Source organism: Xiphophorus couchianus, chromosome 5 (assembly GCF_001444195.1).
Source record: "Xiphophorus couchianus chromosome 5, X_couchianus-1.0, whole genome shotgun sequence".
NCBI classification, from domain to species: Eukaryota; Metazoa; Chordata; class Actinopteri; order Cyprinodontiformes; family Poeciliidae; genus Xiphophorus; species Xiphophorus couchianus.
In genome coordinates, this window is record NC_040232.1 from 5,138,889 (window position 1) to 5,283,067 (window position 144,179).

At 39.0% G+C, this 144,179-nt stretch overlaps 2 protein-coding genes across 8 annotated transcripts; one reads left to right on the forward strand and one right to left on the reverse strand.

The window, feature by feature from the left end:
• Nucleotides 1-7,876: 7,876 nt before the first annotated feature.
• On the reverse strand, nucleotides 7,877-106,800 carry znf827 (zinc finger protein 827). 5 transcript variants are annotated; one of them, XM_028017904.1, is made up of 15 exons: nucleotides 106,361-106,798; nucleotides 69,938-71,209; nucleotides 63,616-63,788; nucleotides 62,402-62,897; nucleotides 50,717-50,989; nucleotides 36,645-36,887; nucleotides 32,187-32,241; nucleotides 31,943-32,043; nucleotides 25,697-25,834; nucleotides 22,780-22,951; nucleotides 21,429-21,595; nucleotides 16,659-16,868; nucleotides 14,418-14,595; nucleotides 10,475-10,525; nucleotides 8,892-9,006 (listed from the first exon to the last, which is right to left on the reverse strand). In XM_028017904.1, the coding sequence occupies exons 1-14, from the start codon at nucleotides 106,401-106,403 to the stop codon at nucleotides 10,477-10,479; spliced, it is 3,570 nt and encodes a 1,189-aa protein (XP_027873705.1). In that variant the 5' UTR covers nucleotides 106,404-106,798; the 3' UTR covers nucleotides 8,892-9,006; nucleotides 10,475-10,476. The 5 variants fall into 5 exon arrangements, with proteins under 5 accessions (XP_027873702.1, XP_027873703.1, XP_027873701.1 ...); XM_028017903.1 differs by having other exon boundaries at nucleotides 8,895-9,041; XM_028017901.1 differs by lacking the exon at nucleotides 10,475-10,525 and having other exon boundaries at nucleotides 7,877-9,041; nucleotides 50,717-50,986; nucleotides 106,361-106,800.
• A 24,056-nt stretch (nucleotides 106,801-130,856) lies between these two features.
• Nucleotides 130,857-133,990, forward strand: lsm6 (LSM6 homolog, U6 small nuclear RNA and mRNA degradation associated). Of its 3 annotated transcripts, none has more exons than XM_028016251.1 (4): nucleotides 130,857-130,984; nucleotides 131,384-131,488; nucleotides 131,604-131,717; nucleotides 133,783-133,990. In XM_028016251.1, the coding sequence occupies exons 2-4, from the start codon at nucleotides 131,395-131,397 to the stop codon at nucleotides 133,815-133,817; spliced, it is 243 nt and encodes an 80-aa protein (XP_027872052.1). In that variant the 5' UTR covers nucleotides 130,857-130,984; nucleotides 131,384-131,394; the 3' UTR covers nucleotides 133,818-133,990. The 3 variants fall into 3 exon arrangements, with proteins under 3 accessions (XP_027872052.1, XP_027872054.1, XP_027872053.1); XM_028016253.1 differs by having other exon boundaries at nucleotides 130,899-130,984; nucleotides 131,389-131,488; XM_028016252.1 differs by lacking the exon at nucleotides 130,857-130,984 and adding an exon at nucleotides 131,217-131,237.
• The last annotated feature ends 10,189 nt before the right edge of the window (nucleotides 133,991-144,179 follow it).

Genomic DNA, 144,179 nt, shown 5'->3' on the forward strand with positions numbered 1-144,179 from the left:
AAGCCGTTCACCCCAAACACCCCCCGCAGTGCCTCCTGAATCAGATTGCTGCTGACCCCCGCCGAGTGATGTCTCACCCCAGAGATGGGGGAGCGGGCGCAGCAGGGTAGCGGGCGGCCACTGATGCTATTTTCCTGGGATGGATGCTGATAATAACATGCATGCACGTTCCATCATGCGTGTCCAGCTTTTTTTTTTTTTTTTAGTAAATGACAACAAGCCATCAGATCATGTGACGTCTCGGTGTAAATCAGGAATGTTTTTTTTTAACAAGCTGGAACATGTCATCTTCTCGCCCCGCTGCATTTAACTGCATATGCTCCCTGCAGCTTGGGTGAACTTCAACACTCTTTTAAGGTCTGAACAAACATTGAATTTCATATTCGCCAAATTCCCTCCCGCCCCCTAATTTTTTTTTCAAAGCTGAATAGATTTGCAAAAATCAACAAGCTGCCTCGGCGGAGCTTGTTTCAGCCCTGACTTCAACTTGAACCGAATCGATACCAGAGGTCATTTTCCTTCCCTTCATTTTCTCCTTCCTGTGCTCCGCTGGTCCTGCTCTGCAGACTTCAAGGAAGGTTATCTGTGGCAGGACTCTGTGTGTTTATTTTCTCTGTTAGAGAGACAGAGAGGGCAAAAAAAGCTAGATCTGTCTCCACTTACCAAAGCCATGGCTCAAAACCTTAATGGTAGATGAATAAGCGGCGAAGAGGGCGAGCATTGAGTCTGAATGAAGCATGCGTTGAATTCACAGACAGAGGAAACAGAGAAAGAGAGAGGGGGGTAAGATAAGACATGCAGTAAAAAAGATGCTGCGAAGGCAAAAAAACGGAGTGAGGTACATGTTATATAGCGAGGCCAGGCAGCTGGGAGCTCCCACAGACACACACTTCTGTCTAAGCAGCTTTCCTCTCAGGGCAGGGTTGCAGCAGGTCACGGCGGGATTACACTTTTGGCAAACAAGAGGGAGCTCCACTCTCTCAAAGCGTTGCATGGCTCCCCCGTGACTCTCTGCAGCTGTAATAAAGCCAAGGCGGCCTGAACCTACAAACAAAAAGCTAACATGCTATTGATCGACAGCGGCCAACTTCGGCGAGGTGGTGTCGAAAGGTCGACATGGCGCAGCCAACTCGGCCTGGGGTGAAGGGCTTTTATTGGGATGTGGGAAAACTCCGCCGTTTGGTCTCATCGCAGAAATTCCTCACTTAGTTGGCAATTTCACCAAACTGTTGGCGCAGAAGGGGCGTTATTGGGATTCAGTGAATGAATACCATCATTCCCAGTTAGAAGCCTGATATTCAAGTCCAAAAAAATCCAAATGAGGTTTTTCTATCCCTTCAATCAATAGCCATCCCCTGCAGTGCCGCAATGTCTCTTTACTTCCTAATCAACACTTCCACTCGTAGAGAGGTCGGCTGAGCAGGCGCGCTGTGCCCCGAGCGCTGCTTTGAACTTAATTAAGCAGCTTTAAACACAGCCGAAAAGATTCATTAATACACAGGCGAGATGAGCAGCTAGATGAGAACATGGCCCCACAACAGAGAAGATTCAGCGTCGGATGGCTGTTGAACCCACTTGGGTCAACGTCGGGGGCGCAGTGATGGCGGTCCCGTAAGGACTACCAAATCCTTCAGATCTGATAGGGGTTCCTCTAAAACGCTCCATTTTCTCTGTTATACCCTCCTGCTGAATGTGGAAAGTGTGCAGATAAGATGGTGTGGGTGTATGCAGCACAATGCGAGCATGTAAAGAATGACGGAGGAAACAGAGGCGAAGATGGAGGGCTGCATGCGTCTGGGAGGCTGCAGAGAGCCACTGGGGTGCTGGGAGGCAGCGCTTGTTAAAGGAAGGCTCCAGACCAAGGTGTTCTGTAGCTCCAGGCCTAACGGTGATAAATGAGTCCCTTAATGTCGGCAAACACTTTATCTCTGCTTCATCTGTTTTCATTAGGCAGGGCCAACCTTTGGCTGGGCGAGAACGTGCTGTAACTTTCATTACTGCAACACAGGAAGGAGAGGCTGAGGGGCCTCCCATCGGTCTAATAAAAACACCAGCGCGACACAGTGACAGATCCTATTCCTTATTATTATCTCGGCATGCTTTTGTTAGAAATTAGAGGATGCCTCGTCCCTCAGAGATGATTGGTGCTTCTTGCTTACCTGGTGCTGCCGATGAATTATTGAGATGCTATCTGTAGCCTAAAATGGTTCGCTGTTGACCGTTTGAGGTTTTTACTAGGTTGTGATTGAGGAGTTGCCATCAAACTGGGTTTGGGGTGAATTCCCACCAGCCTTGTTTAGTCCGCTTTTATCAGAATCTAGTTTGTTTGTCTAGAAAGTCTGGTTCGTTTTGGGAGGTTTGACAGCGCAATCGAATTCTGGTCCTTCTGAAAACCTCAGTCTTGGCTCAGTTAAAGTGAACTCTGGTGTAGGTTGAATGCACATGCGGATGCAAGCACTCCAAAAGTAGCTATGGTGGACTATAGCGCAGGGCATTCTGGGTAAAGGCAACCAAAACAAAAGCATGAGTCTAGTGCTAGAGGGAGAAATTGCTTGTGGCCTTTTACCAAAGACGGAAAAGAAATCCCACAACCGCTAAAATCTGATGCTACTCCATTTTCGTTTACATTTTGTGAAGTAGGAAATTGTTCTCATGTCGTCTTCAGAGGTTTTTATGTCACTTCCTTCGATGGCGAGGGGAGTGAACAGGTTTTTCAAGGGGTTTGGTTCGTTGACATAATTCAGTGTGAAAACGAAGCACAGCAGCTGAAATGTTGCAACAAATTAGTAACAAATCAAATTGATGCCACTGGACTTTCAGAGGCGAGAACATCCTAAAAGCTATTCCACAACTTTGACAATAGACCAGACTGAAAAGCAAAGCTCTCCAGGATCTGGATGACCAGGGAAGGGAATCTAGTGCTTTGTAGTTGATCTTTGAGTCCTGCGGTTCAGCTGGGCATCAATAGACTCCAACTCCTCTTGCGGGGAGGAACATGGAGGTCACGTGTAGCATAAGCTAGGTGGCAATCCCACTCTTCCTACTCTGACGGAAGTCTCTTTGATGAAACACTTGACATACTGTTTCCGAAACAACTTCTAAACAAGCGAGAAAGCGGTTAGCTAATGCAATGGTTAGCTAGCTTTGCAAGTTGATGTAGTAAAGAGCTAGCAAAGGCATTTAAGGTGAAACTACTCCTGGAGTAATTTGATTAACACTTGGAGCAAACAGACTGGCTGCATTGAGGGGTCAACAGTCAGACATCCAGGGTGAAGGATGTTATATTTAAAAATATAAAAGCGTCCTTTTTTTTTGACTGGTGCTGAACTCTGATGTGTTTTATCTTTTTACTCAGAAAATATCTACCACATATTTTTATGTCAACCTCCCTGTGGTGGTTATGACATGACTGATTAACGTTAGAGGCAGCACAGAGCTCGTCTTTGCTACGATGTGATAAAAAGGCCCCGTCAAACAGCCTAAAAACAAATATTTCCAGTGTTCAAAATACTCATTTGCTATGTAGAAGCAGTAGTAAATTATCAAGCTTTTTTTTCTAGTTCATTATTATTGTTTTTTTATTGCCAAGAGTGGAAAGTCTCCATTTTTAATCCAGTTTCATTACTGGAGCTTCCATTTCCAAGTCAATAATAAAAACAACTGAGCAAAAACCTGCAGCAGTTATAGGATTTCTTCCTCTATGATTTGGCCAACAAAATCTTTACTTGATATAATCAGCTGGGCTTCTATGGATGAAAAAACTTTACCCCATTCTTTTTTTAGACAACATTATAGAATCAGTTGCTAAATTTGTATTAATGTTTAATAAATCCTGCAGAACGGCTATATCATTGGATTGTTTTAGAATAAATTAGAACAAACTGGACCTTTTGCCTTTCAAGGTGCTTTGACTGAACATTAAAAAAATGGTTTAATTGGCTTTTCCCATCATTAAAAACTTAAATGAACTTTGTATTTTTGCATGAGTAACAATAGACGTTTAAAACATTGTACAACAACAATCAAAGAGACGACAGGCAATGGAAGTAATATCTGATGTAAGCTTTACTTTCAAATCCTGTTACATTTAGATCTGGCAAGTTGAACATAAAATAAAGTGAAACAAGAAAAAAAAGAAACAAAAAACCCAAAAACAAATACAAACCCAAAAAGAAAAAGTACAAATGGTCTATTTACCAGTTATCGTCACAACCCTGTACAGCCTTAACAATGGAGTAATAAAAAAAAGCTTTGTACAGCACATACCAATCTTTACCAAGTGCCAAAAGTTAAGATAGTTGAGCCTTTTTTTTCTCTAATCATGACATACAGCCAAACTTAAAGCTAACCGACTGTAGACAGTGCATCTAAATGCAAACCCCCGGGAGTCAAGTTGGAAACAACCAGAGAAAAAAACGTGTCATGCATCCTTTGAAGTGCTGAGAAGGTAGTCGAGCTAAAGAGAAGGTCATTGTGCTGCAGACAACTGAGCAAACCCCCTACAGTCATAACCCCCCCCCAAAAAACAAACAGGATAAGTGCTTTAAACGACTTGATCCCCGTTTACCTTTTTAAACATCAAACTTAAGCTAAAGGGGATGGGAGGAAGTGCAGCAAGTCATGATTCCGCTGTAAGAAAAGACAGAAAAAGAGTGGACACATTTTTACTCTATTCTACTGGACCCTGACAATTAGTTTGACTCATTCTCAGAAGTCTCAGGTGGGTTCCTTCCACCAAGTGGCACTAGAGTATAAAAGATAAAACAGTTGGGAAGGATGCGCCTTTCTCTCAGGAAACAAACGGGAACGAAACGGGGGGAGGACGACTGGGGCGTTGCTCCCAGAGCGGGACGTGACGGATTCAATCCTAACATCACATCCGGTGGCGAGACGCAGGAACGATCCAAGATCTTTGAAATTTCAAATTTAACAAGAGAGAAATGTAAAAACAATAACAAAAGCAAAAACAAAAAAAAAACCTGTTAAACAGAAATAGTAATAATACAAAAACATTACAAATAAGGGAATTTGGCTTGAAGAACACTTAGGAACACAAGCGCAATCGATACATAAAGCCTTTATCAAAAGAAAATACTTGAACTACGCTGCCTGATGTCGCCAGAACAAACCTTTCCTTCAGCATTTTTATGGATAAATACATATTCTCATCATCAAAAAAAGTGCAGCACTGTGCAAAATTGGCCAGAACTATTTAGTCTGGGACCTTTAGTTCCCAGGAGGGGAGCTTGACCTCTACTGTCTAATTCCTGCAATTTGTGTTCATTGACTTTTCTCCGATTTCACAGAGGCGCAGCCTTTTGCACCGTCAGAAACGAGCAGAAACTAAAGGGAAGGGGGGCTGATTGAGTCCCATTATGGATCCAAGTTTGCTCTTAAAAAAAAAAGAGAATAAAATAAAACGTTTAAGTGCTTTTGGCTTAAAGAGTAACAATAACGAGTGCAATTAAAACTCAAAGATCGACAGAAGGGGGGAAGTTGGACGAACAGCAGTACCAAGTCGGCCTGCCTAACCGAAGCCGCCCAACGCAACACTGTACAAACCATGGCTTCTCTTCTTCTCTGCACCCTACAGGGGCTTCTCGGTGAGCGTTAGTAGAAAATGTTGAATATGATGTAAAAGGCTCAGTAATAAAAAAACAAAACTGAATATAAAAACACAAAAAATCCAACAGAAAAAGACACAGAAAGGCCACCAGACACACCGGCTTTCCCCCCCTTTACCAGAACTGTTCACGCTCCTCTGTATCGCATCTTTTTCATGTACATAAACAAAAATACATTCATTCAAGTCATTTTGGAACAGTTTTTTTTCTTCTCTTTTGTACACAAAAATTACAAAAAGCTCCAAAAAGCACCATTGAATCGGCCTGTGGCGACTCTGGCTGGCGGGGAAGCTCGCTAACCCGCAGCAGGTCGCCTCCACAAAACAGTTTTCTCATATATCTCTTCTACATATGGATGCGTGATACATAGATCTGCATATTTGCTGCGCTGATGTCAACCTGGTCTCAGAAATAATAACAGGAGGTTTGCTTACAGACGCACGTAAAGGCGGGGATCACCACACACCAGAACACCAGGCCTCCCAGTGATTACAGTATACTGGGGGGCTGCACTGCATGCATGTGGGGGAAACATCATGATTATTTACAGTACTGTGCAAAAGTTTGAAACCCTCAAATTAACATTAATTGCAGTCAATCCTGACTTCTTTTTCTTGAAGCTCTTTTATACGTTTTATTCATACCTTGGCTGTTCTTTTGATTGCAAAATAAGATTTCTAGTTTTCACTAGAAAAGTTGACAAATAGAGGAAAAAACATGAAGACCTTACGTGTAACTAAGAGCTGCTCGCTTTGACGAAATCTTTGGTCGCAAACTTAAACTGGCGGTCTGTGATCTCACAGGATAACATTTGAGTCAAAACACCAGAGTCATAATATTTCCACTCAAATATTTAAATAAAGGTGATCTCATCTCTTAATTAATACTGCTGCCAGAATAAGCCAAATAATTACAGTAATACCATAAATTGATTTATTTTGATTCTAAAGCTAAAAAACTTGAATAAACTCCAGCTAAACTTATTGCATAAAATATCTTCCTTTCCAGTAATTCTGCTCTCAAAAGCTGATATTAGCTGGTTGGTTAGTCAGGCTATCAGCTCCAAGGTTTTCATGTCTTCATATGTAAGAGATGAACAATTTAATTTAATTTACTGGGAAATTGAGAATAAAAGAAGCTAAAACTAGCAGATTTAAAGAAATCCCCTTGGAAGAAAAAACAAAAGAACTGAAGGTGATTTTTTTGCACAGTACTGTACACAGCTGCAGCGATGCATATATTGCTATATATTTTTAAACACTAGATGAGGTGTTGAGATGACCCCCGCTCTGTAAGATTTTACTGCTTATTCACCTGGGAATACAAAAAAACCCTTATATTTAGCTTCTCTGATAATAAATGCATCTTTCTCAATTATAGTTCAGATTGAATATTTTCTATATTTACAGCAACTGTAAAAACACAAACAAAAAACAAAAAAGTATTTTTGTCCAGTTAAACATTTAGTACATTTAAAATAAGACAAAACTAACTTACAAGTATCTTTTTAGTGAGATGTAGGAGCATGTTTTAAGTCAACAGTTTCTTAATATTGATGTAAAAGTACTTGTTTCACTGGCAGATTATTAGAAAAAATTTTGTTATAAGTGAAAAAATCTGCCAATGCAACTAGTACTTTTTAAAAATCAACATTAACTAATTACTGACTTAAAACATCATATACATATCTTGCTGAAACGTTACGTTTTGTGTTATTTTAAATGTACTAAGGTATTTATTCTAGAAACTAGGCAAAATTACTTTGTAAGATTTAGTATTTTTGCAGTGTAATCAAATCTTCCAAGTTTACAAAAAAAAACCAACCTGTTAGCTTCATTGTTCCACGAAACCACATTGATTCTGAGACAGAATTGAGATCAGTCAGCAGCAACGCACGTCACGCCGTCACCGTTATACAAAAGAAAAGCAACTCAAACAGACGGGAACGGGGCTAGGGACTACAAAACTATGTACAAGGTTGATAAATAAGTAAGTAAGTGCATGGTCTGAGGCGTCGCTTTGGAAACGTGACCTTTCAGATGAAAAGCTTTCCCGTCTCATTGGTTGCGTCCGAGTCGCAGCGGTTAACACTTCGGGATATCTGGAGTTCAGCTTCCTAATGACGTCACAGCTAGCTGAAACACAGAAACAGGCATGCCATTTCGATGCATAATAGCAAAGGGACATAAATGCACTAAAATGTAGCACTTGCAATGTCTGTTTTGTCTTTTTTCCCTCCCCCCTACCCAACCTTTTTTTGTCAAACGACTAAAGAAAAATATCTATAAAACCGCAAGTTTCATCAGATAAAGCGACTGGGTCCAGGTCATTCAGATGCTTACAAACAGAAAACAAAAAGGTAATAGAGTGTAGTACTTGTAGTAGTAATAATTCAATTGATAGAACTGATAAGAAAAGCAGCTTTTTGATATAAATGCATTTTAGCATGTACAGCGTTTTTCTCTTATAAATGTTTTTTTATTTTTATTATTATTTTTCGTCCTTTAATATGTTTGTCTGGTCCAGCTTATTCTGCTGGTCTGATTGGAAAAGACGTTGCTCCCGCTGCAGTGGTCAAGAGGTGGAGGAGGGTGGGGTCACACAGTCTTGGCCCTCTCCATTAGTCCCAGGTAGGCCAGGAAGGAGTGCTTGTGGGAGTGGGAGGGCGAGGCGAAGACGTGGGGAGACGTGGCCGGCCGCCATCTTGAGTGGAGGTGCGAGTGGAATGTGTAAAGGGTGGTGAGGGGGATCAGGTGGGCCTGCTCGCCGTTTCTGTACTGCTCCAACATATGGCGAGAGGAGGGAGGGAAGAGAGAGGGGCTGCTGATACTGTGGCTCGCCGTTTCCAGTTGGCGGGACCGGCCCAGCGTTAGCGACAGCGCGACGGACTGCAGCGCCTGCGACGCTGTCAGGCTCATGAGGGGGCTGCTGCCGCCGCTTCCGCCACTCTTCTCCTCCTCCTCGTCCTCGCCTCCCCCTCCTACACCTCCATCCAACCCCCCCGGGCCTCTGCTCTGATGTTTTTTGAGGTGGCGGCTGAAGACGAAGGGGTGTGTGGTGGTGAAGGGGCACTCTCGGCAGCCGAAAGTCTGGCGCGGCGCGTGCTTCAGCTTCTTGTGCAGGTTGAGGTTGTCCTTGCGCTTGCAGCTGTACGAGCAGCGGTCGCAGTGGAAGGGCCGCTCGCCCGTGTGCACGCGCACGTGCTCGATGAGCTTGTTGGCCGTTTTGGACAGGTAGCCGCACCGCTCGCACTTGTAGTGGTTGCCCAGGCGATGCCCCCGCATGTGCGCCTCCAGCGAGGCCTGGTCCGGCCACAGACCCTGGCAAATGCGGCAGCGGTACTCCACCTTACAGTGCGTCTTCAGGTGGCACTCCATGGCCGCTGGACGGTTGGTGGAGTAGATGCAAAAAGGGCACCTGGTTAATGCAACGAGAGGGGAGGAGAGAGGACGGACGCCACACACAGAAGCAGAAGACAGCTGAAGGGAAAGTGTACGTTCACAAACCTGAGTGGAGTTACTCCCTCCTCTACCGTCTTCAAATCAAACTAAATTAGCATCAAACGTTTGTGCTGGTTTGAGCAGCCAAAAAGTTTCATTTGGGCTGCTTTCATTTTTAAGATATTAAGGGTGATCTATTATGCTTTGTTGAACATGGTTGGATAGGACTGTGGACTATACAAAATATGTAAATTACTTTTTTTTTTTTTTTACAAAATCAATGAGATTTTAGTCTGGTTAGTTCTTTCAGAGTGAACTGTTTTAAGGCCTCCTGTCACTTTAAATCCCAAAAAACTGCCGCTGGCCACGCCTCCCAATCACACATGAAAATGGCTGCAAACAGATGAGCAATTATACATCTGTGCATCTTTGAAAAGCAGAAATGGAGCTTCCTGCACAAACAACAAGAATGCACCAAGTGGTTTCTGGATGGTAATTAAACAACAAAATATCTGTCTTTTCCAGCAGCCACTGGAAAACCAGTTGAGCAAACGTGCTGCAGCTCTGCTTGGGTTGCTAGGTGACAAGCTGGACTCAGATGGGGTTGGTAGGTAGCGGTCTGGGGTTGCCGGGTGAGGGTCAGTGTCTGCTGATTTGTTACGTTACATTGTGAAGGCTCATTTTCCAGACACCAAAAAACATTAACTTATTGCCAAAAACTAACTGGGTGAGTTTTTAAGTGCTTGGGCAGCTTTTAGAAGTTATAGAAATCCACATTGAGGTACAAAAACGTGCAAAATGTAAATTGTGTTCCCTTTAATATACGTTTCTGGAAATCGTATAAGGTCAACCAGATTCCCACATTTACTTAATTTAACAAATTTGGTGTCAACTGTGCAACATTTACGCTGGTAAAATGTTCGTTTTTAGTGCTTTTGATTTGAAGGTCTTAAAAGTTCAAAGGTCAAAAATTCTATCCATATTTCCCTAAAACAAAAACACTTTTCCTATGTTCGTTCAGGAACGTCTTAGCAACACAAGGTATTGATATCTTAAAAATGATAGCGGCACAAAAAACATTTGCTGCACAAACGTAGCACAAACCCTTGACACCAATTTTGTTTGAATTGAAGACAGTGGAGGGGAGGGCAATTTCACTCAGGTCATTCACAACCAAGTAACACAGCTTGACATTGATTAACAGGAAGTGATGAAGAGGAGGAAGACGGATAAAGGAAAACTGTGTGGAAAATATGCTGGAGATGTGTGTCGGTTTAATGGTGTAAGAATGAAGGTGAGCAGGTGTGAGTGGGGTGTGTGGGTGAAAAGAGTGGGGGGTGAGTGACAGGCTGGAGAAAGATGGGAGCAGGAGGACATGATGGGGGAAATGAAGGAATGAGTGGCACTTACATTTAAATAGCACCTTTCATCTGCTCTGGGCCCCAAAGCGCTTCACAAACCCTGCAGAACAGAATCACCTCAGAAAAAAAACCTCGAAATGATCAAGGCCCTCTCTCCCTTGCGCCGTCATACAGAGAAACACAAACATCTGGCTACACCCGTCTGTCTGCGCATACGGCCACAAGTTTACATACACTCGTCACGGACAAGGATGTCATCCATTTTGGGCTTTTATTATTCATCTGCACTGTAAAAACACAAAATTTTACCAAGTGTTTTCTAGTGCAAATATCTTAGCACACTTGAAATAGAACAAAACTAAATTACAATTATTCCTTAATACTATACAAATTATTTCACCTTTAACAAGACATTTTCCCATGTTATAAAATCTGACAGTGGAACTACAACTTTTTCATCAATACTAAGGAATTGTTGACTTAAAACATGCTACTATATTTTGCTGTGAAGTTACTTGTTATAGGCCTGTCACAATACATTTTGCTGGATGATAAATTGTCCCAGAAATGATTGTGATAAACGATAATATTCTTGTTTTGAGACCATTATCAAGTAATATAATGCAAGAATGCAATTTTAAAGATCAACAAACTTTAATTTCTGATGAACATTTAACATTGAAACTGGGAGTCATTTAAAATATCCAAAATAAATAAACAAAACAACAGAAACAACAAAGAAAATGGACACTGAAGTCTTTGTAAACAAAATTTTCCTTTAAAAAAAGAGCTAGTTGAGACCAAAAGACCAAAACTGAAAACGTTTGTCATCCAGTTTTTGGTAGAAAAGGAGAAAAGAGAAAAAACAATAACTATGCCAATGGAAATTATTGGGTTTGTTATAATTTATCACTCAATTAATTGATTTATTGCTTACTGTTATAATTTTAAAATAAATTATAACGAGTTAGAAGGCCTAACTTACAAAACCTACTTGTAAGTTTGAACTTAAAACTAGACAAAAATACTTGGGAAAAATTTTGTGTTTTTGCAGTGTGGAATGTTCTTTTCCAGGTTGGAAAAATTTTTACAGCAAAGAAATTAAAAAACAAGAACTGGATGTTAGAGTTGGACTCAACTGGTCTCAATTTTGTCAGCCGGGTTCCTGATGATGACTGAGGGCAGCTGGAAGTTTTTTGTTTGAATTTGTAAAGTCGAAGGAGGTCGGTTAAGGTATAAGAAGAATTGCAGATTTAGTTTGGGAAAGTGTTTTGGAGCCATTTTTTAAACAATTGTGCATGAGTAGAAATTATTAAGAGGCCCGAACAGTTTGGATGTTGAGAAACAACCAGCAAGGAAACCACCCCAAATAAATAAGTTGATTTGTTGAGTTCTAGCAGTTGGTGGTCAAACCACAAATTAAATACTGGTGGATGCGTGTGTAAATATTTGAATCAACATAAATAATTTTGACGCTGTATGGATTAAAAACTGCATTTTAATACTCTTTGCAGATATACAGTATTTTACAAAAGTATTATTGTCAAAGATGGTGGTGGCAGCATCATGCCGAGACATTTTGCCATGGTGAAGCGAACTATAATAGGTGGAGTCGTTGCAAGGCTTTCCAACCTAAACCATATCAACTGTGAAGCACAGTAGTGGCAGCATCATGCTTAGAGTTCTATACGTTTAGAAGAAAAATAAAAAGCCCCAAAATAATGACATTTATACCCAAAACAGTGTATGTAAACTTCTGAACCAAACTCTAATTCCTGTATTTGATTAAAAAAAAGTTTAAGTTGAAAACTAAATACTGTTTCAAAGTGTTTACCCACAAGTTATATGTACATAAAAGTGCTCCTTTTTCTTCCCTCAGTAACCTCTATTAACTTGGTAAAAGTTTGATTTTCACTGCTAGAAATTTGAAATAGAAAAACATTTACAGCAGACAGAAGAAACATGTCAAATATTCCAATTACAGTTGATTTATCCACATGTGGAGACTTTGGAAATAACGAGGGGCTTCCTATGCATTCATGTTCTGATCTCTGCAGAAGACGTCAGTGCTGTGACTTTGTTTGCAGCTTCCTACTCTGATCCAGTGGCATGTGATGGATAAGTACATGCTAACTCCACTGATGTCTGCACAGAAAAACACATGTTGAACACAGATTCCTGTTCATGACATGATGAGGCGGCAGTCGTAGTGACACTTCAATGATTCTGCACATGCACAGACTAGACGAAACAAAAACATGGCTCATGTTGCTTGAAATTAATCTGGAAACGTTACTTTAAAAAAAAAAATCACTTGGATGGATTGAAACTTAAGGCCAGCGTCTCTGTGTGGGAAAAGGTCAGTGGATGGATTTGGCTGAGCTTGAAATGGTACAAAATGTGGAAAAGTAGAATATTATGAATAAATGTTTGAATATTTGTACATTATAACCCGTCTATAGTAGACAGAGCAACATTTTTAACAAATAAAGGCAGTAGGAACTGAGATATCTCCGCTAATAAAGTGTGTCTGATTATCTTTCAGGGGTGCGCCAACAGATTTTATATAATCAGCCACTTGGTGAACCAATCCAAGTGTCTGTGTACTTCTGCTGGAATGCAGATTTCAGCAGATATTTTTCTCTGGCATGGCTGTTAGCTGTGGGCAGAGGAACAACAGACCCCGAGGGGAAGCCCATTTCCAGCTCCTTTTCCACTCTCCCTTCTGTTCAGAACAGCCACTGCAGACCCACAGACCACTGTCTAATAAGTCAGACTTGCCAAGGGAAGCTGTCAAGCAGCGAAACTACAGCTTGCATCGTTTGGTTTTCCTGGCAGCAGATAATGAGCAGAGAAGTGAGGTTAACTGATTCGAGCCACATGGCTGAAATCGTCCTCAAATTGACCGTGCATCTGCGATTCTGCCGCTTACAGGTGTCATCTGTGTGGCTCTCGCAGCTCACTTCTTATTTCAAGCCGTCATGTGTCGCCTTGATTACAAAGATGGTGGCTGATGAAGTGCCTGATTTCGTATAGGTTTATCCAGTTTTTGTTTGAAATAATTGCCGTCTTTTACCAAAATTAAGCAAAACGTCATTGAATTGTGCAGCTTACGGAAAAGAAAAACGCCGTATGGAGAAATATTTTATGGCTATCTGTAAGGAAGTAAGCTTGGAAGAGTTGAGGCTCACAAACAAGCATGGAGGTGGCAGCATCATCCTCTGGGTCTATTTAGTTAGAAAGTAGCAGAAGTAGAGGGAACTTTTTTTACATATATTTTTTAAATGTAAACAAGGTGCACAAAGCGTGGCTCGGGGGCCATTTGTGGCTCTCTAAAATGATTTTGTGCGGCCCTCCGCTATATTCTATAAAAATTCAAGTCTGCTGATTGGTGCACATGGACTTTAAAAATATTTTTATTCATTTTTTACATTTTTCGTTGTTTAGTGTGACGTTGTCACAGACAAAAAAAAAATCTTCAAATACTAATGATTTTTTAAAATTCATTTAGGGTGACATTTTCACTCAATATTTTAAAATATATTCTTCTTTTTTTACATAGGTAAAAAAAAAAATCTGGAGTAAAGGTTTCTGGTCAGAGAAAGTTTTAGCTGTTTGGAAGAACCGAAGCTTTCACAAATAAGACATTTTTGCCAGATGTGAAGCATGGTGAAGGCAGCATAAGGCTGTGGTGCAAATTCTACAGCCAGAGGTTCTGGTGCACTTTGCACAAATGTTAATCTTGTTTTTTTTATATATTTCTTGTGCGAACCTTTATATCTTTTGCTGCTGTTACACCTACATTTCCTCTTTGCAGAACAATGAATTTTGTTCTATTTTATTTAAATCAGGTAGAGATTAAATAATTCAGCTGGCACATCTCTGTTGTAAATCTGTATTTCTGGAGGCTTTTGTATGTGGTGAATTGGAACGACGATGGAGAGGAAGGACTGGTGGAGTTAGGAACCTGTGTCTGTACTTGCTTTCCTTACTTGAGCCCTCCAGAGGGGACGGTGTGGCACTTCTTGTGCTCCAGCAGCTGCTCGGGCGTCTTCAGGAACTTGTGGCAAACGTCGCACTCAAACATCCGCGTGATCAGGTGAATCTGGAGGTGCCGTTCATACATGCTGCGCGTCTTGCACACAAAGTTGCAGAAAACACACTCGAAGCCTGGAGAGAAAAGAATAACAGAACAAAATAAGTGAAGAATGGGCGAAGTAAATCTAGTCTGATTAGATTCTGGATGTGATCTAGACTAGGTTTTAGCAAGACTGCCTCCTGGAACAATCAAATACAGTAAGAACAAAATGTCATGCAAATCCTATAATTCTGACACATCTGTGATTTTATTGATTCTTGTTTTGGGAATCAATAAAAAGCTCCCAACTCTATTTTAACCCTCCTGTTATGTTCCGGGTCAAATTGACCCGTTTTAAAGTTTGAAAATTTTCTAAAAATAGTTGGAAGTATTTTTTTTGCATGAAACTTTTCCTATTTGTCTTAATAGGTGAACTCTACATATCAATTGAAAATGTATTAGTTTTACACATTTGTACCAACCCCTAGGTCTACTTTTTACACAGATACAGTTCGGGTCAATTTGACCCGGCAGTCAGGTTAAAGTGCAAAAAAAGATTAAAAAATGTCCATTTCTATATGTTTCCTTGCAGCTATGAACCATATTTCACCACACAAACACCACACACATCCATGCACACCCCGACACACACAAGCCCACTTTCTCACTATTCTCTTTACTTCACTAGGAAACTGCGAGAAAGCAGGTGTTCACACAACTTTTGAGGAGAACTTCTTCTGTTCCTGTGGACAAACTCCACCCACACTGAGTGACACTCAGCAGAAGTGGAGGGAAACATAAATACTCTCTGCATGACTCATTTATCTTGATTTTAATCAGTGGGTCAATTTGACCCTGAACAGTTTGTGTGTCTCAAGTTCAATTATAAAGATCACCCATTGAAAAAAAAAAAAAGTGTAATATAAAAATATTTACCAAAAATCAATTTCAAGGAAATTATAGTTTTTTTGTGTCTAGGATTTATTCAGTAAATATTAAAAATGCAAATTCCATTTTTTATGTCCAAATGAGTAAATGAGTAGGTTGTTGTCATTGATCCTTAATTTGGGAGAAATAATCAAACATCATTGCACAAATATGAATTGAAATGGTTAGTATTGGAGTTAATAATCAGATAGAAAAATGTTTTGGAGGAATTTTTTGGTTTCTGACACTATTGCATGATTAAACACTCCCCGGGTCAAATTGACCCACGAACATTATTGCTGTACCTCAGAAACGAACATAACAGGAGGGTTAAAATAGGAATAATATGAAATGAAGTCATTCTTTAGGTCCCAGTCTTGATTATGCCATTAACAAAGCATTTTGTTTACCTTTCTAACCTAAAAACGTAAACAATATGCAAAAGCCACAATAAAAGTTATGCTACCATATGTTAGCATAACTTCCCTTTTAGCATAATTACCATTTTGGCTTTTTGCAGTCGTGTGTTGCTTTCTTAGAGACTTCATCTCAACAAAAAAAGTGTACTGGCCCAGTTCAGAATAGGCAGGTCAAGTTTATTTTTTTTTAAATTGGTGATTGGACAGAAAACTGCAAAAAATGCACCCTTGGTTCTGACGTTTATCTTGTAGTGCGGAAATCACTACTGAAGTAAGAACACGAAAAGGTCAGAATGTTTAAAACTGAAGTAGGAGGAATCAGAAAAGATGGAAGAAGTTATTTTCTACATTTGTCTATATTTTTCATTCACAGATTATTCTCCCTTTAAAGAGCCTATTTTTTTAAAAAAAGCCAGTTTGTGGTGACTCATTTATTACCAAGGAAATATTTACAGATACCCTGCCTGTGGAGTATACATCTCATTCCCTCCTATAATTTCATTTGGCATGTGTGGACTAGATTTTAGTAGCTGACTGATCAGAAAGTCCAATTCTGCCTCAGCCCTCCCGCTTTGCTTGTTCTCCGTCTCAATGGAGGAGCCTGGGTGGTTTGTGTTTTAGTTCCTGCTGCACGTGTTAAAAAACTGGTTGAAAACTTGTTACAAATATAACTGAAGCATAGATTAGACAGATTTTAAATGTTAATAAATATTATTTAAATGATAAAAAAACAAAAAAAAACATCAAATGTGATGTCAAGATTTTATAGACTGTAAAATAAAACAGAGCATGTGTTTCCTGTTCCTAACCTTTGTCCGACTTGTCCTCAGTTCCTGATCCCGAGTGACTTCCGCAGCTCGCCTGGCTGCCCGCCGACGAGGGCGGCGCCAGCAGGTTCTTCAGTTCTTCGTTGCCGTGGGCAACGTCCCCGCCCTCCGAGCTGTTGAGCGAATCGCTAAGGGCCGAGAGAGACGATGAGGTGCTCTTGGTTTCGCTGAGGGGACTTCTTGAATTCAAACCTGGACAGAAGAAGGAAGGAAGTGAGAGTTAAGTCTCAGAGAGACGACAAAACGGAGAAATAATAACCACAGTAAAATTCAAGCACTTTCAAGGAAGTTTTCAAACTTTTCCAGCACCACACTTTGGAGATAAAAATAATACAAATGAACTAAAAAAGATAGTTTCAAATCACTATTATGTTATGTAATTTATCACATTAATAAAATCTAGTGATGGTATTTTACCTTCTACAGCAGAGGTCAACTAAAATATAACAAACTTTTATGTTTTGAAATTTAACACCCACCTTATACACCAGAGTGGTCCAAGAATAAAACACTAATTTAACAAAAAAATTGTTCAATTTCAATAACGTTTAATGTATAAAATATAAGTCATTGAGTCACTAGCAATAATAAATATTAATATCATTGACGCAATCCACAATCCAAACAAATTGTGTTAAGGTAAATGACCTTCATGCTCAAATTACATACTTAAACACAATACATAAAGAAAGTCACAAAAAATGTTTTTGCCAAGTTTTCTGACATTTAGACAGAAATCATTTTTCTGATCTAACTGATCTAAAACAATAAAAGTTTAGATGTATGAAAATATCTGGTTTCATCTGTAAGTTTCATTTTCCAAATTTAGGCTTTTAATAAAATGTTAGATTGCACTTTATTACAAAACTATGCAGTTCCAATATTAAGCCTTTTCCCAACTTTGAAATTCGAACATTTTCAAGGATTTCAAGCACCAGTATGAAGCCTGAATATAAAATCCAGACCCCAAAATAAATCTGTGGGCTGCATACTGTGCAGAAAATCTATTTCTGGGCACTGCCATTGTTATCTGCATACACACACACACACACGCCAACACACACACTCCCCTACACACACACGCCCACCCCCGCGCACACACACACAAACACCCCCCCGCATGCTACCAATACACACATGCAGAATAAAAGCAGGCAGCCTGAACTGGGAGCCCTGCTGCCAGTCCAATCAAGATGCAGTGGGCTTTTATTGATTCTCTTCTCTGAGTCCACAATTCAGCAAGAAGAGAGAGGAATTAGACGGAGGAGGGGCGGCAGCAGGGAGGGCCGGGAGCGCGGGTCACGGCCGAAGGAGCTAAGATGGCGGGAGCATCTTGGGGCACAGCGCAACAAAGGGCATTCACTCAGGAGGGAGTGAATGGAGGCAGGAAGAAGCCTCCAAATGGTTGACCTCTCTCCTTAATACAGGCACACACCAATGTAGAAACGCAGTGGGTTTGCTCTTTCAGGCAGGGAAATTATTCTGGGATGGAGGATGAATGATTACCTTCCATCAAATCTATATATAGCAGGTCATTACAACTTGGTCTTTGCCGCATTTTTAATAAACTCAACCAGCTTCCTTTACTGCATCTGCTTACCTTCTCTCATTGAGAAATGAAATTACACCACTTTTTTTCCCCCTTTGGTTTTTTAGGTATCAGGAGATTAAAAATAGTCCAGCTTCTTTTACCTGGTGTTTACAATAATACACAACGGGGAATGGAGAAGATTAAAGTGAAAAACTAAGTACTCTGTGATTCAAGAGTTCCTTCTAGAGGAATCTTTTTACAAAATGCTATCAGATTTCAATCAGAATCAGATCTGCACTTGAACTAGGCCATTGCACTGCAAAAACAACAAATCTTACCCAGTATTTTGTTTACTTTCTAGTGCAAATATCTCAGTACACTTGAAATAAGATAAAACTAACTTACAAGTAACATTACAGCAAGATATAGGAAGTTGTTTATATATACTGAAATATACTAGTTCTATTGGCAGATTTATTATTCATAACATCTTGTTATAAGTGAAAAAAATGGTGGAACTAGTACTTTCTGATCTATATTCAAGAATTGTTCACTGTTTTTCCAATTTTCCTGTTATAAACTTTAACATTGGCCATGCAACTGAAGCCTGAAGCATCTCAATGTTGCAGCAGTGCAGATGCTATGCTATGCTAACGTTAGCATCCAAAATTCACATTTCTAAACAAGTGAAGGAAAAATGGTTCCTGAAACACTGGAAAGCTCTCCTGTGAGCTAATCTGACAGTTGAATAATGTGAATAACATTAAAAACAATAAATATGTGTTGTTGAGCCTACTTATTCAATAATTTATCAGAAAAAAAGGTTTTTTGAATTGAAACTTCTGCTTATTTTGTTGATAGTTTTTGATAAAAATGTAATTAATTAATTAAAGCCCCTGTAATTAGCTCTATTAAAAATTTTAATTCAGTCCCAGCATTAGAAAAACCACATAAAAAGCAGATAACTAACCTACAAATGGCTCAAAACAAAAATATAAAAGCAGTCATTTAGCAGCATTGCTTTGTTTATGACACAACTAATTCCTGGGATGTGATGAAACAGATGCAGCAGATGCTTTTTAAGCTCAGTAAACTCAGCTGCGCCCTGACAGATGAATCTTCCGGAGGATGCAAAGACGTTTGCTTGTGCAGTTTAAAGTAATTAAAGTTTTTGTACATATAACGGTGGAGTCCGTCTTGTTTGAGACAAAGATAAATGCCACAGTAGGCTGCGAGGTTTAAAAGTCGTCCCCAGAGCAGAACCCAGCCTGTCTTCTCAGGACCCGAGGCCTATCGATTCCTCCCCAACAGGCACGATAACGGCCAGCCTTCTCAGATAAACAAGGCCACCACGGACTGCCGAGGACCCCTCAGCTGTCTGGACACTCCCACCCAGCAACACCATCACCCACAACAAGGAGCAGGAAAAAAAAGAGGAAAAAACATCAGCAATAAAACTGAACAAAGCTGTTTCAGACAAGAAAACGCGTATCGACAACCTGGGACTCAGGGCCGCGGCTCTAAAAGTGTGAGGACGGTCGATCGGACCGGGCTTGTTTGTTTCTTCCTCCCCGTCCTCTGAACTGACCTCTGACCCCGTGTTTTTAAACTCCTGCATCACAACGTTTCTGCTAACAATTCTAGCTTCTTTCACGCAGAAATGAAAAACACGGTCTGATCTTGAAAGATGATTACAGAGCTGTAAAAGTATTCACTCTTCATGTTTTACCACAACTGCAAAATCGACACAAAGTAGTGCATAGGATTCAAATCTAGCCTTTGACTAGGCTTTTCTTTTTAAAGGTTTTATTGGCTCTAGAGGCCTTTATTTGATAGTTAATTGACAGGAAAGTGGGTAATGTGAGAAAGGGGAAGACATGCGGCAAAGGTCGCCAGGGCGGGAATTGAACCTGCGACAACCGTGTCGAGGACTAAGGCCTCCTCATGTGGGTTGTGCTTAACCCCCGCGCCACCACAGCACATCCTGACTAGGCCTTTCTAACACATAAAAACATTGCACTGTAGCTCACAACTAGGGTTGGACATTAATTATATCATTTATAAGAATTTTGACTTATTATAGTCACGATAAATTCCAGTTAATGTTTAAAATCCCCTAAAACTCTTTGTATTGCTGAGATTATTTTTATATTCTTCTTCAGCTTTTTCAATGGGTGTATCAATAAAGGTCAATACATTTAAAAATGTGGTTAAATGCACTTACTGTGTGCAGTTTGGTAAGACAAATCAAACTTTTTTATGTGACTGGTGTCCTAAACAACCGTATAAAAATGGGAATGTTTTTCAAGAGCAGTATTTGTGTATAATTGATGTGTCATGCAGTCACAGCCATACAGTTACCTAAAAAAAAGGAGTAATAAATAATTTTGGCTCTCTGAAGCTCTTCCAAGTTTCCCTCTCAACTGTTTTTACTTTATAATTCCCTCCAGTTTAGGTAGGTTGTGCCATAATCTTTCCATTTTCAGATGATTTTAAAATCTATGGAGAGAAATTTGTTCCAAAATTATAACAAGAAAATACAAGTTTCAAAAGTGAAACTGAAAAACTTCTCAAACAAAAAATATTTTTTGTGAGGAACATACTCAATATATACACAATATTTGAACCTATATTTTCTTACAGATTTCATTTTCTCAAATCACTTTCTTTTATTTTTTCAAAATACTTTTTAAAATTTTATTCATTTTTTTTTTCAAATTTAAATTTTTTAAAATATTTTCTCTACTTGCAATAATATTAGAAAATAATTCTCCCCAGAAACAGCCTGGCATTTTGTTTCATAACTAAACCTTGCTTTATGGTTTGCATTTGCTAATAAAATGATTTCTAAAGGTAATTGTTTACAATTGATTTATTTTAGGGGAATCAAATACAAATGCATGCCACACTTTTCAGATTTTTATTTGCAAAACTTTTGTTCTTCCCCTTAATTACAACCTAATGTGTATATTGGCCTATCACATAAAATCCCAAATGTTGAATTTTCCGCATTGTTTAAATTCAAACCCCGTGTATTGTAGAACCAGATCAAAATTATCGTCCAGACAAGTTTCCACCCACTCTCACGTGTGAAAAGTTTCCCAAAATAACTCTTTTCAAGAATCAGAATTAGCAATAAAACATTTTAATTTGATTTTTTTTACCTCAACATCTGACAGGACAACCGAAGCCGGAGTCTTTTCGCCGACAGCTGTCATTACCTGCGTGTCCGGTGCTGATGTGGCTCTTCATGTCGCTCTCCTCCATACAGACGTAGTCACAGACGCTGCAGCAGAGCGAGAACATCCACTGCTCCTTGTCCACATGAAGCGACATGTGGCTGACAAACTGGGCATTCAGCTCCGTCTGGAAACCGCACACATGGCAGCTGGACAGGGAACAGACAGCAGAGAGGGGAGGGAAGAAAAATGGTGAGAATGAGAAGAGGGAGACAGTCAGATTCAGTGTTACATTTGCCTGCATAAATTACCAAATGTATGGTGTCTCCACATTCATTTTAGTTTGAATAAGATTATCTGAAAATGACTAGAAAAATGAGTTTCTAGTGTTGAAACATGGAGGAAATTTCTAGAGAGAAAGATTTAATAAAAAAAAAATCAGTCCAGGTGAGCATCCGATAAAATGTTAAACCAGATGGGAACTGGTTTGGTTTCATATGATGAAACGGGTCAGTTTGTGTCAATAAAAAAATTAAAACCACTCTGGGTTTGCTGCACAAGACAGAGAGAAAAGCAGCTCATGTAGAGTCAGACGTTTAACTTCCAATCGTTGGCTTGACTCGATCTTTTACCAGGTTGGAGTGATTACACCACAGACAACTTTAGTGTGTTTTAAACACATTAGCTGAACCAAATGTTTGCATTTATTCTGGATTTTCAACCAAAATAGTTTATACTACAGGTGAATTAAACGTTGTAACTCATATTATTCAAGTATTTTCAAATAACCATTGTGGATGGCGAAGCTGCGGGCAGGAAAGATCCCCAGTAGCAGTCAGTCTCACAACTCAAGTCCAGTGGTTGTCTTGACAAATGATCAGGTCAATTTCAAAACAGTAGAGATGATATTTCACACTAACATGTCTTTGGATGACATCATCAGTTAGCACTGCTAATCCGCTTCATTTGCTTTTGCTGCTCCTCTTTAGGTTGCTGTCTGACCATATTGTCAGAGAGACGTTGGAGTTGGGGATACAATCCTTGTTCATATTCAAATTCAGAATGATCCAAACGAGAACTTTTGACTTAGCGATTTTAGCCCACAATGCAACAAGTTTGCCATCCAGTAAACTTTTGACCGGATGCTAAAACATCTCATATAAATCATGTGTGAATCAGATATTCTTCTGGAAAGATAAATGCATGATTACTCAAGTTCATCATCCGAAATGTAAGATATAAAATCTAAATTTGACAATTTTCCTGTGTATTTATTACACAATGTGAACCTGACTCACAAAAGTAGGTCATAAGATCTATAATGTATGAATTAATCTGTGTAAAACCTCAGTGTTGTCACCTCCTGAGTGTGTGTGCTGTGTGTGAAGCCTACCTGTAGTAGTATGGGCAGTTCTTGCGCTCTGTGGAGTCGGCGGTGACGGCGCTGACGATCTGCTCGGCGTCCGTTTGGACCAGCTTCACAGAGTGGATGGTCAGGTGCTGATTGAGGTTTGCTCTGCACTTGGCTGCGTAAGGACACAGGTGACACTTGTATTTCCTCTCCTCTGCAACACACACACACACACCCCGTCTCATTTTAAACTTCACTCTGGATCAAACTTTTAAACCTGGTCAATCAATTCCTGACAAGGCCCAATTTTCAGGAAGGTAAAAAACACATAAATATTGATTTATACCCAGAACATACACCATTTTTTCCTCACCATCTAAAGTTAAATCAAACAAAACCTTTCTTGTTTTAGGTCACTTAGAATTTCCAGAGTTATTTTCATTTGCTAAATGCCACAACATGTCAGGGATTTATTTATTAATGTCTTCAAATTTAGGAGTTTTCATACTTTTCCTTTATTTGAGAGGGCTGCCTCTGAACCGTAAGACTTGGGTCAAATCTTCTGCGTTTCCTCCAACAAGTTTCTCACTGTAGTTTACTGGAGTTCTGGTCCATTCTTCCTGACAGAACCAGTGGAACTGGGTCAGATCTGTAGGCCGCCTCACTCACACGCGCCTTTCCTGATCTTCCCACGGCTTCTCTCTTAGGATTGAGATCAAGGCTTTGTGATGGCTATGACAAAACATTGACTTTGTTTCAATATTTCACTTCATAAAGTGCACCAGTTCCTCCTGCAGCAAAATAGCCCCACAACATGATGCTGCCACCTCCAAACTTCACATTTAGGATGGTACAATCTAACATTTTATGTTTTTTATGGAATAATGGCTTCCTCTTTGCTGAGCGGCCTTTCAACCCATGTTGGTACAAGTTTCACTGTTGATAATGACTCTATCTTACCAGTTTCAGCTGCATCTTTTCAGTTTTTTGGCTTTAGTTCAGGGCTCAATCTGCACATTTTGGACCACAATCTGTCTCCTTCCTGAGCAGTCTGATGGTCGGACACTCCCTCATGCCTGAACTTGAGTAGAAGAACAAGGCATCTTCAAACATCTTGAAATTATTCCCAAGGATGAACCAGACTGCTGCAGCGTCACAATTCTGTCCTCTTCTTGACTTTCCCATCGTGTGAAATCAGAAAGCAGGGAGTTCCAGGTGTGGCCTTGAAATGCATCAAATAAACTAAAATGTGTCAGTAGACCTATCAGAAGTTTCCAAAGCCATGACATCATCATCTGGGCCTTCCCTTATTGTTTAAAGGGACAGTAATCATTCTTTATGTAAACTTTTGATCTTGAAGACATTAAAAAATAAATCTCTGAAATATTATTTTATTATTGTGGCAATTAGCAAATAGAAATTATTTTGGTGATTCTAACTAACCTGAAACAAGAGAAGTTTGGTCTGATTTCACTTCAAAATAGTTAGGAAAAAAGATGGACGTGTCTTTTTATTCGGTGTATGTAAACTTTGGTATAAGCAGTATAAAAGATATGCAGAAACACCTTTTTATGCAAAAACAAATTAGCATAACAACAAGTCTACTCCCCCCCTCAACAAAAAAACAAAAACTAACTCTCAACCCATTTGCCCCAAGGACATGAAGCCAGGCAACCTTTATGTCGCCGGGGAAACCAAAAAGACCATCACAGTGACATATGCCCCTGCTTCTGCTCTCTGTGGTGTGGCCAAGCTGTTCGCAGCCAACACCTCAGATGGTGTGTGTGTGTGTATCCTAAATGTGTGAGCATGTTCGGTTGTTTGGGGGGCATTTGGTACACAAGTCTCATCTTGTGAGCTGTGGTGTCCCAAAAAGGCTCCATTTATCTGGAGTCCAGAGGAAAAGTGCCTTTAAATATAACCGGGAAGGTGGGATTATTATTAGATTCTTGTAACTAACGAGGACAGAGAGCGGGACAGTGGAAGACGGGGATGGGGTTGAACGGATCAATGGAGAAAACGCAGAGTAATCAGGTCACCAGGGAGTGAGGAAGCCTCCCAAGCCTCTAAGTGTGTGTGTGTGTAGGACAGAGAAACGGATGGAGAAGACCAGTCGGACCGTAAGTATGTGCAGCATCCTTCAAGCCGGGTAATTAGACGGCAGTTTTCCCAGAGAGACTAATCACAGTAGTAATCTTTTTCGAGGAAGGGTAATCTAGTCCGGTCAACCTTATCTATTTACAGCGGGCGCCACAAACAACATCTATGCATCTATGGAAAAAAGAGGAGTCAAGCTGCAAATAATGATTATTTTATCAATTATTCTCATGATTAATCGTTTAGTCGGACGATTAATCAATTAGTCTGATGATTAATCGAATAAAAAATTGGCACATTTTGCAAATTCTATTTAACCATTTAAGGTTTTAATATACAATGTTAAAAATACATTAAAAGCACAAACAAATAATTTGAATCATTTGTAAATAAGAAATACACATTTTATTAAGTACAATGTAACAACGTTCCTTTAGTGAACACTTGATCAAATGTAGCAAAGGATGCATCTGCAGCTAAAAAAGTATCAACAGTTTATGACAAACCTGTTGATTATTTTTTGGATGAACTGATTAGCAAAGGGTGCTTAGGTTTTCCTTTATATTTAAAGAATTTTAATCAGGTGAAGTTAAATCTATGATACTTGAGTTCTGGGTAAAACAGCTTCACTAACAATATTTTTTTTCAATGCAAAATATTTATGTTTTTTACACTTTTGACTTAATTACCTCTCTTATTGTGTTGTACATTCAGCAAAATGGCATGTTTAGTCTGTACACTCCAGTTAACGATTAATCGATTCCTAAATTAGTTGGCCATTATTTGAAAAATAACGATTAATCTGATTAATCGTTTCAGCCCTCTAAAGGAGACCAAGCTTCTGTGTGAGCGTGTGGTTTACCTGTGTGGAGCGACAGATGTCTGGACAGGGTCTGCTGCCTGCCGAACACTTTCCCGCAGACGGAACAGGGGAAGAGTTGCTCGTGTAGCTTCCACTGGGCGAGGCCGTTTCCTGGCTCGCCGTCATCCTTCTCAGAATCTGAAATAAAGACACATTCCCATCACTCACTGCGTTCGCACACACCTCCTTGAAATGTTGCACGTTTTTGTCACATTACAATGCCAAGCTTAAAAGTATTTATCAGATTCCATGTTATAAAACAAAACTAAAGTAGCACATAACTATAAGGAAAGTAATAAATGGTTTTCAAAAATGTTCACTTAAAAGTGACCTTTTATGCTTCCTTGAACAGGTTAGGATATGTCTCCAGGCGATATAAAAACATATTCATTAAATTTTTTGCACTAAGTCATTCTCAGATAATGAGATTTTATTCTCCTCAGTCCTGCCTATTAACTGTTTTAGGGCCTCTTGTCACTTTAAATGTGAAAATGGCTGCAAACTACTGCACAATTATGCAACTGTACATCTTTGAAAAGCAGAAGTGGAGTCTCCTGCACAACCATCAAGAATGCAGCAAGTGGTTTCTGAGTGGTAAGTCAACATCAAAACATTTGTCTTTTCCAACAGCCATTGTACAGTGCATACAGAGGTAAAACCAACTGACCAAAAGTACTGGAACTCAGCTACGTTTGCTAGGTGGCAGCTAGGGAGGTTTTTGAAAATTGCACATTTTCCAGACACCTAAAAATATTAGCTTATTGCCAAAAATGGCTGGTTGGCTTATTTAAGAACTTGAGCTGTTTTTAGAAGCCTTTGAGACCCAAATTGAATTACAAAAACATGCAAAATGTGACTTTCACTTCTCGTTCAACCGTGAACCCAAAACTCTGAAAGCTGCTTGCCGCCGTCTAAACGACGCTCCTTATCTAACCTACAGGAGGGATGCAGCTTAAACGCATTCTTAATGTCAACATCAAACAGGAGTCCTTTACTCTGAAGCCTCTGATGGTAAGTACACCTCTGCAGCTCCGTTTCACCGTATGCCAACTCAAAAACAGAGATGGTGCTTTTAAAGAGCTGAAGTAAAGAAAACATGCAGTATTTTTCTCCATTGTGCTGTGCAACCTCCATAGCGTACATGAAGACTTTATTTCCAGAGTGCATTGTTCAGGCTGCACAGTTTGGCCTTGAGCTGTGCCTGTATGAGATTATGGAAGAAAACCTGTGTGTGCTCCACTGGTGACAAATGATGTGGTATTTATACAGCTCTGAAAACTTTGGGAAGAGAAAGCAAACATCTTTTTCTTTTTTTCCAGGCATGTAGGGGGAAGACTTTGTGGCGAGTCCCTAAAGAACAGATGGTGGTGTGAGAAGACGTTCAGCTGCTGTTGCACTGACTCCAGCAACCTTGAGCATTTTTCCTCTCTGTGTCAGATATTAACTTCCTCTTTGACCCCCAAAATGCAAACCAGCTTTGTCGTGCTGTGTGCAGTTTGGATTGTTGCTTTCATTTGTGTTTTCACTTCTTAAAGCAGCAAAGCAAGAAAAAAAATGCAATTTTTCACATAATCTTTTGATTTTCTTTAAGTAAAAACAATAAAGAGAGATTTTACTTTACTGTCCTGTTTTTATTTCTTATTTTTAATGTTTTCCATCCAAAATAAATGATTTGAAGCTGAAGAAAAGTTTTAAATCCTTTTGCAACCTTATATCTTATCTTTCAAATGTCATGTTTAGAAATATCTATTTTTAAAGCCGAGGTGCTTAATTACTTATAAACATGTCGTAGAAGCTCATTGTACAGAGAAAGAGATCCCTGACCATCACCTTTGTTCAGCTCACCCACAATTTATCTGCAGGATTAAAGCCTGAGGACTCAGATGGCCGTGACTGAAGGTTGATTTTGTGTCTGAGTTTGAATCCTTTCCTTCTGAAAGGTTCATAACGACTCATTTTATATTTTCTGACTGGATTTATATTTAACAGGTCCTCATGATACATAAAGGCATGTACTCTAAAAGTTTTCACAGTCTTTGGATAAGAAACAGGCACCATATTTATGAGTGGACTAAATACACAAGGTATTTATCCACATTTTCATTGTTTGTTTTTACACTTGAATCTCCAGGACAGTTTTTGGTCAAAAAGTTCAATCTTTCATAAAGCAAACCAACATCAATGGAGGCATGGAGTAGAAATCATTGGAGTCAGAATGAAGCATAACACCAGGAATCCAGACTAACTGTTTCTGGTTGAACTGGCAAGTCAGGAAAATCCAAACTTTTGACAGGAATTGCATTTAACATTTCAATGTCACTGGTTCACTTGTTCAATATTGTCCATAGAGGCAATATAGACTTGGAAATTATTATTTAATAATCTAATCAAGTTCTTTATTTGAAGCAAAACTGGGAACTTACTGAAAAATTGTTGAAGTGCTAATAGAGCTGAATTGATTAATAGGATTAATCTTGATAAATCGATTATTTGAAATAATCGTCAACTAATTTAGTAATCGATTAATAATCAACCAGAGTATGCCAATTGCTGACAGAACACACTCCAAGCAGATAAGCCAAAAAAGAAATACATTATACATATGATAAAGAAAGCTTTTGTTTATAAACATGTTCAACCCAGAACTTCTTAAGTGATCTAGTTTTAGCTTCACCTGGTTCAAATTCAGTAAAAAAACCCATTTTTAAAAAAATCTCCTATTAAGCACCTTTAGTGTCCAGTTATTAATCGGTCAACAGATCACTGTACTGATTAAAGGTCTGAGCTTTTCACATTTTGATGCAGTTTTTTTTTAAATAAATGATCAACCGTTCACTAAAAGAATTTAAGGAATAAGATTTTAAATTTCTTATTTAAAAAAAGAATTCAATTATGTTTATTTGTATTTTTTATGCATTTTTAATATTGCATAAAAAAGGCTTAAGTGGTTAAATGTAAAACCTGCAGAATGTGCCATTTTAAAAATCTGATTAATCATTAGAATATTCAGTGATTAATGACTATAAGAGTACCGTAGTTTAAATTAAAAAACATCTCAAGATGAATGAATTAAGTTTTGATGCATTTGAGAGCAATATTTGTTTCCATTGTTTCTGTGCACATCTTTGCCAGTAAAAGTCCTACAGAGAGGGTAGTGCAAATGTACAAACTTAGAGAGAAAGCAGTGACATGTGTGATTATTATATTTCATTAACCGACTTCCTGCATGAGATACAATCTGACTGAAGTGAGTTGATTTCCGGCACAGCTTTTAGTCCAAACTTGTGGCTGAAGCCGAAGAAGCGGAGGAGAATTATGTGTCTTGATTCGTCGGAGAAGCAGGAGGAAGGGTCGGTCACTCGAGGGTCTCAGAAGTCAGACTGCAGGGACCCAAAGCCATGACCCAGCAAATACACTCATGATTAAGCCAATTAAAGTGGATGGCCTTGAAGTGGTTAACGCCTTAATTAGTGTTGTTAGAGCCGAGAGGAGAGACGCAAACAAGAAATGAAGGAGCGAGCTAAATCCCGACTGGAAGAGGGTAACTGTGAGTATCACATGAACCCTGATGAAATCATTTCTGTTTAAACTGAAACACTTCTTTACGGAGGGCTAAGACTGCCAAAAATTAGGACTAAATATAGGTAAAAATAACAGAAATGTGAAAAAACAATTTTAATTAGGACATTTGATTTATTAAAAATAATACAAACTGATTTTCATTAAAATTTCTTGGTAGCAATTTATTGTCACTTGTTTTATTTATTCATTTTGCAGTTTAATTTTAAGTCTATATGGGGGACTGACACTGCCATAATTAGGGAAAAATATATTTCAAATTTACTCTGGAAACAAAAATTGCCAATATTTTAATTCAGACATTTGATTGACAATTAACTTGTCATTTAAATTTCTCTAAGAATTAACTGAAATATTTTTTTGTGAAAATAGTTTTGATACATTTTTTTGTTTTATTATCTACATATTCATTATTCTGCTTATTTCTATATTTATTTAGATTTTTTATTTAATAATTCCTAATGTATTTCTTATCAATTAACGTTTAAAGATGTTATTTCATTCTAATAATTTAAAAATAAATTTTTAGAGGTTAATTAATTGGAGTGGGATATTCTGAATTTATTCATTTCTGTAATGTTTTTAATTAGGCAGTGTTTATCCGCTGTATATTTTATTCTTTTTGCTACATCTGAGTTTGTATGAATTTAAAATTGATACGGTTTGCTACATTTTAAGATAAAAAAAGTTGTTTTTAAAAAACATTGGGTGATCCCAGGACCTGTACCAAGGTAGTCAGGTATATGATTGGAACTGTTATTTCCTTTCATTTCATTATATCTGACCAATGCTCCAATATTTGGATAAAGAAGAAATAAAAAAGTCAGGAAATGCAACTTAAGAGACAGACAAATCTGCGAAGCAGAACAGAGGTGATAAAGCAGAAAGCAGCAGAGGCTGGATGTAAGGCTTAAACTCACAGGGGAAAGGCCTCGACGAATTAACTTTCAGGACACTGTTGACACCCAGAAGCCAATCAGATTTTCATTAACTGGCAGAGGGACAGAGGAAACTGGCACAAGCTAATTAACCTCTGGATCCCTCACTGTCAAAGACACACCAAGGGAAGCTCAGAGATGCCAGGGATGAGGGGGAGTCGGGCGGAGCAGGTGGATGCTCCGGGCTTCAGAAAGGCCAACTCAAGTAGAGGGCCCTAACCTCAGTTTATATTAAAAAAAAAGCTCCAAAAATGTGCACATACAGTTTGTGTGTGTGGAATCAGAACATCACTGCATTATGAAGTATGTCAGAGCTAGAAATGGGATTTAGGGAATTGAGTTTAAAACTTACCCAACTTTGAAGGAGTGTTTTTAAATTTGAGCCTCTGGATTAATGAATGCTTACATGCTAGTGACACCAACATAATATATTTAATAAAAATCTGCTTTTATTTTTACTTTTAAAAAAGTGTTTTAAACATTTTGTAAAGCTCAAAACTCTAATAAATCTAATCTACATACATATAAATACATTTTCTGCACATTTTACTCCAAATCAAAACATAAAGATGTGTAGCAATTATTTACTCTGCAGAAAGTTGGAAAAAGTGAATATTATTATCTTATTATCAATGTTAAGTTGTTAGCCTTCAGTCAGAGGCCTCATTAAATATGTTAAAGACTGACAGCTACTGGAGATCCTTCCTGCTTACAGCATCACCACCCACAGCCACTCTTTAAAGATACTTAGAAGAAAAATACGTCAATATTACATTTTACGGTAGGGTAAACAAAGTATTTTTAAGTTAAACTGACCCGACATGCTGCTCTATCATTATTATTATTATCCCATTTTAAGTATTTTAATGCCTCCAAATGAGCCGAGTAACCCTAGGCACGTCTCTATAGTGTGAAAAACATCCCCATATCATGATACCTCACCCACCGTGCTTCACAGTCTACTGTAACTTCCTTTTAGGTTCATCTGATTAACAGTTTCAACAGTTTCACACAACCAAACACTAATTTAACAAAAATTCCCCACATTTAAATAACTTTGCTGAACGTATAAAATATAAGACGTCGTTTATTTCAATTATACAGATCAATAAGTCATTCTGCAATTCGTAATAATAAATATTCATTACATTGAAACAATCCAAATCAGTTGTGAAAAGGTAAAAGACTTTCTGTTCAAATTACATGCTAAAGCACAATATACCAAAAAAAGGTTACAAAATAATCTCTAAACATGTTCTGGCATCTAGCAAATAGAAATAATTTAGGTAATTCTAACTGACTTAAAACAAGAAAAGTTTAGTCTGATTGAATTTCAAACAGTGACAAAAATTCTTTCTGGTTTGACATCTGGTTTCAACTGTAAATAACTTTTTCCAAATTTAGGCATTCAGCTAAGCATTAGGTTGCAATTCATTACAAAACTATGTAGTTTGAATATCAAACACTTTGAAATGACTTTATACAGAAATCAAGAACTTTCTGAGCCTTGAAAACGCCTAATTGAAATTCAAGCATTTTCAAGGAATCCAAGAACCAGTACGAACCCTCTTTGTAGGTTTTTTAATCTCTCATCACTTTTAAACATAAAATTGAGCTGGTGAATGATTTGCTGCTTCCAAGTATAATTTCTACAGAAAAACATTGATTGATCTGGTTAATGATGTTGGACTGCTGTGATTTTGAGCACTACACAGTAACATTTCCTCACCGTGGAACGGCACCCTGGTGGAGGAACTGGCCTCTGCGGGGGACGAGCTCTTGGAGCGCGAGTTAAAGGGTGATTGTCTGAAGCACTCGTCCAGGAATGAACTGGAACAGAGAAGCAGCGCTGATGTTACCAACACTTACACAGCCACTAAAAAACACCCACAGGTTTCAGTCGCACTCCAACTATCACTGACCATTTAAAAAGCACAAATAAAAACAGAGTATTTATAGAGAAACTGACCTACCTATTTATTCCCACCATGTTACTGTCTTTGTGGTTGTTGGCTTTGCTTACTTTTTCTGGAAAGAAGAGAATACAAATTCATCAGTGGAGTCAATGTAACATTATTCATACCAAATACATCTGTTTCTTTGTGTTTTCACAGCAGATGTCAGATGACAACTCAGACTTTAAATTTAAAGGGAAAATCTGCAGCAGCTGTGAGAGGATTCAGACTCTTTCAAGTTCATGTCAGCTGCTGTCAACAGATCTTTACTAAAAACATGACAAACGTGATAAGTGTTCAAACCACGCTTCATTTCTTTACATTTCTCAGTTCTTGTTTTCATCCTTAAAAATAAGCCAGTTTTTGTTTTCAAGATTTTTTCAAAATCAATATTTCTCCAGACTTCCTGAAGGTCTTTTCAAGTTTTTCCTTCAGGTGTTTTTCACTCCTTTCAGTCCAGTCCTTGTAGCTGACCCTGACATCATACCATCTGCTGTGAGCTTTAAAAAAATGAGCAAAGTGGATTTATTTGTGGACAAATAAAGACAAGTCAAAAATTCTTTGCTGTTTTCATCAAACAGCAAAGACTCAGCATAAAACCTGAGAGATAAAACCTCTTCAGTCTATTTATTGCATGCAAAGTTTTTCTGCTAATAGCTTTTTATGAAATTCATACCAAATTCAAAATCTTTTCACCTAACTGGTGATCTACATTTCTTCTGTCAAAATGTTACATTTGATTATGTCTATCGATTCAGGAAAAGAAATGGAAACCGATTTGTGACAAGCTGCTGCTGAAAGATCTGATTTAAAGTTGGTTCCCTACTTGGCAGATTTTTAGGAAGATTCTTAAGCCTAAAAAAGGTTCAACATGTGCAGGATACAAATAGAAACAAAAAAAGTATTCTGAATTCAAGTTTGGGCTCCGAGCAAAACTGGCCAGCAAATGGCCTCCATCTGCAGTTTGGACACCCCTGCATGAGTTAAATTTAAAATGATATTGTTGATTCGGTTTGTGTTTCAAAAGATGCTGTTAGTCTGAAAACTGTGACAATTATTGCAGCCATTTAATCCAGAAACATTGGTCCAACCTCAGCTAGGCGATTCTTCACTGAACAGAGATCTGTTAGAAAGGTTTGCGATCTGTAAAATCTTTACTTTATTCAGTGGAAACACGTGATAATTTCACAGCAGTTTTGGCATTATGACCACACTAAAGATGTGCTAAAAGGAGTCAAACCAGGACTAAAGTCGATTATTTAAAACTCAGTTATGATTAAAGAAAAGCAATTGAAATATTTAACATTTAATTTATGGCATTTTTTGGTCCAGCACTTCGTCTTTCATTTTCTTAACTTGCAAAAAATGATTTTCTTTTTTTTTTTTTTTTGCTGACTCAGCTTAGTGCTGTTAAGATTAATGGCGTTGACGTGACTGCACATTGTGATTGATTCATCCATCAACTGCTGACATGAGTAAAGACACCATAAGTAACACGTCTAATATTACTTCTCTCACAAAAAATAATTGGAAGGGTTTCAACAACACAGTACCTGCAAAAATATTCACACCTTTGAAGTTATTCATATTTTATTACATTCCAACCACAAAAACTCCATGTTTTTATAGAGATTTAAAGTGACAAACCAACACAAAGTATTTAAAAATTGTGAAAGTGAATGGCTTTCAAAGGTTTTTACACATAAAAATGTGAAGAGCCAATTCTGGAAGACAGCCAGAATTGACTGAAAGATGGATGGAGTTAAATACGGTTCAATCCTGGAGGAAATCTCATTAACAGGCTGGAAAACCAGGCTGCAAAAGATCAAATGGTTAAGATCGAAACACACTTGTGTGTCAGAATAGTCCAGTCAAATTTCAGACCAAAATCCAATTGAAAAAGTATTATGTTAGGATTTTATGTGATTTTCATCTTGGGATGTTCATTGAAATATAAGGGTTAATTAATGAAATACATAGATTTCAAAGTTTAATGCAATTAATTTCTTTCTATCTGGCCGGGACATTTGAATTTGCGTGTTTCTAGTACACCCATAAATCTGAGTCATAAACAACATCGGCAAGCAACAGCAATGCATGACCAAGCTGCTTCTCAGTCGTCTGGCGATAAAATTTTATTTTAAAAAACTATCTAATGGGAAGCTCAAAAAGACTATTGTTGTGTTCAAATAATGCTAAAGGTTTCAAATCCACACTTGCACAGTAGTGGTGGACGGATCGATCCAATACATTGGAAGGGTATCAATACCGAGTCAGTATCAGTGTTGGATCAATAACTGTGTGGTAAAATTGATCATTTTGTTTAGTCAGAGATTATATGCTGTACCGCACACCTCAAATGTACTGAAATTTTGAACGCATGCCTAATAAAGGCAAAAGTTTCAAACACACAGAGACTTGAGGTTTTGGCAACTTTTCAACGGTGGTGTAAAAAAAAGAAGTGAAAGCAGCCAGAACCAGAGCTCAGAGCGTGTAGTTCCCCGTGATCAGAAGTAAAGGCCACTCCACTAAATGAGTGAGCGCGAAGACTTACGTGTGAGTTTCAAGGCGACGTACTGAAGTGAATTTCAAAGCTGCAATCATCTCAGTGTTCACAGCGACCTTGCTGCTGATGCGTCTCTGAGGTCCTACTGCTCTGGGTAATTCATATTGATTGCTCATTGTGTGACAGCAGCCCACTCTGTTCCAGCCCCCCCTCGACGTTCAAAACAACTTCTGAGACGGTGGCGGTCGCTGCTGCCAGGGCCGACGATGCCCCGGCCTCCCTGGGTGGGCAAGCTGCATAATCCCCCCACCACCACCTTCACCCTTCACCCCGCTGCCGCCACTACCACCCCCGAACCCGAAACGCCCCGCTCCGTCACACCGTTCACCAAGGACAGAGGTCTCTTTTCACGTTGCCATGGAGATGCCGCACAGGAGAAATGTAAAGGGGAGGGAGAGAGGGGAAGTGATGAGGAAGGGGTGGCAGGGTGGAGAAGAGGAGGGGGGACATGTGCAGCCAAGTGTGCTTGAGCCGGCATGTCTGAAAACAAGTCAGGGGAGAGAAGAGAGAGAGAGAGAGAGAGAGAGAGAGAGAGAGAGAGAGAGAGAGAGAGAGAGAGAGAGAGAGAGAGAGAGAGAGAAAGAGAGAGACAGAGGAGAGCGGGAATTTGTGCAGACGCCGATTCCCGTGGGGCTTGGTGTGAGCGTGTAAAGGTGTGTGTAAAAGACGATGTGGGAAAGAAAATTGTGAATGTGTGAATATGTGTAAAAACAAACAAAAAAGAAGCTGGATTTAAGCGACAGAAAGCAGACGTTGGACAGAAAGAAGCCTCGGCCACACATCGACTTATCTGTCTTCTCTCTAAGGGACGATAAATACACCCCAACTCTTATCATACTCTCCAGAGTAGAGAGGCACCAATTCAATGTTAATAGATGTATTGGTCCCAACATTGAAAAACATTCTGTATTGGGTATCAGTGACAATGTGCCCAATCCATAAGGGCAAATCGATTCAGTCTAATTTTATGCTTTGTGCTCTGAGTGAGGTTATGCTTTATTTATTTATTTTACATTACATTTTGAGTTCATAATTGCATTTTCTGAACCATTTGAAAGAAGGCTTGTTATAGTTTATTTTTAAATGTTTGACATGCAGTCAACCTATTATTTTTATGAGTTTCTGTTATCATTTATTTTACATTGGCTGTTATACTCCTAAGTGCACTGACTGAACAAATTAAAGGTGTTTTTACATGTTTTACCAAGCTTGTAAAGGTATTGGTGTATCTAAGTGTGCTGGAGTGGTGCATAGTTATCAAATAAACTTATAGTTCAAACTTGTAATTCGGTACATTAATATCTGTGACATTTTTAAGTCAGTTCAGCACTGTTCCTCTGTAGCAGATCGGTATCGGCTGATGCTAAACCTCTGATATCTGTATTGATATCGAAAAAAATCAATGAGTGCATCATTACTCTGGAGCACAAATTTTTACAAATTTTGATCTATTGCACTAAAGACGACAAAAGTAGTTCCTCCCCTCATTTCAAGTTGACTTGGATCTTACTAAACGTCTCAAATGATTATATGTTGACAGACCGTCTTTAGATGAAGGGAACTTTTTCCATCAGATTTGCATGTTGTACTTTAATCTCAGAATTATCCAATTCTGTGTTCATCTATGTCCAAATCTAAATAAATGACTACACATTCTTGGATATATTTATGTCAATTATCTCGTTACCATATGCAAATAATCACATAACTGTTTATTCTTTGTTGTAAGATTTGCAAACCTACACTTTACCCTCTCTGAAAGTCTGGGCTGTATTTACTTGGTAGATTTGAGTTTGAAGACTAGATTTGGTGTCATTCAATATTCTGAGATTAAAGTCAGATTTTTTTTCCCCTCTTGATGTGTGTGTGGATGATGTGTGACAGTGTTTGTGTCCTGAGAGGGAGCGTACCTGACAGTTTAAACAGCAGCTCTGAAGCCATTTTGACCGATATGTCTTGGGAGAAGAGGTCTTTCTGGGGGCAGGCCAACGTCTCTGGGAGGTTGCTCATTGACTCGTTCTTCTCACTCGCCCCTAAAGTGCTGAAGGTCAGCAGGTGGGAGGCAGGTGGGGTAAGTTCTGCAGGGGGTGGGTCCACCTCCATGGGCTCGGCCTTTACCTTCACCTTCTGATACTGGGCATCTTTGCTGTTCTCTAGAGAGAAGACAGCAACACCTGGTCAGAACAATATTCTTTTAAATCCTGGACTTTCTGAAAAGCTCGTCATTCTCAAATAGAAATGACAGCAATCGATCTTTCAGCATCTTATGGATTTTAAAATGGCTGCAGCTTCTGTTTTTGGCTCCTGAACACAATGAAATGACTCTGCAAACACACTTTTATGAAAGACATAAAGTAATTACAAAACAATAAGAACACCAATAAAAATTTAAAACAACATAAATAAAAAAAGAAAGCAAGTGAGTCCGTCAGTTATAGTGCTGAGCTTAACGTTCTGAGGAAGGTGTGGGGAGTGCCCAAAACTGGAAAATTTTAACTACTGGGAGGCAACAAAATTATTTAAATTAAAATGGTCAAAATGAGTTTATTGTGATTTTTATTTAGTTTTATATGCTACACAATAAGCAGATAATCTGCTGGATCTTTAAAAAAAATTAAAAATCCAAAGCATGAAAAGGGCTTTGGACAGTTGCTTACTAAAAGAAAAAAAGGATTGAATGAAGACAGTTTTCTAGCCACTTTTTCCAGGGAAAACCTAAAGACTAACAGACAAGAGCTGTGTTTGTATATATACTGAAGTCTAAACACATTCATTAACATTTCTAATTGCATATTGCATTTTTCCTCATTGTTCCTCAGACTGGAAGTTGAGAATCTGTCAACAGCAACTATAAAATGGACTAAGATCATTTCTCTGACTTCCACATCTCTCCACCTGCCTTTCCAACCACACCACCAGACAGAGATTTAAAGGGGAGCAGCAAAAGCAAATGATGTGGATTAGAAGTGACTAAAACAACTGATGGTGTCATCTAGGATATTTTACTATGAATTATTGTCTCTGCTGCCCAGATATTGAGCTGTTAGTATGTCATGACTGATCAAAACATCATACAGCAACAGTCTTTAGTCAGAGGCCTCTTCAGATTAGTTGCGGGAATGACTTCTACTGCAAATAACCTTCCCACAATATCATCATCCTCGACAACTCTACATTTGGGATAAATTAAGTATTTTTGAAGTATTTCCATGCCAAAGACTCAGAGCTAGGTTTGAATTTTGACTCGACCCCCTGATCAAGTCAAAATTTGACGGCCAGGTTTCCATTGCAAACCTGGCCATATGTTGAAGCCGTAATATACTTTAATTCATGCATGAATTGAAGTATATTCATTCATTCGCTTTTAGCGGCTTCTGAAAAACTTTTCTCCAACATCAACCATGCATCTATCTCTCCCCATCTTTTCATCAACTCCAACCGGCTGGGAAAAATAAATCTTACTGAAGATAATGTCAACCTTCCCATATCATGGTGCTGCCATTAACAAGTCTGACGCTGGGGATGGTGTGTCCAGGCTAACATGCAGTAAGGCTTTCTCCCCACAGCATTGCATATATATGCCACTCTGATTCATTCTGACCAGAAAAACAGAAAGACGTTTCCTTTGTCCTTTGCTGGTTTACTAGCAACAATTACCTTTTCTTTCTCAAAGTGTAAACTATAAAACTTGGGAACAAGAATACAAATAAAATCTGTCAATTTAGCTATTTTCTTTATACCAATCATCTACTTATAAGTTTACAGTTTAAAAATAGATGTAACTAATTTTGTTTACTCTCCAAGAATCATAGAACTATAGGAAGCAAAATATATTTGTAGATCCATCAAATTTATCAAAGCATATAGAGGGGAATTAATTCCCATTCCAAACTGTTTATTTAGCCAAGATTTATTAAAAACTAAACTAAATAAGAAGTCTGACTCAATCTGCTAAGCTAAAAGATAAAAAGATTTTTAAAAAGGGCAAAAATTCAACAATCCAAATAAACCCTAAACTAGCGGTTTCGTTCCAGAGCCGGAGCAGAGTCTGCTAGCATGTAGCGGGGTGATTATTAGGGCAGGAGTGCACGGCGAGGTCACGCTGTTGCTTGGAGGAGCGATCCAGCAGCTCATGTGGGTTCACTGAAGCAAACAGGAAAGGCAGTAAAACACTTTGAATGTTAACAAAGGGGCAACAAATCTGTTTATTCAACTGAAATTTTTTTTTATTTTTTATTATCGTTTCCTAGCTCACAAAAACAGTGGCGCAAAAGGTGAGAACAAGCCGTTGCTTTAATTCCCTCACAAGTTCAAACTGTGAGCGAGCTAAAAATAAAACGCCAGTTTTCAGGAACGTCTCGGTCTCGTCTGCAGAACCCCGGCCAGATCCATCTGGAGATATCCAAAAAATATTCAGTGCCGTAAAATTACAGATTTATTCTGTTTTGACTTCTTTGCCACATAATCATTTCAGGTACAGATAAAGGTAATTCTTCCATAACACACAGGTAATCTGACTTCCCCCTGTAGGTGGATGACTGGTTGAGGACACAAGGGCTTAAAGCTTGAAGAGACAGTTTAAGGTCGCACAGCAAATCCAGACTTTGAATAGGCCACTCTGAAACAATGTGTTTTTTAAGCCATTCAGACTTATCAACTTATGGTGCATTCAAATCAGTCTTGTTTGCTCCGCTTCAATAGAACTCTAGTTCGCTTGCCCAGAAGGTCCTAATCGTCTGGTGCAGTTCGAGTGTATATGTGAACGGCAAGCAGATCGGAGACCGCTCCAAAAGCAGGAAATGGATGATAGCACAGGGCATTCTGGGTAAATAAAACCAAAACAAATGCATGAGTCTAGTACTAGCAGGAGAAATGGCTTGTGGTGTTCTGCAAACGACAAAAGAGAAATCCCACAACAGGTCAAATCTGACACCACTCCATTTCTGTTCACATTTTACAAAGCAGGAAGTTGAGCTCAGTGACTTCTTTAGAGTTTTTTTCTGTCAGGTGAGAATGGGTTTTTTATATATATAGAAAAATAAACAATAATGGCACAATAATATTAAATATCATATCCAGCAAGAATCATATGTTTATATAATTATTTGAACAGTTTTATGGTAGATCAGGCTATAAAACTGTAATAAGGATTGGGCTCCATTAATGTAAATAAACTAAAAAAAATTGACAAGGGAGTAGACCACATTTTCATAAAAATGTAATTTGAAAACGGTTTTTAAAAAAATATTTACTCAGGTTATCATTGTCTGATATTAGAATTAGTTTGATTTTGTGAAATATTTAAAAAGCATAAGAAAGTGTAACACAACAAACACCGTTTCATGGTACTGCATTATTCTGACAAACGAGTAGAACATAGACCGTGCCTGGTGTTGCGACTAGGCGAGATTATGGGATGTATGAATTTGGCAGGTCACTGGGAGCACTGGGAAGGGTGGGGGAAGGTTAGAGGGGTTGTGGGAAGAATAGAAACCAGAAACCTTATTTTAACCCCTGCTTTGACTGCATTGTCTCCTCGTTTGCTTGATAACTCTGAACAGAAACTCTGAACCTGTTTGGCCAGAAAAGAATCTACTTAATCAATGCGCTTGTTTATCTGACTGCTTATAGGGCTGAATTAAAGCACAACCATCCCCCACCCCCTCTTTCTTCATCCCTCAGAGCCAGGTGTCTGGGTTATTGGTAGCAACTAGCATGGGGGGGGTGGACACTGACAACCATCAGCCTCACTAATCCTTTAATCAGGTGGCTTGAGTTGGCTGAGTAACCTAGGAGAGGCTGGTGGAGAAGTGGAGTGGGGGAGCGGGGGTTGGACTGCACTGTAAAGGTCAACCAAGGGACACGCGAGCTTCCATCAGTAGATCACAGCTTTAACAGCAGCGGTGGCCGCTCTGCAAAAAAAACAAAACACACGTGACGGACAGAATACGCAGCAACTAATGTTTCCTCTGCGAAGAGAGGAAACACAGACACTGGAAGCGTCACAGCAGGCCGGAGGAAACGTCTACCTGTCACAAAGTAAAAAAACATTTAAATACGACCTCTCACTCCCACACTAATAGTAGATATGGCTCTTTGGCTCAGGTCATGACCTAATGTTCTGCAGCCATAAAAAGCAGCGTTTAGTCTGTGTGCATGTACAGTATGTGTCAGCCCCTTCAGTGCAGACGCGATGCCTTGCATGTACTATTGTTTCAGTTTCTACTAAAAGTCTTAAAAGACACACATCAAAATGCAAGTTTTAATGCAGGGGTCCAGTGTGCCAAAATCGTCAAATCAAAAGAAGAAAACAACAACAAAAAACCTAAAATCAAGGAAATGGAGTAGTCAGAATTTTTTTATTTGTTTTTTGGAATAGGGTGTTGCTCATCATAAATCCACAACTAAAGATTGTTTTGCATGTTGATTGTGTTAAAAAAAATATATGTAGTTTTCAATGTCTTTTGGGGTCATTTGAAGAAATTAATTTTAACCTATAGGATAAAACATTCAAAATGCTTGCTACATTTAGCTCAGTTTAATAAATTGGGTAAAAGCTGATTTGGGTGCAGCAAAGTCAGCTTTTCAGTACAAGTCTTTGGAAAAATGAGGTTCTACTTATTATAATAGCTTGGGTATTGAAAGACTTACAAACTTTGAGTTGTCTTAATAGTCTCCATTATAAGAAAATTATATTGTTAATTTTGCGTTAACTTTATGTATTTACTCTCCATCTTTGATTTTACGCTAAATTTTCAACAGCTACTTGCAACCCTGAGTGTTTGTAATCCATACGCTACTAGACAACGCTAGATGTTATATGAACACAACTATTCTAATAAGAAAAGTTAACTTAAAATGTATTTTGCATTTTTATATTGGGAGAGTGTTTCTTTTTTTTTTTTTAAAAAAGTTTTAGATTTACTAAAACTTTTGTTCAGGATACTGTTCCTGTTGAGGGTTAGTATTTTGTTTAAAAGATGTGAAACCTGTGTTTGGCCTGTAAATTTGTTTCTTTTTGCTGTTGAATTTTACCTGTAGGGAATCATGACCCAAAAAACAGGGCAGGCACCAAATAGTAATTTATTTATGCCATAACACAACATATATTATACTCTATAGCAGAGTCTGCAGCATTAATATTTGAAATGCAGCGCAAAGACATGGAAACTGGTTGAATTGTGTAAATTTTTTTATCAATGAAACGCATCGTGTCTATATGTGATACAGTCTTAAATATTATTTTATTAGTTATTTTATGTTCAGAATATCTGAAGAGTTAAAATAACTGAACAACAAAAGAATTGGCACATTTTTATTTTTAGATCTCTTTAAATCAGTTTTTTTCACACTTTTTTGCTGCCAGTTGTTTCAATAAGCAGTCAACTTACAGATTCAGTCAGAGTTAGTGAAAGTCTTTCCGTTTCAATCGAAACTTTTGTAAATGTGAGCATTAGCCTCAGGAATGGGTGAAAGTAAAGCCGAAATGTGACGTCAAAAGCAATTCCTTATTAATAGAAACACATTAGATCTGCCTTTGGCCCCTTAAATAGCACTTATTAGCTCAGTTTGATCGGAAGTGATGATAGTTTGCCTGATTTTCTGATTTTAGTTGTCAACTTTGACCTGATGAATATATGTGAACCTTTAACTCAGGACAAACTTTCGGCTGTAGCTTCTAATTACCCTTAGATAAAGGTCGAAAAAGTGAAGATGCTGCACCAAATGGATGCATCGAAAGCAGAGGGACAACCAATGAGGAGGACAGGCAGCGAGGCAAAGTGGACGGGTGAAGAGAGAGAAAAAAAACTGTCAAAGAGTGCCAGAAAAAGAACACCCGAGGGTAAGATAGAAACGAAGACAGCGGGATGAGAATGAAGAGCTGGGGGAGGACAGCGCGATGAGAGTTGGCCAGAGCCTAAATGACATCTCTTCCCCCCCCTCATCCCCTCTTCTCTGCTCTGTTATTCCACATCTCTCTCTCTCTCCATCCTTGCCCCCCTTCCCTCGCTCTCTCAATCTCTCTATTCTGCTGCTCTCTAGCCGACCTGCTCAGACAGGGGTGAAGAGTTCAGGCGCTTCAAAGGCTGCAGTGTGGAGACTGGATGTCATGTGGGAGCCACAGCAGCCTTGCCTGCAGACTTCACAGACAGCTGCTGCTACAATTGATCCTCAACCAGCTAGAGCACCGTAGTTAAGCCTTACAAGAGTTACAAACTGCAGCAAGAGGCAGAGCGGCGCGCCTGTTAAACGACCAATAATTAGTTGGATATGGTCAGACATCTAAGCAATTAAATAGGAAAAGAAACAAACAAAAAAAAAAAAAAAACAGCCAAAACTCTGGTAATAAAAGGAGGTCAAGACAAAAACAACATAAATGACTTGAAATTACCAATGAATATCAAAACTGGCACCAAATGAAAAGCAAATATACCAATAATAAACAAAAAAATTCAACTATAGGAAGTGATGAAGAGCCAGAGAGACAGAAGGTACGGAGGGTGGGAATAAGAGAGGTCAGCGAGCGGCCACGCTGAGGGGTCACGGTGAGGACACTGTCAGAGCAGAGCACGGCTTAATATGAGTTAATACCACAGAATGACGCCAATGTTGTGAACCACAACGGTGAACTGCTTGGACAGTGTGCTGCGATAAGCAATACTCAAAAAATAAACATCTTTTAATGCAACAGTTGAATATAAACAGCATTGTACTGACTTAAAAGGTTAAAAGGAGATTTTTTTTAAAAAAAACCTACATACTGTATATACATAAAACATTTTGCTTGCCTTTTACCTTGCACCTCTTTAGTCTTTCCTAGAAATATATGCTAAGAAGCAGGTGAATTGAAGGTTCATACTTACTGCATAGTTCAATTGCCAGAAAAATGGCATGATTTGCTGAATAGTGTTGCCACTAATAGAATATTTATTTTTCAAATTATTATTATTTTTTCACTTGGTGAAAAACTATGTGCAATACAAATAAACAAATGAACTTGATTGATTGTAAAAGCACTCCACACCAAACAAAAGCCACAGGAGGTTGAGGTCTTCTTTTTCTAATCTGTAGTGCACAGAGTGGGTTCAGGTTTTCAGGTGGGAGTGGTGAGGGATCAGTAAAAATATGGCAAGCCCAATAGCCCTATGAAATTTAACTTAGGGCAAACCATTTGTGTGTTTATTTGATGTTTTAGTATCTAGTCATTCACTTTGAAAATGAATAAATATCCTTACCAGACTTTAAGTAAATGCTACAATGTTCTTAACAGCTACCAACTAGTGTTGAAAATGAGTCCAACTTGGTGAGTGGAATAAATATTACCCTAACGGCCATATAGCAGTGGGTTAATTGTTTCTCTTTAAATTACAACTGATCAATATGGCCTCAACATTAATTCAAAATAAAGGGTAGTACATCCTATATAACACATCTCAGGGTGGAAACAGAAAATAAAAGGGTTTAAAATGGTTCAACAGTTTGGATATTTTATCACTCTTAGTATGAAAACTAGTAAACAAATCCTTCCCTGATGTGCATAGCTTAATTCAGAGCCATTACACTAATGAAGCAAGGCTCAACACTAAAGTAGTAAAAAGACTGATGGCATTTGGTATTTTCTTTTCTTTTTGCTGTTGTTCTATACCTATATCAACCTGTGACCCCCAAAACTGACTACACCCTTACCAGGGATGTAGTCAGCAATACTGGCTATTTATGGGTAAATCCACCAAATTTTGGGTATTTTTTACACCTGATAGTCTGGTGGATTTGGTTCAATTGGAGACCAAAAAGTTGCAACATTTGTTACATTTTCAGTCTGCACTGTGCCAATCGAACCAAATCCTTTGAGCAGTCCGTTCCCCTCCTTGCCTGAGGTGGCGCCGCAGCAAGAATGACACAAGGAAATGACACAAAAACCTCTTTAGAAGACACTAAGCACATCTTCCTTCTTCACAAAATAGAAACAAAAAAGTGGCGTCAGACTTTAGCTGTTGTAGGATTTCTCTCTTGTCGTGGCAAAAGAGCGTGAGTCATTTCTCCTGCTAACACTAGACACCCGTGTTTGTTTTGGTTGTATTTACGCAGGATGCCGTGCGATATAGTTTGCTGCCTGCTTTCAGAGCGGTCTCTGATTCGCTTGGCATTCATGTCCACCGGACTGAGATCTAGATTTTTAGACGGACCAGAGTTTGCTTTCTTGATACGCATCAAAGTTCAACTGCGCATTCACACTTCCACAAACAAACCAAACTTTCCAACGGTCTAAGGTTAAATTAAACCAGACCAAACAGTGCTTGTGTGAATGCAACCTTTCACAAAAAACGCCAAAGGATGAACTTGAAGTTAAACATGAGGAGTAGAACTGACAATGACAAGATACGTGACTGCAAAGTTTTTTTGGCAAGAACAACCAGCCAATGTTTTGCTGCCAATGTTGCCAGTAAGTGCTAAAGTCTCAGATGTGTTCATGGTGGTTCACTTTCAACAAAATCAGCAGACCAAATCAAAAGAAAAAAAAAAGAGCACACATTGAAATAAACTCGAAAAAGAAATATTTGTTGTCAGTTCAGTTGAAAGTTTCTCTGTGTATCTGTCAAAGTTGCTTCGTCCAACTTGAATTAGGAAGTTAAGGAGCCCTGTGGAGGGGAGTTAAGTGAACACAGAGTGTGATTTCACACCTATGGAGAGAGGGTGGCTGGATGGTGAGTGGGTGGCACGGCTGTTACCCACACGATGCCAGTCTGTCAGGGCACCACCTTGCGCCCTGAAACCCCAATCCCCCCCTCACTCTCCTCTCTTCCTTTGACGCCATGTTCCCCTTGGCCCGCAACACCAGCGCCCATCTGCTAGAACACGTTAGCCGCTGGCACCGGGGACTATTTAGCCCGGCGTAATTAGCCCCCAGACACCAGCAGCCTGGTTTTAAACAGATGTGGGGGAAGTAACGCGAGCAACACCGCCGACAAATGTTTGATGAAGAAGAAAAGACGAGGGGGGGAGCAAGAGAGGGAGAGAAGAAGTGACCTAGTTAAAGGAATGATGCAACTCATGTTACAGCACAATGGGCAGTAATGATGACATCCCCAACGCCACGGTCGAGCAGCAGAAATTTAATTAGGCTCTGTCCATTGGCAGCGATGCCAAATAAGAACGAGGAAGAAAAATGCTGAGACTTGACTCCTACTGCGTTTTTCCTACCCAAGCTTCCTTACCAGGGCCGACCTTTGCAGGAGGACGGCGAGAGGTTACGGTGTACGCGCCCTTGAACCTCACGACTGTAATCACACGTGACGATAACGGCGCCGACCTTTCCATGGCGCTCTCACCAGCTCCCCTCCACCCACCCCCCACCAAGGTCATTTGAGGGTCCAGACTCTTGTCAAGGCTGTCACTCCAGACAGCCCTCTCCATCTACTCGCCCCCACTGTTGCCACGGCAACGGATGGCACAGCACTCCGAAGGGCTGCATGAGGAGGGTAGGATTGTGGGGGGGGCAACGGGATGAACGCTGCGGCATCGTTCCCTAACCCGGGTCAACCTGGCAGAGCCGGTGTAAAGAACAGAAACAAGAGAAAGAGAGAGAAGGAGGAAGGGGAGGGAGTGAGAGCTGAGAGAAGCAAAAAGGAAGAAAAAAGGACAGAAGAGGAGATGCTGCGATTCAACAAAAGAACGCAGGTAGAGGCGATGCATTTCTTTGTTTAGGGCCCCTCTACGCCAACGTCTTACATTGCTGCTGCACATGCACGCACACAGGGAAATGTGACCCGAGGGCAGGCAGCGGAGCAGCACACGTGTAGAACCACCGAGCTACCAGCCAGCATGAGTCACTGCGAACACCAGCCGACCCAGAGAGAACAATGGCCACCGGTGTGCGAGGTGTCTGTCAAGCGTGCGCACACTGGCACAGGATGAAGAGCTGCAGATGGAGCAGCGGCTCACTGCAGCACCATCAAATTACAACCAACCGAGTGTGCGTGTCATTTAGCGTGTGTGTGTCATTTTCTGATCAACTATGAAAGTTTGCAACAAAAATCATTATGCTCTAAAATCTAATGTCCGTCGACTGGCAAAATATTTGTCAGAATTAAATCCTGCAGTTCATTCTTTATCAAGTCTAGGTGTTTATGCTGAGTTCCAGTTGGACTCAGAAGTGGGAAATTTCAACTTCCCAGTTGGACAAGTCAACTGCAACTAGTTTAGTTATATTTTGATATGTATGAACTTATTTGAACAAATAATGCAAAAAATACGGACAATTTTGGGTGAGTTAACTATCAATAATTGGAATTAATATTCCACAGTATAATTAATTATGAGTCAAAACTGAAGTAAAAATGTCATTTATGAAAATAAAAAGATACACACCCATAAGTCAACAACTTAATTCTTAGCTGTCATTTCCATTGTTGTGAGAGAATTTACAACACTGACGGATGTCAGCTGAATAACCAACATGTAGAACTACAGGTTGGGCGATATTGACTTAAAGTTTTATTGCAATATTTTGTGGTACTATTGCAATAAAAAAATTGATAAGAACTATATATTTATTTCTTTTTTAGGTAACTGTATGGCTGTTACTTCAGGGTACCAATCACATTCCCACAAACCCAAATACTGCTCTTGTAGTTGTGATTTATGACACCAGTCACATAAAGAAGCGTGATTTGTATCACTAAACTACACACAGAAACCGCAGATTTTGAGATTTATTGACACTTTCATTGAACAAACAGTGAAGAAAACAGTGATACGGAGAGTTTTTGGGTTTTTTAAACGCTAATTAATATGTTAAGAAATTTATCACAATAAATTATAAACAAACAACGATACGATAAATGCCCACCCCTAACTGCATCGCCCTCTGAAGTTGGATTTTCCACTGGGAAACTGGAAGTAACTGCAACTACCTCCGGTTACGACTTGTAGGGCGGACTTTGTGTTTCAATATGGCTGCTCCTCGTATCAACAGTAGGAAGACGTGGTGGAAGAGTTTATTTTATAAGATTTTATAAGAGTGTGGTGTCTAAAATCAATGTTACATGTAGAGTCTGCAACTACAAGCTGTAGCAGCAGATATTTATGGACTGATTTAAAAGTGTTTCAGTAATGGGAATAAAGACTTTTTGTGGATTATTGACTACAGTTTCTGTAGAGATGTTTGTTTGGACCTGTAGTCGGAGCCAGGAGTCGTGGGACTGTGATGTGGCTGACAGACTTCTTTCATAAGTTCATAATCATAATTTTCAGCCATTGATTACATCCAGATTTACTGGATGTAATCTAGTTTCTTCTGGAGAAGAATCATGACTCAGACTCATGTCAGAATCATGACTCATGTTTTAAATCACTGAAATAAAAGCCACATAAAATGCAACATGACCGTTCAGACTGCAGGCGATGCATCACATACGGAAGTGGCACAGATTGGATGTTTTTGGAGTAAAAAGATTGGAATTGAGCTGTTCGAACTGCAGTGAAACAGCTGGATAGTGGTCAAATATAGGCAAGAAAAAAGCGGATTTGAGTCGCATTCACCTGCTGTGTGGATGTAGTCGAAGTCTCGTGATTGATTCATTCGGTGACGTAGTCCTGAACTTCAACATTTTCCATTTGAGATATGTAGAACATGAAAGGTAGGTCTTTTTTTTCTCTGCTTCTTCGATTTGTATGATTGGCTGCTGACATATAATATTTTCCAGATGTAAAAAACCTTTTTACTCTGAATTACATTGAACAATAAACTGAATTGGATTCACAACACTGATGCTCTTTGCAGGAAGGCTAAGAGCAGACTCTACCTGCTGAAGAGGCTGAGGTCTTTGGAATGCACGAGGTGGTCCTGAAGACCTTTGACCTTTGGCATCTGCAATCTTCTCTGGTGTAGTATATTGGAGTAGCAGCATAACTATAGCTGAGAGAAAGCTGTCTGCTAAGCTAATTAAGAAAAGTGACAGACTGCTGCATCCTCAGTGCACAAAGGAGCATTACTACAGATCCTTCCTCCCAGCAGTCTTTAAAGTAATAATCTCTGCTCCCAACAAACTCATTAAGAGTTTGATATTTCACTTCTTGTAAATATTTTTTATGCACAAATATACATTCATTAATTTTTTTAAAATTACAGTAGTCAGTTGCACAGAGTATGCCATTTTCAGTAATTGTACAATATTATTTTTTATATTGTAAATTTGCCTCTACTGTAGAGACAAGTCTTTATACTTTTTTGCCTTAGTTTGAATCTGCATGCTTCTATTTACCTTCAACTTGCAGCTGGTGCACCTGAATTTCTCCATTGTGGGACTAAAAAGAATGTTTCTATTGAATTGGTCGACTTCATTTGTTTTTATTTCCTTTGCTGATTTGAAGCAAACAGGTGTGTTTACACAAATACACAAACTTCCAAGCTGTTCCATAAAGCTGCTGATCAGTTAGACAGTTAGCAGCACCTGGCAGCTTCAACATCTTTTTAATTCTTTGGAAGCATCAACTGTATTCTAAGCTTTAAGGATGCAATTTTTTCATTTTGGCATTTTTTAAAATCTGTTAATAGGAAAATGAGATTTAATTAATTTAGGAACAGATAGTTTTTAGTATATCCGTTTCTTTTCAGTGTGACTGTATAAATAAGCTGCAAAACAGCAAAAATAGAAAAAAAAGAAAAATAGCATTGAATCCAAACTTTAACTTTTCAAAATTCAAATTCAAAACTGACAATTTCTAGGAACACTAAAAACAAATCAAAGTACTTTATGTAAAGTAAGAGTGCAGTTTACAACTAATTTAAAATGTATTTTACCAGAATAGGACAATAATAACCGCTCACATGTTTCACATGCAGCCAGTTTCCCTCTCAAATGTTTGAGACCAGCTCTTCACCATCCCACAGACAAACACCTGTCCTTGCTGCACTTCAACCACACCTGGCAAATTGAGCACCTTCTTTACAGCTAAATCTGTCAGCCACACAAAACACATACATTTAAAACGAACTGCAGCAGCAGCACATGCACTCAGCTAAGTTAAGAGAAAAATCTGAGACCCTGGTTTAGGAGTTGTTACCAACGTTCTTGTCAAGTTACAGTAGAAGATGCAGAGGCTAAATCATGCTGCACTGGAAGATGTCAGAGTCATCCAAGTAGGTTCAGACACAGCACACACACACACAGAGAGATGTGTCTCTTACAACATCATGCCAGATTTGAGTTTTCAGTCTTAAAATATATGATTTATCTGGTTTACGACGGATGTCAGAACATAAAACGAACACAAGTCACATAAATCTACTATGTCTACCAGAACAAGATGCAATAAATACATGTTAGAGAACAGCAGAGCATCATCATTTAGCATTTAGACAAAAATGATTTATCGTGATTATTGAAAAAAATTTAGTAATCGATTAATCGCTAACTTGAATGAATAAATGTTATTTATTTTGAACATGATAGAAGTATAAAAATCATACACATGAACAAGAAATGCAAAAGACACATAATCTTAACAAGCATGCATGAGCATATTGAAGTGTATGCTCAAGTTTCAAGTACAAAACCTGAAACTAGAGCATACAGGCTCAAAACTGTTGTTTACTGAAAGAACAGAGCAATAATTAAGCCAAAACTATACAAAATATATCCAAATTTGCAACTAAGAAAAAAGAGCCTTTATCTGGAAATGTTTTCTACCTAAAACTCATCATAACATAAATTTAGCTTCACCTGGTTAAAAAAAAAAACAACTTTTAAACACCTTTGGCCATCTAATTACTAATTAGTCAACAAGATCAGCCCTACACTGCATTAATGTTAAGTTGAGCAGAAAAGTTTGAGATTTTCACATGCTAATTTTAACTTTATTATATGCATAATTCCATAATTACAGACTATAAGATCTAAAAGAAGAAATAAAAACACCGAACTGTTTGCATATTTTTTTTTTTATCAACCATCACAGAAGTCTTAAGAGCACAGCCTACCTGACAGCTTGATCAGCAGCTCAGAGGCCACCTTAACATTGATATCCTGGCTCAGCAGGCTGTTTTTAGCCATGGGGCTTCCTTCCCTCGGCTTCAGGGACTCCATGGCTACCGCTGCCGCCCCCGTCAGCCCATCCTGGCAGAACGACCCAGGGAAGCTTGGCTGAACCTGGCTCTGGCACTGCGAGGATGGTCTGGGGCTCGGTGCCTCCTCCACTTTGGGCTCTTCTTTCAGGTGGAATGGAGACTTGAGTGATTCCCTCTGGTTGGCTGCTGCAAGAGGGAGAAAAACGGTGAGATTAAAGGAGTGAGTTGGATCAAAGGATTCCTGGTGAAGCTCAAGTTAAACCTGGCGAAATATAGGTTAGGAAAAAAACATTATTATCTCAAAGAGAGGCATCCAAACATGTTGAACAGAACAAACAAGGGCACAGCTAACCCTTTTTAAATAACAGATTATTCTATCAGTTATTATAATGACTGATCGATTAATCATATCGAATAAAAAATTGGAACATTCGGCAGATTTTTCAGGTAACCACTTAGACTTTTTTACATAAGAGAAATAGATTAGAAATACAGTAAGAGATGAAAAAAAATCAAATAATTTCCTTTTTAAATAAGAAAATAAAAATAGAATGCCTCTGAAACTAAAAATATTGTCTACTAATCTGTTAATTATTTTTTTGATTCATGACTGAATAGCAAAAGGTGCTTAATTGAAGTTTGTTTTAACAGAATGTAAACCAGGCGAAGCTAAAACGTTGCCACTTGAGGAGTTCTGGGTATAAAACATATTTACAGAGAAAAAATTTATTTAATTGCAAATGCAAATATTTTTATACAGTTTTGGCTAAATTACTGCTGTGACTGTGTTGTTCTTTCAGTGAATGGCCATTTAATGATTAATTGATTAGTAAATTAGTAGACGATTGTTTTAACAACCTAGTAATCATGAATAATCACGATTAATCGTGATTATTCGTGCTTTGGGGTTTTAAACTCTATCTGTGGTGCATTTTCCTTCACATCACACTTTGGCATCAAAATAACTTATTTATTGTTTCAGACCCAGATAGAAAACCAGCTTCACTCAACTCTAATGCAGCCTAGGTTAGAGACTGAACTGTCACATGGATCGCTCTGGTCCGAAGGCATCTCGAGGAGAAACTGGGCCACATTTAATCTGCCTTAGATGAATAATTAATAATTAGACATGGAGCAACAACTAGCCGCCAAGAAAAGAAGAGCAGGCCAAGCTGCTTTCTTTGTGTCTCCGTGAACATTTCACTAATTAATCTGTTAAAGTGGAGGTTGGTTGCATGTTATAATGTGACAGAAACACAGACCAAACACTGGAGGAAGCTGTAAGATTTGTCCATCATATGTTTCACTTTGAAGTATAGGAACAAGGGATTTACCGATCACAGCATGTTTGAATTCTCAGTATCCCCGAGTTAAACAACTTCCTTCTTCATGAAACAAACAAAAAGGGAGTGGCGTCTGATTTTAGTGGTTGTAGGATTTCTCTTTTGTCTCTAGCAAAATATCACAAGCCATTTATCCCTATACAGTTAGTTTCTCGTGTTTGCTTTGGTTGCATTTACCCAGAAAACTCTGCGCTATATTCTGCTTCCTGCTTTTGGAGGGGTCTCTGTTTCACTTAGCATTCACATCAATATTTAAACCACACGAACTGAACCGAGACCAAGGTTTTCAGGTGAACCAGGGTTCACTTTTTTGGTCCGCATCAGAGTCCAATTATGCATTCATGCTCCCCAAATGAACTGGAGTTCCTAGCAAACAGGTGTCGTTTTTAGATGTGCCACAGGTACAAAACACTGTGAAGGAAATGGCTTAATTACCTCCTCCTTGTGTAGATCAGTTTTCCAGCACCTTGCTAATGACCTAATTATTCTATTAGGTGTGGTGCAGCAGAGGCACGTCTAAAAGTTGCAGGACACCGGCCTTGAGGACTGGAGTTTGACACTCCTGTCTAGGCAAACAAACTGGAGTTGGATTAGAGTGGACTAAACAGATTCGGTGAGAATGCGCCATTAGAGACCAGATTACACAAAACAGGAGAGCAGAGTTATATGAGAAGTATTTTTGCCATATTTGGATTGGTTTATATTTAAAAAAATATTTTAAGTCTGGAAAGTGTTAGATTGCCGAGAAACAGGGCCAAAGACAAGCAAATATTTACTTGTAACAGTGTAATCCTACTAAGAGACGCAAATGATGGACAAGAAATACTTAATTTTTACACTGTTGCATTAGGGTTCCTCCTTAATGTGTTAGGATAATACTTCTCGTTTTTTTGTACGTTTGTGTTCAATGTGATGTTAAAAACATAAGGGTCATTCAATCTTCCAGGTTAGTAAAGAAGTTCTGCCCACGTTTTAATAACTAACGTAACTCTTGGAAGGCCCGGCCCCTGACACCAGCAGATATAACTCCCAGGTAAGCAGACTGCTGTCCATTCTCCTTTGACCCCAGCAGAGATCTGCTCCGGTCCTTACCCTCCCATCACACCTAACATCTCAAACCACCACAGGCCTGCCGCTGCCGGCCCTGCGCCATCAATCTGTGCCGCCTCTAGCGCTTCTGATTAATGATGAGCCATGGCCAAGAGCTCCAGGACAAGGGACGCGGGGCAGGGAAAGGGGACAGGTGTGGGAGTTTTGACCACCCATGTGATGCCACAGAGTCAACGCCAGGGCAGGTTTGGACTGCAGTTCAAGAGGGTGAAAAGGATGAGGTTGAGCGGTGAGGAAGAGGAGGGGTGGCGGTGACCTTCAAGTTCGGGGCCAGTGGCGCGGGGCAGCACACGGCACCAGCTGGAAATGTCACACTGTCGGGTGTCAGCGGGCAGGCTAAGTATAACCTGGTCAGCACCTGGAAGGACGTCCTCTAATTAGAAGCGTGTTGAGGCCATGTTGGATCAGATGCGGACCGCGCACACGGCCGCCGTTGCCTTGCAAACGAATTCTTAAAATACACATTTAACCAATCGGAGTTGGAATCATCAGCAGAAAAATCCTCCTTAGTGGAGCTGGAAGAAAGAAATCAGCTCCAGGAAAGTCACCGTACTTTCTGACCTTTGTGGACTGATGTTATAAATAGGACATTTCCACTCAGAATCTACATTACAGAGCACAATGAATTATTTAGACTTGGGGCTGAAACAATTAATTGGATTAATCATGATGAATCAATTATTGAAATAATTATCAGCTAGTCTGCTTATCAATTGTTAACTGAAGTATACAGACTCAAAAAAAGGCAATTTTCCTGACAGAACTGTCAAGGCAGTAATTAAGCCATAAATGTAACAATATATGTACGTCGCATTTAACATAAAAAAAACAACTTTGTAAAAAGCACCTGTTCAATAATTGGTTAATCCAAAAAATAGTCGACATGGACGATGACATTTTTTTAAAATCTGGTGTATAAAGTGACAAGAATTTGTTTTATACAATATTAGAAAAATGTTAAAATATTCCAGTAAATAATTCACATTTCTTTAAAATAAGAAAACAAATAAATATTATACTGCCTAAAATGAAATGCCACACAGCCTTCCTTTAACGTATGTTTGATTGTTTGTATAAAAATATTAGTCTTCTGCTTAAAATATCCTCGGGCCTTTCATCTGGAATTAATATCATTACAGTGTAGTGTTAAATTGTTAATTTTTTTTTGATAAATAGCTAAAGGTGCTTAATAGGGTTTTTTTGTTTGATCAGTTTTGACTTTATTGAGTATTTTGGAGTTTTTTCAGCAAATTGCCCCTTTTTGAGTCCATACTCCCATTAATTAATCAGGCAAAAAAGTAATTTTAATTTTAAAAAGCATTTGTTAGTGTAATGTACTAATTTTATATCAAAAAGGCTTAAGCAATACCATGTAAAATCTGCACAATATCAGTTTTCTTATCCGATCATCAGAATAATCGATAAACTAATCGATTACTGAAAGCCCCATTTAGACCAATCCAATGGGAAAGTTTCTTTCTTCCTGCAGGCAATAAAAAGGCAGCATGGAGCGCTAACAAGCAGCCATACTGCAGCACTCATCCGCCAGCAACACCAAGCTTACACTTTGGGCTTTTTGTCTGTCAAAGTTTCACAATTGTAATCGCATCATGACTGTCCAGTCCCCCGGCGTATCATTTTGTGAAGCGAGTGCATCTCTGCGGAGGAGATGGGCATCTCTGGGTGACTAAGCTTCTGTTCTGTGAGGTTCCTGGCAGGGTGGTTATGTGCTAACCAAGGCTGGTGACAGCTCTGTGTGCACGATACTGTACGGCAGGCTCTAGCTCAGGATGGACGATGCTATCAGTTTGTCTCCATGTTATCACACCCTTCTGACACCTGCCACCAACGCTCCTTTCCACCACCGTTCCCTCGCTTGCTTCTCTGCCTCACTCTCTCTCGCCTCATCCGTCTCACTGCCAGGCGCTTGTCCGCTGCACCTCACCTCTCGCTCTGTGGTCAGGGCTGCCGTCAAATAACTTCATTAGCTTTCCACCTCTGTCACGCCGGCCTGCTCCCCCTCTAACAATCGGTTGCTGTTTTCTCCCAGAGAGGAATAAAAAATAAAAAAAGAGGAAGGCACAAGTCTGCGTGGGGCAGGTTGAGAATCCAACAACAGCTGACACTGTGCTAGACACTGGACAGTGATACTGATGGCTGCAGAGGGGATGTATGGACCAGAGGTCACGCACAAAAAGCCAGAGCTGGAAGGAAAGAAACTCATATTCACAAAGAAGAAAAAAGATGGTTTCGTTTCAAAAGAATCTGCAGTATTTCTACGTCTGGACTTAAATGGAGACAAATAGAGTTGTAACGAATGATTCCTTTAATAAATCGATTATTCTGATGATTATTCAGATAAAGAAATTGGTATCTTCATTTAACTACTTAAGCCTTTTGTGTACAATACTAGAAATACAATAAAAGTTACAAATAATTACTAGTTTTGGGTGAAACCCATCTACAAACACAGGTGTTCTTATCTGAAATGCAAAATGTATATATGTATTTTGTACAGTTTTGGTTTAATTACTGCTCTGAATGTATTGCTTTATCAGCAATTGGCCTTTGAGTTTCAATAGTCGATTCATCATGATTATTCTGATTAACGGTTTCAAATGTAAATCTCAAAAGTGTGGCATGCATTTGCACTCAATCCCCTTCCAACACAATTTCAGTGCAACCCATAGCTTTCAGTAGTAACATAAAAAGTCTCAGATGTTTGTTAGAGAACACAATGAACACATAGCATCAGGAATGTGCCAAAAAAAAAGGAATTCACATAAGATACGCGATTCTCATTTACTACAATTCAGAATCAAAATTAAATGTCCCATAAACAATAAAAAATAAAAATAAAAGTCCAGGTAGACACGAGCTTCATCTTGTTCAAGCTTCATACAATGAAGAGTGAGCACTTTGGGAACATAGAAAATGGGCCGAGTCAAGTTAAAGCGGTGTGATGGAACAATAATCCAAGCTGTCCTTTCATCTTTAAATCAAATGGAAATAGTAACCCAACAAGACCGGGCTGTCCCACTAAACTCACAGTGGGACACAGGCAAGAAGAGCAATAATCAGTGGAACAGCCAACGGGCTTACAGTAACTTTGAAGGAGCTGCAGAGATCCACATCTCAGGTGGGAGAATGTGCTGACAGACAAGCCTTTATCAAACACAAATCTGGCCTTTATGCACAGCAGCTTAAAAAAAACAACACATTGCTGAAAGATCACCATAAAAAAATCCTGTTTGCATGGCCAACTTTTTCAGATTTTCTTTTAGCAAACAAAAGTCAAGTATCCTTTTCTTTCCACTTCACAATAAGACATTATTTTGTGTTAGTCATTCACATAAAATCACAATAAACACAATTAAGTCTCTGGTTCTAATCTGTCAAAACATAAAAAAAAGTTCTTGTGGTATGAATACTTTTGCAGGGCCATGTAAGGGGAATTTTTACTTTCCAAACCACTTAACTAGAAATCCCATTAGTTTGATGGGTTTAGGAATCAATTCATAACGTTACAGGAGGAAAAGAAGACACACTGCCAGCGAAAAGATAAATAAGACAACTGCAGAAGCATCATGACAGATGCAACACCTCCCACAACCCCCTGCATGCCAATTATTCACACCCAGCCGGGGTCAAGCTCGCCGTGCCTGTGTCACCGCAGCGGGAGTGGGGGGAGTGGGCTGCATTGGGAGGGAGTGCAGTGCCCACTGTCATTATTAACTCTGAGTCCAGTGGGCTCAGGAGAGGGCCTGTGCATTTCAAAGCGCCTCTGTGGCTTTCATCTGTGAATCAGAATGTGGATCACACTGGACGGCGAACGGTTGTGTAAGTGTGCGAGGATAAAAAAATCAAAGCGTATCAGTGTATCACTCGATGGTAAGCAGGGCAGCCCAAAAAACTGACACGCTTATTATGTCAGGGGTCAGGAAGAGTTCAGATATTTTTTTTTTTTTTTTTAATGCCGTGGGGAGTCTATGCAACTCCCTCTTTCGGCTCCTACTATGTCTCACTCGATCGCTGTCACTTTGTTTTTCTCTCCCCCCGCGCCCCGTTCCTTTTGCAGCATTTTAAGCTTCCTCCCTCACCCCTCTTAAAGGCCTTGTGGGACTGATGCGCTGAGACATCAGTGTAAAAGCAGGAGGGATGAGGTGCTTGTGTACGCACTAAATCTGGGTTGGCAGGGAGGTCAGAGGAAATGGAGTCTAGAGGTCCCAGGAGGATCTTCCTCACCTCCGTCTGCCTGGCAGCTACATGTCACGGTTACGCTTCAACAAGCCCAAAACCGCCCTGTTACTCCAACAAACTAATAAAGGTTTATCTTCTAATCACAGCATTTTCACACAGTAAAATTCAAGCACCTTTCAAGCCTTTTCAAGGTAAGTTCTCAAACCTTTCCAGCACCACACTTAAGAGTTAAAAACAATACAAAGGAATGAAAAAAAAAACCAGTTTCAATTCAGGATCAGAATATTGTACTCAAGAGTAAAACAGTATTTTGTAAAAAGACGACACAAGTACTGAGTGATAAGAAAAAAATTACTTCATATTTAAAAATGACATCAAACAGACCAAAATATAAAGTTATGGGGATATGCTGGTATCTTAAAACGCAAAATTAAAATAACTCATATAAATAATATAATTACAAAAAGAAACATTTTTCCTAACCAACTTCTTTCAATATAAAACTTAAAAAGCTCTAACAAAGACTGCAGGTGTGTGTTGTGTGCTTGGTGAATTTTTGGTTTATTACAAATTCAAACAAGTTGTGTTAAGGCAAATGACCTGCCTGCTAAAATTAAATACTAAAAAACAACATAAAATGAGAAATAAAAATAATTATTGAAAAAAAATTTCTCAGTAAGCTTTCTGGCATTTAGCAAATAGAAATCATTTTGGTAATGCAAACTAACATAAAACAAGAAAATCTTAGTCTGATGCAAGTTCAGACAGATAAAAAAAAAAAGTGTCTTTTTATTACGTCTATGAAAATATCTGGCTTCAACTGTAAATTACATTTTCCAAATGTAGACTTTTAATCAAACATTAGATTGCACTTTATTACAAAGCTATGCAGTTTGAGAATCAAGCATTTTCAAAACCTTGAAAACATCTAATGAAAATTCAAGCATTTTCAAGGATGTCAAGCATCCATATGAGCCCTGAGCAGCAGTATTTGTTGGAAAGCCACGTTTTCCTTTTTAATCCCCTTCGCACAATGTCCTGACTAAGATGTCCGCCGCTTGACACTGGACTGACATTGCGAGGAGCCACCTCGGCTCCTCCGGGAGCGGCCTGGCCTTGATTGTGCAGTCTGGTGGCGGAGTGCAGCTGGCACCCGGGGGGCGTCGCGTGAAGATGGGGCGCGTGAGATCGAGGGGGAGTTAACTAAGCCGTCCCAGTCCCCATGCATCCTGGAGGGGTCACAGGATGGCGCTCGGGGCGCTAATCATTTCAAATTATGAATTCCTTTTTAATTATGAATTATGCATAAATTTTTAATTAATCTAATGTTCCCAGGGTTTTTTTTTTCTTCACATACTCGCTCAAGATCTCAATCTAATTACACGCCATCAAGCGGGAGAGTGGCAGTTGTAGCTTCGACCCCCGCTCAAGACCTCGGTCAACCTTTCTCCATCAATCTCACAGTCGTCTCCAGACTCGTTCTTTTGATATTCTGCAACACGGAAAAATGCATCTAAAAAACAACCGGATCATTCTTCACCTGACAACAGCAGAGCTGGGAAAGTTTAAGAATGTTGCAACTTGATGGATGAATGGATGGATGGACTGAAGAATAGATGGACAGATTGATGTCCATATACAGTATCTATATATATATATCTATTTGATGGACAAATGAATGGACGAAAGGACGGATAGATTGACGACTAAATGGAAGGGGGATGGACGGATGGATGGACCAAAGAAAGGATGGATGAGAGCTAGGATGATTCATAGCCTTAAGAATGGATGGACAAATGGATGAATGAAATAATGGATGGATAAACAGATGGATTGACAAATGGATTCACGGACAGACGGATGGATTGCTGGATGGACAGACGGACGGACGAACAGATTGATGGATGAATGGATGAGTGACTGGATGGATAGTCAGACGGACGGACAGATTTTCATGTGCAGACAAAACTCTTCACTTGTCCGAACTGCAGGAGATCTGATCAGAAAATACAGGAAAGTTTATATGTTTATTATAATGCAGAGATTCTACCGACGGCCCTACAGCAAACATTTTTTTAATAAATCAGATCATTAATTAGGGCTGCACACCGTTACATAAAGTGGCTGATTTCCATCCCGTCCCATCCCACTGCTACTAATCACACATCACATGCTGGGAGGCTGATGGTGACTTGCACTTTACCCAACAAAAACAAAACATGCAGGCCTAAAAATTGACGTTAAGAGCCGCTGAGCCACAGACGCCACAGTTTTTAAATAGAAAAAAAACATCCATGAGTGGCTTAGATCCACAGCCAAGATCGTGTTTTCCCCTCCGCCTCACTCAGCAACAGCATGACAGAAGGAGAGACTGACTTAGATGTGTCTGGACCAGCCGTACTCAACATGAACTGACCACTCAGATGTGCCAAGTTTTAGACGGGTTTGAAGAACCAGATCTCCCCCTCCTGTGCTTATTCTAGTGTTGCTGTGGGCCGGCGGGGCGTTGCAGCTGCAATATTTGTACAGTTTTTATCATGTTGACACTTCTCTGGAAAGCTACCTGCTCCTATCTAGCTAAAGAGAGTGTCATTTCACAGGCAAATTAAGGTTTTGTTTTCTAAAAGTCTGATAAATATTTAATATTTACTCACAACAATAATGAAAAATATTCTAAAAAGCAAGGCAATGAGTGAACCTTGCTACACCTGAAGTCCTCCATTTCAAAAACAAATGCAACTCATAAAATGCAATCAGGTGTAAACACCTTTTATTATCTTTTTTTCCAAAGAACAATTTCAGATTTGCACCCCAAAACTCTGATTTCCTGATCTTTGATTACCTTCAAAATCAAATAGTAACACATCAGAACTGCAGCCCTGAACGAAACAATGAAGATTAGAAAAAAATGTCTCCCTTTTCTTATGATTAATGTTAAAACTACATTTACTTCATTAGTTCTTTAAAAGAAAACGATTACAGTAATTACCAACAACAGAGTACACTCTATTAGCTGTACGGATATATTTATCTGGACATAATATAAATTATCTGGCCTTTATCAGGTAATGATTTAGAGCTAACGCCTAAAAAAATGAAGCATTATATTCCCCTCTGTCATTACTGATTTAACAGAAACAAAGCCATTGTCCACCAGTTCGTTGAGTCTCTGGTTCAGGGGGAACAGTGCAGTATTCATCCTGGAACACCAATCAGCTCCTCTCCCTCAGTAGGTACTGGAGGATGCATTGGAGTTCATCCAACCAGTCTATATGTGTTTTATAGACTTGGAGATGTTCTGGTACCAGAACCCTTACTGATGGCTCTTAGGTTCCTCTACTGAGATTCTCAAAGCTTGGTCTACATTGCTGGCAGTAATTTGGTTTAGTTTCTGGTGAGAATTGAACTCTGCCAGGGTTGACTTTTGTCACTGATACTCTTTGTGACCTTTAAAGATGGCCAACTATACTTCCCTGATCAGGTTAGGATAGGTCAATGGGCTACACAAAATAAATTTAGCAAAATGTTTGCACAAAATTATTCTAAGATGATAAGATTTTAGTTTGCGCAACTCTGCCTATTTTGAGCTCCTTTCAGAATGAGCTGTTTTAGGTCACTTTCAGTCCAAATAATCTCCTGCTGGCCACGCCCCACACAACTCCGTGCTTAAACTCGCATGTGAAAATGGCTGCAAACAATTGCGCAATTATACAACCATACATCTTTGAAAAGCAGAAGTGGAGTCTCCTGCACAACCAACAAAAATGAAGCAAGTGGTTTCTGGATGGCAAGACAAAAAAAACCAAAAAACACTTGTCTCTTCCAGCAGCCATTGTACAACAGCAGTCTCATTTTTAAAGGATATTGTTCTAGAAGTCCTGTATCAAGTAACTTTAAAATCATGGAATTCAATCACTTGATAAATTAAAGACATACCAGAAGATAAGAAACTGAGTAAATGTAAATTTGCATTGTGTTGAGGAGTTACAGACAGGAACAATAACTTTTCTTCTATAACTAAGTTGTCCACTCCTGGGAAAGTTGTTAGAGCTCTCAAATATTTCCCACTTGTAAATCATCTTTCTCTCTTCCGAATAACCGACTGCAAATAATTTGAAAATTGCATTTTCATGTTGTCTTTACCTTTGTACAATAAATAACAAAACACAGGAACTGATGTGTTGTTTTGTGATATAGAAGTTAGATTTGTGGCAGGGTTTTCTGCAGGTTTCACTCAAATTTAAGACCTTTTTAAAACTATTATGAATGAAATTTAAGACATGTAACACAACAGAAATGTAAAAGAAAAAAGTTGTATTTTATATAGAAGAAGTTCTAAGTATTTTTGGACAGAATGCATGTAGCATCATATGAGATGACAACAGATCCAGTGACAAAGACAAATTTATTGCCACCAACCTGACAATAAATATATATGTGTTCATGATAGACGCAAAAACCTAGCCAACTAGTTAGCAATGGTATGCTACAAGTTAGTAAGCGATAGTCTCCACTGATTGCAACTCAAACATTTGTCTGACAGAAATGCCCCATGAGAAACATAAATAGCACAGAATGAGAAAAAAAATAGTCCTGCCACCACAAAATTTAAGACCTGTGATTAGCGTAAAGCCAACTTACACTTTGTCTCATGAATGTAAAACATTTCTACGCTTTAAATTTAGACATTAATTCAACACTTTTTAAGGACACCCTACAATAATTTCTACCCCGTGTAGAAATTTGTAGAATCTTTTTTCAAACATCTATTGTTGAGTTGTCATATTTTTGACACATCTTCAAGATAAATATTCTCAAAGTAGGTTTCAGTGCAAACTAGTAATAGGAATGTCATAGTAACCCACTAAATGTCCCAAAATGATACAGAAGTCATTTTTGTAATGTGTTTTTGTTATATTACAAAAGAAAAGAAACTTCAGCTCACCTGAAAGCTTCATAAGCAGGTCAGTCGCCGTTTTGGTAGTGATGTCGGGGCTAAAAAGTGAGGCTGTGGTCGGACCACTTGGACTGGATCTCATCCCAACTCCGATACCAACTCCAGGTAGGTCTAGGGAGTTAGTACTGCTGCCAGGTCGGTCTCTGCAAATGCTGAACGGAGAGAGCACTGACAGATCCCTCTCCTGAGGCTCCTCCTTGACGTGGACATGATTAGAAGATGCTTCGTTCGGAGGGGAGGTTTGCTGCTGGGCCTCGACCTGCAGCGGCGATGCCTCGTCCACTCTCAGGTCATTGGTGCCGCTGTCGCCCAGCAGGGATCCTTCGCCCTCCGTGTCGGTGGTGGGCTCTTCTTTCACCTTGACGTCGGTGCGAGGGAAGTGCTGGTGGCAGCGCATGTGAAGCTTCAGGCTGAAGTGTCGGGAGGAGGTAAAGGGACAAAGTTCACACTGAAATGTCTCGCCTCGATCCTGGTGCTGATGTACCTGGAAGAGGAAGACAGAATCAGGAAACTAGTTAATGGAAAGGAGCAGTTACTGCTCATTCTATATGTCAAAACTCCACAATTTTCTTTTTGTCCTCCTTGCTTTTTCAGCAAATTTTGTTAACATGGATGGATGGATGGATGGCTGGATGGATGGATGGATAGACTGCTGGTATGATGGATGGATTGAAAGATGGATTGATAGATATCCATCTAATAATGGATAGATTAATCCATCCTATGGATGGACGGATTAAATCATTGATTAATTGATGGATAAATGGGCAGATGGATGAATGAATGAATAACAGCTAAATGGATAAATTGTTGGGTGGGCTGATTAATGAATGGATGGACAAATGGATGGATGGATGAATGAATGAATAACAGCTAAATGGATAAATTGTTGGGTGGGCTGATTAATGAATGGATGGACAAATGGATGGATGGAAGAATGAGTGAACAGATTTATGGTTGGATAGATAAATGAACAGATGGATGGGTCTCTAAAAGGAATTTTAATTCTTCAAACATTTATTATTTGGCGCCTTGAAATGAAAACACAAAGAAATAAGAAATCACTCAAAACTTCAGCAGGTAGGGAAAAATTAGAACAATCAACGACAGCCATCAGATATTATACTGGAAAACATTTAAATAACCCTGGTGGCACCAATTTCAAATCATTTGAGATAAAAAAAAATAGAAGATCATCCAACCTTCATGTGAGACTTGAGATTGTCTTTGCGAGCACAGCGGAAGGGACACAGTGGACACTGATGGCTTTTCAAGCCTGTGTGAATGACCATGTGTCTCTTCCAGTAGCTCTTGCGTTTGATGACCAGTCCACATACAGGACATTGGAAAGGTTTGCCGCCATCCTCAGGAGAGCCTGAATGAAACAGAAGAACACTGTTGGTGTTTGCAATTGACATGCAAGTTTTACTACTGGAGAAATGCTATTTTATTTTTGCAAAGACATTCTAGTAACCAGAAGCGGAACCAAGAGGGTAAAGATGTTTAAAAGTCTTTAAAAACTGATTAATGTAGAAGCTCTCAGACTTAAAGATGCAGAAAAACCAAACCGTTAATGAAACCAATTCGTGGAAAAGAAAATCCTATATTCTGAAATAATTGTTTTTAACAAAACCGCTAGTGGCACAATCACCCGTAACAATGCAGGAATTAAGTTTCTAGGAACATCTAATTAGTAATCCATGACTTTCTATTTCCCCGGGGAATAAATGTGACGTGTCACAGAGACCCATTTCTCTCCCAATCCCCTCTGGCCACAGGGCTGGATGATGACCCAAGTTTATCTTGCCACCACACAAACAGAGAAGGATGATAAGGGAGGTAAAAAAAATAATAATAATTTCCGAAGATCCTGAAGCAAAAAACATCAACTTGGGGTCACCAAGTACCACCAACAACCACATCTACAGGTTGTTTGGGTGTCCTACCATCACAAACTTAATGAAGAAGTATTTGCTAACTGGATGAGAGATGAAGTTCACATTGCAGGTCTTGATGCTCAATTCTGAAATTTTGCACAGTGGTTCATGCTACTAATTAAATGCAACCACAATCAGACTTCTGTGTGAACAGTTTTCGACCCCAAAGTACTCTGCATTTTGCACTGCATGGCACACAGCAGCGCACTGTTTACCAAAGTAATGGATATCACCATTCATGGATCGATTTTAAAGTTGTTGATCGATGAGAGCAGACAGTGTCGCCACAAGACCGTAGCAAGACATGGATTAGCTTAGCACAGAGTTATTCTTTGCATTCACATTTACAGCATCTGGTTTCGTCTGGTGAAGAATTATGATGCATGTTTCACGTCACTGACTTAAAAGACGTACAAAATGCGACATTCGATCTGACTTGAAAATTTTTCTATGTGTATCAGATTTAGTACCACAAATGAAAGAGGCACAAATGTATAACTTGATTTGTGCCATAACTTCGGAAATGCTCATCATTCCTCTGTGTGGTAGTTCTCATAAAATTTATTCTCCCATTATTACAACAATATTCTTGTAATATTATGACTTTATTCTATTAAATAAAAAAAAAATCTTTGCCTTACCCTTATATTTGCCGTAGAGTTGACCTGAATTCAAAGTCCGAATTAATATAAGCTGTAAAACACGCTTGTCAAACAAGATGGCGGTCTTGGGCGTGCTGACATCACTCTGAACTATGCAATGGTGAAAAAAAAAATCCCAATTTTCCAAACAGTTCATCAAAGTCCCCGCTCCGAGTTTGACCTCATGGAGTATTGTAGGAGAAAATTGAGAAGGGTACCAATAGTTGTGGTTTTGTTATTTCTAATCAAATTAAATATGTATAATACAATTAAAAGTTGGGTCTTTCTCAAGGTTTTAAGTGTGAGATTTTGCTGCTTCAATAAAAGGTGAACGTATGAGAGATTTTTTACATTTCTTTATCAGATGTGCCAATAAATGAGGCCGGCGCAGTATGTAATGAAGTAGGAGAATGCGTCTGTACACCTCATGATGGGACGCATCTAGGGAAATGCCAGCTAGAAGCAAATGGAACAATGAGAGAGAGAAAACTCAGGCATGTTTTAGTGTCTCGATTATTGTTGTTGGCTTCATATCCGGCATCCATTACGGTTTAATTGGTCTTATTAGAAAGAGGCATGATTGCATTACAAATTCTACAAGGGGCCTGTCAGGATGGCTTCATAAGTATTCCAGCGCCGTTCCTTGAAAAACATCTGGTAATCAGTGTTTGGTGAAATTACTGCGCTCAGCCATTCATTGACCTGAGGTGTAAAACCTCGAGACTGCCTATTTGCAACAATAAACCGCCATCTGCGGCCCAACCTCTCCTCGAGAGAGAATCAGGATGCAAAAAAAAAGAGAAAGAAGCCCTGCTTTCTTAGATTTAAGGTGACTGCAGCAGAAATAACACAGGAGGAGGAAAGTTTGGGAGTTTGGTCCTCAACATGTTTGGAACCGTAGCATATCGGAGGAAGAAACAGTATGTTGTGTGACAAGGTTTTACAGCCGAACTGGTGAGGGATGACAGTAAAACAAGATACGAGAGTCGACAATCAAGGTCACATTTTTTCAGTCTGGCGACCAAATGACTACCTGCATTTTTACAGCGCTGCTCGACCTTGACGGCAGCCTGGGTTAGAGCAGACCCACCCCCACCCCATCCCTACACCCTTTTTAGCATGCAGATCACAGAATATTACATCGATTGCTTCATCTGTCTGAAGTCAATTTGATCCAGCCATTTTAGGTTTGGCGGGGTTGCGACACAATCCCTCAAAAGTGCCCATCAATCTCTCTGAAAGCATTCGGTTCTCCCTTAAGACTACTTAGAGTCCCGAGTGAGATCCTTGTGTGCGCCATTGTTTGGGTTATGTGTCTGCATCTGAGTGTATGCTTGCCAAGTATACTGCATGAGCAATACACACACACACAGAAAGAAAGAGAGAAAGGGGAAGAGAAGAGAGGGTAGGGGGAAAAAAAGTGTGCACGCATCTGTATCCAGTCAGTGGAAAGTATGATGTGTTTGGCCTTAAGTCTACTGTGCTGATGAGTGCAGAGGGCTCTGGTAAGAGGGGGGCTGCAGCCAGAAGGAGGCTGCTGAGATGGATATGGACTCCAGGGCGCCCCGCTGTGCCGAGCATACACTGACGACCCCCTTTTGGCAGCAGGCACATCCGAGCGCAAACGAACTGGTTTAGGGGAGGCAGCGAGGTCTCAGTCGGAACCCCCCGTTGCGCCTGCAGACCATTTCCCATACTGTAAGGCCAGCCAGGGCTGTTTTCTCTCGGTTGTGCTCTCTGCTCGGCTGACAGTTGAAGCTGAGGCTACACTGCTACTGCGGCGCCGTTGAAGTGAGAGCAAAACTATGACAAAACACGAGAAAACATGTCAGAGAAGTTCAGAGCTGTGCTTTCTCTGGGAAACGGATGACAGTTTTTGTAGGAGTAAAAAAGATTGTCATCGTCTTGAAGGTAAAGTCCATATTAGATGGAATCTATCATGAACAACACTTTTAAATATGTTAAATCAATGAACAGACCTAAGCAACTCAGACCAAATGATGCCGATATGTATTGCAAACACATTTCTTCTTACTAAATGTAATATTAATTATTCAGTCTTGACTTGAATCTGATAGAGATGGACCTAAAGATTAGGATGACAGCAAGGGCACCTTCCAACTCAAAGTCTTTGAGCTCATCACCACAAATAAATAATTTTAAAAAACTGAGGAACAATGCAAAAAATAAAATAAAAAAAACAAAACATTTTTTGCAAAACTTATTTGAATGATATCTCTATCATTTCCTATCAAATTTCAAATTCAAATCAGTAATGGATTCAAGGTGCTTAGGTTGATATGGTGAAGGACTGGAAGGTCATTTGTTATACCATAGAGACAATCTATAAGGCAGATTATATCCATTGCTATTCTATGCTCTTGCACAGACTATCTGGAACAGTAATTCCCAAAGTTGAGGTCACATTTATATAAATGCAGGGTCTTGAGATTCTCCTGAGACAATAACCTACATACTAAAAATAGCTATGAGAAAGCATGTGTGTCGTATAAATAGTTTAATAGACAATAAAAAAATAAGACTTGAATAAATAAAAGCAACATATCAGTCAATATATTGGGTGCTGTTGCTGACTGTGTTTCCACTGAACCACTTTTTTTACTGACTCAGTAGGAATGCTTGTCTGCTAAACCAAGAGTTGAGGTCAAGGACCTCTTACATTTTTATTCTGTGGGTCAGAAGGCAGAGAGTTTGGGAATCAATGATCTCGATCATTTCAACATATAAATATGCTTTGAGCTACGCTATTGCAGCTCTGGTTGTGTGTTCAGCAGCCACTAGCTGGTAAATTAACATTTAGCCCGATATATGGGGGATTTATTGTAGTACAGTTTGTCCATTTAACTCAGTATCAGCTTGGACTACAAGGACTGTAAATGAGGGTCAACTTACACTTTAACGTATTTAAGTAAGTGCACATGGCTTTTGTTTGGAACAGTATGACTGGTGTCTCTTTAATAAAATCAACACAGCAGGAAAACAGAGACAACTTCCTTCTGAACGTCACCATAAGAGTTTTAGTAATATAGACTGTGCAGTGCTGAGTATAAGCGCTAGTTTTAGCTTCCACTGAAAAGTGTATTTGTGTAGCAGAACTAAGATTTATGATTAGTGCTTTAGAGGTAACACAACTAACTTCTCAGTTACATTGGCTAACACGGCTAGTGGGCTTGATGTTTAAATAACGCCTGTGAAGAACTTGGATTTGTACAGTTACACCTCCAAGGGTGGGACTCACGCGCTTCTTTGTGGAACTACTTCAATGAAAACAACAGCCTCTCTATCATTCTGGATTTACTGCAGGCGTCTCCGCTCTGATGCACACTTCACCAGCTACGGTGGGAAAACCTAATGAGGTAGCACAGATTAACAGAATACTGGTGGAGCGGAGTTGTTCCTGACCCACATTTAGAGCATGGACATTGGTAAGTCAGAAACAGCCAGCAGACTTCCAAGTCAAAGCCAACAGGTCCCGTATGTTTGTTAGCTGAACACAACGTGTCACTGGAACCTTTCAACATGAACGAGGGCCCCTTTGCATTTGACAATTTCTAAAAAAAAAAAAAAAGTGACTTATAATCTAAAGTGACATAGTCCAGAAAATACTGGACAGATCTTTCACCAATAGCATTGTTCTGGCGAACTGCCAGGTAGCCACTCCCCTCTGCTGCACCTTTCTGCAGCTTCTCTGCTGGTTCGTGATGAGAACCAGGTGGACTCAATCTCCTAGCAATCAGAGAGTGCAGGTACTTTTGGTGTGACTGACCTGTCGCTCCTGTTTGAAGAAGTGCCACAGCAGGAGAAGCAAACAGTGCTGGTAGCACATGTAAATTCAGAACTGTGCAAAAGTTTTCTGCACTCTGTTAAGGACAGCCGGTAAGCATCACAATGCTGTTGCTCATTTTCTGAATCTCATTGGAGCAGCATGTGGACTCTGATTGATTGTTGTACTGAACAGTTTTAATATTCAAATCAAGCAAGTAACTTTTTAAAAAATAATAACAATAAAAATACACTTGGTGTTTATTGTTCATGGCAGAAAGTGAAAATGAATAAATGTTGAATAGAATTTTGACTAAAAATATATTTAACAAAATGTTGATAAATATGCTAATTTATTTATCGGTGTTGAATTTTACTATAAAATATTTGCTATTTATTATACTTTTGGAATAATTAGTTTAAAGGGGTGGAAATCTGTTTGATTATTTCACAGTGTATTTATCTTGTTCATCGGGGCCCCCCTTCCCTCCATTCAGGACATTTCATCCCAGCGCTGCGTGTCCCGAGGCCGAAACATCATCAGTGACCCCTCACACCCCCACCATGGACTGTTCTCCCTGCTGCCCTCTGGAAAGAGGTTCCGCAGCATCCGGTGTAGGTCCACCAGGTTCCGAAATAGCTTTTTCCCACTTGCCATCAGACTGCTGAACTCTTAACTGGACTGCACTCAAAATTCTGGTCTCCACTTCATACCTTGCACATGGACAGAGCTAAGTAACTCCATTTAACTGTCAGTCCTGCACTTTATATTTTATATTCATATTTATATTCATATTTTATACTGTATTTTATTTTACTCTGGAGTAACCTCACAACATTGGAACCTCAAAACACTGTCCTGAGCCGTATGCAACGAAATTTCGTTCTGTATACAGCCTGTGCATGTAAAATGACAATAAAGTCAGTCTAAGTCTAATTTCAAAATGTAATAGATGTTTCCGTTTCTTTTGAGGTTTTTCACCTATGTGGCTGGAAAACTATGGTGACCATCATACAAAAATAAAGATGGATCAGCTAAACTGAAGGCTCTTTGAGTGAAATCCATTTAAGTTTCATAGTGGAGACTATCCCTTTCAAGTGGGGAATTGCACAGTAAACCAAACTTGACAAGCATGCAAAATACTATTTTACATTCAGATTACCTGCTTGGTTGTTTGGTTTGCCTCTGCTCTTCGGCGTAGACGGTAACAACAACTCCAAGCTTTGCGTCGGCGTAGTGGGCGTCGGTGCTTTCTGATTCTTGTCCAGCAGGGGCTTCACGTCCTCTTGGAGGACTCCTACAGTCGACAAAGGGGAACCGTCCTTCTTCTCTGCCAGTAGGTTTCCCGCCGCTCTGGCTGCCACCTCTTTGAGCAAAGCAGCAGAGGAGGTGGTAATTGACACAAGCGAGAGGAAGGAGCTCGCCGAGGCTTGGTGGTCCGACACTGTGCTGGCTGCCGATGAGCCTTGGGTCCTCTCGCTCACTTTCTTGGAAAGTGCGGCGAGAGTGGAGCTCGCCGACTGCGGGCTGAACGGAGAGTTGAAGGTATCAAAGCGCACCACATCATCTCCTCGACCACCCCCACCCAGCGCGGGCACTGCGGATGAGGCGGAGGTGGATGAGGAAGAGGTCGTTGAGGAGGAAGCAACGGCATTCTTGTCTTGAAGCACGGCGTTAGCTGCCGCTTTTAACTTCTGGATTGCAGAATCTGGGGACAAGCTGGAGCCGCAAGGCGTAGAGCAGGATGCCGGCGGCCATTTGTCGGCCACGCCTGCCCACACAAAGCCGCTTCCATTGGTGGGGGTGACAGAGTTAAAGGGGTCAAGGGGCTCTTGCTTTATGATGGTGACTGAGGGTGCCAAGGAGGCTGGTGAGGCTGAGCCGCTGTTGTTGTTCGCCAGTTTTCGAGCAAGAGCACTTAAATGCTGGGCATGGTGGGAAGATGGAGAAAGGGTCAAAGGTGGAGCTAGGGCGATCGGAGGGGACTCCCCGCCAGCATTTCCCCTAGATGACCGACCCAGGACCTCTCCACCATCAAGTTTGAGCGAGCCTGCCTCTAGGAGGCGCCGCAGGTTGCTGCTGAGTGGTTTCCCCAGGGCTCGAGATGCTGCCTCGCCATATAGCGACGACACAACAGAGGAAAGAGTGTCCTGGGCCGAGAATGTACTTCCATCCAGGCCAAGAAGTTCCAAAGAGGCACGATGGACGGGTGTCGGGCAACCCAGTGAGCTCTCGCCTCCACAGGTGTCATGATCCACGGAGCCGCCACCGATCCCGGACTGCTCCTCAGGAGAGGAGCCTCTGTGCAGCAGGAGCTCGTCCTGCGTGTCGCCAAACGATGACGAGTCGGAGCGAGTGTCGGAGGCATTCCCAAACCAGCCTTCCTCCTCCGCCGCACCGTCATTGGGGCCCTCTTCTTCATCGCCGTCCACATCTGCAAAAAGACATAAAATAAAACCATTTCACCAGATGTAACAAGCAGTATGTTGGGGAAATAATTTACAATATGATAAGCGTCTTTGAGTGCTTAGAAAATGAAATAAAATTAAATGTATTATCATTATTATTAATTGGGTTGGGTGATATGGCTTAAAATGTCTTTTTCATGCAAGATCTGATTTTAATCTATCATTTCTCTCTTCTAAAATCATGTCGCACCCTAAAATTACAAGAAAAAAGCTGTTTTAAAAAAACAAGAAAAAAGAAAATAAAACAAGAAAAAAGTCGCTACTGATAATAATTTGGTGCTGATGTTTGGTATTTCCTCATCTGTAAAAACAATATCAAAGAATAACTTCACTATTTTTTGATAGTTTTTGTGTGAGGTCTTATCAAGTTACTACCATCACTCATAATATGACTTTATTCTGCTAATATTGTAACATTATCCTCATGTTACTTCTACTTCATCTTAATTCGACTGTATTCTTGATTCTTGTAACGTTATGGGTTTATTCTCTTGCCCTAATATTCTGTTGTAGAATTTATCTGAATTCAACATCCAAATAAATGAAAGCAGTAAGACACACTTGTCAAACAAGCACTCGCATCACTCTGAACTATGACAACCCAAAGAATGCATTGGTGGAAAAAAAGAAAAATCTCGATTTTCGATAAATTGATAAAATCAATAAAGATCGATTTATCGCTCTGCCCTAAAGGTGGAGGTTGCATTATTATGTTGTAGAGATGCTTGACATCAGCAGAAACAGTGAATCTGGTCATGGTTGACATAAAGACGGATGGAGTTAAATCCAAGCCAAGAGGCATAACTTCTATCAGGACAATTACGAAATATGAATGCAATGTTTTATACCAAAGTATAATAATAAATTAGGATAGCCTAATTCAAGTTTAGACTAAAATCAATTGAGAATCTGTAGCAAAACTTGCTTTTCAGACTCTCTGCATGCAATCTGAATGAAGGTTCTCCCATACTTCACCCAGCAGCAAACAGTTGACGCACAGTCACGACGTAGTTGCGTTGCATTTGTATTCACACACGGTGCAGGCTACATGGAAACGCCCCTCCTACTTCAGTATACGTTATGTATCCTTTGCTACAAATGGTCAAGTTTACACCAAATGAATGCTATGTTTTTGCATTTTAGGCAATAAAATGTTTCCTTTCTTATTTTAAAAAGGTATTGAATTATTTGTTTATTTGCATCTTTTGTGTATTTCTAATATTGTATAAAGAGGCTTAAGTGGTTAAATGAAATATCTGCAGAAAGTGGCAATTTTTTATCCAGTAAATCATCAGAATAATCAATAAAAATAATTGATTACTAAAATAATCGTTAACTGAAGCCCCTACGTCCATCCAGGAGTTTTTAGCCATTGTAGGTATTTTGTGATGAACGGCACAAATGTACATAATTCCTCAATGTGTCCAAAAAATGTTCCTCAAAAATACATTTGAGACATAAAGATGTGGTTTTACTAATTCAGGGTGGTTGCACACCACACGTTTCAGATTTTTTTTTTATTATATCAAAAACCATGCATTATTTTCATACCACTCCACAAAGTACTACTTTATGTTTTCTTGTACAGCATTGAATGATACAATACAGTAAACGCTGTGGTTTCTGTGCAAGAAAATCTGCCAACATGATTTTTTTATTAAAATCAAAACAAAATGTTACCATTTAGAAACACAAACAGGTTAGTGGTATAAAAGTATGCCAGATTGCACATTGGAGATTTTTTTGTGTGTAATTGAGATTTTTCTGGGTTTTTTTTTTTAAACACATTTTTCCCACCCTTGGTCAGGAAGAGCCTGGTAAAGGGGTTACCATGACAACGGGTCCTTCTGGGAGGCTAGACAGCGAAGATTAGGGTAATGGAGGTTACAGAACCAGATTAATATTCATGAGCCTGCAGATACCACCAGGGAGCCAATAAGGATAGGGTTAAGGTCACCAAGGGTCATTAATATACACTTCATGTATCAATATTCATAAGCAAAACATTACAGCTTGCCAGACAAGGGCGAACAAAGAAAAGTGAATATTCCTGATACATATTAACAAACCTCCATAAGAATAAATCCGGGTGAAGTGGGGTGTCAAAACCGGCCTTTTTATTTTGGGTTACTGTACACAATCTCCCAAACATTAAACAGAAAACAATTCGCAGAGATTCATGAGAAAACTAAAGCAAAAATAAATAAACAAAAACATTTTTTTTTTGCCCAAAATGTCTGAAAACACAAACATTGGTGTATTTGCACACCAAAGCTGGTCTAACCCTGGCGAACTTTACAGCGGCCTGGTGGGTTGCCTCTTTGTTTACGGGAAAAGGAGTTTCCAGGCAACCTGTTGGGATTCTTTTCAGAGCTGCCTGACATCTGGCCAGCACAGCTCACTGAGGTCCACAAGGGTGGCCAGAATCCCAACCCACGATGACCGCTGCTCTCCAGCTGCTACAGATATCAAACACACACTTTCACATATTTTCTCATCTCCAGCACATTTACAGTCCCAATATATATCCTGTATTTACAGGAGAAACACTGGATCTCACTTCTGATTCCCTAACTTCATACACAGTGCAGCTTGTGTTGACAGGGTTGATCATACACTGCTTGACCTTTCACTATTAGCAGTCAGCATATGAGCTGAATAAGTAAATGCACTGATCCTGATCCTTTCCCATGCTCCTTGCAGCCATTTTACCACCTGAATATGGTTAGCAAGAGTAAAGAGAGGGGGAAAAAGAGAGAGTGAGTCATACAGGCCAGGCCTTGACCTATTTCCATGTGACATGCGAAAAGCAGTAAGAGTCACTAATGGCTGTAATATGGTTAGAGGGAAATAGCTGGATTGCTGACCTGAGGTTCCAGCTTTAAGGCTGAACTCTCTTCCTTCCTGAGTTCACGCTAAAATCCCGGGGTTAGGTACAGCGGAGCGCGACGCTGCACCACCAGAATCCTGGCTGAGTGCTAAAGTGCACCGATGAACTTCACTAACTTAGCTTCGTGTGTCACAGGCAAGCCACCCCCGTGGGCAAACTGGCATTTTCCAGGGTCGAGGTCTCCCAACCTATAAGGGCACTTCAGCCGAGCCGTGTGCTCGCAACTGCTGCTAAAAGTTGTTCACATGTAAGGAGAGAAAAAAAATAGAAGCTATATGCAACTTAAATCTAAACTTTTCAGCTTCTGGCTCGTTTTGATGAAAAAATGTTTTATGGTCTTGTGTCACAAACTTAGTGGATGTAACGTTCAAATAGTAAAACTGAAACTAAATTGAAGTGTTCAATGTTTTGAATTGAGTAAAAACACTGATTAAAACACTGATTAACATTATTGATTATTTCATTGAAAATATTTTTTGATTTAAATTTTTTTTTTATTTAATCGATTTTGTTTTATTTCGATTAAGAGTGGCACTGAAACGTATTGAAAATTTTAACACAGTTAATAGTTTGTTTGCTTTTTTAAACATACAAAAGTCCTAAGACAGAACCTTTATGGCACTTTTCTGGTACTCCAAAAAATCTGACACAAGCTACTTATATTCGCTGACAAAGCCGCTTCTCTTGGCCCACTGTGGGTTAATTTCTTGCTTCAAAAAAGATCTGACTGGATGCTGGAAAAGACTACTTTTGTGGTCACGTTGTGCTAGAATGAGGTAGCCCATCGGTGAAGCTATTGAAGCCAAAAGTAGCGTCTCAGTGCTAAATATTATGTAGGAAGAACAGATGCTCATGACACTAATGTCGGCGTCAAAAATCCACTTTCTAAAGTATTATTTACAGTATTATTTTTTTAATGCAACTTATGAATTAGCAGGTGTTCCTGAAATACTTGAAAGCACATCCACCAATCTGACTGAATAACCTAAATAACAGATTAGAAACAATCGATTTGTAGTTAAGCTCATGTTTATTTCTTCAATGATTTAACAACAAAAAAGACTTTAATTATATATACAAATTTTTTCAATATATGGTTTTCGATTAAGTAATGATTCATTTCGATTAATTAATTACAGACCCTGCAATTAACTTGATTAAAAATTTTAATTACATCCCACCACTAATTTGGATCCTTACAGCTGTTTTCTAAATAATGTATTTTAAGAAGTGAGTAAATCCTTAAAGCTTTTGTTTCTATAATTACAAATGTTGGGAGAACATGACATATCATATTTCTTACCAGTATACAGAAAATGAACAAAAAAACAACAGAATTTTACCATAAAATAATGTTTTGTTTCCTACAAACTACAACATTTACTGCATAAACTGAAAAATACTAGAAGATTTAGCTTCCCTGTGAATCACCGAGCTAACATTCAGTGGAATAACCACTGTGCTTCTGAGAACTGCTTCACATCTGTGTTGCATGGAGCAACTTCTGGCACCAGAGAAAAGGTTTCCCAGCCTGGGATGACTGGACTACATTCCACATTTCATCAGCAGTTCTTGGTTTTATTCAGGAACAGTCAGTGTGACCCAAAGTTTTCGTCTGGATTAAGATTCTGCTAAAGGGATGATCACTCTACACCGTTAACCTTGTCAGGAACAAAGATGATGCTCACTTGCTAAGGAGGTGGGTGTTGTTGTCTGGTTGAAACAGGTTTTAGAGTCATTTCCTTTTCAGAATTAGGCAACATAACCCCTTAAAGTATTTCTATGTACAGACCCAGGATACATTTGAAACCACAGGTTTACATACACCATGGTGGTCATTATGACCAAATAGTTCAATTCATCAGACCAGAGGAAATGTTTCCAAAAGCATTTTGCTTTTTGTCAATGTACATTTGTAAACTGCAATCTGGCATTTTAAGTTTCTTTAGGAGTTTTGGCTTCCTCCTCACTGAGTGATCTTTCAGTCCATGTCGGCATACACCAGAGGTGTGACCAAGTCACTGTGTTGCAAGTCTCAAGTAAGTCTCAAGTCTTTGTCCTCAAGTCCGAGTCAAGTCTCAAGTAAAGACTGGCAAAAGTCGAGTCAAGTCTCAAGTCAGGAACCTTTAATTTCAAGTCATTTCGAGTCGTTTTTATTTTATTTTATTTTTTATAATTTGCAATTATACATAAAATTCAAATAAAAGACCATTTGTTCGTTTTAAAATATGTATTTATCTCAAATGATAGAACATGTGTAGCTGAAAACAAAGTATAAAAAACATTTTTAAATTGGACCACTTTATTGCCCAGTTCTGTTAAACTTGATATTCAATAAAAAAAGAGGAAAATGCTGACATTTCCACAGCACAATACAAAGAACCAGAACAGCAGTTTTTTCCTCTTTTCTCTGACCTGTCAAAACAATATATTGTCAATATAATTTCCCAACGTAGATGTCTTCAAATACACCAACCATCCTTAGATGATACTAGACCCGGCTCATCATCATGATGGGACAGAGAGACTCTGTTCCCTGTGTTCAGGTCCAGAATCTGCTTTCTGTTCCGGAGCCCCGCTCACTATCCACCGGCTTCCTGAGCTAACACGGTGCACATTATTTGTGGAGGCATTTGAAGGACCGGATTTATGGTAAATAATCACCAATTTAACCCGGAGTACACATGCTAACACGAAGTTAGCTAAAGTCAACTATCTTACAGCAAAAGAAAAGCGCCACCTACCGATCTTTGTGAAGCTTCAAATGCCGGACAAAGTTGGACGTCGTGGCATCTCCATCCGATATTCTCTTCTTGCATGTTTTACAAGTTGCAGTTCGGTTTTTAGTCGAAAGTTCATAACCTACGTAGCCAAAAGAAATTACTCGCGGAAGCATATTCGAGCGGTTATTTGTATTTCGTTCCCTGAGCTCTGTAGCTTTGCCGCGTTTTTTTAAACGTTCAAATCCTGTTAATTTGATTGGTTGTGCTGCAGCTACGTACACATACATACATAAGGAGAGAGGAAAACCATAGTGACGGTCTGCGCATATTGATACGGAATGAGTGAAATTAATTAATGACGCCACTTTATAAATAATGTGTTTTAAATTTTAAGACTTTGAGTAAAAGATATCAAGTCTTTTCAAGTAAACAGCTTCAAGTCGAGTCAAGTCCCAAGTCAATGGCATGAAAGTCAAAGTCAAGTCCGAGTCTTTGAGCATTTTTTCAAGTCAAGTCTCAAGTCGTGATTTTAACGACTCGAGTCTGACTCGAGTCCAAGTCATGTGACTCGAGTCCCCACCTCTGGCATACACACATTCATTCACTCCTACCAGTAAATTGAAAATAACATCTCAAAGAATTGAATCAAGACTACAATTTCTGGTGTTGAGTCTGTACGCTCAACACCAGAAGGATCTTAAATACCTTCTATTTTAAGTAAAATAAAAATCTGACATGTGCTTTGAAGTAAAAATGGGGATACTGTAGTAGCTTAATTTTCTGATGATAATCGATTTCTGGTATTCGCAGAGGTAAGGGACCACAGAGACCCACAAATAGCCAAAATCTGGGAATGTTTGAGACCTTTTCTAAAGACGCCATCTGACATCAAATATACCTTAATATGAATTAATATGCACAATGGATACTGTCTTAGCTATACTGAAGAAGCCAACATCTCCAGCCTTCCTCATCTCTGCTCTTGTGGGTTGAGCCAATTCAGGAAAATGAATGTTGCTCTTGGATTGGCTTCTTTGTAAACTCTAGCCAACAGAATGTCATATAGCATTGTGGACAAGAATTTCAGGTTCCCAAGCTGCATTTTCTATTGAATATTTCAGAAAAAAAAATTCATGAAGAGGCAAAGTTTCCCTGAATAATTTGGAGTAATCTTCCACAGAAAAGTCAGTGAATACCGAACTGGTCCACTGTATTTGTTCAACTTAATTCATAACTAAGAAACAGTTTAAACTAATTTATGGTTGTTGTAGTTTTTATAACAGGCTTGATGTAAAAGTAAGATATTGGTGAAATCTTTAAAATCTGTATCAATGCATTTTTTGTAGGAACTTATTGCTCATCAGCTTCAACTGATGGAAAATGTGCTATTAATCCTGACACCCACAGCAACTAGAGTCCTGCCTATAGTCCTTCAAGATCTAAAAAAAACTAAACTGATAGAAGCAAATATATTGATCCACGTTGTTGGTCACTTAATATATTGGTTTATCTCTAATATGAAAGAGGAATACTTTTTTGTTATTAGTGTCTTTATTCATGATTGAATGATAAAGAAGCATCCAATCACTAGGTGGCAGCAGTGCTCCCACTAATCAACCCAGTAGAAGAAGTAGTCTACTAAAGTACACCAGCGTACAGAGCTGAAGGAGGAGGAGAGATGGAGAAGTTAAAAGAAAAATGATGGAGGCAAGTAGAGTAAATGACAACAGCCGACAGAAAAATACCAGTACGTATGACAAGGCCTACATTGCCCTTGGGTTTACTGTGAATGCAATATGATATGCACTTTTCATGTCTTCTGATAAGCTAAAAGATAAGCAATACTGTTGCAATTTTTTCACAAAATTATTTAAAAAGTTTTGTCTTTTTAAAAAGGAATAAGCTGCTGAAGCTGACAAGTAATCAATGATTACAGTTAAAAAGTTTTGAATTGTACCGAGTTTGGTATAGAAATACACATCCCTGTGAATCATTTGGACTTTTTTTTTGAGAATCACAATCACTTGAAATAGTTTTAAAGTTTAGCACAATAAAATGAGCTACAATTTAAAATTTAAGTTGTTGCAGGTCTAATTTTGAATGCTTGTGCAAAAAAACGCATACAGTATTTTGTATAGACAAATTATTAAACTGCTCGATTAATCAGCTTCTCAATAATAATTAAATTTAGGGAGCCATGAATTAAAATAATTGAGAACGACTGCTCTAAGGTTACCCTAACCCTATTGGTTGTATTTTTATGGCATTTCTGCTTAATTTTTAAGCATTACAAGTTCCACATGCATGACACTCACACAGATTTGTTTGCTCAACAGTGGTATTACACCCCACAACGGCAGGGAAAGCCCTGGAGCAAACATTTTTCTCAAGTGTTACTCTAAGGCTTATGCCCTCTCTCTTTGCACTGCTTCTAAGATGCAGTCAAGAGCTTTGCCTCTGGAACGTGGCTGGCGTGGTGACAGTAACCACACACCCCGGCCGCCCGCCACCCCGAGTGATGGAGATGCAGAGAAACGGGCTGAGGCGGCAAGCGTCTGCCACTGAAAGGGGACCGTTTAGCAGTGTAATGGCGGGGATGACTTGCATGTTGAGACAAACAGCTGCAGGGTGCTCAGCAGTCGAGATCCGTTATCGCTCACACACAAATGATTCATTGGTGCAGCGCAGAAGGATGATCTTTCTGGGCCACAAATAATGCATAGCATCACTACTTTATAGATAAAGACACCTAGGAAGTCCATACTGAGTCTATATAAATAGACTGAAGTGAATCAATGGTGACAACAACAAGCCATCTTAGGTCTTAAAACAGATGTACACAAATCAAGTCATACTGTACATGTTGATCTCCAACATTGATAATATAAAATTGTTGCATGAACCAATAGCAAAAAAGAAAGGAGCTTAGTAGACTCCAGTGATTAACATTTTAAAAATGCAGAATATCAAGTTTTTCATCAAAGTATAGGCTTCTATGTAAGTTCTGGGTAAGATATGGTTATTGAAATATCACTGCAAAGGATTATTTTTAATGTTACTCATTTCATGAATACAGGGACAACAGCTGCCTGCGATTAGTTAAAATCAATAACTGAGATCCCCCTTTAAAAAACGTAGAACCTTTCTTAACTTTTTATGACTATTAATTCAACAGCTCCCAGACTGGCTCTTTTGAAAATGCCAGCCAAAAGCATGTCAAGTAGGATTGTACCCCGTTATTTCCACTTCCTGTGTTGCATTTTCTTTCTTTCAAATATTTTATGTACACTCCACAAAAGCAGTTCACAAATAGGAGGATTTTTCACAAATAACTCAAAGGCCGGTTGCACAGAAAAATCAGCAAAAAGACCAAGCTGTTTACAGATGTCAAAGCTGATGATTCTGCATTTATGGAGAACAAACTGTTCTTAATGATTTCAGCTTCAATTAAGATCTGGAGGCTAAACATACAAATAAGAACTTGCACATTTTCCCATTTTCTATAAGCTCCTATAGCTTTCTGAAAGGTTATTTGTAAGTTAATTACCTTTTTATCTGAGTCTATATATTTCTATACATCTCTACTAATTTCAAATGTACCAATATACCTAAACTAGAATTAAGACAAAAAATACTAGCAAAAATTTGTGTTTTTGCAGTGAAATATTTACAGTAAGATTAGATATCTTACAATCTAGTTTCCATTGATCCACTTTATTATTCTGAGGTTAATACTGCTATCAGCTGCTACGAAAAACAATATTTTGGGTTGTTAATCAAATATTTCTCAAGATCAATCAAGATCACGGAGGTTTAAATTAGTTAAAATTTAAACATCCATGAGGTTTAAATTAGTTAAAAACCATAAAATACATTTTAGACATCGTGTTCTGCCAGATGAACCCATAAACATGTATGTGTACTAAGCTATTCTTCCTTAGCTAGGCATGAAAAGTGGCGTCAGCGACCCCAGGCAGGAACAGGGTGACGGTGCGGGGAAGGCAAAGGAAAGAAGGAAGAGATAAAGGGATAAATAAGGGAGGGGTTGATTTGGCTGGGCAGGCAAGAAGAAGAGGCCATTAGCCGATTAAGGTTGGAAGGGGATGCATCAATACTGCGCCGATGTCAAAAGGAGAGTCATGCCCATGAGCTAATATAAGAATGAGGGAGAGACCCAGAGACAGAGAGAGGTAGTGTAGGTCAGCGAGTCAGTAAAATCTCAAAGACTGCTGACCGCAAAGCGACCGCAGAGCCGTGCAGAGCCGTGCAGAGTGAGGCAACATAAAAGACTGCCACAACACACTCCGACTAAAGCCATCACATTTACATGACCAAAATGATTAGCCTCCCTCTCCTGCCAAGGCAGCAAGGGTGACAGTTGTGTGCGGGCACGTTTGTGCCTCTATGGCTGGGTTAAGGGTGTTTGAGCAGGGGGGTGAGGACACGGGAAGGGAAGCAGAGAGCATGGAGGTAGTGCTGAAGAAGCTTTGACGGTAATTAAGTGTCCAGCTGAGCCCTACTGGGCCTTGCCACGGCCGCGGGCTATGCTAATGAGCATGCCCAGCGGTCAGGCCTGGCTTAATAAGCGCTCGCTGGACAATATGGTGGGAGAGATGCACCACGGCAGACTCACTTCTCAACAAATGACTAACAGCCTTCCCAAGGAGGAGTGTAATTCCATTAATTGGGACACATTGGATAATGCTCGCCCCCCTTTCCTTTTTTGCATAATCTGTCACCTACTTGATCCCTTTTGCACACTTCTCAATCACTTCTCCACTTAAAACTCTTCCTGCCTTTCCATTTCTCTCAGAAAGCAAACAATAAAATACATATTGAACAAATTAAATAGATGTCCCTTCAGTCGTTTTACTGCCATTACTGCAAGAAACCCTAATAATTCTAGTTTATGTTCATGGTTATTTTCACTAGAAGGTAATGAAATCTGACAACCAAGCAATGGATAAGATCACTGAAGCAAGTTGGCATGAAGCACAGTGGGCATTTACTTTTAATAAACTTAGTGATTGTACAGTTTAAAGCTTCTTGATAAACTTTGGAAGAAAAAAAGAAAACAAAACTATTCACATCAAATATGACTTCAAAATACTACAAGGAACAAACAAGCCAAAATGAATAAAAGCAGTCAAATTGAAATCCAATTCAATATGTTTTTGGCCTCTATTTACACAAGTTGTCTCACTGAGATCCAAGATCTCATTTACAAGTAAGAACTGTTTCGATAAAGACAAAAAAATACAAAAATACAGCAACAATTCAAATAATTAAGAAATTTTAATTAAATAAAGCAAAAGAAATGAACTAAAAAAATAGGCCAAGTTTCACAAGAATGTTTCTCTTTTTGTGTTAAAAGAATTTTTAATTGTTCCAAAGGAATAAAAAAAGTAATTTAAAATTGAATGTAAAATGAATGTCATATAAATAAACTGAAGTCCTGGTACCCTGAACCATCAAATTGATGTTTTACGTTCTCACAGTGTTGATCCTAAGGAAAACAAAATTCTCACAACTGTGTTTCTGTCAGGCATTAAATGTTCTGCCAAAACTAGAAAAACACACCAAAAAGCCCCATAAAATCCATCTAGTAGCCACAATTGGACAATTTTCAACTTAACTGGCTATGATCAGGAACAAGAAACATAAAAATCTAATCTTTTAACAGTCAGTGAACGCACCATACCGTATCTTCAATATCAGCAAGATGCTTAACTACCAGTGGAAGCAGAGAAATACATGAAGGCATTTAAAAGGTAAGTGTATTTTCAACATGTTGAAACATTTTAGGACATGTATCCAAGGTTCATTAAGTTTGGTTTGGTTTTTAACTTGATAATCGTATTAGGAGGCAACAACAACACAGCTATTGGCAGATTCATGCATGAGAAGTGCAAAAGTGAACATCTCTTCTGATTTGAGCTGGGAGGACTGTAGAAAAAGGACTGGGCCATCTGCGAGTGCTTTGGTAGGACAAGAAGGCTGCTCATTGAAAAGAATAATAATATGAGGCGCTGAGTCGTCAGAAATCTCCAGTAAAATCTGAAGGAAGAAGTCAAACTAAAATAAATGAGTGATTATTTTTGGGTTACTTGGTAAAACCTGGATAAAAGGAGTGGGAGGTTCACAGTTGTGACATTTCAAATAAAAAAAAAAAATTTAAATAAATAAATGAAAAAATCTGAAGAAAGTTCATTTGTAGCTCTAAAACTACTTGGGTTGTTTTTGCTCATGTTTTATACATATTCCATGACATTGATTGCTGTTTTTGTGATAATACGTCTATATCTGAAATACATTTAGAGCTCAACAAACACAAATACAAACAATAGGCTACTTCAATACACCATATAGTGCTACTGCACTGACAAACAGTATAAAATAAGAGCATTAGACCATATGGAGCCAAAAAAAAAGAAACACAGTTCACAAAGGAGAAGCTGATAAGTATCTCAAAAGTTCAAATAATACCTGAATTACGGCCCCAAACTCCAGAGGAGTGGAAAAGGAGGCTTCATGCATGCAGAGCATCAAACCATCCATTGAACATAATGGCCAAAAAGCATATCCCAGACTCCAATGTCTCTCTGCCTGGCTTTCTAATAATATAGCCACACAGAGATGTAAAGAAGAGCGGTAAAAGCAAATGAGGTGGATTAGCAGCACTTGATTACAGCTGTTGATGTCATTCAGAACATATTAATGTGGAATACCATTTCTTCTACCTGAATATTGAGCTGTTAGCATCATGACAGCTAAACTGTCATACAGCAACAGTCTTCTGTCAGAAACCTCTTCATATTTGTTGCAAGACTGACTGCTACTGGAGTTGCTTCCTTCCCACAGCATCATCAGCAATTCTTCAAAGATACTTTGATAACTCAATAACTTTTGAGGTACAATATTTAATTTCCTTTTGGGATTAATAAAGTATTTTTTTAATTTAATTGAAATTTTTTTGTAAATCTATAATCTAAGTGTCTGTCTGAGAACACTGTTTTAGTAAAGCCAACCACTCTAAAAGTACAAATTTTTCATATAAGATGCAAAAGATAGTTTAAAACGTCAACTCTGATTAAAACATTAGCAAAACTCTGGTTTACAATAACTGCTCTCACACAAAGAAATCTCCTCTGCTCCCAATAATCAATGACATCTTTGGGCAGGAAGACTGGAAACGTCGTTTTAATACTGTTCCTATATTTTCTTAATGTCTAGCTCTTCAAAGAATCTGAATCAGTGTCTGTAAGTCGGTGACTGAAAATCAGCCACAAACATATCATCAGCACATTCTAAGTTGTAAAATTTGGAAAACTCTGAATCAAACTCCTTTTCTCATTAAACTACCTCCATAATCTCATCCAACTGTTGCCTTTGACAAAGACACAAAAGATCATCTTTTAGCTGGACTCTGAGGTGAGATGATCCTCTCGGTGAGGATCAGAGTTCAGGCAGCGCGGCTATATATACTGCTGGTTCGAGTCGTACTGAAATGTAGCGCGAATTACCATGAGCGTATTTTCGGCCTTGGCCTCCGTGGTTTGTGGGTTCTTTGGGCCGTATGCCAGAGGTGAAACAGGAAGGAGAAGTGTTCTTGGAAAAGAATGAGACAACCCGAGACCTCTGAAATTCCTCAATGCAGATGAAGTGCACTTTAGCCCCCTACCCCACCACCAGCGGTTTATTTTTCCGTTCCTTTTGTTAGCTTCTCATAATATAAGATGTGTCATCAAATCGATTGGCCCGCTTTAGGGGAGAGAGGTGATATATCTACTGAATCTGCACTTTGCATTCTGAACATGAATGCAAAGTTTATCATTAGGTTTTTGGCTTTAATTCCTGTACAAGACGAAATTACGTCATATTAGAAGTGTTTCAACAAGCTACAGACCTGGTATAGGTCACATTTATTATTAGTTAAAAGGAACTGATGGCTTAAGTAATAAATTAAACGATGAGAAAATCTATTACTGAAAATAATAAATTCATTTAAAATGAAAAAAAGTAATTCACAAAATGCCTTGCACTGTATTTCTGTGCAAAATTCATTGACATACTTGTATTCAGGAAGATAAATCTAGATTTAAGCACTCAGTTTTTCTGTTTTTAGATCCCTACATGTAAACTACCAACCAGTGACCTGTTAGGCTTATTAAAGTACAAAGACATCTGAATTATTTTGATTATTTAAAGAGGAACTAAACCCCAAATTACCTTTTAAGCGGATAAAAACAATCTGAATTGGTCTTCAAGGGTGTTATCTTCATGTTTCTATGCGAATTCTGACGTTTTTGTGTAAACTTGTTTAATTCTGCAGTATTCCACCTAAATCTGTCTCAGTGGATCATTGAGCCCATAAAGAAGCAAAATGAAGGTAAATTTGTTCCAGGAAATTTCCCTTCATAGTAATAAAAAAAAGATTAAAAAGAAATATATGGATTACCAAATACTGAATTATAATTTCACAAATAAATGCTTTTGGAAATTAATAATGTTTTAATGTTTCAAAATCTTTGAAATGATATTTATATATATCAGCACAAGATATCGGCTTGTCTCTGTACGGTATATAAAAATCTCACTTACAAATATTAAATAATATCACATCTGCGTGTCATCTATATAAAAGAGTGGCCCTTCCCCTTCCTGCCCCTGATGGTGCACACACTCAATCAGTTGGCTTAAAGAACAGAACTATTCCCAGAACACAAATTAGCTGGATTTATTGAGGAAAAATGGATATTACAAAAAATAATGTTTTAAAATAAATATTATCAGTAACCTACAGAAGTTTGCGTGTCTCTTGGTACAATAAAAACCTAATGCAGGTTGGAGTAGATAGCAATAAGAATATTTATTTTTGAACCACCACACAATCTTCAAAATGTGCATCTGATATACAGAAGACTTTCGTTTAAAAAAAGCTTGCTGATTACCCAGCGGCTGAGCTGCCACTGCCTGTTGAGATCAGCTCGGTCCATCAGATTAAAGTTGTATTTCAGCCTTGATATTCAAAATATCTAATGCTGATTAAATTTGTGTCATGAGCACATGACTATGACTGACCGCAGTGACTGTCGACACTCTAACCTTTGGTCTCACTTTTCGAGCGTCTTTATTAAAACCAAGAAAACTAGCATAATTCACAATAAAAGTTTAGAAAACAATTCTCAAAGAGAAAAACTAGATTTTTTAAAATTTACTCTTAGTACTTTGCAGCTTTTTCAATCAATTTTTGAAGCTACATTTCCATGTAGGGTAAGGACAGCAGTACAGTCAGCATACGAGTGTAAATAGCTAAATAATGTGCATAAAATATAATCAATGAATCAATCAAGTTTATTTGCATAACACATTTGAGCAACAAGGCAGTTCAAAGTGATTTACCTAATATATATATAAAAACACCATACAGTCACCAATTGTGAAACTAATAACAGACATTACTTTGCCATCAACAAAATCATCAATACACATCAAATATGATCAACGTTCCAGTGATTATGGTTCAAAAGAAACTAAAAATAGGTGGGTTTTTAGGCTTGATTTAAACAAACTCAGTATTTCAGCTTTTTTGCAGTTTTCTGAAAGTTTGTTCCAGATTTGTGGTGCACAGAATGGAATACAGTGAACCCTTGTTTTTCGCGGGGGTTTCGTTCCGAAAAGAACCTGTGATAGGCGAAAAAAGTGAAGTAGTTACCTTTATTTTTTACAATTATTATACAGCATAATTAAATACTCTACATTGAACCAAAGAACAAAACCTGTTTTCAGGCTCAAGCATTTTTTAAACAAATATAATGCTTTCTTACAAATAACTACAGTAAAATAATCATTTTAATCATCAATACGAAGTACAGTAGGACAAATTGTGACTCGGGTATTTCACTGTTCCTCTGGCTGTGACGCTGCGGCCTGACTCCGCTCTCTAGTGGTTTTTCTTCTGAATCCTGTGGTGCAGGTGTGTTTTTTCGAAAAAAGAACATAGTTATCGGTAGTTGTTGTCGCTCTTTTTTTCTTCTGGGCAAAAACATTTACCAAAATTTGCCAAGCTGTATTACGTATATTTAAATACTGTAACGTTATTGGCACACAGGTAGAGAAGAAGCGTGGAGACTGTTTAGCCAATCAGGACGCAGAATACATTGCACTGTGAAAGAAAACTGCACAAAAAAATCCGCGAAGCAGCGAGGCCGTGAAAGGTGAACGAGGGTTCACTGTAAATATAATTCTAACAATTCACAGGATGATTCGTTCCTGATCCATCTAAGATGGTCTCACAGGGAGAACATAGTAACAACAACTCTGACTGCATTTTTAACAGCAAGCCTTTAGATGCAATAAGAGTTTATTCTGAGGAGTTCAGCGTTGTTTCGATGTGGAAGACACTCCGCCAATCAAGTTATTGAGCAACTTCTCTCCAAAAAGCAGTTTAGATTTCTTAACTCTGCAGGTCAAGGAGCGGGCACAGCGGAGGAATACCCTCCAGTCCAAACGCGGTTGGTTTTACTGAAATATAGGACTTGTTAACTCCTTTCTAGGGTCTACTTACACATGATATTAGAAACACCAGACAGTCAAACATTTTTTAAAAATTTAAAGAAAAAAGCCAACACAGAGCTGAAGTGCCGAAATCAGTTCTCATTGTCGCAGTTGCGTGACAAAAGTCACATAATTTTGTTCTCAGTCTCATGTTCCCCGCCCTTTATGTGACAACTCTGCTGTCAAACTTTCCTCACCTTTGCATGCAAAATCTGCTTTATTTTACCCATATGCAAACTATGTCCAATATTTTCACCACAGTCTGAACGACCGAATTACAATCTTTTCACCCCATGTCCCTGCCCCCCCAAAAAATGTGATTTGTGCCACTTCCATGTCTGGTATTAAATTGGATTCGTATCTGATTGTTTTCAAAGTGCCTGCAGTCTGAGCGGTCATATCACATTTTATCCAGCTTTTGTGTCATTGATGTGAGACATGCGTCACAATTTTGCACCAGAAAAAGCCATATTCAGTAAATCAGAAAGTAAACAATGCCTGAAAATTCTGATTATGAACTTATGAAATAAATCTGTGTTGGTGAAGCGCATCAGATCACAATCACACCACTCTTGGTTCCGACTACACATCCAAAACAAACTTCTCTACAGAAATTGCAGTTAATGCTCCACAAAAAGCCATAGCTATTAGTTGTCATTAGTTGTAGTCTTTGTGTTGTCATGATCTTGTGACAATACTGTCGCTGAATAAAAGTGATCTATAGACTACTCTGTCCATTATTACTTCTATAAACAATGCGCTGCTGTGTGATCTCTACGTTCTTCTTCTGCTCATGCGGTTTGCTATGGGATCATAAATCGTTCACACAGAATTCTGAGTGCAATTGAGTTTAATTTGTAGCACAAATGTCCACGTCAAAAAAACACACAAAAAAAACCCAAATCGGAACTGAGCATTAAGAACAAACAAGGCTTATTGGGTTTAAATAAAAGCTTGTAGAGTTACACGTTTCCTATTCTATTATTCTGTGGCAAATTATACTGTGAGAATCTCATATCGTCCCATGCCTATGTTACACAAATTCATTTTATGAATTTTATGTGGTTTCAACCTAAATTATTGTATAAGGCAAGTCAATAAAAAAAAAAGAAAGAAAAAGTGAGTTTGTCATAAATTTTCCCGCTGGCCAATAAAGCGTCCATTGTCGAAGGAGATGTTGCTCCAACGTCCGGCAGAAGACAGGGTGCATTCTTTAGAATGAGTGTGAAATGAACAGACTATCTCCCCACTGTGGAGCTGTGCAAGAAAGAAGTGAGAGACAGTAGGAGGGTGGAAGGTTGCCGCGGACAGTGTCCATGTATTGTTTGTAAATCGTCCTACTGGTAAGGAGGGACGCTCGGCCCTACAGTGGTCACACAATCAAGGTCCAGTGGGAGGTGAGGACAGACTTGGGAGATAATTCGGCAGGTTTATAATGCAACATTAACAACAAATAAATACAGCAGGAGAGAAAGTGGGAAAAGGAGCAAGGAGGACAAAAAGGGTTTTAGTTGAACAGATTTGGCAGAAGGAACTCAAACCTGGGATTTTGGCTATCGTTAGTGATGACTGGGTCACTATTAGTGATTGGTCCTAGTGAAGCAAGGGAGCGCTTCCAGGCCATCACTTAAAAAAAGAAAGGAGCGAGCGAAAAGGAGAGGAATTGTTGTGGCACAGCAGGAAATGCTCACTGCTATCTCATTTACATGCAGGTCCAGGGAGAATGATGGTGGGATGGTGGGGAGTTTTGAGGGGCTTTTTCCATTTCCAATCTCCATGTTAAATGCTAGCCAGGGCGGCTGATGGGAATGGGAGGCGCTGTTTGCACCACGCTGCCCCTCTCCTCTCAGTTAGACCAATACCTGCCTTCCCATTTTCATGCTATAAAAAAAGGGAATATTGCCATAACTGTTCAAATAGGAATATAGAATTTATAGCCCTAACAAGCAGCGTATGCAGCTGTTTACTTTACAGTCTGCAGTCAACCTCCGTAGGTCTATCTGTTCTGTCATAACCAGGTTGTGACCCGAGGCTGCGGCATTCAAAGCCATCCTTCACGCACCGAGTCTGTTCTGTGGCATAATGATTGCTATGACAACCATCACTTAAAGCCACGGGTAGGTGGAGGAGAGATGTCAGCTTCTCGTCTACTCTTCTGATGATCTCATTTCTGGCTGGCAGGTACAACAAGGTCAAACCACTGAAACTGGAAAAGTGGCTGCTTGCTACATGCAAATGACAGAAGCCGGCTTCCAAACAATTACGCTGACTGGTCCGAACCAACATAGGGGAGTGAGGGGGGAGTTACGCTTTGAAAATCACAAGGTAGTTGGGGGGAGGGGTTTAGGAACTAAACAAAACAAAAAAAAAAAATCAGGAAGTGGGGGAGAATTAGATGTCGAGGGAGGGACGGTTGTCATTGTCATTGGCCGGCTATGAGCCCACACGATCCGGCCGTGCGTGCCAAATGGGGTTTTTAAACGTTTTTTTTCGGGGAGGATTTGTCCTAATCTAGCAAACCTTCTGGAGTAAGCGCAAACACATCTGCAGCTGACCACTCCCCTGTAGAGTACGAGGGATTAATGACATGGCAATCTGAGCTAACATGGCCCCCATTCAAAGGACCCGTGCGGTGTGGGAAAAAACACAGGCAATTACCGAGCCGGGCCCTCTGATTCACATCTTCCTGCGGCCGTTTCTCATGTCAACTCATTTAGAAACTTCACATTTGTCCCACTTTGTTTGCTTCTAGATTTTAAGATTAAAACACGACATCTTTTTTCTTAAATTCGAAAAACAGTGATTACCTAATCTTAGTAGCAGAAAAAAGGAACCATATGAAATGAACAAATGTCCTTGGAAAGCAATGAAAGAGGAAAAATGGAGTTATAGTGCTGGCCACATTTATTAGTGTCTTTACAATGATGCTTTAGAAGCTCAAATAAATTATTTTTGGAAAAACAATCTACGGAAAAGGATTAAGTCTACTGAAGAAACAAAAAAATGTTTTTTACTTTTATGTAGATGGGCACCTGGGAGTAACTAACTTAAGGTTTACAGGGGGAGAACTAAGTTTCTGCCAGAAATGATTTTTAATATCAGAGTTCCATTTTGTAGAAATAGAAGATGAAGATAATCATCTTCTGTAAAAATCTCACAATAATTTTAAAAAATCAAATCTTTGTATTGTGCTTATTTTTTGATTGTTTGTTTTTCAACCTTGTTCTATTCTACTATCACAAATGTAAACGTGGAGTTTCTAAATTGTCTGCTGGAATTTTAACTGTAACCACATGCTTTAGTTTGATCACACTAAGAATGAGCATTTCAACAACAAAAGCTCCTGTTGGGGTTTATTTAAACAAAAAGATGAATGTGCAGATAAGCACCTCATGCCCACTGTTAAGTACAATAGAGGATCTGTGCTCTGTCTCTAAAAATAAAACCAGAACTAAAAATGGAGTCGTCACTGGGTCTGTTCGTGGAATAATGATCTGAAACATTCAATCAGAACCACACAGAAATGGTTCATCATCAGACACAGAATGCATGGGTTCTCCCCAGTTACTCCAGCTTCCTCCTACAGTCACAAAACATGAATGTTAGTTTAATCTTTGATCTTACTAAATTGCCCTCAGGTGTGTGGGTGTGTGTGTGAAAGGTTGTTTCACCCAATGACCGCTGGAGACAGAAACCAGCTCCCCCATGACTCTGCATTGACAAAGTTGATAATTCAACATTGTCGACAAACTTATGTCGACTTAAAGTAGCATTTTTCCATATGTAATGTTAGTGCTTTCACATTTAGATTACCAAACTTAAATCTTCAACTATATGCAATAGCAAATGTATATCTCAGTAGTTGAGAATGTGTTTCATCACTATAACTGGTAGTGAATAACATAAGATGATTTAATGTAACTAGAGTCTAAAAAGAAACAGGTTTGAAAGTGGAGGTAAGCGGACTAAACAGTCATGCATGCATGCTAAATCTCTTTAAACGTGGTGAGTGAACTGCTTCCCTGCATCCTGGGGCTTGAAGTTCTTTTAATATTCCCTGATATCCTCAGGTAGAAGTAAAACATCACAGTACAGATGAATCTTAAAATGAAACTATAAGGAAAGAAGTAATAATTTAAGATGAAATATAATTGAAGACCTAAAATGGAAAATCTTATTTCAGATTTGAAAAGTAGGATTCAGATTTCTGAATTTGCAATCTTACTGATTTTAAGAACCCTTGGGAGATTAGTAAACACAGCCCTACTGGTAAAAGGGGTTGTACAAAGTGTTAACAGCAGAGGTTCCAATAATTGTGTTTCCAGTAATTCTGTGATTTGTTTTAGCCCACTATGAATCAGGTTAAGCTTGGATTTTTGTAAAATACTCTGAAAGAACCTACAAGCCTGCCTTAAAAGTTACTGTTCAAGAATTTATTTTAGGGCCCAGTCCATCTTTGTTTTATTGTAACAGCAGCTATGACTGCAGCATGCAAAGGAGGAGTTAACCTGACAATGAATCAGTCGAGATGTTTACCTGCATTTTCAGCATCAATAACTGACAGAGATGACATCATATAGAGGATTTTAACTTCTCAGGATTTCTTGCACTCGAGCCAAAACAGTTCCACTCTCTGTTTAGAGCTGATTTGTTGTTTCCCTGGAGAGTGCCTGCTGCTTTATGAATACACACTGCTCTGTCTGTAACAACCCTCCGCACTTTTAATCTCTTCTCTGAACTGATTCCCGATTCCGTCCCTAAAACCAGCAGGGGAGGTGAAAACGCTGAAAACTCCTCCATGCCGAGGAGGAAAGACGGGGGTTGGCTGTGGCCCCGCCACCCCCGAGCACCGAGGGGAAACCGGAGCCAGGCTTCAGGAGGGAAAGTGTGTCTCTGTGCGCACAAGAGCCCTGCTGCCCTCCTCTACCCACACAGGAAGTGAGGTCATCTCACTGCACTGCACTGTGGAGGGTGTTCTGCGAGGGCGACAAAGATCAACATGTTGGCCGACCTCCATGCAGATCAGAGATACGTGTATAAAAGCATTAAATCTTCATTTTTCATGCAAAGTTAGTGTTTTATACAGTGAGGAGCAGAAAGTAGGAGAGTTTTCACATCTGATAATCCAGTAGACTTGGTCTGATTGAGGACCAAAATTGCAACATTTATTTCATTCTTAGCTGATCAGGTTTTCTTTCACACTGCTCTGTGTAAAACAAACCAAAACCTTTGAAAAACCAGTGGTGGCCAGGGCTTTGGTTTGGGACCCTAAGCACATTTTTATTTGGGGTCCAACATGTCAGCACGAGATGCTTCAACATTCCTACGCTGCTCTGTTAATTTGCGTGCAGCACACCTCTTATCATTGGCATCGTTTGTAATTAGCTTACATCATACAGATGTTATTATTGCTATTGCTTTTAACTCAACATTACCAGCTAACTAGAAACAATTATTTAGATTTTGAAAAGCAGAGTGGTATTTAAGTGTGCCATAATATTTTAACTATTTGACAGTATCATCAGCAGATAAACACTGAACTTACAATAAGCAAGCTAAGAAGTTTAATATCTTATGTTTCCCCAATAAAGGCACCAGCAGCAACAACAGTAATAGGGAGAGGTTAACCGATTACTTGTGACGCAATCCAAAATATATATAAATTGCTTTTCCATGTGTAATAGCATTTAGTCTGTATTATTCAATGTTATCCTTAAAGTATACATGGCGCTGCACCAAAAGCCACAGAAGGAAACACCACAAAGTCTACATCACCGCAACTTGCTGTTTCAGAAAATGTAAACAAAAATGGAGCGTCGTCAGATTTTAGAGGTTGTTGGATTTCTATTTTGCCTTTGGCAAAACACCATGAGCCATTTTTCCTGCTGGTGCTAGACTTTTGCATTTGTTTTGGTTGTATTTACCCAGAATCCCCTGTTATACAGTTCACTTCCTACTGTTGGAGCAATCTCCAGTCTGCTTAGTATTCACATGTGCATTTGAATTACGCTAGTGTTCACTTCAACTAAGCCGAGATCTAGGTTTGTAGGCGACCCAGAGGGATCCCCAATTGAGTTATAAGCCTGGCGGGCCACCAGACTTCATTTGCGCCCCCACCAGGATAAGCATCGTTTGTTTATTTTAAATAGGGTTTTGAACTGGCCTCATAATTTGCAAATTATGTCTGATCATGCACCAGAACTAAAAATGGAGACGTCACTAGGTCTGTTTGTGCAATTTATGTAACAAAAACATTTAAAACAAAATACACACTGGTGGACTGAAAATAGCGCCTCTACCACCGGGTTTAGCAGGTTTTATGGGTGAAACTCCAGGACCAGAGTTCACTTTTTTGATCCACATCACAGTTCGATTGGCATTTACACCTCCCCAAACTGTCCAGACTTTCTAGGCAAACAAACTAGTTTGATTAAAGTGGACTACACAGGGCTGGTGTGAATGCACTGTAAGAACTGAAGCCTGTCTTAGTGATGCACCACATCCTCAGCCTGCAGGGGATTCTAATCAAGGAAGTTCTTTATCTCTCAGAGTAATTTTAATGCCTTTAGTGATGCAGAGGCAAACAATAAATCCCATCCATGTTCGGATCAGGCGTCTGGTACGACCGGCCGGCTTCAGCTCCCCAAACCAAAGCCTCCTCCTACTCCTCCGCTGCATCCTCCTCCACTCCTCTCATGCTCTCCATCCCTCATGCCTGTTAAAGGCTCGTCCTGCAGGGCCTGGATGCACTTGTGTGGTACAACAACAGAGAAACCGCCCAAAGCTCTTAACAGCTCTTCCTCTCCACTTCCTCCCTCCCTCCATCTCCACCGGCCCCTCGCTCCCCTCTTCCACTCATGCTCTGTCTTTCCCAACTGCACCGGCGAGCTGTTCCGTATGAACTGCTGCCAGCTGAAAGCCTGCTACTCCTGTGAGATTGCTATTACTCAGTGCAAGCAGGGCTCTACGTAGCCAAAGGGCTGCTCTCCGAGCTGTAGATCTCCATGTTGTGACTTGTCAACACGGGGGAAAAAAAAAAAATCGTTAGAGACTGAGGCACTTCCATTCCACACAAAGGAAAAGGGGGTTGGGGTCTGATGGTGACCAAGCAGAGATGCAGGTACTGGCCAGGTGGCTTCAGGTTAGCCTGGTCTCTGATCGGTAAAATAATCTGCAGGCACATAAAGCAGACAATGTGAGCATTTTCTGGTTTCCTTTCTCATCGTTTCTGGAATCTGAACTGGACTTTATCCAGCACCCAAAATGTAAACGAATAAGTGCAATAAACATATAAAAAATGTGACATTATAAATTGTTGAAAAATGATTCCTACCTTCAGTAAGTCATTTAGCGTACACATCTTAGGTGTGGACGATATGGACTTCAAATCTTATCACGATATTTTGTAGTATTGTCATGATAACTCAAAAGTGATGAGTAAAATTGATGGTTCTGCATTCCCAGAACCAAATGAGGAGAAGAAACTTTCAGCTTCTCTGCATCTCAAATCTGTAACAAACTTCCTGCAAAACAGCTGAAACACTGAGTTCCTTTAAATCAATGCTAGAAACCCCACCTGTTTAGAGCTGCTTTTGGACCATAATAAATGGAACATTGACCAACATATATGATGTGTATTAATTATTTTAATGATGGAAAAATGTAATGTCTGTTATTGGTTTTCACAACTGTTGACTGAATGATGTTTTTATGTTTTCATGATGTAAAGCCCTTGAACTGCAGCTGCGGAAATTTGCTACAAAAATAAACTTCACTAATCGATAACATATATACAGTATATTGCTTCTTTTTAGGTAACTGTATGGCTCTGACAGCAATCATAGCACCACAAACACAAATACTGCTCTTTAAAAACATTCTCATTTGTAATATGTCTCTTTAGGACACTAGTCGCATAAAGAAGTGTGATCTGTATCACAAAACTGCACACAGTAACTGCGCATTTTATCATATTTTCAAATTTTGTGATTTTATTGATACTTTCTTTGGACAGTGAAAAAAAATTGTAAAACTAACAATCCCCAAAATATTAGCTTTCTTGTGCATAAATATATCTGCGGTTTAGGTACTGTTGTTCAACATTTTCTACAATTATTATTTGCTACCCTCACATCCATAGTGATACATGATGAGTTAGAGTTTTTGTATCCTTCTTCGGACTGATACCTTTATTATTGCAAGGGATTTTTTTAATCCTCAGCAATCTAATACCTAAGCTAAATGATGAATATAAATTATGGATGTACCTCAGATTAAATGCAAAGACTCAATGAAAAGGTGAGGTTAAGAATGTGAACACTTATTCAATCAGGTTATTTAATTTTTTTTTTATTTTGAACATTTTCCCTTCAATAGATTTGTTTTTCAGCTGAATAATAACTGAAATGTCAATTTTCAGATGGAAAAAAAACACTTTCCTCTTCTGTTATACGAGATCCACAAAACTGCTGGGTAGGCAGCACCGTATGCTCTTGATCAAATGAAATTGATTCATTGTGCAACGCGGCTAAGAAATGACGGCAGGCAAAAATCAGAAACAATGTGCCTGTAATAAAGCCAGTAGCAGCAAAATCTGAGAAAATACTTTTGACTGTCTTGTCATAAGCACAATTAGAGAGGAAGAATGTTGGGGAATCAAATCCAGCACATCATCCAATGGGATGAGGCGATCACAAAGAGCAATGCTTTGATGATGCTAAAGTTAACTTTAAATGGGAAAAAAAGAAATGTTTCCCAGATGCCTGATGTGCAGCTCGTTGCAAAAGTGTTAATACCCACAAACTTTTATCTTATTAGGATTTTGTGACCAAAACAAAGAAGCGAATAATTGTGAAGTGGAAATAAAATGATGCATTGTCTCAAAATGTTCTTTTTCCACATAAAAAATCTAAAAAAACAAAACAACAACAACAAAAAGAAGCGTAAAGTGCATTTATACTCTGATCCCCGTAAATAATTGCCTTCAGAAATCCCCTAACTAGTGAACAGAGTCTACCTATGCAGTTTTGTGAAGGTTTGTTAGAGAAAATCAGAGAACCAGCTTCATGAAGACCAAGGAACACAGCAGGTAGGTCAGGGGAAAAAGTTGTGGAGTCGTTTAAAGCTGATTTAGATTAAAAAATAATATCCCAAACTTTGAACATCTCCTACGTCTCTGTTCAATCCATCATCTGAACATGGAGAGAGGAAGAACCAACTGCTAACCCATCAAAACATGGCAGAACACCTAAACTTATTAATCAGAGAAGCAGCCGAGTGACAGCCCCACAGTAACTTTGGAGAAGCAGCAGCAATCCCCTCCTAAACTATTTACAGTTCACCCTTCAAATCAGGCCTGAAAGATAAAGGAAGTCCTGTTGGAGGTTTGCCACAAGCCATTCCATTTACTATGTGCCAAAAACAATGTAGAGGACACAGCAAACACATGTCAGAAGGTGTTCTGGTCAAACGAGAGAGAAAACAACTCCATGTACTCCTGAACACACACCATTCCCATGGCGAAACACAGCGGCGGCAGTATCAGAGTGTCGGAACAGAAACTAGTGGGAGCTGATTGAGAGATAAATGGAGCCAACTGCGACGCAGTGGTTGGAGAAAATTGTTGCAGCAAAAATGGACACAGCTTTTGCTTCATCTTCCAGCAGAACATCAACCCTAAACATGCAGCCAGAGATACGATGAAATGACACATTTCTGCCAATCTGCTAATGGGATAATAGCAAAGTTAGCTAATGTGCTAAATTTTGGAAACCTTTAGTGCACTTCCTCTAAATTATTTTGTCTGGATACATTCTAATGTGTTAATTTGCTTGGCTGTTATGTAAACTTTCAGTGCAATAAATTTCAACATCTGTGTTGAAATTTTTGGTTATAGACTTAATAATTATTCAAGTAGTTAGATGTTTATATTCTTACTCTTATTTTGAAATGAGTGAAGACTTTACTCAGCAGTTCAGTTTTCTCTCCTCATGTTCTCTTTTTTCCCTCGATAACTATTTCAAACAAGAAACACACAAGAACAAAATAAAACGGTAATCTACAAGCTAAACATAAATACGGTACTTGAGAACTGTAGAACAAACACAGTTCTACAGTATATGAACTTTAATTCAAGAGCTAAATTGAATGAAGCTCTTGAAAGACTCAAATTAAATTGTAGTCATCCTAAGGCAGATATGTTTTGAATTGAAGCAAGAATTTTAGCATTAGCTTCCACTGGATGTTCAGTTTGTGTATTGCTTTAGCATTAGCAGAGCTAATGTTTATGATTAGCAATTTAGGGTTAACGCAACTACATTTTTAGCTACCAGCGCTCAACAGTGGATTAAAGCATATTCATGCCTCAGAACGGCATACTCAAAGTCTAAATATTTATGGCTTCAACATGACAAAAAGTTAAAATTGCAGTCAAAAGGTATTAACAGTAATTTAAATAAATGTGGCTAAGCAACTTCCACATAGATCACAACACAAATGCAAACTCTGAGTTACATTTTTTTCCCCAAAACATAATTTTATAATGTGGTTAAAGAGTTTCTATAAACAAAGAGCTTTGTGTAAAAATAGGAACTGGCCTATTTTATTTAAAAATAACCAGGCTTTTATACAGTTTTAGTTCTATGCATTTGTTTCAGATGCTGCAAAAGGTGAGCATCCATTGATGCCACCAGATATGCAAGTTGATGAATCAGGCGCAGTGAGAGTTGTGAAGCAGGAACACTGCACTCCATGCTTACTGGGGGATAAACTGCATGATTATACTAAATCTCATTTACACGTCGAGTGAGAAATAACTACATTCATTTAATTAATTGCTAGTTTTGTGTCTTCTTAATTCATTAAGAACCTTGTCAGCATGCCGAAGTCAAGAAAAATTTAATTCCACGTTGCTCATTAATTTCTAGGGCTTAGTTTGCAATGTGAGAAATTCATAATGATCCCAAAGAGGGGGATTTCAAAAGTGGTACTCCACCTTTGACTCTCCAAGTTCTCTAAAGGCACATAAAAAATAATAATAAGTTTCCAGGATAAAGCATATATACTTGGAGAGTAAACAACTCAGATTTTAAAAAACCAAACAGCTTTACATTAAATGTCATTAAAAATTTGTAGAATCCATAAGTAGGAATGAATAATATTGGTGTTTCTTTGTAAATGTTAGAAGCATCAAAATACGATTTTATTGATTTGTGCATCAGGTCAGTAGGACTCATGGAAAGAAATATCATTTTAAAACATCCTGAACCAGATTTTTTAAAGGGAGAAAATCCTAGTTCTTTTTTCTTTCTTCTACAAACTCTTTACAGATTTCTTCCTCCCAAATGCTGCTGGCAGACAAACCAGCAATGCATCTGTCCTCGTGAAAAGTTTTGACTTGGTGCTGTTGTGATGCTTTGTATGCCTTTAGTGCTTGAAGTTTGTGGCTGAGTTGGAGAAACTACTCGTCCCTGTGAATGTTTGGCCACACAGCAGGAAAGAGAAACACAATTCATTATTATTTGTTTCCGACTTTGCGAGCACCTGAACTGTGAACAAGTCCTGCTGGAAGGAGAAGTCTGTTGAGTCTTTTCAAATCTAGATCACCCACTGATTCCTTGTGTGAAATCTGGGGCTGCATAGGCCCAAAAGACTCTAAGAAACATTGGCAAAATATCCCAAACTCAGCCGTTTGTAGCATAGCAGCAAGGAGGTTGGGAGTTTGAATCCCGGAATGTGTTTTGGGTTTTTCCTGCATGTTCTCCCCTGCGCTTGCGTGGTTCCCTCTGGGTACTCCAGGTTCCTCCTACAGTCAAAAAACATGACTGTTCTTTTGTTGCTCAAAAAAAACATGCACAGAAAAAAAAAAGTGGCAGGTATGAGTGTGCATGCAGGATTGTCTCTCTGTGTTGCACTGAGATGGACTGGTGACTAAGTTTGTCGCAATAACCAACATGATGAATTAAGCTTGGTAATTTGCATTTTGATAATTCATATTAATGATATTTATGATTTTGGTTATAAGTGGTTTTTATTTACATTTTTATTTATCGTTTTGGTTGTTGTGTCTTACTATGCATAGTCTCTTGAAACAACAATGTTATTGTTTAATATTTTTTAAACAAAATTACTGGCTCAGTAATTATCAGATAATTAAAAAGTGGTGTCTTGAAGGTCACCCAATCTCCACATAGGATAGGCCATACATTTCTGGTCTGTCCTGCAAATGTATGTAAAGATCAGCTGACTGGGAAGCATTTAGGCATTAAATGCTGTGGGCCTGATTCAGCTACAAAACAGTCCAGAGAATCTTGTTATATCATGAGCTCCATGAGACAAGAGAATAGTTTGAATAAAAATCTGATGGCCTCTGCCAGTTAACTGAAAATGGGTCACTACTGGGTCTTTCAGCTGCTCCTCCGTGCAACGAGGAAGGGAAGGAGGGCAGAAAAAAAGAATAGCAGCAAAGAGGGGCATCTTAGGATCACAAAGTCTCCAAAATAATTTATTCTGACATTTTTTACACATCTTTATCAGGGTGCTGAATGATAACAGTCGAAGGAACTGATTCCAGTTTTGTAAAATAAAATTGAGGCCGGTTAAAACCCCTTTCATTAAGTCAGTTATTTGACCATTTTACATTCATCTTGACTTACAAACACAACAGCAAGTTTTTTTTCCCCCTTCCCAGTCCTTCATCTTTAAGTGCTGTAAAGCCTCCACGTCTGTGTGCCTCGCCAATTGTCTGAAGTAGCAAATAAGGTTAACATTTGTGTATAAATATTGATCCTAGCCCTCAGGCTCTGCTACTTCTGTGAAACCAGGCCCATTAAACTCTGCCCAACAAACTGTTCACTCAAACAACTTTGTGTTTTCTGCAACTATGAAGTTAAAAAAAAAAAAAAAAAAGACCAAACGATGGGATCTAATTTGTCAGCTGAATATGAACACTAATTGAAAACAGTTTCTATGCACCCAAGGTCTGCGGTTGCATAGGTTAGTTAAAGGCACACAGCGTTATTCCCCTTGTCCTGCAATGCATTTCCAAGTTCAAGGCTGTGTTTCGTTTCTCGCTTGAGTTTTGTGCGATCAGACCTGCCAGCACGCGCCCCCCAACCCCAGCCAGCTTAGGGGAGAACATAGCAGCGGTGGTGAGGTGGAGGATTCTTGGCAGAAAGAGCCCCAAACATTTGATGCCAAGAGGGAAATGGAAACCCTTCTCTCATTTTCCCTATAATCCAATGTTTTCAAGCCCTAGCCCTACCAAGGTCATTATAATCATAAAAAGTGGATGGTAGCCAGTGACCCGCCATTACAGTAAGGTAGAGAGCCACCAAGTCTCTCAGCTATTGGCAGGCGGGGGGAAAAAAACCTTCAATCCAGTCCAGAAATGATGAACATCTCTATATTTTAAATGGAAATAATCAGGAGGGATGAGAAGGGAATAAAAGTGTTCCCCGTGGTATTCTCGCTGACTCAGAGCACCGGTCATAAAACTGGAACTTAAAAGCATTTAAACTAGTCCCTAACTTTTAGGACAGAGTAGTTAGACTGAAAAATTACATAAACAATAATAAAGACCAAGGTCAGAGTGAATGCTGGGTTCCTCTGTGGCACCAAAGGTCAAATGTGCTTGTCAGAGTGAAGGCGCCATACTGCACTGTGACCTCCGTCTGTACCCTCAGACACACCAACACAGGAACACACACACACACACTCGGAGGTTTGTTTTCGTTTTCATGTGAGCGTGCCGTCCTTAAAGAACTTTCCTCGTCTATAACAGACATCAGCAGAGCAGGCAGGGCAGAACAAGCAGTCTACCTGGGTCTATTCACAGCACTAAACCCAGTGTGTTAGCTTGGCCTTTTCTTTTTAAGAGATTTCCAAAACTTGTTGGGTGTCATGATAACAAATTTCGCTTGACCATAAATTGTCCCAGAAATTATTGCAATGAATAATATTGTCATTTTGAAACCAGGTAGTTGAAAGGGATTAATCTAACCCCTTTCAACTACCTGGTTTCAAAATTTCTGGAGGGTTTACCAACTCAAATATTAGAGTTAGTTTTTGTAACCAAAACTGCATTTCAAAACATATTTATCATTTAGCTCATACCGGGAAAAAAGGCCAGAGCAGAAAGAAAACAGGAAACAAAAACAAAAAAACTTCAGACAAATCCATACTGTTCTGTGATTGGAGCACAGGTCCCACTTCAGGCCCTACACTAGACTTGCAAACAATATATGGATGTGGGTTAAAAAGTTCTGGTCTCATCTAAGCAGCGAATCCATCTCTATATTTACAATATAATCTTCACTCATAATGGGCAAGAATTATATCACCAATTCCAATGTGTCTCTTTGCCCGGCTTTCTCACGATGCAGTCAGAGGAGCGGCAAAAGCAAGTGAACTGGATTAGCAATGCTTGCCAAAAATCTATGGTATAATCCAAGACATGTTACGGTGGAATTTAGTCTATGCTGCCTGGATATTTAGATGTTAGCATGTCAAGACAAGCATAGACCAGACAACATTGCATTGATTTCCTTCAATATCGGCTTTCTCTTGATTTGTTTTCACAAATATACACAACTTTGTGTTTGTATACCAGATGAAACATATTTATCTCTATTTGGGACTAATTTATATGATAACCAAGCAGAAACAAGTGTGTATTTTGTAATTGTCTTGTATTAAAACCCAAAATATTTCTGTTGAAATAATACTTCTTTGTTTTCTTTACAGGATAAAAGAAGTAAACCTATAAAGTTTTTATATTTTTTGGATAATCTATCTGATCATCCTTCTAGGTAAACAATTAGATACCAAATCATACACATCTTATCCCTGCTATATGATATCTGTAAAAGTATTTTACAAGCTATGCAGATACACAGACAGGTACATAATGCACCAAATATATGGGAGGGAGTTGCTTTCAAATTGCATGTGCACAGCCTCAAAAACAAACTAACATCTTAACAGGAACAAATGCATGCCTAATCCAGACACGAACCTCACCTAACCCAGAAATGACATCCTGCCTCATTAGGACCAGGGCATGAATAAGGCTGGTGTTGACAAGGTTGGTGAATTAATGGAGAAAGGTCCCAGAGATGTAACAAAAATGAGCACACAGCTTTGCTCTAAGGGTAACATATCACAGTCCCACACAATTAATGACTACAAATAACAAAAAGTAGACAAATATCCAACAGGCGATGAAAAGAGATCCAAAGATAATATATTATATGGGTTATTTGTTACAAACATAGTGGAAAAACAAAAAAATTCAGAAGTTGCTGCAGCGTAAATCAGTTGATGTAATGCTTGACAGATAATCAGCTGATCTGAAGTAAAGAGCTGAACTTTTCCCAATCAGCTATTGCCACATCCAGTTGTGAAGGTTTTCACAAAGTGAAGAAGTCAGTTTCAGATTCATTGAGGTGTTTCAAATGATCAGACAAACACAAAACATGCAAGAAGCTCCTAGGAGGGAATATAATACTACAATAAAGTCTGATGTTAGAAGGTAAAGAAAAACTGAACATATTGCAGCGAAGTTACTCTGTTTTATCATTATAAAAAGTCCTGTTCTGTGTCAGAGAACATGCAGGATTTGGAAAATGTTAGTCTACAAACTCTACAGCTAATGTGAATTGCTAGTACAAAGTGCGAAAGGGATCAAATTGTCAACTTTGTGATCATTTCTCTTTGTTTTGGTGTTACTGAAATCCTCCTACTGCAGAGCGGTGTAACATAAGCTGCTCTCTCTCATACTCAACTTTTGTCAAAACTCAAGGTGAATAATTTCAGGAAACATCAAAATGCGCTGAAAATGTATATTAATTATAATTAACCCACATATTCCTGACTCTTTACTACATCCCAATGTCCCCTGCACACACACTGTGCTTTAGCATCTCAGCAACGAAAGCTATACATCAGGTATGGGTAGCTAAGTGGCAAAAAATTATTATTTGCATGCAGAGAATGAATGCATGGTCCTTGATTTAGAATATCCAGCCAAATATTGCATCCAAGCAACTCCATAAAGCTCCACTATAAATAAATTTAATGATAGCAATTTAGCAACTAAAAGAAAATCAGAGCTTTTTAATCCAAATATTAAGCTGAACGCTACTGTTATTTTAAAATTAGATATTGGTAATATGCTGACCCCTATATTTGTGGAGAGAAATAAATAGTGAGCTTTAATCTGTCTTTTCTGCTTAGTTGCATGTATACAAAGCTCAGGCCTTTAACCTAGAGGATTTTTACTGTATTTGTAGCTTTCTAGTCACACAGAGGCAGCTTCAAGTCTGGGTTGTTTTTACAGTTCTCATTTATCTGAAACATAGAAAAAGTCATTTTACTGTTATTTCTAAAACAGATGCATTATGAAAAAAATGTTGAAAGAGTTGGATACAATGATGTTTGATAAAGTGTTAAAAGAACTTGAAAAAAGAATTTATACCAAGGTTAATAAAGGAAACAGGTAAAGGCTGATATTCTGGGATGTTTAAGGGCCCTCAGTTTACTTTGAAACCTATAAAAATTATGACATAATATGATAAAATAATTGCTTAATTTGAACATTTTGGGAAAATATGAAATTTAACAAATGATCTTTGGTTAATGTTCAACGTTTTAGTTATCAAAATTAAAGCTGCATGACATTTAATAAAAATCTTGCAGTGGCGATAATATTGGTAAATATTGCAGTGGTGTTTCCTTCACTCGTTCAGCATTTTGGGCAATGTTACTCATCTCCGGTGTGAGCATCTGCTGTTCTGAGACTCTGTCCAGCTGGCTAAATATTATATTAGCATGTAAAATCAAAGTTTATAACACTTGGATCATATTAACAGTCAATTTTGTGATACTATTGTGCGAACTGTTATTGTGAAGAAATGTTCAGCTCCAGTCAGAATAAATGTCAGTTATGTACTTTGAAACAGTAACTTTCAACAGCCAAATGTTTGTACTGGAAACTTTAACACATTCCCCATTTAAAACAGAAACGAACACTATTTAACCTAAAAATAGGTATTCAGGTTGAATTTTTTCACAAATTAAAGCTACAAATTTGAACTTCAGATAATAATTTGTTCAGATTTTTCATTGAACCTATCTCCAAACTCAAATTGAACAATCAAAACTTCAGCAAAACCCCTCAGCTGTGTTGCTAACAGGAATGAAAATGACTCTTAGATTTTTAAACCACTAACCTCTACAGGTTTCTGAACCAGAGCATAAGACCAAATGGTTTAGTTAGGAAGTTTTTGGTCTTTGCACCACAGGCTCCTGTTTCATGTGAAATATTTCTGTCCAGGAATAATAACAGCTTGAAAAGAAAATATTAGTATTTTAGGGCAACCTCAGTTGTGGTCTAGGAATAAATGCCTACTTTAAGAGAACGAAAATCAACTAAAATAAGTAGAGACAATTCAACACTTTACAAAATTCAGTAATTGGCCACTAAATCTCTGAACCTATAAAAGTGACTAAAACACACTCAAAACACAGTTCCAAATCAAGACTTCGATGCCAGATTGTATTATAAAGGCTGCTACGGTTTATTTTCAAAACCACGCTCTGTGCTGTGAAGCCCATGTGACTTCCCACACCGTCAGTCACTTCCACTCAGAGCACCAATCACTGCACCTACTGTCCACATCTCTGCCTCATACCCAGCTTCTGCAATTTTCCCCTTAAGTTCATCCCCAGGTCAGACACCTGAGCTGGGTACAAACGAGCAAAATTAGCTGCAATGCAAAACATCTGGAGGGATGTGACATTTATAAAATAAAGCACAATATATCCAGCTGAATTACTTAATTATTCATGAAATTTGCATATCAATATGACTAATTGAGCTGTTTGCCTACGCGTGCATTCAGCAGAAATGATTAACAGCATAAAAAATGTCACTAATAATGGCCCCTAAACATCTAAGGAATCCTCCAGCGGCCGGAGTACGTTATAGCAGCATTTCATTATATGTATAAGACTGATAAAGGCAGCATATCGAAGACAGTAAGGGTCAAACGCACAAAAGTAAGCCAACCACCGACTAAAATAAACTCCTCGGAAAGTATAATGGGGTTCTGCTGCGGCACAAGCAGCGTATCTGAGCCTGAGTGCTGTTTCCTTTTTCTAACCGCGTTATTGATCGGAGTCTGTCTGCAATGAATGGCTGCAAAGGGAAGGAAGGGGGGAAAAACCCTGAACTTCAGGTGACCGACCATGTCTCTGACAGTGCCTTCATGTAGACAGGGAGGGGTAAAAAAAGATGTATACATGGGTTTGGGTTTAATAAAAAAGCATCATCATTACTTATCAACAACAAGAAAATTAAAACAAACGCGAAATGAGTCGATTCCGCGAGCTCGGAGTAGCAAAACTGAAGCGAAAGTTGGCCGTTTATAGCCAGGGAATTGAAGTTTACCGAGCGGTGCTGCTAGATAGCGCTGAGGCTAACTGAGAACACCGGGGGTGTTCAGGGGAGCCAGACTCTGGCTCGTCTGATCCGGCTGACCCTTCATTTTATTGCGGCCAGACTCCCAGATCCTCCCCCTTTTCTCTACCCGAGAGACCGAAGACGTTACCGAAACCGCTCGCCCGTTATGCCGCACACTACCGCCCGACACATACGCCAAACTGACCGCAACCTTTTTAGCGGAACCGGACCTCTCATCGATTCTGCTCTTTATTAAAGCCACGTATCGTTTATCCACTCACTGCCTGGCTAACGTTACCCGTTCGCCAACAACATGGCTGCCTCGCTCGAACCTAAAAAAAAAAAAAAAAAAAAAAAAAAAAAAAAAAGAAAGGGGGAGAAATAACCTACGCCGAGCCTTTTGTCTGTTTCACCTCTATAACCCTAAACTACTGCGCAAAACACACGGAGAGCGGCTAAAATCGCACACGTCGAGCGGAGGACTTACGTGAAGGCAGGCGCTTGGGCTGCTCCTGCTTCCTCCTTGGCATTTTCCCCCCGCTTTTAATCACATTCTCGTCCTTGTTTGGGGATGAGGAGAAAAAAGGATTTTTCCCATTGAGACTGGAGGCGCCAGTGATGGCAGGGACTCGGTCGTGCACCTGGCTTTGCTCGGTTTAAAGTGTATTGTTCAGGGGGGGAACGGGAACACGGGCGGAGGAGGTGCCGCTCGCTGTTGTTGTTGCCGTGTCTTGACTATGGCTGCTCTCGGTGCAAGTGTGTCTCCGAGCCCCTAACTAACACTAATGCAGGGATCAAAGGGCAGCAACAGCAGAGCAGACACACGCGCGTGGGCAGGCACGCACACACACACACACGCACACACACTCGGCACACACGCTTCACACACACACACACACACATACACGCGCTCTCCCACGTGCGCGCGCGCACGCATTGGAGGAGCTCGCCCCCGAGAGCAGCGTACGGACAAGGTGCCCCCAGGCTTTCAGTGCGCGTTGCTGAAAAGAAAATATAGATATTTGAAAACACAAAGAGAACCATACTGATGGAGTCGAATTGCATCCCGAGTCGTCTCATTTTTTTTCCCGTAAGGAAAAACAAAAATGAAAATAAATAAAGTGATGGGAGTTAATTTATGCAAATGTCGCTAACATTTCTGACTCCTCATTACACAAAGCAGAGATTAAGAGAATGGCTTTAATGTTCAGCAGGAAAAGATAAATGCGTATTAATATGAGGAAAAATGGATCAAATAATTATTTTTTTAAATTTCAGAACAAAAGTGTCAAGACAATTTACAGGTGCATCTCAATAAGGCAGAATATTCTCAAAACATGTTTTTCAGCAATTCAGTTCCAGAAAAGCATATATCGACTTAAGTGTTCATTTTGATAATTTTGGCTCACAGCTGATGAAATCCCCATCATTTTGTTATTTTTTTCACTCCTGTATTTAGCCAGGAAGGAAGAAAGTGTGAGGAGATCCAGATCTCATTTTCAAGAGGGACCTGGGCAGAAATATGCAAAACACACAAGTACATGAAAGTAAATAAAAATTAAAACATATGCATACGTTTAAAACAAATTACAAAACAGTTTAAAAGCAATGACACTGATTGATAGAATCACATTGCACGTTTTTTAAAGAACCATTTGCATTAACTACTGCATCGGCGTGTCATGGAGGTGATTAACCTGTGGCTCCTGTGAAGTCTGAAGGAAGCAGCCTCCAGCTCATCTGCTTTGTTGAGTCAGACCAGATTGTTGGGCAACAGTGATACCACGGTCATTAAAGATAGTAATGGTACTTTTAACTGTGCAGGCAGACGCCAAGTCCTGCTGGAAAATTAAATGAGCATCTCCATAAAGTTTATCAGCAGGGTGGTTTAAATTTTCCTGGTAGCCTACTCTGTCTTTGGACATAAGAAAAAACAAAAGAGCAGCATCAACAAAGGACATGGTTTGCCATATCATTCCTCTCTACCGAAACTTCATATTGAACCTAAAGCAAGTTGGATTCTGTTCTTCTCCTCTTCTCCAGGATCTGCGATCTTAATTTCAAAATTTACTCTCAATCAGAAAGAAAATTAAAAACCAACAAGCAACAGTCTTTTTTTTTCTTTAGCCCAAGTAAGATGCCTCTGAGATTGACTTAACACAGGATGCAGCAGTCTTTCTTTTGGATAAGTCTATGTCACAAAACTGCTGTCATTACTTTTGCTTGTCCACCATGTTTAGCCAGAGTTTTCCCTTCCACTTAACTTTCCATCAATTTGCTTGTATGCAACACTCTGAACACTCAGCTTCTTTTGGAATGTTTGCGCCTTATTCTTTTTGCAAAGAACTGTCGAGTCAGCAATCTAGCCAAAAAATGGTCATAACATAATTTTTTCTTTGAAAAATTTTGTTTTGCTGGTTTTACAAAAATACTCATCCGAAAGAAATCACTAAAATTATATTAAATCTATACAATGTATATGTTATTCTTTATTTTTCCAAATTACTAAAATAACTAGCATTTGACTACGTTGTAATTTGTTGGGATGCACCTGTTGACACACAGGCAGAAGCAGTTCTTGCATGAAGTATGACGAGTCCACATGCAAATTTAGTTTGTTTTTTTGGGTGCCCACTGCAATGTATTCCTGAAAATAAGCAATAGAAAACTAGTTTAGGGCAACACTGACATGACTTCCACCCAAAGTGCTCTGCCCACCCCTGGGTTGTGCCTTATATGTTTTTACAACATTTTTATCTTACTTACATTTTTTTCACTTAGTGTTAAAATGACTGTATTACCTAAACCATATTTAAGGTTTTGGCTTACATGTATACAATGTAAGCCAATGTACACAGATTGTTTCAACACAACTGATTTGGTATTGGAGTCTATTGCAGCATTTGTTTGAAAAGTCATGTCTCACTTAAAACTGTCAGTTGTCTTTTACTTTTGGTCCCTATCTTTGATTGGTAAGAGGTGAACTTATCAACAAGTCTCAACAGCTAAAGTATTTCCAGAAGCAAGTGAAGATGTTAATCAGTTCTGCATATCTTTGGACTAATCGGAAGAAATAGAGGAGCTTTGAAAATCTCATTGGATTTGAAAACCTCATAGTTATTTCTAAATACTTAACATGGCAAGGCTCTTTTAGTTCCACTTAGAGTCACTGGTTTGGTGAGGCTTGGCCCATCCAGTGGGAATTGTGAGGTGGGTATAAGTGAAACATCAGAAAAACAATCAGCCAATGTGGTATTTGGTATTGTATTGTGTTCTCCTATTTATTACTTTATCAATTTTGATTTGTTGTGGCTTAATAAGAGTTAATTTTATTATGTTTTAATCATTGTAACCTATGGAAATGCATTGCAAATTAGCTTAGTTTATAAAAAGTGCATAAAAGTGAGCAGTATTTGGTCAAAAGTAACACCCACTATGAAATCTAAATAATTTAGCAAATAACACTAAACTTAAAGCTTTATTTTATTGAAGTCAACCTCCCCTTAGGAATCCTACACCCTGGGCTGTTCATTTAAAATCTGCCTGCTGAGTTATTCCTAGGATTATTCTATAATAAGAACAGTAAAAAAAAGAAGGGGACATTGTGTGGGAATCTGTATTCAATCATGTGATAGCAATAACAGGTGTCCCTATCAGAAAAATTTCAGACTATTATCCAAACCAACGCAGTCATCTCCTCATCAAAGTTGCGAGAGAGAGCAAAAAACTGGCCAGAGCTGAATCCTCCTCCCTCTCAGCTGGGTGTTGGGGCTTTTTCACAGCGCAGGCTGTCCCCCACTCCCTGCTGTTGGACTCCTCCAGGCTGCGTTCTGTTGGCCTGCCGCGTTCTTTCACACCTCGGCCGCGTGTGAGGAGAGCTGTGTCTTCATCCCTCCATCCTTCCATCCTCCAGTCCTCCTCATGCCATGCCTTCCACCCACCCCCACCCCCAGTGGAGGCGCAGGAGGCTCGTTACCGTGGCAATTAGTGAAAAGCCCAAATTAGCCCTCTTGGCTGTCCACAGGTGACAAAGACACTTTGCATTTCTGCTAATTAGGAAACAGAACAACATGATTAAATGGGACCTATCAGGAGGAGAGTGGACAAACATGTTCCACAAATAGCAAAAAGCGATTTGTTATTGCATCTCCTGCGTGAAATAATTAAGACATCCCTGTAAGGGTTTTCAGTTTTGGAGAGGATAATGCTGGGCGATGATAGAGACTATTGTAATCATCTTTTGGTGATGGTTGTGTGGTTATGCAAACAGCAGTGTTTCTCAACTGCACCTGCTGATGGACAATCTATTGACAGGTGCTCTGACTCAAGCCTGAAAGAGCTGATGCATAGAGAAAGTGGGAAACTGTGGCATTTCTCCTCTCCTTGCAGATCAGTTCAGCTTTTGCACTGCATAATATACATGGAGGCATTATGTAATAGACATTATATTTGGAATTATATACCCTTAAATTTGGCTCAAAATAAAGTCTCATATGCAAAATTGTATTCAATCACACCCCCTTTTCACATTTGTGTGTGATAGAGCAATACAACGTAATTATAGTTGTATAGTGGAAGGAAAAAATATAAAGTATTCAAATTGTTTAGCAAATAAAATCTCAAAAGTGTGGTGTGCATTTGTATTTCAACCTCTTGGAGTCAGTTCTTTTCTCCTTTTGCTGCTATTACAGCTTTTTGAGATGTGTTTCTACTAGTTTTGCACATCTGAAGAATTTGTACAAACTAGTCATTATAACACATCAAGTCAAGTTTATTTCCAAAGCTCGTTTCAGCTGCGATGCAGTTCAAAGTGCTTCAAAGGCAAACAAATATATATAATTGTACCATTTAATGAAATGCCATAATTAAAATCATCAAAAATATTCAATATCAAATATACATCAAATATGTTGATCAATATTCTAGTTGTTTTTAATCAAAGGCAACTCTAAACAGGTAGGTTTTTAGCCTTGATTTAAAAGAACTCGATGTTTCGGCTGCTTTGCAGTTTTATGCAAGTTTGTTCCAGATTTGTGGTGTGTAGAAGCTGAATGCTGCTACTTCATGTTTGGTTCTGATTCTGGAGATGCAGAACCTGGAGGATTGATTTTTTTACAGACCTGTGAAGACACTGCTGCAGTAGTCTACACCACCAAAGATAAACACAAGGATGAGTTTCTCTAGATCTTGCTGGGACATTAGTCCTCTAATCCTGGAAATGTTCCTCAGGTGACAGAAGGCCGAGTTTGTAATGGTCTCTATGCGTCTCTGAAGGCTCAGGTCTGAGTCCTTCACTACACCCAGATTTCAGGCTTGATCGCTAGTTTCTAGTTATAATAAAGCTTTGTGCTGACTCTGGATCTTTAGTTATAATCTTTCCAGAGGTCCAAAGATTATAACTTCAGCTGTTTTTCTGTTCAGCTGAAGAAAGTTATGGCACATCCATGCATTAATTTTTCTAAGCATCTGTACATATGCGTATGTTTTAAGTTAAACCAATATATTGCAACTCCTGTTAAATGTTGAGGCTCTTCACATCAACTTTCCACAGATCATTAATGATCCTGGTGATGTTCTAGCCTACCCTAATTCAGATGCGGTTTAGTGTAAAGGTGTGAAACTTTTGCATTTGTTGCGACTGTTTTCTCTGAACACATGGTTCCAGCTGATAAGGCTAGAACCTTAGTTTTTTGTTTCCTGGTGAATTCGGTCACCACGGGGGGAGCTCATGGCCTGGTCTCTGACCCTGACAATGCCAGTCAGCTGAGGTAATGCTCGCTACAGGACAGGTTACTGATAGTTGCTATGGCAACAATACCATGACCTCACTCAGGGTTGAACCTAAAGGTCATTCCTCTGCGCTCCAGGGATGAGTGCACCGGCTTCATTGCCAGCGGTACCTCTCAAGTTTCACCGACAAAACATGAAAGTACATCCAGTTCTGTGCATAGGTCTTGAAGCATTTCTTATAATGTTATATTTAAATGAGCCAATCTGTCTTTTCATCTTTTAAAGTGGTCTCAATTGATGGTTCTTTAGGCTTTATGAAGAGCTTTCAAGGGTTTTTTTTTGCATTTAACTGCATTTTTGCTGATTTCAGTGAATGTTTAATTATTAAGCAACTTAATTTTGACTAAAATATTATTATGCCTAACATGTCTTTCAAACTGAAGGGATAAACTGGTATCATTTACACGTAGTAGAGAATTTAGCAAGGAATCTGTTTACCCGACCAACCTGTAAAAATAAATAATTTCTTTCATTCTATCAAAGATATATCAGTTTGATGGCAGCAATTTGACAATATGGTGGCCCAGAAGGGTCAACAAAATACATAAAAAAGCAAAATACAACAACAAAAGTCACAACACAACAGCAAAGTTCACAACATAACAGCAAGAGCCACAACAACAAAAATCACAGCACAACACAACAAAAAAAAAAAACACAACAATGCCCACACCAGAAATACTACAGCACAACAAGTTATAAAACAGTAGCAAAAAGCCACAACACAACAACAAAATTCTATACCAACAAAAAGTCACAGCACAACTACTAAAGGAAAAATGCAACAGTGAAACTTCCAAAACAAAACAACACAACAACAAAAGCCACAGTACAACAAGAAAAGTTACAAAAGTTTAACAAAATGCCACAACACAACAATAAAAACCCAGAATACAACAACAAAAGGTCACAACACAACAATAAAAGTCAAAACAAAAGGCTATGACACAACAGTTGATCCTTCTGGGTCACCGTACAACACAGATGATCATCTTAAGGATGGATGCATCTCTCAGGTCTTGAGTCAGGACCTTGCCGCATTTCTTTCTATTCATAAAGAACATGATTTTCAGATAAATTTCATCTGCCTTGAGGTTGCATTTTATATTCCACTTGTCCACTTTTCAATCTTCTCCAGTCAAAACCTGGACAATATATTGGCATGATCATGTAGAAGATGATGTCAGAAAATAACAACCAATGCCACAACTTAATAGTTGGGACCAACTTCACCCTGACTCCTCCAAACAAATTTATTCAGAAAACATAGAGAACTAATGATGAGGACCTGTATGAAAGGTTACAACAATTACAACTCCGTAGAGGTGCAGTCTATGGAAATTAGAGTTGATTTAAAAGTTTTAATTTGTGTCCATTTAGATGTTAGACTAAGTAGTGAGCATTTATGACCATTTCCCTACTGAATGCAGAACAGATTTAGGGTTGACTGGAACGGTTTTGTTGTGCATCTCCATATTTTCTGTTCTTAAAATAAAAGCATTCCCTATTGTGACTCAAGAGTTATTGGAGGCCAAATGAGTTTCAGGTGCATCAGTGGAGGATGAAATGGATTGGAGAAAAATGACCAAAAATGTTTTGTTGCCTTGGGGGCTGAGCTGCGTGGATCGTCCTGTTTCTCTTTCTCTCCCTCAGTTCAGTCCTCTCAGGGGTTGTCCTATCAGAGTTAAAGGCTGGTTGGGCTAACGTTAGGCTCGGCCAGTCAGATGTTGCCCTGGGGTAAACAGAAACATCTGTCCCCTGCCCAGGCGTGACTGTCGCTGAGTGATAAATCCTGGGGTGGACTGTGCCAGCAACGTCCAGTGCGCCACCTGTCCCCCCTCCTGCACAACATCCACAACACATACACTCACATGAACACACTTCGCCCTGTTTGCACTCATCCTCCTCCATTCTGACAGTGTGACAGAAACAGGTGGTTCACTCCCGTTTTTGCCCTCTGGCCTTCTATGCTCTTGTCCTCGGTTGGCACATTTATGCAGGGTGCAAGTCAGGTTGTGTCACCTTTAGCAAATACCACTGAAGACATCCTTGTACCTAATGTTTCAGGTGTGGTTTCAGGACACTTTAAAGCATATCACAGCTGTCTGATTCTGCAACTCATTTAGGCAATTCTGTATAGAGCAAATTAAAATATTTAATGGGACATTATCACAAGAAAGAGTTTGTTTTCAGTTTTTGCAGCACCAAGGTTACCCATTAGATAACCAGATCAAAAAATAAATAAAAAACATCCCACATACACTACAAAACTTTCTCAGTCGCTGTCGTGTCTCTTGCTACCACTTCCTCTCTCAGCTCAGCTACTTTTAACAGTGTGACAGAGGCAGGTGGCCAACTTCCTGCCCTTTGACCTTCAACGGTTTCCCGGCTGTACAAAGACACACACGCACTTCCACACGCCTACACACACACACACACACACACACACACACACACACACACGCCCCCCCACACACACTCACACACACGCACTTAGGAGGAGCCTAAGTTGCTCTGAGTGATCTGGGCCAGAGGTCTTGCATGAAGGGCCTGGAGGGAAGTGAAGATCCTTCAATTCAGAGACTAAAGTTTTTACATAGGAGGAATGACTGTACTTGCAGTTGTATGAACGTGATAAATATAAAAGGTAGAGCTGCTATAAAGTATGACATACTGTACATTTATGTCCAAAAAGATATTCTAACAGTCTTTATGATGCATTGAGCTGAAAAACAAACAGTCTTCTATCAAGTTCTTGCTGTGGACTTAGTTCAGATCCACCATTGGGTTATCATAACTTAAATGAGTGTCTGGGTGAATAAATTTTTTTTCATTAAGTTTCTCTTATTTTAACAGGTTTTGATATATAGATACATGCACATTTCCTCATGACCCACATTATCCTGCTGGAATATTCAATTATCCTCAAGTTTGAACCATCCGGGTGGTGATTTCAGCCAAAGTTTAACCTTCATTGGTCCATCCAGTTTAAACAAAGCACTACAGTTTGGGTCAAATGCTTAGAAATTGGACGCATTTTGGTGTTCCAACAACAAGACAATGAGCCCAAACACACTTCAAAACCGGTTCTGGAAAGGACAGAACTATCTAATATTGAACTTTTGGAACAAACTTCCTCAAATCAGTACCACCATCACATTAAAAATAGTGGATTACCATTAAAAGCCAAATCTGTGCCGGTTTAAATGAACTCCACCAGTTCAAAAAAGAGTAGGGGTTCAACGTGAAGTTGTTTGTTGCATAACTATTAAGGATATATTGGCACTAACAATATATGATATTGATAAATATCGGTTATTGGGCTAAACAGCAATATCAATATCAGATATTAAGGCATTGGGACATTTCTAATTGTTATTCCAGTCTTGAAAAAAAGGTTGAAATTAACCTTTAACCTTCTAAATAAATACAATATTCAAGCCTATGATGATTTAAACTCCAGACTGGAGCTGTATATGAATGACTGACTTACATTTTAGTATGAAATTCTGCCCCAAGTTTGGAAAATGTTATAAAAACTAAAAGCAGTCAAACAATTCTTGCTAAATTGTACAATATGCTGTAGCTCTATGGGATCTATATAGATTACAATTATTTAAAAAATCCCTGCGAATACAATGTCTGCCACCTGCTCTAAAAATCACATTGTATTTAAAGCACCAGAGCAGCAAAAATAATCAATTTAATTTTGTTCATCACTTTCGTCTTGGCTGGTTTCTTGCGCGTGTTTTTCTATCTTATAGTGAATTATTTGTAAAGGGAACAGTGATAATTTCCTACTATTTAAAGATTCAGATCCAGTTTGGATCCGTCTGAACTGAACTTTTTGATTTCGCACTTCTTCATGTTTGGGTTGCATGTTTGTTTTATCCTGTTCTATGTGTAAGAGGACCCCTGCTGATTAATATCACTTTATGTTGTAATGAAGTGGGCCGAACACTGATATCTTTAATGTGTTACCAGTCTCAGCTTGATTCTATTGCCATGGTGTAATAGGCTATTGCCACTATCGCCATTTGGATTAAGTTCTATAACACTGCTGTTAAAGCAACTGAGGTTTGCATGAGCGCCGGCACACAAATGACACAATGAGGAGGGGGTGACTATGAGAGCTGGTTGCTCTGGTCGATTAATTTCACATTCAGCACCTCCTTTATAATGTGTCTCTTCCATTTGTCTTAACACTTCTTTATTATGATCAGCTACAGCTGCTGTTTTTACTCTCAATGATGTGGTATGAAAGGAGGGAGGACGTTTCTCACCCTTTGATAAATAAGGTACGGAGGTGTTTATTCGTTTCATTTTTGGGGGGATTTGTTATTTTTTTTTAATATGGAGAAAGCAGGGCATTGCTCTGTGGGTCCTTTGTCTCCCTGCTTCCCCCAGGCTCCACCTCTCCCTCCGCCAGCCCTCCAATGAGAGCGCCTTCAGGTGTTGACCTTATCGGGTGCAGGTCAGAGCCAGGTCAGGGATCTGTTGCTTGGCTACCATCAGATAACAGGCTCAGGCAGGCAACAGTGGGCAGCTCTGTCATTCAGGGCTTGTCATGTAATCTTGTTCATTTGCAGAACAATTGTCTGGACCCAAGAAAGGCTATCTGGCCCATAATGTTGTAATGAAGCACATTAAAATATTAAAACCAGCCATGCTGAGCATTGGCAGCTCCACTTGGCACATGGCTTTTTTTTACAGTCATGCCAACTGTCGTGCAGGAACATGAACCCTCTAAATAAGCTTGTGTGGCTGGCTGCATTCAAATTTTAGAGTGTTAGAGGATGTAATTACTTGGCTTTTGTGAAATTTTATTTTACGTCATCCTTCAGGGATTTGTTTTGCCAGCTTAGAATATATTAATGCATAAATTTGATCTGACAAGTACTACAATAACAAGACCGGATAGTCACAGTAAAATAGTGGCGTGAAAATGTATTCATACAGCTATGAATTTATTTTTCACCTCACAACCACAAACATGAATAATTGTGAAGCAGATATAGTGTGGCGTTCATTTATATTCAAGTTAATACTTTGTATGGCCAATTGCAGTCACAGCTACAAGTCTTTAGGATTTGCACATCAGGAGATGTTTTGGTTATCAATTTTTGTAAAATAGCTCAAGCTCAGACAGATTGGATGGAGACTTTTCTAACACATTAATTCATTGTAACTCTGGCTGAATGTTTGGGATTGTTGTCCTGCTAGAAGATGAACCTCCACCCCAGTATCAAGCCTTTTGAAGCTTCTTAAGGTTTTCTTGTCCTATATTTAGCTTATGGTTGAAACGATTAATTAGATTAATCGCAAAGAATCGATTATTGAAATAATTGTCAACTAATTTAGTTATGGATACATTTTGCATTTAAAATAAAAAAATATATCTAAAAATCTTTTACCCAGGACTCCTCAAGTGGAATAGATTTAACATCATCTGGTTCAAATTCTGTGAAAAGAAAAATTTCCTATTAAGCATGTGCTACTTTCCAATTTAATCAGATAAATAATCAACAGACGAGCAGTATTTGTTTAGCTGCAGATGCATACTTTGCTACAAACTTAAAATAAAGGAATGATGTTGTTGTAGTTTAGGCAGAAAAATGTTTACTTTTTTTATTTAAAAAGGTTGGCAGAACGTGCCAATTTTCAAAATTAGATTAATTAATTAATAGTCAGAATAATCGTTAGATTTATTGATTACTAAAATAAATGTGTGTGAGTTGCAGCCCTAGTTCTAAGATAACAAAACATAAAAAAGTTTAATATATGTGAATAGTGCGGCAAGGTATTTTAAAGATATAAATAATAAAAACATAAAATGTCACATAGCTCTGTTATCCAGTGATGCATTAACAGAAAAATCCTTTATGTTAAGAAAAATTCATTCTCAGCACTGTATTGTGAGGAAAAAAACTCAATTTTCCCTGATCTATTTATGCATGGATGTATTTTCTGTTACTGGACATAAACAAATGGTGAATACCTCCAACGTAAGTCACTTAGGAGTACAGGTGGGGAGTCATCTTGTTGTTTTCTAACCTACAACCTTTAAATAAAGCACAAAGAGTGCTACAGCACTCAGTTTGAACAAGAAGAGGGAGACAAGAAGGAGGCAGGGAATGAAAGAGTAAAAAAAAAGGCGAAAAAGAGAGCGAGAGAGTTGTTGCATCTTCACACAAACATGGTCTGTTCTCCCACTCTGCCATTCCGCCACCTGGACCGAGCTATGTGGGAGACTGCGCCACACAGTGATGAACGACACCAAACAGAGCAATTTCTGTTCACACTGCGGGTCATATGGAGTGAGACGGGTTGACACAGCATCTGTGTCATATCACGGGTTGACACCTGCATTTTGTCATTGTCACCCGCTCAACCGTTGAGGTTAACTGTCGGGTCCTGCAAAAAGAGTGGCCCTCTGAGGAGCGGGAGACCTCAGCCGGATAGACATAAAGAGACATAGATAAGGCACGTGGCGATTCATCCACGCCAGTCCTCCAACATGGGATCTCGTCTGTTAGATTGGCGCGTCGTGAAAGGAGGTTCTCGGTGGCTGGGCGCTTGCCAGCTGACATTCCACGGAGACAAATTGAGAGAGAGGCTCCGGCAGATTTATCGGGCCATTGGCTCGCCTCAAGAATTTTCTTGTAACATGGTACTCCTGTGAAAAGGGATAAAGAAATTAGTGTAAAACAGCCTCACCACCCCACTTTGCTCCCCAACGAGGAGCCACTTAGATATCTGCTAAACCCGCTAACACGTATATATATGCACTGCTCCTGTTCTTTATGTAATTGTGCATGGATACAAGATGGATCGGTGTGAGCTTCAGTCCTCTTATTGCTATGAATATTCAAGAGGGTGAGCGAAAGAACATTGCTGTATTCCGGCTGTTGAGTCACAGGTCCTCAGTGGCAGGAAGCACTGCTGGTCAAATGACAGAGGGAGAGAATGAGAGAGAAACATGGAGGGTTGGGGCCGGGGGGGGGGGGGGGGGGGGGGGAGGGTATGAGTGAGTGTGAGTGGGATTTGAAAGGAACTGCTTCTGGCTGTCTTGGATATTTATTCCCCTGTAAAGCACTGATGTGTTTGGAGAAACAGGCCAGATATGTTCTTAATGTTAGAGGGAGAGCTGTAAAAGGTGCTCTGAACACATTCGCTCACCTCTACAGTGCTGTCGTTAAAGGGATAGTTCACATTTTTTAATGGTCTTTTCTCTTAAAACATTTTCAACAATTAATGATACCTCTTTAAAGTGTAACTAATCCCCAAATCAACTTTTTTTTTTGCTGATAAACTCTAAAGAAGTTGTTTAGGGTTCCATCTTTATGCAGGATTTCTGCAGATTCCACCAACTCAGATTTAAGACTTTTAAAGATCTTTTTAAGACCATTGTGAATGAAATTTAAGATCTGGTAAGACTAGTGCTTGACCTGCACGTGTAAAATCCACTAAACCTCCAACTTCAGAGGTTGTGTCGCACCAAACGCTGCTATTAGATTTGTGCTAATAGTTTTCTGTAACATTTCTGGGATCTTTTTGTGGCTCTTGGCAGCAGTTTTGTGCTTCTCACACCAACTATGGTTACAGCCTGAACCCCAACAGCGCCAAGTTTTATTGCACAGAATGTATCTAGCATCATTTGGGTTGGCGAAGACGAATGTCGTCCAGCTAACTGGTAATAAATTTGTTATTACCCATGGTAGACGAAGAAGAAAAGCTAACTATATACCTAACAAGGGTGCATTAGCAGCTAGTTAGTTCTAGCTGCAACCACCTCAAGACACAGAATGCAATGAAGATATCTATGAACGACTCAAACTTGTGCTTGACAGTCTTGCAAGAAAGAAAACTACATGGAACATAAGATATTAAATAGTGATGACAAATATTTAGACCTATGAGTAATGTATTTTATTATTCGCTTAAGACATTTTACTGCTTTACTTATAAATGCATCAATTGAAGACTTATTAATGATATCCAGACACCCTGTTTGGTGCAAATTTTAACATTTTCATTTAAATTTGTTTAGCTCTGCAACATTGTGCCTTAAACCCTCTCAGTTCTGGCCTCCTTCAGTTGAACAGCGTCATAGAGAAGAGAATGTTTGGTGTTGGAACCTCAGAGTCTTATCTTCGGTTTTTGCTGATGAAAATTAATGTTCTCACATGTTGTTTGCTATGTTTGCATTGTGAAAGATTCATAATTTGTACATTTGAAATAAGACAAACTAACTTACAAGTAATATTTTGCATTTTTAAGTCAATAATTTCTTAATATTGATCCAAAGTACTTTTTCCACAGGCAGATTATTTCACATATAACACAGGAAAAATGTATCCATATGAGTGAAATAATCTGCCAGTGGAACTAATGCTTTTTACCAAATGTGCTAAGATATTTTCACTACAAACCACAAACACTTGGTAAGATTTTGTATTTTCACAGTGTGTTTAAAGGTTCACAAAAAAGCCATACACACGATCAACAATAATATTGACATCACAGTACAATACAGACCAAAGACATACATTTTGGTCATGGGCGCTCCTGAACTAGTTGTTAGCTTCTGCATTTGTGTAATTAGATAATCATCTACAGCGGGTCAGATCAAAACCTGCACAAAACCTTTAAATAGAGCCTTACATAAAAAAACCCAAACTATCAATTTAAATATAAAATTTGGACTTTTCTTTCTAAACTACCAGAAAAACAAGATTGCAAAGCCTGAATTCATATTTCATAATAACAATACTCTATACATCATGAAATAACACGCATTAATCATTAAGTACCCGTGTAAGCATCACTGTTGGAAAATCCCTCCTCAGCTTTGCATACAATAGAACCCTAATGTCATTCCCCATATCATTTGTCAGCATCTAGAGGTTATCTGCCAAGTTGATGAACAGAGAGATTGGTTATGAAACACAAGGTGTGACAGTATGGCAATATGTTATAGTATGCAGGGAGAGCTCATCAGGAAAGAGAGGACGAGCGGCTTTGTTCCAAATGTCACGATGCATATTTATGGGAGCACTGGAGTGGCTCCTTGTATAAGCACCATTCACCATCTATCAAGCTAAAACCACTACAATGCTGTCTCCGTGACAACTTGGTGGGATGCTGTTGGGTGACAAAGTGATCACGTTGGCCAGTCTGCTCATGGTTCAAGACAAATTTACTTGTGATATAGATCGTAGTTTTGATTCGTGGTCCTCTAATAACAAGAACCACGTCAGTCAGTGTTTTCCAAGTGATGCTGTGGTAACAGGTATTTCGAAACAACAGGACTTGGACTTTGTCATTCCTTCTGTTTCCTCATATAATATTACAGATTAATTTTGTATTTCACTCAGAAATCCAACACTGCAAAAAAATACAAGGTCTTATCAAGTAACTTGGGACAAGATTCAAGTGCAAATAACTTCTACAAACATAACAAAACAACTGCAAACTCTTGCCACAAAACGGAAGTGCTCCAAACCACTAGGGCGAGTCGACAGAGGAGATTGTTTCAAGTCAATAATTCTTTAATATTGATGAAAAACTACAAATTCCATTCCCTGATTATTTCACTTATGTAACTAGTGCTTTTTCATCAATATTAAAAAGTACTAAAGAAATATTGACTTAAAACAGGATCCCTTATCTTGCTGAAAAGTTAATTGTGAGTTAATTTTGTCTTATTTCAAGTGTATTACGGTATTTTCACTGGAAGCTAGACAAGCTGCCTTCTCCGGGTCAGGGGGGGTGTCCTGCCCCAAGTGGAGGAGTTTAAGTATCTCGGGATCTTGTTCACGAATGGGGGAAGAAGGGAGCGGGAGATCGACAGGCGGATTGGCGCAGCGTCTGCTGTCAAGCGGGCGCTGTACCGGTCCGTCGTGGTGAAGAGAGAGCTGAGCCAAAAAGCGAAGCTCTCGATTTACCGGTCGATCTACGTTCCCACCCTCATCTATGGTCATGAGCTTTGGGTCATGACCGAAAGAACGAGATCGCGGATACAAGCGGCCGAAATGGGTTTTCTCCGTAGGGTGGCTGGGCTCTCCCTTAGAGATAGGGTGAGAAGCTCAGTCATCCGGGAGGGACTCAGAGTAGAGCCGCTGCTCCTTCACATCGAGAGGAGCCAGTTGAGGTGGCTCGGGCATCTGGTCAGGATGCCTCCTGGACGCCTCCCTGGTGAGGTGTTCCGGGCACGTCCCACCGGGAGGAGGCCCCGGGGAAGACCCAGGACACGCTGGAGGGACTATGTCTCTCGGCTGGCCTGGGAACGCCTCGGGATTCCCCCGGAGGAGCTGGAAGAAGTGGCTGGGGAGAGGGAAGTCTGGGCCTCCCTTCTGAAGCTGCTACCCCCGCGACCCGACCTCGGATAAGCGGAAGAAGATGGATGGATGGATGGATGGCTAGACAAAAAACACTTGGTAAGATTTTGCATTTTTGCAAAGCAATTACATTAAATAATTTTTTGTTTAACGTTATGTGTTAAAACAGTAACATTATGAAATTAAGGTTATTATACAGTGAGCACTTCATACTAGACCAGACCTAATTCCTATAATTTTGTTAAAAACTCCCATTCATTCATCGTCGGTAAGTGAAAAAAGAGCAGGAGCTCAAATGTTGCTCCTTTCTGCTGCAGATTGAGACATTAAAGTGAAGTGGGAGAGGATAATGCAGCATAGGAGGGTGTCAGACAGAAAGCAGCATAAGCTCCACCAAGCTTCCCTTCTCCACAGAGGAGGATCTCAGGAGAGTTGTGAGCTGGCTGGCTGCGCCTGGGCTATACAGCGCAGGACGGGCCGTCTGACTGTCTGGCTGCGGTGTGGTGCGGCTCCTTGGGGAAAGAACATGGCTCCAGGGCTGTAGCTGATTTGAGATGGTCTCAGGACCAAACCTCAGGGGATGCCGAGCGAGCGGAATCGCTCCTCTGAACCTCTCCTTTCAGAGGCGCTGGAGCTTGGTGGCTGTGAAGAGACTGCCTTTTATCTTCACTGTGAACAGCTCAGTGGATTTCCTCCCAAATTACAGGGAGTGATTACATCCCACCTAGTCTGCCTCACATCCCCCCCTCCGTTCTCACAGCTTTACCCCACCCCCTGCTCCCCCAGGCCAGCCAACCACCATCAACTGTCGGAGCTCACAGCTGAGTCATTAGGTAGAAGTTGAGCGATGTGTCACTGGCCTGGAAATAATAAAAAACCAAAACCGTAGGGACAGTCTTTGCTCTTTAAATTTTCTCTGGTTAGCAGTAAGATAATGGGATTCAGTCATAACATGTGTAATATGTGCTTTTATTGGTGTATACAGCTAAAATTAGAGTAGGAGAGCTGTGAATAGATCAGATGGTGCAACAGACACAACAGATAAAACACTTTGCAAGAGTATACATACCCATCTATCTTTAGAACCACCTTAAATGTAATTTATTGGGATTTTCATTTAGATGAGCACAAAGTAGTGCACAATTATGAATGGTTGTGTTTTATTTTTTTGTTAAAGGTGACCTATTGCAGTTCGTTGAACAGGTTAGTATAGGTATACACCGTGTTCCAAATTATTATGCAAATTGGATTAAAGTGTCATAAAGATTACATTTTTTGTTTTGCTATTAAATTTATAGATGGTGTTGTGCAGCTGGCTGGTGGTCGTGGAGGTATCCAGGGGCAAGGCCTAGCAGAGCAGCGAGCACCAGGGAGTGGTCAGAGCTGGTTCTATGAGGAGGGAATAGATGGGAGAGGAATCAGAACAAGTTAAACACAGTAGTTGCAGCACAGAGAGCTGGAGTGTACCACTGTTGAAGCAAAACCGTCTGGTGTCTGCCTCAGGGAAGCTGCTCCTATTTAAGGCCTTTGCTGATTGGTGATGATGAGCACCAGCTGGATCCCGTCAGCCTGTCACCCTGTAAATGTAGAGAAACCACTCCCCTGCAGAACCCAACAGAAAGGATCTCTGCTGAAGAAAATCATCAGATAGTGTAGTGCCGTATGACAAGGTATGAAAACATTAGATATTTAACAAAAACTGAAATGTTATCATACTGTGAAGAGATTTGTGGCTGACTCAGAACAAAGATGGGTTTGTACAGATAAAGGTATAATCAGGAAGGTTTCTGTACAGATAAAGGTATAATCAGGAAGGTTTCTGTTAGACAAATTCATCGGATTAAGAGAGCAGCTGTTAAAGTGCCCTTACAAAGCAGCAAACGGTTATTTGAAGCTGCTGGAGCCTCTGGAACCTCAAGGTGGAGGATCCTCCAGAGGCTTACGGTGCATGAACCTACTATTCGGCCCCCTAACCAGAGCTCACAAGCAGAAACGGTGGCAGTCAAATCAAAAATCAAATCAAATTTTATTTGTATAGCACATTTCAGCAGCAAAGCCTTTCAAAGAGCATTACATCATATCAAACACAGAAACACAATGCAACATAGAATAAACAATCAAAACACGACATTAAGTCAGGTTCCATCAATAAATTTGTAATTAATTACTTTTCAAATACAATCCTAAACAGGTGGGTTTTTAGTCGAGTTTGCATCCATAGAAGGTTTACCTGTTACAGTCCTACTGTGTTATATGGAACAAAATACCTGTTGCTATTTTTATTCCCACTCACGCTCACAATCACACAGTTTAAAACAATGTAAACAGCATTTTAATGGGCTTCCGGCACAAGGCTCCGTACAACTCTTTCACGGAAAGAGGTGGGCTCAGCTGTACATGAAGATTAATTTTCAAACAGACTTGTTCACTGATGACTGATGTGCAACCCTGGATGGTCCAGATGGACGCAGTAGTGGATTGGTGGTGGATGGCCACCACGTCCCAACATGGCTGTGACATCAGCAAGGAGGTGGTGGAGTCATGCTTTGGGTCGAAATCATGGAAAGAAAATCATTAGTCGGCCTCTTCAGAGTCCCCGAAAGTGTGAAAAGGACCTCAGCAAAGTATATGGACTTTCTGACTGATCACTTTCTTTCATGGTTCAAAAAGAAGAGCCATACCTTCTGTAGCAAAATCATCTTCATACATGACAATGAATGCTGCAAGGAATACCACCGTGTCATTGGCTGATGTGGGCTTAAAAGGGGAGAAACTCATGGTGTGGTCACCATCCTATTGAGAACCTTTGGAGTTTCCTCAAGCAGAAGATCTGAGGGTGCAATGCAGTTCATATCAAAACAGCAGCTCTGGGAAGGGTTTCTGACATCCTGCAAAGAAATTCAAGCAGAAACTTTCCACAAACTCACAAGTTCAATGGATGCAAGAATTGTGTCCTACGTTAACATGTAACTCTGTGTGTTAAGATGTTTTTGATTGAAATAGCTTTTGGTTTTGGTACATGTGACCACTTAATGCTGCACATTCAATAAATGACCATTTGCAGTTCTTTGTAATTGATAAAATGTTTAGAAACTCTGCTGTGCATAATAATTTGGAACAGGGCATTTTGAGTTTTTTGTTTTTGAAATAAATACTGTTTTCTAATACAAATTTTCTGCCTGCATGGGTTTTTGTAAGCATGTGACCCATGTAAGCATGTGGGCTGTCTTTAAAAGCAGTTAAGATCCAAATGGAAGAAGAAAAACATGCTAAATGTACATTTTGAACAATAGATCCCCTTTACTTATTGACTTGTGGTGGCTGAATGTGGAAGCACATCACACTTTTCAGTTTTTGATTTGTAAACAAATGTTTTAAAATTCTGTATCATTCTCCTTCCACTTCACAATTATGCTTGGTCCATTACGTAGTAGAATAATATATATTAATAAATGAATTTCAGCATCAAACCAGGCAACTGAGGTTTCTATGCCCTGGTTAGATGGCAAAAAGGTTTCCTATTACTTCCAAGCTATTACCTCCATACAGTAAGGGATTACACAGACAGAAGAACAGCGATCCTATGTCTGCCAATCAGTTTTTTTATTTGAAAACTCCCCCAAGCTTTTTCCATTATCTTCTCCATATCGAGCTTGACCTGAGGAGAAAACTTGCCCTCACAAGGGTCAATGAAGTCTAGAATTTCTCCTCATGTTACTCCACCCCTTCCCCCCACCTCGACCCATATCCTGAACATTGCTTTAGGACAGAAGAGTGATGTGCCTCCTCCACCTTATTCCCCCTCACCTAAAGGCCTGACCTGTTTCAGACCAGTCCTCCCCATTTTCCTGTCTAAAATAGCAGCTCTCATGGCGATAATCTTCCTATTTCACCAACCCGTCCCCCAGGGTCAAAAGGTTTTTTTTTTTTTAGATGGACACAAGATTTGTTCAATCAGCTTATAATGCTCCTATGATATCATGATTTCTAGATGACTGCCTTTTTCTAGATGGTTAAAGTGTTTTCCAAAAACAATACGCTTTGTTTTTTCAGAGGTTGGGCTGCAATGGTGGAGCAGTTGGTTTGCAGCAAGAAGGCGCTGAGCTCTTTCTACATGGACTTTGCATGTTCTCCTTGCACATGTGGGTTCTCTCTGGGTACGTCGGCTTCCTACCATGACTGTTAGGTTAATTGGTCTCTTAGGTGTGAGCGTATGTGTGTCTATGATGCGCTGGCAACTTGTCCAGGGTGTAACCCGATTCTCTCCCAATGACTGCAGGAGGTAGACACCAGCCCCTGCATAACCCTGCGTGGAAAAAAAAAACTTACAGGGTTGCCAGATCTGAAAGTTTTCAGGCCAAACACATTGTAAAACCTGCCCAGCTAAATAAAAATCCATTCCAAAGCTCAACCTCTAATGAAAATGTCATGTTAACAGTGCCATATATAGTCATATATAATCAGATATGTCCTATAGATCATCAATAGTATTTAGAAATTTTATTCATAACATTTTTGGTTTCCCTTTATTTTATTTTAACCAGATCCCACTGGGACTGCAAAGATTAATAAAACATAATTTATATGTTCTCTTTTATTTACTAAGGTAATGTCATGGGTTTTTAGAAGCTAATGCTATATGAATTAACATAAAAAAACAGATCACAGCCAAGAGGAATCAAATACAATCTCTCTGCTAATTTTATTCCTAGTCATTAATCAAAGCCCCCTTTTTTATTGATCATCAGCAGTGATCACTTACAGAAAAACAAGATTTCTGACACTCTGCTGATCTGGAGCATAATAGGGTTGGTAACACAATGCAACGATCACTTTCAAATGACTAACAGTCCATCATTCCACAATAAGAAATCACACAGCTCCATCCATCAACCCAAATTGGAGAGTAGCAGAAGAAGAAAGTGAGAAAAAGTGGTCAGTTTGTCCTCCAGTAGCCTAGTCCTGCAGCAGGATAACTCAGGATAACCTAAACCTGTTTAACTATCAGCTTTATCAAAAGGGAAAGTTTTAAGCCTAGTCTTAAAAGTAGACAGAGTGCCTGCCTCTTGGACTAAAACTGGGAGCTGGTTCCACTGGAGAGGAGCCTGAAAGCTAAAGGATCTACCTCCCATTCTAATACTTTTAGAAACTCTAGGTACCAGAAAACCTGCAGTATGAGAGTGAAGTATCTGTTCAGAACAATCAGATTTTTGATAGATGACAGAGATGATTATTAAAAGAATTATTTGTGAGAATGGAAATCTTAAACTCTATACTGGAGCCAATGATGGAAAGCTGAAATATGATCTGATGGAAGGTTTGTGCGTGCGTCTTATATTCAGATGCAGTCAATAGTTTGAAAATTATGGTAGAATAATTGAAGATGATGGCATGGTGGAGCTCTCCAGTTCAATTCTCCTTTGTACCCTGTGCTTCTGCAGGTTTCCATTGAGTTCTATGGATTCTCCCACAGTTTAAACACATGGATAAGATGTGTACCCTGCCTCTCTCAGTCCAGCCGCAGAAAAGCTCCTGCCCTTTTATAACCTTTTATAACCCTGAACAGTAGGAACAATATAGTGGGCGCATAAAATTAACGACTAGACTACAAATAATTTAATTCTAATTGGACTTGTTTATTTTTCTTTCTGTTACCCTGAGGTGGCTTTTCTAGTGTATCAATACAATATAAATAAACCCATCAAATCTAATTTCAATCCATGAGAAGAAACATACTACTGCTTTTGTGCTGGAGGGTATGTTTGGAAAAAAAAATGCAAAGAGAAGAAAAAAAGGTCTGACATTTTAGATTTGCACTCCCACACGCTTTCATATTAAATAATGTATAGGCAGCAGAATGTGTGGCCATCATTGACATGCAATCTGTGGTAAAATGGGACGCTGTATTAGCCATTATTTTAACCCACTGAGTCAATGATTACAATTAACCTCTTTTAAACTGAATGGCTTACTGTAATAATTTTTTTCTTTGCCATTATAGTGAAAACAGGCTTATCGCGGAGCCACTGGGAGCCATGATTTATCTTTGTAGGATCAGTTTAAGTAAATGTTTTACATATATATTTATAAATTGCAGCTACAAGCTCCACATTCAAGGTTTCACATCAGTGGCTCTCAAAAGTTTACACACTAATTTTAACATTCCTGGTTTTTGAGATTTATACGTTTGAAACCATCCACCCACTGCCTATATGCGCTTACCTTTAAACCAATATTTCAGTCTTCATCGGTTGGAGTCTACACAGAGCATGATGCTGCCACCGCCATGTTTCATAGCTAACTTGTTAAAAGGGCAGTATTATGTTAAGCGGACTTTTTTGAGCTTATTCCCTCTTCAACACATACCTGGAGTGTTGCTTTGATTCTTTGATGCATGTTTAAGAAATCCTGTCATCTCCATGACAACCATTCAGCTGTGCAAAATGCCTGGGTGGACCTAACCCCGCCTTCGAGGTGCTGCTCCTCCTCAGAGCTCCAGTTTCCAAGCTTCCCCGCTTTCAGTCTTCCTCATCACAGAGCACCCCTCGCCCACCACTCCCTCACTCAGCTCCTTCAGACTAGCCAGCAACAACTAGCAAACACCTGGTGGGACTGCGCGCCTGCTGAGCTCATTATACAGGCCACTTCTCAGTGTAATGCTGGTAAAACTTTGCTAAAATTACTAAAGGAGCAATGCTGTGATGACTTCCTGCAGGTGTAGTTTCAGAAACTTTCGATTTTAATGCTTTTCAAATTAAAATCGAATTCATCAAATTTCCTCTAAGCCATATTAAATACACATTTAATATATTCTAAAAAATAGCATTTTTAGAACAACTCAAGGTAACATTGTTACTTGATTGTGCATGGCACCAAGGGCCTGGAAAACACATAATACTGACCCTTTAATTTAGCAATTTCTGTGATAAATATATTGATTGCAGGCATGAAGTAAAGAATAGTGAATGCTGGAGCTTTTTTTATTGGGTCTTCTTATTTTTTCAGATAATTTCCTCTAACATGTTTTCTTTGTTCTTCAGCTGAATTGTAAAAATATGTGAAATTAATGCTGGAAAAGTTCAGCGATTATTTATTATAGTTTATATCTTCTCCCATGGTGTGTGGACATTTGAAAGCCACTGTAAATTTTAGGATGGATTTTAATTTAAGAAATAATCAGGAGAAAATGATGGTGGGTTAGATTTATTGTATTTCACAATTAAATAAAAATTGTGAAATAAAAAGTATTTAGATTTATTTAAAAATAAATAAATCTAAATACTTGATGTTAGGTTGCTAACATTTACCTTCACTACACCAAAACCAGCATACTCTTATAACTTGAGCCAAGAGTAAGAATATATAAAAATAAATAAATGTGAGGGGACAAAGGTCACTTTTGAAAGGCAAAGAAAAGAAATGTGATTCTCTTTTCTTTCCAAAATATTTCCCTCAAAGCAAGCATCAACAAATGGAACAGGGGACAAGCGGGAAGAAAAACTCTTCATTGAATATTCATTAACCGGTGCCTAGGTGTATACATGGCTCTTAACCACTCTTGTTTATGACTTAAGGACTTGTAGTACTGACCTTAGTTTAACACAGCAGCAGATACCAAATTAACCTCTAGCCTCCACAGGGCTAGCCATGCCCTGCTAACAAGCAACCTGTCTAGACACACAAGAAGTACTTTATGATTCCACCTTTCACAATCCCCCCTCTTTCTCCAGGTCTCTCTCTCTTTCTCCAGGTCTCTCTCTGTCTTTCCCTCTCTCTTCGTTTCACCAGTACCTCGGCTCTCCACCTTTCTGTCTCAACTAACACAAACTGGCACATCCTCTTGCCCTCTATCCTCTTCTATCGTTCTCCTCACCATTTCATCCTTGTTTACCCCCCTACACTGTTTTTCATGTACCTCCCAAGCTGTGCTGTGTTTGGGTCATGCACTCAACAACCTGGGTTTATTAGAGAAAAGACTTTCCTTTATCCTTCACAGAAATGCTCTCAGATACCATAATAAACAAAACTAAATTAAATGATTGCTTCTTGGAGGTTAGGGTTTTATCATTAAAATGAGGAATCAAATTGTAATGACATCTCTTTAAAGATAGCCTTTACATTTTTATGTCAAAATGTTTTCCAGGCCCATAAGAACTGAAAATGTGATGGTCAATCAATCAGATAAGTCTAATATATTTTCACTGCTACAGTAGTTTACAACTGCTGTAGTAGTGAGATCAATATTATTATCATTATTATTACCCACAATATATATTCTGGATGAGTTAATTTGAGGTAGCATTTAATAAGCATTACTTCTACCTACTCCTTTTTAAACAAAATAAAAAGTTATTCTTATGTTTATTTATCAATCCTATTTAATGTTCCTCCTATTATTTTTTTATTATTATGTTTTTACATTAATTTGAAAATAATGAGTAGTTATGGCAATTATAAAATCTACACAAGTTAAAATTAAAAGATTGTTTTTCAGTAATTTAATATATTTGACTAAATCTGTACAGACATGTTAGTGTCCTGCTGGATGACTATAATAACAATAATAATATATTGTAAAAAAGGAATTGTGTGTACTATGCCAACAAGGCAAAACACCCTACACTGTAAACAAACAAAAAAAAACCTGTATCATTTTCTATCATATCTTTGAGATGAATCTGCAAATTAAGCTTTTTTGTTTTGTTTTTATAAAAATAACTATTTTATCTCTATTCTAAACACCATCTCATCTCATTCCTTCTTTGTTTATCATGCCTGTCGTTTACTCAAATCTCAAGTAGTTATGAATATCAAGTTTGTTTGCAGCAGCACTTTTGCTATGTTTTTGTAAATCGTGGATCTAACCCTGCTTCGCATCAACTTTGCTTTTTGAGATGATTGTCCTGGCATGGTTTCCGTACTTTACATGCCCCTGATTGGCTGAGCTCGCTGAACACAATCGTTTGTGAAACGTTTAGCAGGTAAAAACGTTAACCAATATTTCGCTTCTGTTAAAAAATTTAAAGAGTTTGTGATTTATTAAGCAGCTCACTTTTAAACCTTAGTACGTGTTTAATTTACTTATTCGCCTACCAACACTTTCATGTCGTTAGCTGTAGACGCTCTCATTTACGGAAGAGTTTAGCCTGTTAGCTTTATTAGCAGCAGCAGCTAGCTTTATCTCGCCAAGACGCTATTAAATACTGTCGTGGTTCATCTTAAAATAGCTTCTAAGTATGTACTTTAGTACTATTGTTTTAAAGGCATTTCTTGTGTGGTTTAACTTGTACACATCGCCGAATATGGGTGGATTATTTTTTATCAATGCTAATGTTCATTGTTGAGATAAACAAACCTTTGCATTGCTTGTTTCGACCCAGTTTAGGTGAAGATGAGTCTCAGAAAACAAACCCCCAGTGACTTTCTGAAGCAGATTATTGGCAGACCCGTGGTGGTCAAGCTCAACTCGGGCGTTGATTACAGAGGTACTGCAGCTGCCATCCTGAAATTCATTATTATCCCGATGAACAAAAATGAATGGAATATTCCGCTTCCATTAAGTGAAATGCAAACTAACTGCTGCTGTTTGTCGCTGTGCAGGTGTTTTGGCCTGTCTGGATGGCTACATGAACATTGCTATTGAGCAGACAGAAGAGTACGTCAACGGGCAGCTCAAGAACAAGTATGGAGATGCATTTTTGAGAGGAAACAATGGTAAGGATGTATATATTTTTTATCAATAAAAATGTATACAGTGACTTTTGTAACTGGTGTCAATAAAAAATAAATTTCTTAGTCAACTAATTTTGATTTAAAAATGGTCAATTTTATGAAAACCGAAAACATTTTTGTCCATCCATAATGTTAGCTTTGTGCCCTGGTCAAAAATAAGATAAATTGTATTTTTGTATGGTTCTCTTACATTATTATTTAGTCTAGAGCCCAATATGCAGAAGCATATTGGGAGTTGCTGCCAATAAGATGCAACTAAGCTGTTTCTAAGGGGACATCCCAGCCACAAATACCGTAACTGATGAAAAACACCTTTGATAGTAACACATCCGAGTATAATAGTTTGAGGATACAGAAACCTTGAATTAGTTTTTTTTATTTATCTTGATTTAAACACTTGGTCAAATTCACACAGAAAAAGGATGAAAAACATGGTTTTTTTTGTTAAAGCATCCAAACAGCTGAAAAACGGATCTAATTGAGATCTTACACTGTAGATTTACATGAACCAATGGTTTTAGACAACTGAGATGAGTAAGAGCTAATTCTCATTGGTAACGCCAACCTGGGAATCACACTCGTATCTTTTTTGGGCACATTGACACAATAATTTCATACCAGTTTACTTCTCTTGAGGTAAGTAAGACATGAACTCAAATCTTTTAAAGATCTGTTTCTACAAACTCAGTTTCAGTCTAGAGGTGTATCCAGTTATTTTATTTTTTTTCCCAACTAAAGCAGAGAAATAGTTTGACTGAATCCCTTCTGTTCCATTTTGACGTTAGACTTTATCATGAACTCTCAGGTTTATAGACGATGTGAAACCTTTCTGGGCTATAAGTAGATGGAGAAACTAATCATGTACGGTAGTGATACAAAACAATCCAATGAAACTGTAATATCTTAATTAGCCAACTGTAAAATTGAGCTGATTAAATGCTCATTTTTATTATTTACCAGCAAACTTTGATGATAATATTGTGACTTGATGAGAACCAGAGAAGACTGACCACAACACACCTCTCGAAACATTCAGTGTTTTGCATGTTTTTATGCAAGTTTTAGAAAGTGATTATGGTATGTTGTAACAAAGACTTTTTTTTCTTATTTTAAACATGAAAAGTAACACATTCTGAAATTAAAAGAAAAAATTCAGAAACTTACAATATCTTGGGGGGATTTTCTTTATTATTTGTGATTACCAAACATTACAGATGTATTCATAATAATAAAAAATATGCTACTGCTTTTATTGTGGTTTGTCTTTGATTCAGTGCAGCTTGTTGATGCTTTAGGTTACCCATATTTGGTTAGCTTACCATATTTTCTTGCATAAAATAGTTTGGATTTGATTTCTGTTATTGTTACTACAATGGCTAAACACTCTTAACTACAAGTTTAAGGATTTTACTATTTTAATTCAGAATAATGATTCTTAACTGATGTCTGCGTCCTCCCTTCTCTGGCTGTGTTTCCCAGATAGAATCACAACTACAGTGTGATTCAGTCATGAATGTGAATCATGCTGGTGAGGAGCATTTACAGTCTCTAGGTAGGATTATTTTAGTCACAGTGGAGCAGCTGGTTAAATGTAGATTTAAGGTATGAGCAGAAATAACAACCTACCTGTCTGCTGTTCAGCACAGCAGTCAGGATGACCAGAACTGTGATTTTAATGTCGGGCAGTCGCACCGCTGTGGGTCCCACACATTTTGTGGTCGGCTTAAGGAAGTAAAGGGTGGGAGTGACTTCAAAGACGAGAAGGCATCAGGAATCAATTGTTGTTTAGAACACTGTTTTTATAAAACAAGCGCTTTTTTTTTTTTTAAACCTTTTGGTCGGACTTTGGTTGGGCCACCCAAACCGGCTGCATATTTGGGTTGACGGCAGGAATGTTGTCTGTGGTGAAAACGGAACTGAAATGAGACTCTTCTGCTGGTTTTGCGCTGTTCTTGTGGAGAAACACTCTTTGAAGCAAAATCTTGTTAAATGACTAAACAACTGTTTTAAAAGCTATAAACTTGTGTTTTTTTCTTTTCTCCTGCAGTTCTGTACATCAGCACCCAGAAGAGGAAGGTGTAGCAGAAATCTTCTTTTTTTTAATTATTGTTAATTTGTTTTAGAGAGTGACTTCTTGTTTTTTTGTGGTTTTGTAAAGTTGAAATGTTCTACAAATGACATAAGTTGATAAATGATGGATTTCATTTACATTTTCACACTGTTATGACAATAGAAATAAAATTATGTTGAATGGATTTGCGTAAAGTTGTTTGTGTTTCACATGAACAGTAGGTGGTTATATGACTTTAATAGTATAAAATAAAGCTTTAGAATTTATGTTTTTATGATTTGCCATTGCTGGAGAGCTCATAGAAATTAAAATCCAATATTTTTTACTTTTTGGTAATTTCTTTAACTGTAGCACTCGCCAAATGTAATGGCACCCCAGGTAAAAATTAGTAAAAATCCTTGAATATGTGAAATCCATATCCATTATAGTTGAACAAACTCCACGTTTGTGATGGTAGGACAGCAATTAGTTTTATTTATTTTTTTGACATTATTTCCAAAAAACCTGCTTGTGTGAAAAGTCAAATGTCACATTTTCCTGCAGTTTAACAATCAGCTTTAGCAAGAAAAGCTGATTCCCTGGTGTACCTGTCATACACCAGGGAATGATAGATGACAAGTTCCTAAAAACTCAGATCTTAAGTTAATTATATCCAGAGGTGAGCATTAACTAATTATATTTACCTGGAAAGCAAGTTTTGTTACACTATCCTTTTTACTTTTACTTGAGTGATGTTTTTATAAAATATTGCTACTTTTGAGTACAATTTCTGAATATGCACTGATTAACTTCAAATTATATAGAAAAAACAAAAAATGTATGAGATACAGACCCACCTACAGCTGAAGTAAGACTTACTGTTTTTGGAAAAGATTTATTTTTCTAACATTTTCTATCTGCTGTGTTTTTTGGTACTGGAAGTACTTTACTCTGTTCTGACATGCAGCATATTTGCATTATCATCTGTAAATGTCAGTTACATAGTTGGGAAAGTTCTGCCTGAATCTGTTATTTTATAACTATGTTATTTGTATTTTTTCCCATTTTAGTGTTTAAAACACCGGAATTTGTACATAACTACATTTTTGTCTGGCTTTTTAAATTTTAAGTCAGATTTTCGGATCAGTGTTTGAGTAGCCTTTGAACTAGATAACTTTTTACTAGAGTAATTTCTTTGGCCGTTTTTACTTTTGTGTAAAAATTTTTTGACTACAGTTTTTGGCCACTGTATTCAAATCTGATTACAGCAGCACAAAATGCTTCAGTTACTTTTTAAAAGCAATTCTTTTCCCCACTACTGCTGCAATAAAATATGAACTTATTATATTTTACACATCTTTACCCAAGCTGCCAATAAGTGTGGCTGGCACTATAAATAACCCCTTGGCGAATCGTTGAAGCAAGCAGAGTCGTGCACATTTTTCCCACAGTGCCTGGAACAGATTACAGAATAATATTATAATTTGTAATCCATAATGTGCCAGTTTTATAACTGATCTCTCTTTTTCTGGCCTGTAGAAACCATAACGGAGCTGACTCTAATATTGAGTTTTTAAGCAAAAACCCAGAATTTCTTGTTTGAATCTTTTACCTCCGGCCTTAATCGGAGCTTTTCTGATGTAACCCAAAGTGGTACTGCAGCTTTATTTGATCTGTGCATGCACATGGACGGAGTTCCAGTAATGTGATGTGGAGTTGGGAGTAAATTGTCGGCCAGGTAGCATGATGGAGCACCGCGGCATACTGGAGTAACCTGTTGCTCTTTTTAATGCACCATTACTGACAGGTCCAATATGTACCTGTGACAGAAAGCATTTCTCAAGCAGGCAGATGTATATTAGAGAACAACAAAGAGAGCGACTGCAGGACTAATCTATAAATGGTGCCCCCTGCAGGCTGCATTAACATGTAAACGGATCTGTTAGATCGACTTCCTTTGCCCTCTGCAGCAGCCTTCGGAGGTTTGGTTCTTTTAAAACGACTCTGAGCACACAGGCCCACCTTTTCCTTCTTTCTTTCTTTTTTTTTGTCTTCTTCGACTCTGCTCAGGTTCTGTTTGCTCGGTCGGGTTTGGAAATCAATGCAGCAGCATATGCAGGGATTCATTTCAGCACGGTCCATGGTTATTTTGCAAATAAGTTCAAAAGCAGCATCACCTCATTGCACCGAGATAAAAAAAAAAAATTGTAACAAATATGTGATTCATTAGATTGGTAATGAGAGGGAGCCGCATTGTAGACGCAGCAAGGGCAGTTAATTTCCTTCCAAGGGTGGATTTTTTTTTTCTTCCTTTTTTTTTCATTTTTGAGAGCCTTGTTTTCCAACCTGTGCATGCGCACTCTGGCCCCTGGAAGGAGACAAAAGGCTGCCAAGGTCAGGCCTGATTTGAGAATGAAGGACGCGTTATTGATCAAACTCTGCCGAGCTGCAGCTGTAGAGAAAATGTTAGGGGGTGGAGGGGTGATTGAGCTGCTGTATACACACACACACACGCAGTGGCACTGAGTGATAGATCCACAGAAAGGAAGTGTGCACGCTGCAACACACAAAGAACCATTATGGCACCTAGCAAGGGGTTAGCGCAGACAAATATTTACCCACTGGAATCATAATTGAGCTGCAGGCTGTGTGGCCTCAACGGGAACCAAATTATTATGATTCACACAAATGACCTCGGAGAGGATATGCATTTCAATGCTTCTTTTTGGTAATTAAAAAACTTTTATTGCAGCTATTGCTTCAGCATTTGTTAATAATCTTTTATAGTTAAGCTAAAGCACTGAAATAAAATGTAAAAAATAGATTTTTTGTTGTTTTGTTTTGCAGCTTAGTGTGTGTTTCGTCGCTTATCAAGGATAGTTTGTGCTGAGTTGGGGTCTCCGCTCCCCTCCTGAGCAGGCTGGAGGTGGAGGATGCTGCAGTGGTTCACTGCTGACGTGCGGAGGTGAGTGATGGAGCGGAGAGGACAAAAGAGGATAGAATAGGTGACAGCCTTGTTATGTTTGGAGAAAAAGGCAAAAAAAAAAGGAAAAAAGAGGGTGGGGGGGTCAGCTTTAAGTCTTACAGCACCACCATCTGCCTGAGACACAAAACTGCAGGAAGGAAGAGGTAAGAGGAGCGGAGGAGGATGTGACCCTGACTGATCACTGCAGCATGACTGTCTAGCCTCTTCACAAGGGATCAAAGGATGACAAGGACAACCGGTGGTGGGTTTTATGTTTGGCTGTGCTGCGTTCCCATTTGGACAAGGACAAATATCTGCCTTCTGTTAATGCAGATCTATTCAGAGTGAATATTATCATAAAGATGATTTTTACCAGGCTTTAAAAAAGGAGGATGCACACATTTATATCAATTAATCTTCCTCCTGACTTGTTTTCTGCCTTGTACAGCATTTACAGTTTTTAGATTTATTAAAAAAGGACATAAACATGACAAACATTAACTATGTTCTGTCATGATTTTATAGGCCATATTCAATTGATGTCAGAATTTACTAGGGAGAAAACTTTTAGCTTAAGACTCACTAAAGAACCTGGTTAGAACCTGATCTGTTTATGGTTGAGGTGAATATTAAGAAATTAGAATATAATCCAAAAGTTAAATTCCCTTCACATACAGTTATATTGAAAAAATTAGAATAATCTGATGAGGCTCATTTGTCAAATTAAAAGTACTGATTGAAAAGAAACTAGACCAAAAATACGTGGTAAGATTTTGTGTTTTTGCATTGATTCTGTGTGTCATGAATTCAGTATATAAGTATATATATTTGTTGGTTATGAGCAGCTGTTTGTTTGTGCATGTGTTGTTTTGTGATCCTGACCGGCTTTGACCTCTGCCTGACAGCCTGTCATGTGCTCAGGACGTAAACGATGGCCGTGACCTCTCATTTTGTGCCTTTGCTTTCACATCCTGCAGTCTGGGTCAGAGGTCCGGCTGGGTTTCAGCAAGATAAACAAACACCTAAGGAACAGTGTCACTGTTAAAGTAATAAAATAGACCCGTCTTTCTATTTTTAAATAGATGGAATCTCCATCGGTTTGGATTTGTATCCAAAAATAAGGGGAAAAACCGCCTTACTTATATCTTCAAGCCTTGTATGTGTGTTGCCCTTCTTTATTTCTCAGAATCCGCAATCCAAGTTAAAATCAGATGGTTGTTTTGATCCTAATTGAGTGTGAAGGCCTGTGGTAGCCCGAGCTGCTGTGCAACTCCTAGGCTCTTTATTTAGCCCCCGAGGACACTCAACCTCAGCCAAAAATGTGACCCTTGACCTTGTTATCTGGAAAACTTCTATTCCCAGCACGGACAGGAGCTTCTGTGATTAATCTTGGCTCCGAGTGGCAGCTTGATGCAGATGGTAAGGTTAGAAGAGGGTAACTAGGTGCTCCTTCTGAAGCAACAGAGCTGTAAGGTTTCACTTCACGTTGTTGTGAACATTCACTGACTCGCCAAAGACTGAGGCAGGAAGAGACTCGAACGTTGCGCTCCACGTGAGTCCTTGAACTTCGACTAGAAAAGACTTTGCAGCTGTCCCACAATAGTAGGCTCTATTTTGGAAACACACCGAGTTGCCTACGAATGTTACCCGTATTGTCTTATTGACCGTGACCTGACCCAGTTCAGCCTGAAGGGCCGGGGACACAAAGCATCACAAGCACACTTCTCAACACAGTGAAAAAAAAAGAGTTTAAGTCAGGGTTGGATGGTGTTTTTCTTTCTAGAGAAAATTGAATTAATTTTACTGGAATAAACAGTTGAGAATCCAAATACGGAGTAAAATGTTTTGCAAACTTAGTGGTATCCCTTAGTGGTCTAGTTTCTAGTTCAAGTATGTTAGTACACTTGAAACAAAACTAACTTACAAATGACTTTTCAGCAAGAAATATGAGCCTGTTTTATGTCAACAGTTCCTTAATATTGACAAAAGGTACTTCTTCCATTGGCAGTTGATTTCTTTTATAAGAAGACATTTTTCTCATGCTACAAGGGAAATAATTTGCTAGTGGAACTGCTACTTTTTCATCAATGTTAAGGAATTGTTGACTTAAAACAAGAGCCTATGTTTTGCTGAAAAGTTACTTATAAGTTAATTTTGTCTAATTTCAAGTGTACTAACATATTTCCACTAGAAACTAAACCAACATTCCTAGTACTATTGTGTGTTTCTGGAGTGCAGTGCAGGAATATGAAGGAGTCATGTAAGGTTTTGTAGTTGTCTTTCATTTTTCTATATATGTTGGATTTAGTAGATTTAGTAGACCTAAAGCTTTGTGATGTTCAAAGCTTTAGGTCTTGGTTTATAACCTAACAATACTTTAAAGTTCTATACAACTGTCTCTCTGATCTGTCTGCTGGTCTTCTTGATGCTGGTTGTTCACTAATTTGATACACAGATGACTTTTGTTTACTAATTCAGCAACTTGTCCTGAATTTTATTTTGTGGTATTCAAGTAAAGTAGGCTGAATACAAATGCATGCCACACTTTTCAGATTTTTCTTTATTTTCCTTCCACTTTGCAACTATGAACTTCTCTGTTTTTAAATCTGTTTCACATTAAAGTTCATGGTTGTAACATGGAAAAATGTGGAAATGTTCAAAGGTGGTGTGGGTAGTTTTAGAAGGCGTAAATTAACCTTGAGATGAAGTTGTGTGAAGGTCAAAGTTGGACCCAGAGAGGTTACGCTTTGGTAGAAAACATAGCAGAACACTGAGTGCTCTTTAAAGACGTGCAAATCTGTATATATTTCAATAAATTAGAATATTATTGAGAAGTCCATTTATTTCAGGAAGTTTAACACTAAGTGAAACACATTAGATAGATTAATTAAACACAAAATGGTGTTTTCCAGCCTTTATTTATGTTAATTATGATGATTTTCTGCTTACGGCAATGAAAATATGACATTTAGTAATCAAATAAAGTAAGAGTGCAATTTTTTTTTCATCAAGCAATAAAAAGAAAAGTGTTGCCCTGTTTGCTAAAGGATAGAATGCTAGATTTCCTTAACATTGCAAAAGAGAAGACCTTTCAACAAAACTTTGACCAGAAAAGACCGGAAACTGAACACATTCGAGCTCTAATTAATAAAAAAGAAGGTTGAACAAAAGAGTTAGCATTAGTAGCAGCCTTTGGATTCACAAAATTCCCGTTCGGTTGCCTGTGAGCGAGGCTGAAAATGAGGTAAACATGTTGCTTAATAAAACATCAATCAGGCTTGCTTCAGAATCTCTGCTGCCTGTCCTGTTTATCAGCCAAGTCTCACCACTGTGCACAGGAGATTTGCATGAAGTACACGGTAACCCTGCATTCAGGCAGTTAACCTCCATTACGCCGCTGTTCCGAATGCCAATTTGTCTGCCATGCAAGGTATTATGGAGTGTTTCTGGCATGCACCCAAAATAGTAATAATGGTAATGCACGAGTCTTTTATTGTTGATTCCTCTCAGACCAACGTACCCGAGCGTCTGGGGTGTCACCGGATGAAATGATGAGGTGCTGGAAGCATTGAGGAGTCTGAAAATGCTTTTAGCATCACATTGCGCAGGATTTATTCTGCCTTGTTGGGTTATATGGTGTTTTGTCCTGTTTTTGTTTCTGAAAGTCTTTTTAAAGGAAACCAAAGGTGGTCAGACACCAGCGTCAAGTTGTTTCCGGATCAGCCGTCAATGAATGATTGGACAAATAAACACAGAGCTGTAAGCCATATATATTTCGATTGATAAAATGAAATCATGGTCAGTGTCAGACTTATAATGAAAGTGAAATCCACTAAAAGAGATGTTAACCCTGTAAAAGTAGAAAATATTTTAAAAATTCTTTTCTTTACAGAAGCCATTTTTAATAAATAAGAATATTTCTGAAAAGTTCATTTGTTCCAGTAACTCACTTGTCTCAGTGAAACATTATGCAGATTAATTTTACACAGACTGATGTTTCCAAGCCTTCACATCTGTTAATTATAATAATTTTCTACTTAAAGCTGATTGGTTAAAGCTGATGACACAGCATTTGAGATCAGAATATTACATCAGACCAATAAAAAAAAAAAAACGCAACATTTTTACTGCAGAAATGAGGTAACAGCCCAAACAAATTAATTAATTAATTAACCAATTTATTAATTAAATTAACCAATTTATTGGTTAATTAAACCAATGAATATTCAATTCATTGAATCCATCCATTTTCTGTTCACCCTTTGTCCCTAATGGGGTCGGGAGGGGTGCTGGTGCCTATCTCCAGCTAAGTTCCAGGCAGGAGGCGGGGTACACCCTGGACAGGTCACCAGTCTGTCGCAGGGCAACACAAAGACATACAGGACAAACAACCATTCACACACACACACCCCTAGGGAGAATTTAGAGAGACCAATTAACCTAACAGTCATGTTTTTGGACTGTGGGAGGAAGCCGGAGTACCCGGAGAGAACCCACGCATGCACAGGGAGAACATGCAAACTCCATGCAGAAAGACCCCGGCCGGGAATCGAACCCAGGACCTTCTTGCTGCAAGGCAACCGTGCTACCAACTGCGCCACTGTGCAGCCCAATTCATTGAATATTAACAATATTCAATGAATTGTGAAAGGTGCTTAAAAGGAGTTTTTTTGAACCATGTGGAGCTAAGTCTATGTCACTTGAGTTTTGGGTAGAACATTTTTACCAAACATACATAGAGGATATTATTGTTACCTTAAATCCAAAATATCTCAATATATCTGCACAAATCTGGATCAGTTACTGCTCTGAGTGTGTTCTTTCAGCAAATGGCATTTTGTAGAGCCTGTATACTCAATTAACCATTAATTGATGACTAAATTAGTTGATAAATATTTCAACAATCGATTCATCACGATTAAATCAATGAATAATTTAGATTTATTTTCCTACCATGAAGCACAAAGAGGCAAAAACAAACAAAACATTTAAAAAGGTTGAACCCAATGAGACTCGCTGTTAAATTCACTGAGAAATTTAGCGAGATGCTCAGGTGTCTTTTGAGTCCAAGCTGCAGCAAATACTCCAGTGTCACACCACTGCTTTCCATGAAGTGATGTTATGTTTTTGGTTGTTTGGACATGGGGAATGTCTGACTGGAAGTGCCACAGTGGAAATGCCCGAGCAGCATGTGTGTGGTCCTGGAGTCCCGGAGGGAAGCTCTGTGGTTTTGGCCTGGGTTGGGGCTCAGGGGTGCAGCCTGACAGAAGAGTTATGACTTCAGCCCATCTCTGGCCAGCATGGAGGTCATAATGACTCTACAATCCCACGTTTTAAATGGCAAAGACACATTTACCCTAAAAAAAAAATCGCTTCTGAAAGCACAGGCGCACTAATCTGAGTCAGGAGTTTCTGCTCCTGTTTGTAGTTGAGGGACAGCAAAAGTGTTAAGTTCATGATATAAATTTCCATTCAACACACCAGGAAAAACAGGCCATTAAAATCAAAGTGACTCTCCGCAGCGTTACATACACAGGCTTTTTTTTTTTAACGCCAGCGTGTCACTTTGAGAGCTTTTAATGACCGTCATGGAAAGTGAAGGAGGATTTCTGCCTGTCTCTCTCTCTTTCACACACACCCCCCCTCACACACACACCTAGAATATAGAAATGTAAGGGTTGCAGGAGCAGCTTTTATAGGCCAAATGCATTTAAAGGTATACGACCCGAATGATGAGACATCTAATAAGCTTTTATGAAGAGCCAAAAGTGATGGGGAGAAGGGCTTTTAACTCTGCACACAAAATTAAACTTGGGACACTTTCTTACATCATTATTTTTCTTTTTGTTTATTGTGACAGCTGATGTCATATCCTGCTGAGCAGAAGACTATCTAACCTTCAGATTAACCGCGTAAAGTGGAGCTGTGACTGTCACTGCGTTATCTGGGCCACCCCGCCCCCCAGGCTGAAACGTTTTCATGGTTTAAACACCTCCGCACCCCTTGTGCCCTCTTGTGGCAGGTAAGGGTGGTGGCGTCCGTCCCAGTCAGCCACACAGGCCTCTTTCTCCTTATTTTAATTGACCTGGATTTGTGCCTTTGCTGTGCTGTAAATGAAAAACCGTGAGGCGCCTTGAGACTAAGAATCCTGTCAGCTTGGCCCTGCAGCAATTCCCACACCCCAAAATTGGGTCTCCCCTTTTTTCTTCTTCTTCTTCTTTTCTTTTTTTTAAATGCAAGATCTCCTGTTTGAAGCTGAGCAGAAATAAAAAATTCAAAAGACCTGGGTGCTTAAAGGCCTTGCGATAAATAATTAAGAAATATGCATTTTGATACAATGGAGAAGGAAGTTTCTATATGTTTGGATTTAAATCAATAGGAAAACCATTATGGCAGATATTTGCATGGCTTGAAAATGAGTTTGACTTGAATCATTACGTCTCTAAATAAAAGTGCAGTAACGCTTTCAGCTTAGTTTGAATTATTTTTTTTAACGCAAGCAAAACCTTTACAAATAGAACATGAACTCATTTTGGTCCTGTGTTATGAGAAGGAATATAATAATGCTGTCAGTGTCTCACAGGTAAATAATGTCAATATAATTCAACCAACAGTTAAGACCTAATCTAAATTTGACAATATTCAATGATAAAATACTAATATCCCTGCAATAAAAGAGAATAACAGTTATCAGTTATTTGTTTAAATCTGATACTTGAACAAAATAATATTTCATCCCTACAAAGTGTAACAGATTAGTCAGTATTTTCTTGGATGCTTATGGGACACATAAACACAACATAGTGTACAATTGTCAAGTGGGAGAAGAAATTGGTTAACAAATCATTTTTACAAACAAAAAGCTGAACCATGGTGTGAAGTGGACCCCAGGTATTCATGATTATAGTGATTTATTTCCAAAATCAAACCATGGTTAGTGTTTTTTTTAAAAGGGGTATTATGTAAAATTGACTTTTTTTGAGTGCATATCTTGCTATAATATTATTCCCTCATCAAAAACATACCTGGAGTACTCGCTTCATTCTTTCATGCATCTTTGAGAAATCCTGAAATCTCCCGTGGCAACCATTCAGGGGTGCCTAAACGCTTGCTTTCACGAAGCGCCGCCTTTGAGCTGCAGCCTGCAGCTCAGCTTCTGCCTCACGGAGCTCTTATCCCCGTCTCAGCTCCTACAGACTAGCAGCAGCAATTAACAAGCATCTGGTAGAGCAGCACATCTGTTGAACTCATTATACAAACTACATCCGGTCCAGTTGAAGTCCAGAACTAAACTGAGAATCTGGAGCAAGGATCAATTTGTGGAGACAAATGGGGAAAAACAATTCAGTAGTTAAATGTTCAAGGGTGGCAGAAGAGATGATACTATGTTCTATTTTTATTAAATTGAGACAAAATGTGAACCATTTCA

Excerpts from the sequence above, each read along its gene's own strand:
- znf827 (XM_028017900.1), bottom strand. The coding sequence starts at position 106,403 with ATGCCAAGGAGGAAGCAGGAGCAGCCCAAGCGCCTGCCTTCAC. Across the intron at positions 62,898-63,615 it reads ATCTCAAGTCTCACATGAAG|GTACATCAGCACCAGGATCG; the intron begins GTTGGATGATCT and ends TTCCTCTTCCAG. Across the intron at positions 25,835-31,942 it reads CACCAGGGTGCCGTTCCACG|ATTCTGAGAAGGATGACGGC; the intron begins GTGAGGAAATGT and ends TCTTTATTTCAG.
- lsm6 (XM_028016251.1), top strand. The coding sequence starts at position 131,395 with ATGAGTCTCAGAAAACAAACCCCCAGTGACTTTCTGAAGCAGATTATT. Across the intron at positions 131,489-131,603 it reads CTCGGGCGTTGATTACAGAG|GTGTTTTGGCCTGTCTGGAT; the intron begins GTACTGCAGCTG and ends GTCGCTGTGCAG. Across the intron at positions 131,718-133,782 it reads ATTTTTGAGAGGAAACAATG|TTCTGTACATCAGCACCCAG; the intron begins GTAAGGATGTAT and ends TTTCTCCTGCAG.